The 121,106-nt window shown below is 39.7% G+C and overlaps 4 protein-coding genes across 6 annotated transcripts; all 4 read right to left on the bottom strand.

Annotated features, from left to right (window-relative positions):
• Positions 1 to 1,198: 1,198 nt before the first annotated feature.
• Positions 1,199 to 58,595, bottom strand: LOC113026050 (AT-rich interactive domain-containing protein 3B). 2 transcript variants are annotated; one of them, XM_026174466.2, is made up of 9 exons: positions 57,767 to 58,595; positions 56,155 to 56,787; positions 30,406 to 30,480; positions 29,666 to 29,738; positions 12,176 to 12,359; positions 9,924 to 10,183; positions 7,288 to 7,560; positions 6,430 to 6,522; positions 1,199 to 5,283 (listed from the first exon to the last, which is right to left on the bottom strand). In XM_026174466.2, the coding sequence occupies exons 1-9, from the start codon at positions 57,800 to 57,802 to the stop codon at positions 5,081 to 5,083; spliced, it is 1,830 nt and encodes a 609-aa protein (XP_026030251.1). In that variant the 5' UTR covers positions 57,803 to 58,595; the 3' UTR covers positions 1,199 to 5,080. The 2 variants fall into 2 exon arrangements, with proteins under 2 accessions (XP_026030251.1, XP_026030244.1); XM_026174459.2 differs by having other exon boundaries at positions 57,615 to 57,768.
• A 2,733-nt stretch (positions 58,596 to 61,328) lies between these two features.
• On the bottom strand, positions 61,329 to 69,429 carry fam219b (family with sequence similarity 219 member B). Its single transcript, XM_026174487.2, has 7 exons — positions 69,210 to 69,429; positions 67,195 to 67,303; positions 66,372 to 66,465; positions 66,166 to 66,243; positions 65,134 to 65,185; positions 63,654 to 63,804; positions 61,329 to 63,563 (listed from the first exon to the last, which is right to left on the bottom strand). Exons 1-6 carry the CDS (start codon positions 69,282 to 69,284, stop codon positions 63,655 to 63,657), a joined length of 558 nt encoding a protein of 185 aa, XP_026030272.1. The 5' UTR covers positions 69,285 to 69,429; the 3' UTR covers positions 61,329 to 63,563; position 63,654.
• Positions 69,430 to 70,543: 1,114 nt separating this feature from the next.
• On the bottom strand, positions 70,544 to 73,229 carry cox5ab (cytochrome c oxidase subunit 5Ab). The gene is made up of 5 exons (XM_026174519.2): positions 73,043 to 73,229; positions 71,383 to 71,499; positions 71,151 to 71,272; positions 70,884 to 71,006; positions 70,544 to 70,673 (listed from the first exon to the last, which is right to left on the bottom strand). Exons 1-4 carry the CDS (start codon positions 73,113 to 73,115, stop codon positions 70,893 to 70,895), a joined length of 426 nt encoding a protein of 141 aa, XP_026030304.1. The 5' UTR covers positions 73,116 to 73,229; the 3' UTR covers positions 70,544 to 70,673; positions 70,884 to 70,892.
• A 1,830-nt stretch (positions 73,230 to 75,059) lies between these two features.
• LOC113026071 (synaptosomal-associated protein 25-B) lies at positions 75,060 to 117,703 on the bottom strand. 2 transcript variants are annotated; one of them, XM_026174499.2, is made up of 8 exons: positions 117,583 to 117,703; positions 97,922 to 98,028; positions 95,835 to 95,876; positions 87,533 to 87,581; positions 81,388 to 81,505; positions 78,335 to 78,454; positions 77,044 to 77,188; positions 75,060 to 76,463 (listed from the first exon to the last, which is right to left on the bottom strand). In XM_026174499.2, exons 2-8 carry the CDS (start codon positions 97,991 to 97,993, stop codon positions 76,395 to 76,397), a joined length of 615 nt encoding a protein of 204 aa, XP_026030284.1. In that variant the 5' UTR covers positions 97,994 to 98,028; positions 117,583 to 117,703; the 3' UTR covers positions 75,060 to 76,394. The 2 variants fall into 2 exon arrangements, with proteins under 2 accessions (XP_026030284.1, XP_026030291.1); XM_026174506.2 differs by lacking the exon at positions 81,388 to 81,505 and adding an exon at positions 81,746 to 81,863.
• Between the last annotated feature and the right edge of the window lie 3,403 nt (positions 117,704 to 121,106).

Genomic DNA, 121,106 nt, shown 5'->3' on the forward strand with positions numbered 1-121,106 from the left:
CATCTGTCAGTTATTAACATGAGAGCTCTGATATAACCAGGTCCTCCTTCATTGCGGCTCCACCTACATAACGTCACCTTCTCAGTTCCCACAGCTCCACGTTCATCAACTCAAAATACAAATTCATGTTTGCTTGTTAATGATCAATAAACTTGTTTTGTGTTTTTTTTTTTAAGTCTATGAAACACACTGGGCTGATGGAAAGATAAGAATTGTTACTGCTTGTATTACATTATTTCCTGAACACAATGTTCCTGGAACTTGCTGGTTTGCAAGTGTTGTGTCTTCATAGTCCCTTGAGAAACCAATAACAACTCACACTGCTAAACCAAAGATTTCAGTCTTGAGACATAGTACTGTGCCAAAACCTTGAGCCACCTCGCATTTATTTCTATTTTGCTAGTAAAAAGAGGAAATACAATAGGTGCAGCTATTTATTTAAATGTGTAAGCATATATGAAAATACAATATATAAGACATAAAACAGAGTGTGTAGAATTCTATATTTGATATTACTACATACATTAATTCTTCCAAATAGTCTGAACTCTCTCAAGCAAGCCTTTGTATAATTTGTTTAAGTTGTCTTCAGAAATGTTCTCCAGGCTTCTCGAAGGACATTCAACGCTAGTCTTTGGAGGCCTGCTGACTTTTATTCCATTTGCTGTCAAGATCACACAGTGCCTGAATAATAGTGAGGCAAAAGCTTGCTTTTACTTTTACATCCCTACTGCCACTGGCTGAAATGCAGGCCCAAGCCATGACACGGCCTCCAATGTGTTTTACAGTTCAAATCAAAAATTTAACATTTGCATATTCTTGATTCCACATGACCTGCTGTCTTTCAAAATCTTGAAGATCACCTAAGAAAACAAGAACAACAAAGAAGACACCCTAGCCATTTAGTGAAGCAAAGTATAAAGAAACAAAGGGTGACTCGACACTTTTGCACAATACTGTACTTCTTGGCATTGGTATTGAAATGACTTAACCTAATAAGGACTGTTTACGAAGAGAAAGTTAGCTTTACTGGAAATTAACTTGAAGGATTGTAAAAATGCTTTTCAATATTTAAGCTTCAAGGCAAAAATGTACAATAAGCCCCCCCAAGAGTGTTGATTGCATGTTAGTGTGTTCCTATATGGTGATCTCAGATGAAAAAGGGGGAAAGAAAGCAACTAACCAACACACAGGGACATAGGATATAAAGTAAAACTTTATCATGACATACAAGTTAAAAGCCCTGAGAACCATATCTTTATATTAACTGATATGAACAAAACTGAATGTGTGAAAACCACTTTAGAAAAGTGCTCCTCATAAATACAATCAGCACAAACCAGTTTTTACAAGCATTCATGTTTTGTCCTATTTTTTGTTTGCTTTAATCAAAGAGAAAACTATAATATCAGTAATATCATTATTATCATGTCCATAATAATAATAACAGTACAAAAATATGCACAAACCCCACAGTTGAATTAATATACGGAGCATTGTACAAGCCAAAAACAACATAAAATTGATAAATGAGGTATTCAATAACCACTTGCATATGCACCTGTTTGTACACAGATCAGGTTAGTTTTTAAACAATTTAAAATTGAACTGACTCCAAAATCAAAAGGTTCCGCATACTTCCAACTTCACAGCTTCCTGAGTAACGAGACCTTGCCATAATGCAGTTATTGACGACAAAAAGAAAAAGAAAAGAGACACCAAATCCAAAGTAGCATTCTGTGAAGTGACCGCAGCTTCTATCAGCATTTATCCCTCAATGCAGCTTCAACATCGTATGCAACACTGAATGCAGCTCCCTGCCCTGAGGTAATGTGGTATGAAGAAGTGGAGGGGGGGCACACACACTCACTCACACTCCACACATGGATGCAGGTATACAGGCACAACACATTATACATAATGCACCTATCCATACAAGTGGCAAGTGACAGGAGCCTTGAAAGACAGTGACCAGAGTGGTTGCGGGGTTGAAGCAAACACTGAGGAAGAAAAGTGACCCTTTACTCAGTCTATGAGGAACCACCAAAAATGCCCTTCAACCTCGGAACAAACCGGAACTGTACGAGTATATAGCAGAAAAATGTGGATAAACCTTATCTACTTAAATATTTCTTAAAAGTCATTTTTCACCTCCTCATTCAGCATTAAAAAAAAAAAAATTCACCAGTGGCGCCACCTGCAGTGCCTTTAATGTTATTACTTACTCAATATACTGCACCTGCTTGCACACACACACAAACACACTAATGTACAAAGGCAGTGAAGCTACATCATCAAACAGTCATTGCTTAGAATGAGCACAAGAAACAGAAAGAATGGACTTGGAAAACAGAAAATATTTTAGTGGCAGCCTAAATAATGCAGATTGTTACTAAAAGCAAGGTCCACCAGGAAAAGGGAAAAAACAAATAAATATCAAAACTCACTTGATAACACAAGAAACTGAGGGATAACTTGTGTCTAACGTGTGATTTTTAAAATAAAATAAAAAAAAGGGGGGGCAGCAAAACGATTAAGCCGGAAGAGAAAAACTTTCATAGGGAAGCCTGCATGGACTGCATCTCACCAGCAACTAATTTTAAGGCAGCATCTATACTCCTCACCTTTTATAAAATACAGTTATGTGTCATACAAGGTTGCGAAGGCTATACTGACAGACTAACAGCGCAGTTCTCAAAGGTTCTTAAACCCTGACCTGCGATCTGCACTGCAAAACCTGACACATAATTGCTAAAATACAATCTAAGAAAAGCAACAAAGCTGCCCACCTCAGACCACACTAGGCGTAAAAAGGTCTAAACAGTTAAAATGCCTTACATTCAACACAAGTAAAGCTAGAAAATGTTGTTCTTTTGTGGGGTTTCAATGCTTTTAAAAAAATCTTTAAAGGGAGAAAAGCATCCTACAATAACATGTTCATCATAATCAAGCTGTGCCTGGGGTAAATTGATAAAAGAAAATGCGGGCTACTGTCCACATTGTCTGTGAGGGACTGCACAAACAGGTTAAACAAACTATTCAAATGCAACTGTTAATGAGGCCACTGTATCCGGCCTTCAGTTTTAAATAATGGAATCTGTTAAAAGGGTCGAATATGCCCACCTGTACAAGTCATGTAATTGGGTTTTCAGTCTTTACAGTTTTAAATGCACTTTCCACTAACTAATTGTGAAAAAAAACCTCACAGTCAGTTTGAAAGAGTCTGAAAGAGACACCTTTTGCAGTCCAACACAGACCTGCTTGCTGTGCATCAGCATCCTGTTAGCAGGATTGTACAAAGAGTTCATAAGGACTGACTGTGCTAGTCTTTGGTATGTAGCTGTGCAATAACCAGAGGATGGAGGTGTAAAAAAAAACAAACACTGGTCACATGATTGTTCAAATGCATATCATGATTTTGCCATTGTCACAAAAAAGATGCAATTTCAACATACACAGTCAAACTTAAGGTTGTTTTCTTACCCCTATGGAAACACCATTGGTTTTTTTTTTTGTTTTGTTTTTTTAAGAAAGAAAATTAACATGTCAATGAAAAAATAACTTGTCTGTTCCTCTCTGCTGAAAAAGCACCTCAGATATATCATTCTTCTCAGACAACCTGATGAACCTAAAAAAGGGGGAAAAAAAACAAAAAACAAAGAAGAAGCAAGCATGAAACACGTTCTACAAGTAAATACAGGAGAAATATATCAAGCCCATCCCACTTCTTTGTCCCCAAAAACCACCAGCAGTGTGACAGCACGTCCATAACAGTTTCAGTTCACGTAGGATTCGGGGCGTCAAGTCTCGATGGCTTCACAGCCTTTTGAGGTATGTAGTGTTACTCTCCTTTTCAGAGAGTCTGATGAGGTATTTTTGAAACAGTCACATAGGCTTGTGCATTCTTCACGTATTAATCCTCTTTTTTTGTGTCTTTTTAAACTGACAGTGATTCCTTGCAGTTGTCACATTGCTTTTCCTGAGAGAGACGCTGCCCCCCCTCCCCAAAGCAGAGAGGCCAATGTGTGGTCAGAGATGACGATGCCACCCAACTCGACATTCAGCTGGAGGAAGGATGCACACAAAAAAATAAAAATAGGGGAACAACAAACTCAAATCTGGTCTGCAGGAGCTAGGAATGCCTCAGTATTACCTCTCTGTACCGCTATGGGTGAAACACAAATCGCAAGCTCTAACGGGCCTGTTACTGTTAACCCAACTTTGTGCGCGCACGTGGAGCTGAAACTACTTAAACTTTAGCTTTGCAACCTTTCTAATGGACTTCTCAAGAGCTCAACTGAGGGCAGCTGAAAGGATGAAATGAGGTATTTAATCTGCTGATCTACAGTATCAGATCATCACCAGTTTGACGCCACAGCACGTTGAAGACACCTGAGCAGCCCCAGTTGGAGGCCCATCACTGTGAGGGGGGGTGCTCTGTACACAGGTTTCCACTGGTGACAGTTACCCAACTTCCCCTGATTGCAACTAGGTCAAAAAGAATATAAAAATAAAGTTGATTCAGGTTAAATATACTACAGCTCCTGAGGTAAAGACACCACTGCAGGTTATTTGATTTGAGGTATGTAAAAGGAGAAAAACTAAAAAAAAAAAAAAACTAAAAAAAAAATCATTCTAAAACACAAAATCAAAAAAGACAACAAAATGGCAACAAACAAACAAAATGTTCTAAGATAAAACTTTTCAAGTTCGGTTGTGACTACACCTGTCAGTGGGTTTTGGCTGAGCTGATTGTGTTTAGCATGTCGATTAGGATTAACAAGTATATATATGTGATGTGTGTCTGTGCATGATGTGGTTGTAGTGTTGTGTTCCTATGTGTATGTGCGTGCATGTGTGTGTGTGTGTGTGTGTTAGATCAAAATAAAATGCATAGCAATTTATTTTGGATATATCATTAAATTTTCAGGCTCTGTGTTCATGATTGGACAGCCAAGACAGGTTGATGAGGTATTTGTTGTGCAACAGTTTCTTTTCGGTTTCTTATTGTACTGTATATTCATGCTGGGCCTCCTGCAGGAGCAGAGGCCTGGGGAGAAGGTACAAAGGGCAGCCTGAGTTAGGGTGACCCGGTGGGGGTCGGCTCAGCCGAGCCGGGACCCTTGGAGGAGGAGGAGGATGCGGGGCTGAGGCTCTGGGCCTGAGGTGCGGAAAAACCAAAGCTTGCGCTGGTTCCAGCAGGGGAGGCTGAAACAGCAGTAGCAGTAGCAGCAGACACAGATGGCCCCGGGGCCCCACCAGACTTCTGGGCGAACAGGGTTCCTAAAGAAAAAGGAGAAATGTCATTAGTTAAAAATGAACATTGATGCTTGAATCCTTCCAGAGGTTAAGCAAAATAAATTTACCTAATCCCACCCTCGTATCTACTCCAGTTAATTCCGGTGTACCCCAAGGCTCTGTCCTGGGTCCTTTACTTTTTATCATCTATCTCCTACCCCTAGGTAATATTTTTAGGAAGCATAACATCCAGTTTCACTGCTACGCAGATGACACCCAGCTCTACCTATCCTCCAAACCCACAGCTACTCTCCCACCCACATCCATTTCTGACTGTTTAAGTGAAATCAAGGTCTGGTTTACTCACAACTTTCTTAAACTTAATGGCAATAAAACAGAATTCATTTTAACAGGCACCAGATCAAAACTGACTACAGTTCCAACCAGTCTTTCGTTATCCATTGATAACTCTGTTGTCACACCCTCCCCTCAGGTTAAGAGTCTTTGTGTCATCCTCGATAGCACTCTGTCCTTCACAGCACATATAAATAATATCACTCGGTCTTCCTACTTTCATCTCCGTAATATTAACCGTCTTCGTTCCTCACTCACACCACACAGTACCGCCATACTTGTCAATGCTCTTGTCACATCTCGTCTGTAATTCTCTTCTCTATGGTTTACCTCATAAATCCCTCCATAAACTGCAGTTGGTTCAAAATACAGCTGCTCGTATTATTTCCAGAACTAGATCCACTGAACATATAACACCTGTTCTTAAACAGCTCCATTGGCTCCCAATTCACCTCCGTGTCAATTTCAAGATCCTGTTCCTCACTTTCAAAGCGCTTCATAACCTTACTCCCCCATATCTATCCGATCTTCTCCATACATACTCACCCCTTCGTACACTCCGCTCTTCTTCAGCTTCCCTTCTGTCAGTTCCACCTGCTCTCCTGACTACCATGGGACTCAGAGCCTTTAGTTGTTCTGCCCCGAGACTTTGGATGCACTTCCACTTGCTCTACGGACCACACACTGTCTCACCACTTTTAAATCACTACTCAAAACCCATCTGTTTAGAATTGCACCTGATCTGTCATATTGTTTATGTGTTACTGTAAGGTGACCTTGAGGGTCTGAAAGGCGCCTATAAATAAAATGTATTATTATTATTATTATTATACACACCTGAGTAGATTGTGCCATTGACCTCTACTGAGACAGTAATGCTGGAATTTCCATTGGTTGAGATACTCAGAGACATGTCTTGCTGCTTCTCTTCTGAAAAACATAAATAAGAGTGGAGAGATTATTTTTGTGTATTTTCTTTCTTGATAATTTCACCATTAATACATAATATGTATTTAGTCAGTTTCTTGACCCTTGACCCATGACAGTTTATGCTAAACTACACAACTAATGTGCATGATGACAGAATTATTTCCATGGTCAAGAAAAACAATTTAACAACATCTAACCAAGTGAAGAGCACTGTCAGCTATTCCTGAAATACATGAAATTATTCAAATAATTACAGAATAGAATGTATGCAGATTTCTGCAAACTCTTGCTGCAGCTTAAAACATATTAACTGATGGGCTTTGGTAAATCGGTTGCAGCTACATGCTCTGCAACGGAAAACACATTTGTTTTTGGCAGAAGAGTTAGCCTGGTAGGTTTGATGAGAACAAGAAACGAGCTCAGGTTTCCCCACAGAAAGAAAAAATTTAAGCAGTGAAAAGATGTTAACAATATCTTACACTTAAAGATTTTTTTCTGTTGGCTAATGCATGCTTTGCTACCAATCCCATGTACAGCAATAGGTTTGGGTCCATGATAGCAGCATGCTCTTTAGAGATATCCAGACTTTGGAGAATATTGGTGGATATTCACCACAAACATTCACCAAAGTTTACAGATGTCTCAAAACACACTAAAACTGTGATTCCATGATATGATACCTCTAACTTCAATAGAAAAACAAACACTGTATTTCATTTCCAGGGTTTTTTTAGACATAATCTCAACAAACTTCTCAACACTGACCTCTGGTAGGCATAGCAGGGGCTCCCAGACGCAGGTTCATAGGCATTTGGGAAGCCATGGCCAGTAGATTATGTTGGAAAGCCTGCTGCATCAGGCGCTGCTGCTCTTCTGCCAGGCGGGCCATCTTCCTCTCTGGCCCCTCTCCACCACCAGTCTCCAGCTTTTCTCTAAGCTGCTCCAGTGTGGCAGCCCTGGCCAAGCCAGCAACCTGCTGCTGACCCAGAGCCAGCGCCATGGAAGGTCTTGCAGCCATAATCGGTGGGGTCAGATCATCTGGAGGAAAAATGGAAGTTTAGTCTGAATAAGTCAAAAGGAGTGATTCGTGATTCTGTGTAACTTGAAAACTGAAATGCATGAATCTATCAAGGTGAATGTGAAAGGTTATCAGTCCTACCTAATGGGAGCTATAATAGTAAAGCCCACACCTTGATTGGACAAGTGGGTATATGTACTATCCATAGTACTATACTAAACCCAGTACTTAAGGGTTTTTTTTCTACTATAGAAAAGCTGATATGAAGGACCTCAATGTTTTTGCTCAGCCAAATGATTCCAATTTTGTATTTAGGCAACATACATCAGAATGGATGGAAAAACAAAAGTGTGAGGTCTGTGTGTTGGCAAAACAAAACAAAACAAAAATATGTATATGGTTTCTTGCTCTCAGACAAAAGGTAAGCTGGCAACTGGAACTACAAATTTTAATGAAATGATCACAAATGATTATTATGTTTCAAGAAAGGCTTATGTGAGTGCTGTGTGAAAGAGCCTCAAATTCTGCAAGACACCAGAGTTTAGACAAGCCCCAAATGTATCTGTCAAGAAGATCCACAATTTCTAAGTGAAGTAGGGAGACATCTGGTTTTAGGTTACATGTATCATTTCCTTTTCTGGGGCAGTGAAGATAGTACGCAACATCTGAGTAACTGTTATACTGAAATGTCTCCTATTCACAGCCGAATTATAGTAACCCAATCACCCCTATCGGCATGCGTTTCACAGTGGCTACAAGCAGGCAGCATTACTTCACACAATGGGACACTTGAACTACAACATATACAGGTTACCCAGGACTGAACTTTTCTAAAGAGAGGCGCTGGTAACACAACACAAATACTCTGGTAACTTGGTGTTTCACCAGCAAAAACAAATATATACAACAGCCAGAAACTTGTAGGCCCTGACTACGCTTACTCCACAAATGGAGTTGTGTTGATAAATCATGTTTATTCTTTTTATGTGTGCAAGTTAAAGTTATCCACATAAGTTTGCATTATTTCTAAAACATGTTATTTTGTGAAGATTAAAGACTTTGGACTATAAGTACAGGGGTACTACAAGGGTTATTCTCTATAAAATAAAATAAAATAAAATAAAATAAAATAAAATAAAATAAAATAAAATAAAACAAAACAATCACAGGGAAACAACCTTAAAATAACACCACCACTTCCCAGAAACACAACCTCTAAAAAACCATGGAAAACTCAGTATAGGTTACGGTTATATTTTACTAGTATGTATATCTATCTCCAAAAAAGTTGCATTTTGTGTGAGAAATGTTTAGCTGAACAGCAGAAAAAACAGACTGAATGTCAGATTTTTGCAGAAGACAAGCAAAATTTGTGTCTGAAACTTTATGCTGGACTCCTTTACATTTTTTAACAAATGCATTTGGCTGTGTTTTGGTTCAGATTGTAATGAAAGCAGTATAAGTACACAAAAAGAGAAACAAAGAAGAAACTGCAAGCCTTCTACATGTCTCTAAAACGTTTTGATTAAACTGATCTTTAGCCATCTGATTTAATTTCTGTTGTTATAAATATTTTTTAACACACTGATTTATAACAAAGTAGAACTGGTTTGTAGCTACATCCAATATATGAGTCAAAATCCTTTTTTTTTTAAATTAAAGCACAGATTCTGCTGGGGTTCACAACTGAGTCGCACACCAACAAAGTTAAAGTAACTTCAGAAAAGATAGCAGTGTAATGACAGTTATCAACCAGATCCCAACTATGTGGACTAAAGGCAAAGTTCACAAAGTGTCCCCAACTATGTTATTAAGCCGTAATAAAGGTGAGGGCCTCGATAGCCTGAGGCAGAATTGGTTCCACCCAGATAACTCCATACATATACAAAGACATGAACACTAAAAATGCACAAACACACAGGGACACACACGGAAGCAGACACTCACATTCACATGGATATTTGACAAAAACAGACCACAATGCTACGAAGTGTCAGGCACCATATGTAGGGAAAAGTCCTCATCAAATTACTAAAACCGGAGCCGTTCCTGTAGCTAATGTTTTATTTTATGGTTTATCAATTGTTTTCACAGGTGTAGTTTTTCAAAACTGCAACAGAGGGCAGCATTTCTCTACAATCTCTTTCAAGTTCTTAACAAGCAGCACCCAGCTATAGTAACCAGTATGAAGTTTCTGATATGAACATTTACTTAGTTCATTGTGGCCTTAATTGATCCAAAGGACCTTTAGACTAACACACAGTATATACATCTGAGAGCTGCCAGATAGGCAACAGAAAGTAAACCCCACTTCTATTTATTAACCAAAGGGCATAGATCAGATTCTGGTGTTTTCTTTAACCTCAAGCTTTCAAACACGTACCTTTCTTCAAAGAGGGTCCCGGTGAGGCCTGAAGGCCATTGATAGCTACTGAGGCCCCCGCTCCCAGACTGGAAAGGTGCATCTTTGGGGGTGAGAGGATGTGGGGAGCAGTGCTGGGAGAGGGAGAAAAGCGGAAGAGGCTGCTGCTGTAGGACGGACGGCGACCCTCACGTCGGTTACTATCGATGGCAGCCTGAAGCTCGCCTGGGGAGCTGAGGCCTTTCCTCTCACACTCATACGGGTACAGGTATTTCATGTACCTTAAGGAAAACGCAAAGCACAGTAACACGTGAGATCACGACAGAAAGATTTGCACAGAAAATATCAGAAATAATATTGTAATATTTGACTACATCAAAACATTACAGCTGAAACATAATATTAAATGAGAGAATCTGTTAGCATGTACAGCAGTGGCATCAGCACCCTTTTTTATGAATATGTAAGAAAAGAAAACATTTTTCTCCTTCTTCCAATATGAAACTGAATATGTCTCATTAATAGCCTGTCAATAGTCTAACATTTTGGTTCTTCAAAAACTGTCCAGTGCTATTTGACTTAAGGTGAACCTATTCTGGTAATTTACTCCTAGCTACTGTTGGGCTCTTCTACAGTAGGCTCCCACCATTTACAGTTTAAAATAGTCCTTATTTTCCAAAGCAAGTTGTGTTAGTTCCATTTCCCTTAACTTCAAGACGACTTTTTTTTCCTCTGACTGGCTGCAAACAAATATTTGCACAGCAAATGGGCGGGGCTTCTCAGACCACAGTTAGAGATGAACACCTGAGATGAACCTATTAACAATTTTCTCACACAGAGAGCTAAGACTAGGCAAAAAAAAAATATTACAAAGATTACTTGCACATATGCTAACACACTCTGACCATTTTTTTTAAGATGAGCATCCAGCACTCTATTAATGTGACAGAACATAAAAAAAGCACACATGGGGACATTTAAAACTGCAGTACATAGATTGGATTCTGCTTCAAGCAATACATGTGCACCGAGAGATGCACTGTTTATCCGAATGTGTATATAGCTCAGTGTATTTGTTCAGATAGTAGAGATAATTCTGTTTTATTTCACTGCGACTTTGTTTTTTTGTCTGTACTTTAGTTTAGAACAAAAAACAGACTGCTTTGAATAAAGACCTAACCTTTTATCTCCAGCAGTGCTGTCACAATGATTCTGTCAAATCCTTTGTGCACGTTCACACATTAAAAACCATTTGCAACTTTATTTCTCTAATATTTGATCCTTACAACAGACATTAGGTTGCATATTTATAAATCAAGCCACTTCAGTAAACTGAAAGTAACCTCCTTTCTTAAATGTATGAATTTATATAGAATTTACTGCTTTAAAGCTTTGCTCAAAACATGTTTGGTGCACTTTGCATGACATCACAGCAGCACTGCAAGTATGCAGAGTCACAGCTCTGCAATGTTTTCCATGCCATAAATGAGCACACTATACACATTATGCGTGCTTACTGCATAATGGTGGGATAGAAGTACCAAGGATCAATAAGAAGCACGAGCAGCAGCATCCATTAGACAGAGCTAGCCGACCAATGCTACACAACAGTCCAGCAACATTAAAAATACATCAAGGCTCATTAGGGATATGTACTGCTGGACAAGATAGAGGTGTTACCTCTGCTAAAGGGTTCCCATCCAGAGAGCGATATAGTTTTAGTCAGGGTTCGACATTATAAGCTGTCAATCAAACCCCACCTTAGTCACTGTGAACTCTGACCAAATTCACATCATTAAATCGATGGAAATCAATCATGTGTGATGTAATGCACTGAGGGGTTCGGGGTAAAGAAAAAAGTTTGGCCAGTGGAGAAAACTTGTGTGTGTGTATAAATACACAGGTATGGGTTCTAATGAATGACATTCATACTCATTCCAACACACAAATCCAAACACTCCTAACAACATGTCTACTTAGAAGCTGCAGCCAGAGCGGATCCTTGCATGTGCGTGCAGGAGGCGTGTTTCCGTATGTATACTAGGAAGTAAAACTAGCTGTCGCAACAATTCTCTAGACAGCTGGAATTATTAAAATAAAAGACATAGTGAGAAGGACAACTGGAAATGATGGCTGAAATGCTCCCGAAATGAACATATTTAGTGCCTGAAGAAGCTTTTGGCTTCCACACGGTGAGGAAAGCTGCTGAAATTCTTTAATCGGTTCCAGCACCTTTAATTAGTTAGCTTTGTGTCACAAATGCAAAGACCTACTGTGTCCGCAGAGTAAAAGCAGCACTGGTGATGGAGGTAGGCAGGTTGAGTCCCTTTGTGATTTCTCTCCAGATCTTCTTATTGATAACCTCGACGAGGCCTCCCTTTTCTGTCACCAGCTTGTACAGCATGTACAGATCTAGGACCTGCTTGGCCATGATTGGAATACGATTGACTGGGGTTCCTACGGAAGACAGGAAAAGAAAACAAATATGGCTCAGTTAATTATAAACAATGTCTTACAAAGGATGTCTTTGGTTCAAAGTGCATTTATGTCTCACATGGATAAAGTTTTTAATACTCAGACATTGAACCTTAACGCTGAGAATGGGCTCTTTCTGACCAAATACTGACACACAATGGAGTTCCCTCTAAAATGAAATACTTTTACCAATAGTCATCTTTACTTTGGAAAAAAAATCTAATAAAAAAATAAGGCGGGAGCAAGGTGGAACAATCCTAATCAGCCGTTTCAAGTTTTTTGTTTTTAATGCACTGAACAACCACTTTGACTGCCACGTCAATTCAAAGCAAGGCAGAGCAGCAACAATAACAGAAGCAGCAGAGAGAATCAACATACTGGCTGTGTTGCTATTTAAGCACAGTGCATGGCTAAAGTTAATGACCATAAACCTTTCCTCTGCTATGTTAAAAAAAAATGGCAGTTGTTTCCAGTTTAATTAGTCACAGTGAGCCCAGCCAGCAGTTTTTCTTTTTCCAGGGCCACTCAGAAGTACTCGTGAACTCCCACGAGCACAACCCTTAGAGTGGTCTGTGGTTGGAACATGCAAAAAGGTGTAAATGTTAATACAATGGAAAAGGACCTGTGTTTAACACTCGAATTTCTGCTGAAATATCTTGACTTGTAGAGACACTAGAGGAGAAAGTCCTGAAGGAATATCTTAATAGCAAAGAGTCACACAAAGAGTCAAGCAAATGTGAGATAGGGGAATCATATGAGTCAATCATGTTGCTACATTGATGCAATTACACAGTTGAGTTCCATGACAGATAGAAATGTGTGTTGGCAGGCATATCTACTTTTTATTGTGGTAAAGTTTTAAAGTGTCCTCACCGTTTTTCTTTCTGGTAAGCAGATCGCAAATAAACATGTGAGCGTTTGTTCAGAGCTCTGGTAGGTTGAGTGAGGCTGATTAGGCCAGCAGTCTGGATTGAGCCAGAAATAAAAGCTGTATTGTGATGAAACACTGAGCATGTGTACTATAAATATAACCTGTGCGAAAACATGCTTAAGCTCATTGTGGGCCAACAACACTAAACTTTAAGCATTTTTATCAGCCTTACATACACATACAGTTTCTGAGTGACATTTGAAGTAAAAGTTATGACTCTTAATTAATTAAAACAGGCACTTTGTCTTGCCAACACAAATCGGCCTAGAGGCAAGAATGACTTTGATTTGAAGTTTTTTCAGTGAAAATTGGATTCTGCTTCAAAATATCAGTCAATGGTGAAGCGCCCAATATACTTTTGTGACCTCTACATATTGTTAAGGGTTGTTAGGATACTGGTTAGACATGGGTGGCAAGGGCTACTTCCTGTGAAATTTGCCTTGAAAACACATTAGCCCAGTTAAGCAATTTAGCTTGACCTGGAAAAGGGGATTCACAAACAACACAAAGCAAAGCTGCTCTAGACTTTTGATACAGATGCATTAATCTTGTCAACAGCTTATCTGCAGCGAAGCTTGCTGGGAGCTTGAGGGGAGGATACGGTGGGTGGATGAAGAGGGAGGGGTAGTGGGCGGTTCCTGTACGAAACAGAATCAAAAAGTGCAATGTGCAACCGTGTAAGCATGAGGCAGGAGGAGGGGACTGAAGGATCGTGACAACCTGCTAATCCACAGGCAGCGGTGGGTAGGGTGTGTGGGGGGGGGGGCTCATGGATAGGCTGGTATAATGAAGCTTATTTAGAGGATTGCACGGAGTAAATCCACACCCCTCTGCGTTACTGCTGCCAGGCCCAGCACAGGGGAATCGTACAGATTTGTCTTCACAGTTAATGCCAGTCAATCCGCCAGCCCCTCCACAGGCTGCTCTTAACCTGGAATTGGACTCATTAATGACTCTGTGAAATAGCAGTGTGATCAGGCCATGAAGATTAGCCCCGATTCATTTTCCTAAGTTAGCAACATGTCTTTAAGCCATGTGCAAAGGTCCTAGGTGAACACATGGACCTTTGGAGTGGGGAGATCAAGACACCATGATGGCACTAGCAAAGCACTATGACCTTTTAGGTGTCTTAATGTTAGTGGTCAAGGAAATCTTTTACTACTACTGTATCCACTGAAAATCAATCGTCTCTAACCTGTTACACAAAAGTCACTATTAACAAGTCTTTCTCTAAACGGGCTTTGGAAGTACAGGCTAACTTTGGTGCTACTTTTTCATTATTCTGTGCACTAATCAAGCCTGAAGGCTTTTGGATCCTGCTGCTAAGGGTTAAGCATTTAAGGACAGTCCAGAAAGCTGGTAGGTACGATAACACATAAAAAGCAGAAAACACCTAAAAGAATACCACACACACACACACACACACACACAACAGACCACCGTATCTGTAAAATGAAGTAAATTAAAAAAAGTTCACCTTTATTCATATAAATAAATAACACAGTCGATGGTGACATCTAATGTAGTATTTATAGCTGATGGATTTTTTTTAGTTTGTTAAAGCTGCACAAAATTGTTGTGGGAAAAGGGGATCCTATCTTCACAGCCAATTAATGGAAAATCAAGAGTGAGCTTGTCAAGATGCTAGTTTCTTTTATAGATTATTTGAGTTTGAGTCCTGTGGTAAGAGAGAGAAGATGAGTCGTAGAAAGGAACAAGAATTTGTTTAAGACTAGGTGTGCATTTCCACTGGATTTAGCAAAACATTAAATTAACCATAATCCTAATGAACAAAAGTCCTACCTCACTTTTTCTTTTGAGGGATATATTTAGAGGGAAGTACTTTTAACCACTTAATCATTATAAGATCATGAATAACAAAACTTAAACTATTAATGTGTCATATTTACAGCCCATTTGTTTGCACCAGACTAGCTGGGCACTAAAAGTTTTACCAGAGTATCGAAGGACGAATTAGTGAATTAGAATTGGGACATTTTTATTTTGGTTACACAGTTGTTGCGCCACTATCTCTGATCATTTGATTATCAAAATAAGTAAATAAAACCTGCTAAAATGATGAAATATGTGCAATAAGGAAGGAAAGAATTGGAGTAATAATAGTGTGGATTAGTTGCTGTGTATTAGAGGGAGTAAGGTGGAAAGAGCAACACCAAATTTAAATTTATATTGTTGCAATGTTGTTTTTTTAAACAGATTTGGATAAATTGCTCATTCACCCCAATAAATGAATGAATAAAATTTTCTAGAATGATTTAAACCGCTCAGTTTTGTTTTCATTTTGGCATGCAGCTTTTTCTTTGGCGCTAATATCTGGGTGAAGGTGCCAGCTTCCATCAAAGTTTGACTTCAAAGCTTGACTGATAGTGAAATTGTATATATATATATATATATTAAAAAACACAACATCAACACAAAGCAAAAACCAGCAAAACAGCTGCCATTGGCCAATTGACATGTTCAAATGTAGCAGGTGAAGAATGGAGAGCTTCTACTAAATTTTCTACTAACAAGCAATGCATCAAAAGGACCAGCAGCGCTACGCTGCGACCATCATTCTTTGGTGCAGTGCTGGACATCAATCCTACATTAAACAATTAATACAACTAAGGGGGTCAGAGATCAGCCAGGGGTTATTGATGTGTGAATTAAACTGCAGGTCAGCAGGAAGCCATGTTTTCATACAGGCCAGGCTGTGAACAATGACAGCACAACAAATGAGACAACAACGCTGGCCCCATAGTGACAGGCCAGCAGCTGGTTAGGATTTTTATTCACGCCAACACCTCTGTCATCATTTGCTGTACAATAAAGTCAAAACAAGACTTTATTAATTACATACAATTTTAGAACATAACCCATAAAGCCAAAAAGTTAACAATTTCAGACAGAAGAAAACAAACACAAATATCCATTTATACATCTTCAGTGGACCAGATGTGGTTTTAAAAAACAAAAAAAAAAGGATTAATTATTCCATGTGTGACATCAGTCACGTTTCACATTTCAACATTGCTCAGCCACGTGTGAAAGCAGTGGGAAAACACCTTTAATAATACTGTAATTGAGCAAAAATCACATTAGCAAGGCTTGGGCAGTTAGCCAGAGACAGTTCCCTCATTTGCGAAAACCAGCATGTCACCAGCCTTTGGTGTTCAACATCTGCTCCCTTTCCAACCCTGGAGACATTTAGCTCTAACAGGCTTAATTAGACCAGGCCCAAACATCTCTTTTGATCACAGTGGCACTCTGCCTCGCATGCACTCTGCTCTGGTGGAATACCTGTTCCCACTTCAACCTCAATGCTTAATTTCCACTAGAGAAGACTAGAGACTTTATGATTACCAACACAACCAACACAAGACCATCTCTTCCTCAAGCAGACAGCTATTGGGCGTTTCATCTCTCTGTAAAGACCTGATTTGTCCATTGGTCTGCTCTGAGTCTATCTGTAATTGGCTGCAGGCCTCACCTCCCATCATCCTTTGCCCCGGACTGATTTTTCCCCAGGGACACGGCCATCAGAAGCCTAGTGATTAATGGCACCAGAGGTCAGAGGTCGCTCTGGTGGGAAGTGCCGTGGCTGAGGGCCCCCGAACCACTACCCAACTCTTTCCTCCAACTTCCACCAAGAACACAAGAGCCACAGGGCTAGCCTTCAAACAACTCGACTTCAGACGATAACGGATGCAGATTATAAGGACAAAAATGCAAGAGGAATGTATTCGTGGAACAATATTTTGAGGAGTAAAAACAAATCATTATTCTTATATTTTATAATTAAGATGCTTTCCCGTAATGATTCAAGTGCGTTCAACTATGAAATATAAACTCCTCATCTAAAAAACTCACAATAACACAGTATCATATGAAATAAATAAAACAGTATCTAAAAATCATTTCAGAGGCTTGTGATCACTTCATAAGGAAATATGGCAGAAATAAACCAGATAAAGAAAAAAGAACCCATTTTGCCCTTTTGATGTATTATAATTATTGCTTAGAGAGAGAATAAAATGCATGACTTTGTATCTAAATGACCAAAAAAAAGGAACAAGTTCATTTTATCTGACCTCTGACCTATTTTTAGCAGGAAACAGCTGTTCACATTACAGGGTCTGTATAATAAATCAGTTGTGTGCCCCTGACGCCAGTAGTGGTAAATTAAATATTGCTGACTTCACTTGATGGGCATTTCTTTAAATAATTAAGTGACAGCCTGACAGCCTTACAGCGGACAACACACAGGAAATGAATTTTTTACTAAATGAACATTGACTGGTGTGAGGTTTCACTGTCATCTACAGTGAAGAAAGACAGGGAAAAGAGGAGGGAGAGGATTAAACACCACATCACATCACATCACCTCATCGTTTTTGGTTTCTTTACCTCTTCCGATCAATTTAGAAATTCCTCGCAGGGATGATTAGATTTTTTTATTTTTATTTTTAATATGACTTTAATATCTTGAAATTCCCCTTTGGAGGGAAGAAAGGAAGGGTGTAAGGAAGGAGAAAAGGAAGGGGGAGGTGTGGTAGCTAGCCAGCTGGAGAAAGACTGGATTACTGGATTCTTACTGCAGTAAGAAAGGTGTCAGCCAGCACAAACAGCCCCTGGCCTTGTAGCAGTGTCTGAACCCTTTTAGAGTGCCGCTGACCGAGACCTTTCTCCTCTTCCTCCTCGCTACCTCAAACACCACGTCTACACAGCAGATCAGACTAAACCAAAGTTATCTCTTGTTTCTTTTAACTTATGTTTCCTCATCTCAATTTAAGTACATTCACTGTTAGTTAAACAATAATACCAGAATATTTACTTCCTTGAGACTGCTCCGATCTTACTGATGATATTTTATACTCTGAAGTGCTGAGATGAAGTTTTTATGAATCCCTAATATGCTGCTTCTGATGTTTTCTGTGCATGTATATTAGATACTACTCTCAATAGAAAGAAATCCTTGTTCCCATCCATCTTGAAGGAATTTTGTCTGATGACATTGCATCTAAATACAGAAAAATATGTTTTCATTTTTAGAGAATACCAACACAGACCAGCCCAAACCCTTCATTAACCTGGGGCAGGGAGACACTGACAAGGGAGATAAGTGTCTGGGCTCCACATGCTGGGAGTTTACTTTATGTAGGCAGCCCCTGGCTGTTTAGTTTATGTTCATACTTCAGGCTAGAATATTGTCAGGACCCTGGTGTTCACTGGGGCATGTTTGTTTTATTTTTAATGCACGGCCAGGGACATAAAAGGTAAAAAAGCCTTGAGTGCATGGAATTTGCTATCTTTAGTCCAGACAGAGCCAAGCCTCACACGACGGACCAATTCATATCAAGTGTTAAGATATGTAGTGCCCTCCACCTAAGGGAAGTTAAATGTAACATTACACTATAGATGCATTGCTATTCTAAGCATGAAGCTAAAGCTGCAGCTGGCAGAGTCACATAAAGAGAGAGAGAGTCATCTAATAAAGTCTATATAATATAAGTCAGTCAATATACTCCTGTATCTCTGGCTGCAGAGGTTTCATTACTTTCATGTCAATAAAATGCAATTAATGTGAGGTGACAGGCAGACAAAGGAAAAAAAGAAAAGACAGGAAAAGCCAAGAAATGACTTATCTTCTGTCAACTGTATTTGACCGCTGCTGTGATAAGGAACACAAAAACCAAGAAAAACAAAGGCTTTCTATTGCTCTGTGAGGTTGAAGTCAAAATAAAGGACGCCACGTAGAATGAATTACACTGGAACAAGTTAAGCCACATTCATCCATCTACAGAGATAATGTGTGACAACATTATCAAGCCCGGCCACTGCATGATGTCACTATACCAATAACAGCACAGTAAAGAGATTAACCAATGTAAGGACTACATAAGGCACCATTATCAGCTTACAGACTTACACAAATAATAACATTTTCTCATATGATGAATTTAACATGTCCCTTTGTTGATGAAAAATTAAATAAAAGGTTAATAAATTCCTTTTTTTTTTTAATATTCAAAAGCCAGCAGATCCTCTCTCTTCCTTCATCCAGGTTTTCCTTTTACCTCAATAAAAAGAACAATACTTAAGGGGAAAAAGGCAAACACTCAGTGATGGATAATTCACTTGAAGCTATATTTGCTTAGAAAACAGGGAGAGGAGCTTCTTAGTAAGAATTATTACAGTGAGCAGGCAGCCAGTATATTAAAGGAGCTGTCTTCTGTGCACTGTCAACTGCTCTGGGATCGTGTAAAACATCGCAAAGCTGGCAAGTCTCCAGACAAAAGTCTGAAGCTGTAAATCTCAAAGGCTGCTGTTCACACACTGGGAAGTCTGTCAAGAATACACACAATGACACTATTAGAAACTGAATTTGACAATTTTTCAAGTGCAATTTGTCAAGAAATCTCTGCAACGATAAAGTGGACACGATTTTATATGGTGTTTTAAGTATTGGTGGATTGACCTCCTTAATCTTTTGACAGCTCTGTCAGTAAAGTATCTCAGAGGTGAGATGGATAGATGTACAGAAAGAAAGACAAAAAGAAAAGAAACATGACTCCTTCTCTGTGGGTCATGAAGATGGGTCACCTGTTGAAATAGAGGGGGAAGGGGATTGAAAAGGTTGGATGGCGCGAAAAGTGAGACGGCCTCTCCATTTGTAACTCAAGTCCCCTCGATTCCCAGAGACCAGGCAGATCAACTGACCAGACCCCAATCAACACCGGAGCCATCAGAGAGATGGATGAGTGGACGGGTGGATGGATGGATAAAAGTGGTGGTTGGGGTGTCTTATGCTGCAGGGTTATTCAAAGTCACTGGTATTTTTAAAATGTCTTGTACATCAGAAAGAGAGAAGGGAAACATACATTCAGCACATTTATCCCAGTCCAGAGAGAGAATATTTTGCTTGTTGATAAGTATATCAAGGGAAAACCTATTTATATAAAATGGGAAACGTTGTAGGACCATGTGTAGTATTTCTGCTTCCTTCAAAGTAAGCCCAAAGCAGTAAAGGAAAAACTCCTTCAAGGTTTAAAATAATAAGATTAGGCTATATTAAATTTAGACAAAGGTTAGGTATATATTTAAAGTCACTGATTGATCGGGACATCCTGACAGATGCTTTCTGTCCGTCTCCTATAAATTGTATTAAATGCATTAAATTCTGCTCTGCTTAGTGTTTGACAAAAAGTAAGATTATTGACTGACCAATGGTCAACAGATGTTTATGGATCCACCTACAAGTCCTTCAGGGTGTTTTTACTTATCACAGATCTGGTTAAGTTACTCCACCCAACAGCTTTTAATTGAAACTAAGCAAACATTGTCACAGGAATGCGTTTGAAAACATCTGTGGTCAGAGAGATTGTCAGGATGTTCTTTTAACAATTCTTTACCTTGTTGAAGTGCTTGAATGTTCTCTAACAACATTTATCATTACAGGCTGTATGTTTCCAGCCAAGCTGCAGGAACTACTGAAACCTGTTGTGCAACTCATGCATGAAATGTATTTACAATTTGTTCTGTTAAAGCTTGACGTTATTAAAATTGTGTGATGGTGTTTCCTTTTCTGTGACTTATAGCTATGACTGGATTAGAAAAAAATCTATGAGCATGGTACAGATACAGGGGCTAACAGCAGAAAACAGCAAGAGTGTTGCAGTGTGTGAGTGTTGGGAGGGAAAATGTTTGTTAACACATGTAGTAAAACTAATGATACAGGCCTGTCCTATGAGTTACTCTCACTTGGAAAAAAGATCAGTGAAAGCTGTTTTGTACACATATTTTTAGTCCTCAAAAGCAATTTATTATAGGTTAAAAATTAGTATGCATGATTGCTATTTACATGTTTGCCAAAACTGCTGGAACTCGTATTCAACAAGAGAATATAAAATGCCATGTTGCCTTTTTATATCCTAATGTGAAACTTTAAAACTAGGCCATATATCAAGGATAACTTCTGCTCTAAATCTCTGCCTAACTTGAAAATCAAGTGAGACTACAGTAACCGAGCAGACTGGCTGAAAACAAACATCTCTGATCGTCCAGTGTAAAGAATGTATATGTGACAGCTACGAGAATACAGCTTGTTCTACGCATGAAAGGGGGGAGAAGGGGGTGGAGGTGTTTCACTGATTAAGCTGCTGAGGTGAGGCTTAAAATTTTCCACCCTTCAAATTCAACTGAAGCCAGGAAGAGTACGACAGTGAGGGGAAGGAGTACTATTTAGACCAAATAAAAAGAACACAGATAAAGCTTAAAAACAACAACTAGAGGAAGGAGGCCTGGAGACAAATAGAAAGAGGGGAAAATGCCATGGTGCAAACAGACACACAACAGCTATTTAGTAAGTACAATAGCCCCCCCAGGCTTCATAAAAGGACTGTTTTACATGTATTTTTGCACGTTACTTTATGGCTTCAGTTGAGGGCTATAAGTTCTAAGAACTGAAGGCAGTGTGATAGAGAAAACTTGGGTTTCAGGTCTTTCTGCTTTAACCTCCTAATACTCGAACTCTTCCACGGCATACATTTTTAATTTCTCTTTGATATTTGGGAATATTGGGACCCGATGAATGTAAAAACAAAGAATTACCAGATTTTTTTTAACCTGATTTGTGCTTCTAAGAAAAATGAGAGCCACATATAAGGATATTCGTATAAAATTTCGACAGAACAGTGTCAGTATAATGTCCTCGTAAGTGGATATCAGGCCCTTGTAGCGCAAAATGGAATATTTTGGTCTAAATAATCCAAAATGTGATGTTCACATATGTGGACGCCAGGTCCTAGGAGGTTAAAAAATACACAAGGGGAGAAAAGAAGTGGTGAGGTAGACAAACAGGACAAACAGGACAGGACTACACACAAAACATTTTTTCCTCCTTTAGTTATCTTTAGTTGTAGTAACAAAAGTACTTCAGGTTTAAGAAAGGCCATCTTTTGAATTAAAACAGCATTTCACATGTTGTAACTCTGTTGGCTACAGATGCCTGGGTCTGACTATTCCACAGTGGACATAAATAAAACTTTTGGCTATGGACACCTGGGTTCTGCAGGATATCCTGAGACCAAAATACGCCTGGCCAACACTGGTGACAAGTCACTAGTCAAACTAGTTTTTGCTGGATTAAGGAGTACACATGAGGCAGTGATGACTTTACTGATGCACTGAGGGGGCCCTCTGTCCCATAAAGCAAGCTTTATAACACAGCTAACTGCTTCAATCAATGACCACCCGGATTGACGGATAAAGCCATCAGCTGATGAGCACCATTTGAGGCCGAGCACCGCTGATCAATACCGGAGACATCAAATGCTATAAGCCTGGGAGAAAGGGGAATCTGTTCACGCACATAAGGGGGTTGTTGGGGGTTGTGCACTCATCTTGCAAATTTTACCTCTTGTCAATGCTAATTACTTTTGACTTCTAAGATCCATGAGAGTGGGTCATATGTTTACCTTTCAGGGTCTTAGCTGATGCTAATGCAGAGTGACTGAAAATGAAATCAACATCAGAAAAAAGCTTTCATTTGTAAGTAACATACAAGTGCAATAAAACCCTTTTAGTGAATTCTCGATAAAGGTTATTTGTTAATTTAGGGCTTAAAACTCTACAATTTATTTTTTCTTTTGGAGTCAACGATACAAAAGAAAGTAAACCACTAGAAAACTGATGATGACACACTGTATACTGCAACACTGAAAATTTTATTTTAAGCCTAACTGCAAATGATGATAACTCATCTCACACTCATATATCACCACTTGTTAAGTAACCACTGGCTTTATGTAATCATGTACCCCAAACAATAAACCACATCAACTAAAGCGCCACTGGCAAAGAGACAACAGCACTTGTGTGTTTCATGTCCATTTCTTCCCTCAAATCAAACGTCTTGTTTTCCATTAGGCACTCAGACCTCTGCTGCTGTGTGGCTTATGGAGCAAGGCTGCAAAGCTGCAGTGGAAGTGAGCTCAGGGCTATTGTACGGGTGTAGGGCTCCTCTGGGGGCTGTAATGCATTTCATACCATCCATCACAAGGGTGTGGAGGCCAGGAAACATTGCTTTAAGAGCACACACAGGACACAGATGGAGAAGCAAGACATGCAGATATACAGATAGCAGAGGCTTAGGGAATTTGCCGATCACAGGAGAATTCTGTGCGCAGAAAGCTTTACGATGGAACCACAAACCCCATTTTGATTGCCTAAAGATTAAATATATTTTATATGAAACAGCACAATGAAGTAAACAAGTTTCCAATGAACACAAATACAAAATTAAAAGCATACATATATTTACAGAAAAGCTTGATTTGGCACAATATTATTAATGTGCTTATGAATCAACTTACACAAATCATTTGTAATTATTGAAATCTCTTACTTTTAACTTTGCGTTTCTTTAACTTAATTTACAATATACACTGCGGCCTACTTCCTTTAAGCAGGAATATACATACTACATTTTAAGTTCCTGTATTGCATACATTGTTTGAGGAACAGATTTCTTGCTGTTTCACTTTCAGCCACAGTTTTCTGAATTTCTTTCTTCAAACCGTTACTATTTTATTCAACTTGTATCACAAGTCGTGTTATTTTTTCCATTCAATAACATCCTCTACCCTATTACTTTCCCATTTCCCATAAGAGCATTCACTTGTAAGTATTTTTCAGTGAGTGCAAAACAAGATGGGTGAATGGACAGAGCAGCCAGCCAGTATTATTTTTACCCTGACCAATGACCTCACTGGGAAGCATGAATCTGTTTGAGGGCCTGCACTTGTCCTCTTGCCTGGTCATATGACCATGGCGATTTAGGGTCTCAAATCCCAGTACAGTACGGTTGTAATTAAAGATGGACAGCACAGTGGCAATCTAGGGCTGTGGAATAGTCTGGCCACAGAACAGAGGAAATAACAGGGGGTGGAAGTAATTGGGGGCTGGGATGAAGAAACACAGAGAGGAAAGGACACAAAGAGTAGCCTTAGTTGGAAAGAAAGAAGCAAAAACAAAAAAAATTAAAAAGTCACAAGATTTTAATCTAAGCTTCCCACAATAAACCATCCCACACGCAAAACATCAGGAAAACTACTATTTCCTTTTGTTTTGAAGGAAATGGATAACCACTCTAGATGCTTGTGCCCTTAAGGCTGGGCTGTAATTTGGCAGGGGATGGGTGGGGTTTGCCCAAACCAAAGACAATCTCAACCCTCAAATGTATCAGGGCAGTTACCACCAAATCTTTGATGAAAAATGCATGGGAGGATGTGACCAAAAGGCAGAGTTTCATCTCTTCTTTTGGAAAATGATTAGAAAGCGGTGGTTGGAATCTATGTATCATTTGGGTTTCCACCCTATGCTGAGAGAAGGGCCCCTTTACTACCAGTTCTAATCTTCTTGTACAGTTCCCTCATTATCTTTCAGTCTGATTGGTAACCTCAGTCAGTTTCAGACCACTGGCAAAGTGCTTTGAAAGGGAAATCAAAGAACACTGCGTTCTCCCATACAAGCTGCCTGATGTCTCCTTTAACCTCTCCTCAGTAACCCTGGCACCCCGTCTGCACTCGGCTCTTACTTCCATGTTGGCCACATTCATCCCTCATCCTTTCTTTTGTCTTTTTCACAGACATCAGACATGTGACAGTCACATGTCTGATGTCTATCAGGGTTACCATATCTAAAAGACTTGCCTCCACTTATTTAGAGATCATTAATCATTGTGCGTAGGACAGGAGGCCCCTTAATCCAGCCAGTTCTTCCTTCCCTCGGTCTCACCAAGCAAGCAGGCCACAGTGCGGCCCTCCAACCCTATCCCCCATGGTGTTATCAAGTTTCAGCGGTTGTAACTGTAGCACAATAAACAGAGAGGGGAGGAGAATTCAGTGGGTGCAAAGGAAGAGGACGGGAATGAAAAGAGAGGACATAATGTCATTTCTTCTTTCTATTTTATTGGTGGATTCTGTGTAAAACATGCTTCACAGGCTTTAAGGAGAAGATCTGTCATGATTCAGATTATAACTGTAATAGGAAAACAAGGTTATCACAAAATTATGAATGAAAACTTTTACATCTACAGCCTTTTACCTGCCAAATCAATTAGCAGGATTCTAGTTCTGCCCCTACACCTCACCACCGCCACCACCACCTGAAAAAAAAAAATCCTTTTAACTATAACCCAACACTTCATCTGAAATGGACAAATATGCTCACAAAACCTTGGACTTTGTTGTTAAACCAACCAGGTGCTGCCACTTTCCAGAAGTTGTGGGGTGTTAACTAAAGGAAAACGAGTCCATATCACAGAGCCAGAGAATGTTCCTATTGTGGTGTGGTGTTTGTACAGAGGGGCTGCCTGTTACGAGGGCCAGTGTGAGGCTGACCAGGGGAGTAATATAATGCATACGTGGATCCCCCAGAGCCCATTCATGCTGTAATTGGTGCGGACAGAGCACTCGGTCTCTGGGTTACAGTTGGGGAACTTCCTCTAATGTCCTGCTGGGAGGCCACTGTTCCCACACCACAAATACTTCAAATAAAATCCATCTAAACCTTGGAGCGAAAAATGCTGTGCTTTGTAAAAGGTAATACAAAGGCATGTTTAACATTTGTTTTTTAGTCAAAAAGAAATTGAGTGTAAAGGAATATGCAAATAATGCTACGTCACTAAATTGCTGACTTGCTCTGTTTTGATCAAAATCCCTTTAGTGCCATTTTTCTGTCTCCTGCAGCAAATTCTGGGAGCTTCAAAGGAACAAACACTGCTCTCCTCGTGCAATTCACTGTGGAGCTACAGCTAAATAAGAACCCTTCATTTCATTCTATAAATCTTCCCCTAGCCACAACATCAGGACTATAATTTAATCACACAGACAAGTCCTGCTTACCACTTTATTACTATTAACAGAGCTAAATCTGGGATTTTCCTCTAAAATAACTCTAAAGCTGTAATAGCACAGCATGTGGTCCCTCTTAAGCTGAAGCTACACTTCCAATTAAGAGTGTCACACTGAGATGGATCTTGATCTCTGACCACGATGTGTGTGGTTTTCTGGTGAGAGGAGAACGAGTAAAACACTTCGTGGGGCGGGGCAGGGGTTCTCGACTGGTGACTTCACTGAACAGGAGCCTCTCTCTCTCTCCCTCTCTGGCTCTGTCCATCACAGCTCGTGGCCATTAATCATCTCAAGTGGACAGCACTGACAGGCAGTTGGCTGCATCACTCTCTGAGTTTCTTCCCTTTTTTTTTTTTCTTCATCGAGCAACTGTTGCCTCATTTACTGCCTGCTCCCCCACCTTCTCAAAAGCCCACCTCCTGGTCCAAACCCCCATCCCCAATGACAAAGCGGTCGAGTGTCAAACCAAAACAAACAATCACCCATATGCTTAATCGAAACCTTTGAGGTGGTTAAAAGCATCAAGCCACCGCCAAGCTTTCTTTGCAGCAATTGGGGGTGAGACAGGAAAACCTGTAATGGATGTAATGAACAGTGATGTCACCATAACTCATCTTGGCTAATATCCTCCACCCGCGCTCTTTCTATGTGAGCAGCCCTAGTGCATTTACATGTACATGTCAGGCCATTAGCTAATGTTTCTACCTGGAGCAAATGACTAATATATACATGAGGGTCTCCAGCTGAATGAGGCTGAGCTCCTTACAAGCAACAAATAGCACAGAGGTCAGTGGTGAAAGCTGGCTGGGTTCAGTAATGGATGTAACAAATATTCCTCTGACCCTACAGTGGTCATCTGTGACAAAAAGAGGCGGGGGGTTGTATGTGTGTCTTCTGTCATGTCTGTGATTCAAAGCCCATCAATGGGTTCCCTTTACACTCAGACTCTATTTAGGACAGCTGGTAAAATTCCTCAAGCATTAACGCACAGACACGCACACACACAAACACATGTGCCTGTTTTTAAGCAGCAGAGGCAGGAAATGCGAATCCCTCGTAAGTTTTCCTTCCGCCGTTTGCTTCCCTCTCAGGGCTCAGAGGCCCCACGCCAAGGTGGGAAAAGCACTTCACCATTTGTCTCACTCTCGCCAGAGTTTCCACTGGATTTAACTTAACCTCACACTCTGCCTCATTTTTCAGAGTCCACTTGTAATCTCATTCAATTTAAGAGGTATTTTCCCTTTGCTACGCCCTTCTTAGAAAGTCTCAAATAATGACATTGCATTTAAAGAAAAAAAACAAAACAGGCTTCCTAAGTGCTCTTTAATTACAAAAAATGGACTGCAATAATCTTGACAACATATCTATGAAATGAAATGGAGGGAGGAGCCAATGCACAGAAATTAGAGGGTAGCGTGAATAAGAGCTTAGAGAGGCTTGCTCTTCATCTCATTTACTCTTGGCACTGAGTGTAAAAGAAATCCAGCCAAGCAATGCCCTATGATTAAGACTCCGGCTTGAGGGACAGCATAGGTCAGCCAAGTGGCTCCTGACTTAAGGGAGGGGTGAAGACGGCACTCTAGTCTAGCTGAAATTATACCCTCTCTTGTACAATGGTTTCATCAAGTCTCTAATGTCATATCCTGCATCTATATTTAAAGCACTGTGCAGCCATGGATATTTAGATTTCAACTTTGCACTTGTAACTGTAAAATAAAACTATTCAAATAAATAATACTTTTTAATCTCACAATATCTTTCCTTTGTCTTTTCAGTATCTTTCTCTTGTAGATGAGCACTCTGGAAATTTAGTGATAACTGCAACAACTAGCACTGACTCTTGGACTCAATATTGATCACCTGTATTAATGTTGACATGGGAACCTGAAACGCGTAAGCCGATTCCAGTTACACTCACGATAATTCTCTTTGGAAATGTAATTCAGTTAAACAAGTTAAACACCAAAGAGTTACCAGGACTGTGCTTTGTCCTAATTTACTTTATGGCAATATAATTTACAAGTTACATGTTAATTTGTTTGTTTTAAATCAGTGTTATTATTCACTCAATGTTTGTGCTGACTCGTTTCAAACTGCATGAAAAATAATGTGACACTGTAATCAGCTAGTTATCTGCTGTCAGGTGGCGATTTAGTCAGCTTGATGGATTTCTCCATCTGACCAGCGTGAGTAAAGGGTCAGGCAGCCACTCCCAGCGTCTGCCACTGGACAGAGATGCTAACAGGGCCTTGACAGATCCCGTCCCTCCCTCTCCTACTCGGCTTAATTCATCACCCACCAAACAAGACCTCTGGGTGGTAAGACCTAACCAGTCTCTCAGAAGCTGCTGCTCTCGTGCACCTTAGTGGGTAAACACACATATGCAAGTACATACACATAGGTGTCGATGCACACGGGCCCATTTACCCAAAAAAATAATAATTGCACAAAGTGATCATCTGTCAGTCCGACAAAACAAACTATGCATCAAATAAAGTTTCACTCATGTACGGTACCGACCACTGAAGCCTGTAGCAAAACATATTGAAGTGAACCACACACACACACACACACACACACACACACACACACACACACACACACACACACTCACAGATTATCATCACCTATCACAGCCTGCCAAAACATAATGTGAAGTATGCACCACTGTAATAACATTGTGATTCACCTTGGGAGGTATTGCTCAAGCAGTGTAATTTGCTTTGCAATAGGTTTGTCTGATAAAAGCCTAAGTGCATTAGCAGCCCTGGTCAGACAGGTCTCGTAAGCAGTGTCAAAGCAGCACAAAGTCAGCTGATCCATGAAGCCTGCTGGCCAACTAAGCTAGGCCACTGCCAGATCCACTTGACTCTGATGCTACAGAAACACAGGATCAGCTGAGGCAGATCTTACTTGCTGATACCTTATGGCCTTTATGCTTGAGAGGGGAATTAATGAAGTATTTCTCAGCCAGTGTGTGAGTTGTTTAGTGGCAAAACATGTTTCACTGGCATCAGACAAGGAGTTACATTCTGTATGTACTTTCATCCTCGTTGATTTTGTATGGCTTCTAGCAATTGTATGAAGAAGTAATCTATTTGTGCTGCAGGTGTGACATTGCTCAATCAACACTGAAATTCCTGGTGCTCTCTAAAAAAAGAAATTAACTTTAGTAACACATCTGTGGCAATTCCCATAGAGTCACACTGAAAGTTAAAGTTTAAAGCACCCTACATGTTTTGAGAGTAGGAATGCAACAATATAATAATTTCCATCTCAGAAAATATTATAACTTTGAAGTATAATGATGATAACTTGTAGTCTTCCTTAAAGTCTAAAAGTTATCTAGGTCCCGAATAAACCTCCAATTCAATGCTCCATCCAGTACATGCCAAGCCACAGGATCTGATATTAGTAAAATAATATTTTTGTATGCTTACCTCTTTTTTGCATGAAGGCAAAGAGATCATCCAAAAACTCTTTTCTTTTTGGGTCATTATCAAGCTCATACAGCTGTAAAGAAAAATAGAACGTTATTAGGGTACTGTTTGCTAAAAGTAGAGCTGTGTGGCTGCTCAGCCACAGTGTCTACTCAATTCAATTTTATATATAGCACCAAATCACAACAACAGTCGCCTCAAAGTGCTTAAGTATACAGTTTATTGTCCAGTGCTTAATCCTGAATGTCTGTATTTTCTCTACTGCTCTTTTTAATGTTAGACTGTATGATGATAGTTCATAATAGCATTGCAAAACGTTGTAATTGCACCATTGTTATGACTCATATACTCTATACATAATGTTTGTCTGGAAGACATTTGTTCTTTTTTCTCCCTGAAATGTTCTTTTTAGAACACATGCTTTCATCTCACTTAACCACAAAACATACATGTCAGCAGCTAACTGTTATCTTTGAGGTGTGCACAGATGAATCTTTCAGGCTTCGACACTTTTAGTTCTTTGAAGCTGGCTTAGAGTTTCAGGAACACATAGATCCTGCATTTTTATAGTTCTGCAATTGTATAATACTTCAAAAGGTTGACCTATATACATGTCCCACATGTGCTACTGAAATGAGAATGTATGTTATCACATAACTGTCATAAAGGGCTCCTTTTGCTACGTTTGTAACAAAACTTTTGGGATTTTATTTGTTTTTTTCCTTGATTTTGTTTTTCACCTTAGCAAAGTCTCTGGAGGCCTCTCCTCTTCCTCTGCTGCTGTCAGCCTCATCTGCCCATCCTGCACTGCCATTCTGCAACAAATGAGAGTAAATACAGATGAGGTCAGTAAAAAAACGAAACAAACAAATAAGCAGGTTTTCACACATCAGCTCTGGATAACTTTAGGTAATTCAAGTTTTGACACAAAACAGGAGACAGTCTGCTTCAGATGCATTCTAACTACTGAAATATACAAATTACTGAAAATACTACTGAAAATGCTCCATTTGGGTGAGTTGGGAAGTTGGCTGCGTAGAGCAAACTTAGAAATTAGCTGCACTAATTTCAGGTGGGCAGAAGTAGGTAATGTGTGATTTGACAATCCCAAATAGGCACATTGTTAACTGCATCTCCACTGGGAAATTTCGACAAAATGTTAAGGCTCCAGTCTGTGGGTGCTGAATCGGCTGTGTTGGACTCAAACCCTTGCCAAGGAGTCCATAACATAAAGAACTTTGCCGTAAATGTGAATGCTTCCCATTGAACCCACATTCTTCCAGTTTAACATTTGTTTAATCAAGCAAAAACATATACTGCAACACTAATGTATATACAAATTTATTATTTTTAGAAAACTGACTCATTTCCATGAAAAAAAAATGTATTCATCTGTTGTTACACCAAACATTTATTAAGTTAAGCCTGAATTCCCTTCAAATAGTTTGCAACAAGCTTTAAAAGTGGCGCATTCGCTAAGCTAGATAGGACAAAGTACAATCTGCAATACACACTTATCAAAACAAATATATACTCAAAGACTAAGGGTGCATAGTCCAGGGGTTGAAGTAGTAACCTCTGGAGTTATGGTACCTCTGAGCTCCTAAATCCCCCCTCCCCCTTCATCCTCAAACATCTCCATTTGACCTAAACCATCTGCATCTGGGCCTGCCCTGCCCCCAACAATGTCTTCCGACCCAGCTGGATACAAGGGCCCCCCATCCTTCAATCTTAACGCAGCTGTGACGGGTGGCCAAGTTCATGGAGTGTAGATGGCAGTCAGGAGGGGCCAGAGAAGGGTGGGCTGGTCAGCAGCCTTGGCGCCCACACATACACACACACACACACACACGTACACTCACACACACATACACACAAACGCAAAAGCTGATCAAGGCTATGTGTATGTTTGTGAGTGCAGGAAGGGGGGGCCAATGGCCCCACAAGACGGGAAGGAAGGAAAATAAGGGCAGAAAGGGGTGCACGGTATGTGCCGACCAGGAATGTCTCCTAAAGACAAAACCTATAAAAGCATCAGGAATCAAAACAAGATCCGTTTGGAGGGGGACGTTAATAGCTGCAGCCTGGAGTCTAGTTTCAACCAGGAGCCCATTGGTCAGTGGCAATTACAGGGCCTGAAACAAGAGCCAGGGGGGCAAAGGTTGTCAAGGCCCCTGAGAGCAAGTCATTTTCACCCTCTCACTCTCAGTATGTGTAACGGTTGTCAACAATTGCTCCCTATACAAATACCATCAGCCATCAAGTTGAAAACCTACTGCAAATGGTGGGTTTCAAGGCAAAAGCATGAAGACAAAATGAGACATCTGCTATTTAGAAGGGCAAACATGGTCTGCACCACACCACAAGCACAAACTATCCAATGCTGCAATGCTGTTAACAGGGGCAATGACGACATGTGATAAAATGTTTTCTTTTCCTTGAGCAACCATAAAAGGGTTTGTTCGAAAATGCTTCCCCTGTGTAAAAAACGTATAGTTCTAAAGTTCAATGTTCAAAACTTAAAAAAAAAAAAAAAAAAAAAAATCAACACTACGTTATCCTACTGGACTTCACAGACTGTGAAGTGTTGTATTGAAAATGTGTGCACAACAAAACCTTTTTCATCATCAAAAACAGCTTCCTATATTATACAATCTCTTATATGTGATCCAGATTAACATATCATGTAAAAGTAAACATAAGTTATGGTACATCTGAAGGGCCTATAGACCTTTGCTCACAATTGACCACGTCTGTTAAACTTTAACCATTATAAATGATTATAAGGGAAGATAATTCACATTGCAGCCATATGTAGTTCTACATGGTTAGGAAAAAACTGCTGGCAGCACCTTTTATACAAACAGGATGTTCCCCATTCTGTGACCCCGAGTTCAATATTTCAAGATCAAGATGGTTACGTTTCTGCACTGAGAGGACACAAAGTGTTTGTTTATTGATTCATAGTCCAAAAATTCTTACTATTTAACAGGTGCTCTTATTCAAAGTAAATTATTTTGGGACTTGCAACATTACAATTAGCTCCCAGTTCATCAGTGTTAGATGTTAAAACAAAAGAAGCAGACTGTAGCGTATGGGTTGCAGGCACGCATACAAACATCACACTTCCCTGAGTGACACTTGTGTCATGGGAGTGCAGGGGTCAAGGTGTTCCTGATGTTAGCCTGGAACAAAGGTCTAAAGTGACAGAACACCAGTGTCCAGTCAATGAAAGGCTTACTGCTATATCCTCACTTGTGAGTACATCTAGTCCCATATCTAAAAGACGAATATAATAATATTAAAGAAAATGCTTTCTACAGTTGACATACTTTTTCTAATCTTTCAGACAATACAACAAGAGGCACCAGATCTTCTATTACTTTGTCTAATTATCTATTCCTCGTTCAGTGAAAGGAGTAACATCTAATATCTAAGAATTTACTAAAGATGTATTTGCAGACCAGTGGTTATTAACATTTCATTCCCACCTAGTTGCCCACACATATACCTTCTCTATGCCTTAGGCCTATTATTCTCACCGCATTGTTCATGTTGCGTGCAAACAGCGACAACAGTGTCGCTTTGTACCATTTATACCAGCGCTGAGGGTGTCAGTACTCTCTGCAGTGTTCTCCTGAATAACCATTGTCAGCAAAAACAAAAACTCCACATCAAAACCTCCACAACAAGAGGTACAGGAAGAGAAGACGTCAAAACCAGAAACAACGAAACAGAAATTATTTCCAGAAAGTCTCATCTCTCTGTACAACAGTATTAATTTCATGGATCAATAATTTTCTGCATATTTTCATCTAATACCTTTTTTCCTGACGAAAGCGAGACAATAACTAAATAAAAACTAATGCAAGAGGATGATAAATACGATGAAATGTACTGGCATTTTCATCAGCAAATAAAAACAAGATGAAAATGCGATTCAATGATCAAATCAGAACTAATTAAGTTGTGTAAAAAGGCAGGAGGAGTTTTGCGGTGATCCAATCAGAAGTAATCTCCTTGTGCAGTAAGGTTAGATGCGCACATTTGAGCTGCTGCCGCAAAGACAGGTAGTGAGGGGGGAGCTCGCATGCTCTCAGTTTCTCATGAAAACGTGACAAAATTTCAAGAATGTCAAGATTTGGGAGGAAGAGAAGAGTAGACACATGGACACGTTCAACATTTGATGTCAAGGAAAATAAGACGCTTTGTAAAACGCGTGGAACAACTCTCCCTGGAAAAAACATGGCAAACTTTTACACTTGAGACTTTAGTGAGCTGAATCAACTTTGGATTTAGTCTGTGATAATCTTATGATAATTAGGCTTATTTCTGACTAAATATCAGAATAAATGTCTAAATTATGACTAAAACTAAATGGCATTTTAGTCAAAAGACTATGACTGAAACTAAAACAAAATTTGCTGTCAAAATGAAAACCGCTGTACATCTGAATCTCTGAGCTTCTGTACTGAAATATCCTTAAAATGGCAGCAAAACTAGTCACTGTTTAAGCAAGGTTTCAAAAACTGAGATGCGTACGAGCGGCCAAAAACACACCAAAGTGCAGCTTATGCCAGTTGATGTAAATTTAACTTTTTGTGGTGTTGTTTATGAGGCTGAGAACAACGAGCATAAAGGGTAATTACAGTTTCACTGTTGTAAACAAAGGTGAAAGATGAGGAGAAATGTAATAATGTGACTACTTTAAAGTTTATATGTTGTTGTTTTTTGTTTTTAATTTAAAAACACACAATACAAGCACACATTTAAAACCGACACAAACACACACATTAGACTACTGCAACTGTGGAGTGCTTTCCTGCTCTAAACCACGACCTTCAGTTTTTCCTCTTCAGCTGCAATAAAGGAAAAGTAGAGTGGCTGATGTGATAAAGAGCAGATGGTGGCCAAGATAAAAACAGTTAACTGCAAACTAACATGTGATGAAACAGACAACGACTTTAAAAGGTATTATCAGTTACTTCAACTAGACATCTTAACCAAAGCCACAACAACTAACTGCCTTCCTGCTAAAATGAAATGTCTGCACCACTTTGCTGGATCAATGTTGATGTTTTTACAATACTTTTTTGGTCTTTAAACCAACAACTTCAAAGTAGAGGCGAAATAAGATATCAGTTTTTGGCTGACGGATAACCATTTCCACATATATTGTCCAATATGTCTGCATATTAATATTTTTTCCATTTTGTCACCAGATTATATTACAGAAGATAAGCACTGATGATATTATAAACTGTCTTCTCACATAATGTATCCATCAGAGTAGCTTTGACTCTAATCTACAGTGATGAATGAAGTGAAAACTGAATGAAGGAAACTACTCTTAACTAGGGATGAATGTGGCATGCTGAACAGAAGCCTAAATGTTGCTTCCCTCACTAGTTTTCAACAGAAAATTTCTTCTTTCTATCTGAGCCAGGAAGCTGTAAACAAGCAAGGTGGAAAGTAAGACAGTTCACAGCCATAGAAACAGCATAGCTCATCAGCACTTTGAAAATGAACAGTTGTACCCAGCGTCAGAATCAGCAAGCATACAAGCAAGAAAAAGAAAAAGAAAATAGTAAGGAAAAGAAAGCTACTTCTTGAAGAATGTGATTAATGGTTTGAAATGATTGAAATGATTAACACTATTAAATTAGTCATTGGAAATATTCTAACCCTCAGTGATGCCTGCAGCATACAAACGTACATAGTGACACTCCCCTGTTTTCATGTTAGGTTCCTAATTATTTAAACACTATTGGAAAATGTATTAAAATGTGACATAACAAAAAATGGAAAATAGTGTCACACTATCTTTTTGTATATGGTAAAAAAAAAAATCAATAGCTGGATATTTTACTCCCTAAAAATGAGTGCCGAGCTCAGGCTCTACTATGACAGATTCCCTATAATTAAGTCTTAGAGTGTAAATTCAGCTGCCACTTGTAAGAATGTGAATACGTTCAGATGGCTCTATAGAAGACCCTCTGCTTCTTCAGTTGGGTCAAAAAAAAAGCACAGTAATTGTAAGATGGAAGCGATTAACCCTGAATAGACATGTTGGCTCTTGAATTGAGACCATGGTCAGCTGAGGAATGTTAACACTATGTTGTTGTTGTTTTAAATGCTAGAGTGGATAGTGAAATGTTGGAAACACTCCTTATGATAAGTCGATTCATACCCTACATCACTTTCAGTGCTCAACCCAGAAAGCAGTTCTTAAAGAAAGCGATTCCCACACCCTGCTTATATTTATGGCAGTCATATACAAGGCCTGGCTTGTCTGATATAATTTGTAATTGCTTCAATGAACTGCTGGAAACATGTGTCTTTACATTAGCACCTATACTTCAAGTAACTTTTTTAGTGCAGTATAGATTCTAGACAGTTTTTACATTTTGAACTTATGGCCAGAGTATATTTATGTGAGCTAATATTTCAATTAGGGTCAAATGATATTATATATCTTTTCCAGGTATGGCACGTGTATGTGTGTGTGTCTATGCATTTGTACTAGTTACACATGCGGATGTCTATACGTGTGTGTGTGTGTGTGTTGGGTGGAAGATAAACAGAAGCCTTCATATGTTTAAACAGCCTGTGTTCTCTCGCCGTTTCTCACATGCTCTTAGCAGGTTTACTGGACAGGCTGTGGGTGGCCTAATCACATTACGGCCATACGTGACTGACTGGCACAGCGCCAAATCAGGGATAAGAATAAGGTAGATGACCATTAGTGTGCAGGAGTTTGTCATCCCACAGGGGGATGAAGGAAAATCTGTGCACACGTTGACATACAGATCACACCTCTGTGCCTGGACAAGTTCTCCCCATAGAAATCGTTTCTAAATGGGGGCCAAAGCTTCCCAGAGATGATGAACATTTTCATAGATTGACTTTAAAGACTTTGTAGCACACAGGTGAATAAAAACCAGGCTCCACTATAAAGCTAAAGCTAATATTTAATTATGCAGTTTTTGTTAAATCATCTCAGTAAAAAGAAAGAAAGAAAAAGGTAGGCACTGACAGAGATAGCGTTAATCTGCTGGTCCTTGAGTAAAACATGCAATTTTGGCAAAAAATAAAATAAAAATGCAGACAAATGCAGTGTGCATTTGTGCAACATTACTGCCACACATTTCAGTGCACAACCTTTAACAAGCCGACATTCTTTGAATCACCCTGCACTGGACAAACAACACAGCACGCACTCATACTTGAATGTTGGTGAATAGCTTGGAGGTAATTCTACTCAGCCATTATAGAAAGATGTCTGAGGAAGAGCCACCATTTTAGTGAGGCCAGGCATGCCGGAACAAGAAGGGTTAATGGCTGCTGCTTGGGGAGAGGGGGATGGATGGCATTGATTGCTCAGGATGTTGACAGCACTTCTCCAATTTGATAGCGGTGCTGTTATTAGATGAAGAGGCTTGCTCTTAATAAAAGCATCATGTGATTTGCCTTCACTCCTGATGAAGGCAGATGGAGGAGACTCAAATACCAACCACTCAGCTTAGAAAATAATCACTTTTCAACTAGTTGGGAATTGTTTTAAGATATTAAAAGCAGCTGGGAGGAAAAATAGACTAAGAAAACTTCCACATTTGTTTTTTAAAACAGATTAGCATCCATTTGAATAGCCTGTAAGCAGTACTGCATCTGAGGGAAGTAGGTCGTTTTCATACTATAGATAACAGGTTGATGACTGTTGGGATGGGAGTAAAAGCAAGCTCATCTAAAGCATGGAGTACAAAATAGTTGTTGTTCTGCAGACTGCAAGAGTGACCCTGTAGACTAAACAAAGGCTAATGACAAGAGGCGCATGTCTGTGCCATATTAGAACCCTGTTAGCCCTGAGACATACCCATAACCCCCGTCTTCCTTATTCACGCACCGTTACAGCCCTGTGTCGCACCCTACACAGCTGAACATTGCAAACCAAGTCCCCTGGGCCGCAGCCATTGAACAGGCAGTCCAAATCAATAGCCCTGGATGTGCAAACACAGGGAAGTCCCCAGCCCCCTCCGGACGCAATCTCACAGCATAAGTCAATACTCATCATCCTCAGTCATCTACCGCCAAGCCAGAGAGACTGAGACGAGGGCAAGATCACTGCTCCCAGAGTTAACCTTCCTCTGCACCTTCATCAACACAACCTTACTTTAAGTAACACGGCACAGGTTTTCAAAGAGGACCCTCATCAAATTGCTGTTTTACTAAAATAAACAATGTAAGGCAGCCACACCTAACCTCAATGAAAACAAAATACATGCTCATACAAGCAAAATCCCTATAGCAACCGCAGGCACTAAATGAAGGGCAACAGAAAGTTCAGTGCGAGCTCTGCCAGAACAGATAGGAGGGAGGTTGGCTTTAAATTCACCAACATTCCTGTACACCAGAAACAGGATCTCACAATAACAGGAGAGCCCCTCTCATCCCACAGGTACTCTTAACATCTCATTCCCGGACTAATCTTTTTTAGCCAAATTGCTGCCTGTCAAAACAGTTCAGCAAAGAAAATCTTTTAAACAGACACGGCAGCAGTAATTTAATCACAATCAAGGCCTCCAGCACATATCTGGATTGCAGCCAACAATAGTGATAAATGGGAAGTACCCACGAAAGAGGCTACAGGCCTGCTTTGTTGTTAAACCTGATTTTTTGGATAGTTGACTGAAATGGCCAGTAATATTATTCATTGTCTGCTATTAAAAAGCTGGTAACAATGCAACGTGCAGATCTGAAATAAGTAAATACAAGCACGTGTTTATATTTCTGTAATAAACTGGACATGAGATTAAAGAAGATTACATTTACAGTTGTTTATTTTCTCCCAAATAAGATGACAATTGCTGATGTCTATTTGTAGTATCACAACAGTTTTGTTTTGCACAGTGTCCCAAAACAAAAATAGTCACAAAGAGCTTTAAATTTATTTTTGAAAGATTTATTTATTTATTCTATCGGTGTCAAAAAGGCAAACAAACTAAAAAAAAAAAGTATGTTGATAACTGGTGCATCCCTAGTTTTCTACATTTACTAGAGAATAAAAGCCTAGCCATCAATTAGCCCATCTGCCAATTTGCCTTCACGATCTCAAAGAAAGTGAATGTGCTTCCTCTCAGCATGGCAGTAATAACGAACAATGTCGGGGGCAGACATCTCTAATCCTAATCAAATAATTGGGGTCTTGATCCCTCTGTAGGACTCCAGGAATCATTTATTGGGGCACTGTCTATCAGGAGGGGGTGGAGGGCGAGTGGTGGGTGCATGGGAAGTTGAGCTGAGTGGATGGCGTCCTTTATCTCCTAATTACTGAAAATAATCTCATGGTGAGCTGGTCATACACCACCGCCAACAAAGGGCTAATCGTGATCCCATGTGCGACAAGATGTAAGTAAATCTCACTGCCACTCGGGAACATATGGTAAAATTCTTGCTTACGGCCAGATCCACTCCTTACTCTGTGCTCTCATTAAGAATTATTATGGAGCATAAAAAAGGTCACAAATCACATGAGAGCAGACCGGCAGCAGAGAACAGGACCCAGGGGCGTGCCTGCCTCTGAGTGTCCAGTCATGTTTGAGAGATTTCTGGCTTTTAAGGGAACAGACAAAGTGGCGGGGACAAGGGGCTAAACGTCCAGGGGCAGAACGTGTTGCTACCTGCCCTGGCCTCAGCGGTGCTGCACCTTTGAATAAGCCACTGAAAAACAGGCCTTCAGGCAAGACCACCCCTCCCTCCATTAATCACTCCAATTACAAAGCTGAAAAAGAGAAACAGAGAAAAAGAAAGGTGTGGGGGGTGAAAGGTAATGGATAGAAAGACAAAGATAGACAGGTAGTCAGGCACACAGATGGGAAAAACAAACGTCCAGATGGATCGATGCATTTGTACAATTTTAAAGCCAGAGAGTGTGAGAAAGTGGCTGCACTCGAACCAAAAAAGATAGACATGAGGAGAGAGGTGAATCTCCCTATTTAGTCCTTGGGTAAACATGTCTGTTGGTGACCAGCAGGTCTGGTTTGCCAAATAAACTGCATTTGTTCAGCTCCAGCCCTTTCACCAAGACACCACATTCCACAGGCAGAGGCCCCATCCCCCATCACATAGCTGGCCCCTCTCGCTGCCTCACACAAATGCAACGTTTGTAGGGTGGTGTGGCCAGAAGTTCACACTCATTGGTTCAAAGACCCTTTCACAGGCAAACATTTTAGTCAATCACATACAGTACTTCATACTTTAACTCCTTACCATAGTGTTTATAATTAAAACTTAACTTTAAGGTAAAACATTGGCCCCTTGGTGCCTATCCCCTTTGCTTCCTCTATCATACTTGATAGATATTAGATTATATGACAATGACACAAGAGTATGAAGATTCTCGAAGAGCTTGAAAGCTAATGGCTGGATAATAAATGTATATTTTGACTCCACGTGTCACTGGCGACTCTTTAAGCGAGAAGCCATAGCACTGCATTGAGGCTAAAGGAGCTATTAGCTACTACTTCTAGGTTAAAAGCTTTGGTTAAAAATACCTTGCATATCTCACATCTTTCAAAGAGCAAGCATCCACTTCACCCCCACGTTAATGGCAGCTGGAGACATCACACACACCTGATAGGCCTTTATAGACATTTTCATTATACTGACAGTGGCAGGAACTTGATATATTCACAATCAAGTAAAAAACCTTCACGTCACATTTAATTACATGTGAAATGACAAAAGGTCGCAATGCCTGCAGTCAGATGGGTAAATTACTTCTTTGTCAGGCTTATAACAGTGGGGCAGATACGGGCTGGGGGTAGGCGCGCTATCTGAGACGCTAATGTTATGACTGCCTCTCTGAATTTGCACTATCAAATGTTAAAACCATAAGCCCAATTCACAGCTTTATGTAGAGTCTAATCGATAGGATGTGATCGCTCTCTTCCGAACCAAAGGGATCTGTTTCCTCTCAGCTAGCGTTAAGTGTGCAGGGGCATTCCACCGCTGACAGGCCAGCACCCCCTGGGGATCGGGGCCGAGATGTTGCAATCGTCACGCATCTGGAGCTCATCTCCACAGCCCGTCAATATGCTACATCTTTACTGGGTGCAGAGAATAGCTGAAACGACCAAAACCTTGAAACGAACAAACACTAAAACTCACAGTAACTGTGGAAACTACCAAATCAAAACTAAAAAAAAATCAAAGTGTCTGTTGACAGTTTAATAATGAGAAAGCTATCTTTGTAACAAAACATACTCTTCCAGAAATGCCATATCGTGGTTGTTCATTGGGATCAATTGTGCTTTGCAGAATACTGCAAATACCTATAGAATAATGTTGTTCACACTTCTTGATCAACCAGATTCTTACTTGTCATTACTCAGTCACCATTTATACATTAAGATATAGTGGAAATGGCTTGAACTTATAACCATAATGGTTCTACAAAGCACTTGAAACTATTTCTTATTCAACAAATCACACGAAGACACACCCAAAGCAGACGAGCATCTATGTAAGTCATTGGCAGGCCATCGGGATCAAACAGCTTAACTTGCATTTAGCCAAGTTAATAATCAGTTCTTGAAGTTGATGGTTTGGCAGCAGGGAAATGAATAAGTGCATGGATCTCAGGGTGGCAATGGACTGACAACCAGTTAGAGCATCTCCAAAAAGACAGATGTTGTTACCTGTCTGCAATAATTAGCAGCTACCAAAAGTGGCAAGTAAATGAATGACAACAACTGATTCCATCATCAGCACACTAGGCCTCTTAAAACATGGAGTGAAATGGGTGGTCTTTGTGGCCCACTCCCACAGAAGATCACATGGATGAAAACCTTAATACTAGCGAAGAGCTTCAAAACACTGTAAAAAAGCTTGCATCGCAATCTCCTGTCCACCACTTAAAAGTACCCGCAATAGACATGTTGGCATTAGAACAGGATAATGGAGTAATGGTAGACATACACCGCTTGAACATGAACATGTTATTCTCTAACCGCACTGGCTACTTTGAGCAGGATAATGCACCCATTCACATTTGTGTTCAGGAATGGACTAAGGAATATCACAAAGAGGTGTTGACTTGGTGTCTTGATCTCTTGAAAAAACAAGTTCAATCCATGGAGGCTCCAATTCCCAACTTAGGGCTAAAAGGATCTCTGACTGTCATCATGTCTGATACCAAAGGACACCTCTAGACATAGAGTCTGTACCTTCACAGGTCAGAGCAGTTTGGGCAGCATGAGGGGACCTACATAATTTTGTTGTTGTTGTTGTTGTTTGTTTGTTTGTTTTTAGTTGTACCAGAATATATAGAGCAATGAAAAAGTATTTGCTACCTTCCTGATTTATTTTCTTTTAGTTTTTTGCACATTTGTTACACTTCCATGTTTCTAATCATTAAACACATTTTTAATACTAGATACAGATAACCTGAAAAAAGCTGTTTTATTTGAGAATTTCATTTATTAAGGCCATGTGTGAAAAAATACACCTAGAACTAAACTTCCCTAACACAGTAATTGGTTGTGCCGTCCATGACAGCCAACATCGCAATCAAGCAACTGCAATAATTTGCAGTGTGTTTTTCACATCACTGTGGAGGAGTTTTAGCCAATTCTTGTTTGCAGAATTGTTTTAATTAATCCATATTAGAAGATTTTCGAGCATGAACAACCTATTTGAGATCGGGACAAAGCATCTTAATCTGATGTGAGCCTGGACATAGGTCACTCGAAAAGCTTAATTTTAGCCATTCAGGGGTGCGCTTGCTAGTGTGTTTCGGATCGCTGTCCTACTACATAATGTGTATCATCTCTGTCTAATATTAAAAAATTTTTATGATCTGAAAATTTCAATTCGACAAATATGCTAAAGACTAAGAAATAAGGAAAGGGGCAAATACTTTTTCACAGCACTGTACATATCTTACAAAACTGAGTTTAGAAAAGGTCCTGTGCAAGTTCATTTTTTTTCTGCACAGGCTGGTATAAAGGGAAATTTGGCATGCAAGTATTGTGCTTAGTCTATCTAAATATTTAAATCTGAGCCAAATTTTTTATTTGCTTTTTATACTAAAAATAGATGTAAATGTATTTAGGCAAACGTGCAAATAGAGAGTTTACACGGCTTAAAAACTGTGTGTTTTGTAAACTATGCGTTTCCCCTCCCACTGCCTTCTGCAGGACCACCTGCCCACACCAAGGTAGGCAATCTATAGATGAAGAACTGAAACCTTGCTCTACATTTAGACAGCAGTAGCTTCATCTCTCAAATGGATGGGGAGTAATGATAATCGCCTTGAGGCAACTGTTCTTGTGATCTGGCATGATACAAACAAAACTGAATTGAACTTAAATAATATATAAGTATTTAAATATTAATTATTATATTTATATTTATACCTAAAGATGACTAATATTGACCGATTTAAAAACAGAAAACCCCCACCTCCTCGCAGCTTCAACCTCAACACCAAAAGCTCGAGACACTTTGGAAAATATTTGGTCACTTACTACAGTGGTGTTCAGCTTAAAGTATACATAACTGCAGATTAAATACAGCTTGAAAGACATGATAAATAAATACATAAATTTAAAAAAAAGCAAAAAAAAAAAAAAAAAAAAAAAAAAAAAAACAGTGCAGTTTTTATATTGAAATCAATTAACATTTTGCCAGTGCCTCAAATATATGAAAAAGAAAAGCATGCTAAACTTTCACAAACATCATTGTTGCACTTTCATTTTCTATCTATGCGCACCCACTTAAAGTATGCATTCACAACAGCTTATTTCCAAATTCTAAATGAGAAACTTAAATTACTGTCTGCAAATATTACATTTCACTTCATATTTTAATCCTTTTGGAATTTATGAACGTCTGCCTCCACACATCCTTATTTTACTGAAAGCACAGGGCCTCTTTAGGTTTTCTAATCACATTTATTTAGGGCAGGAAAAACCTGAGTTGTCTTTGTTTGACCAGATGGCTGGCTAATTAGGCTGGCTCCACTGGGGGTTGGGGGGACTCCCAAATCTGTGACAAACATTATTGAAAAAAGTCCCATGTTTATGCTTGTCTTTTTTAGAAAAAGAGCTTCTTCGGAAAAGATCAATGCCTGGGCACTGACAGCAGTATACATTATATTTTGACTAATAATTGAACTCAACAGAAAATCTCCATACATTACAGGCTGAGAAGAAACTGAACAATGGAGGTGTAGTTTTCTTGTGTTTCTTAAAGCCACTACACGTATTTCTTATAATAATGTGGGTGCAGTGAAGCCCCTGCTGTTACTAATTCTAATTTTCTGTGCTACTCTTTAATCATTTACTACCGTGGCTTTTGAAATTATCAACTTAAGTTGATGTGGTCCATAGTTCCATTCACAGAGCGATTGTCTATTAACCAGATCGACTGCAGGTCAGAGCCTGGTGGGTTTTTTGGCAACTGATATAATTCAGTATAAGCAATTCATTGGTGAATCTAACAATATATATGCTGCTGACATTAATCTACAATCTCTACAATAATGAAAGCTTGAAGTTTCATTACGCTTCTTAAAATATACTATCAGTTTCTTTTTTGATTATTTAGTTTTGTACAAGATACTAGGGCTGTTCAATATAACGATATATATCGGATGACGATATAAAAACGTCTATCGTTTCATTTTCCACTATCGTTTGTTACATGTTTACAAAATAAACTCTTTACGGCAATATTTTTTCATCGTTTTGATGGTCACTGTAGTGGCTATATTCATTTCTTAAAGTTCTCTCTTTCTCTTATATTTAATATAACCACACTACAGATGGACAAGCGCATGTTTTTATGCGTTGTCGTTAGCAACAACGACGGTAACAGCATCGCGTGTCCGCTTGCTTATGTTCCACATTAACCTTTCACAATAAAGCTCAAGATCCTGTTGAGACTTTTCAAAATAAACTGAATCACGTGAAAGAGCAGATTATTTACGGATGAGAATTTAAAAAGAGCCGCCAGGTGCTAAAAAATAAACCTTAGACTCAAACGTTAGAACAGGCTTTTCCCTGCAGCACGCCGTGTAATAAATACTCACAAAGAAAACGGCGGCCGTTACAACTTATGTCTAAAAATGTATCGTTTCATGCATCGGTTAAAACACTCGACTCAGGGTACATGACGCGCAGCTGGAAACACTTCCCGCAAGACGAGCTGCCCGAGATTCACAGAATTTACAGAAAATGTCACATTTTTGTGATTTATATCGTTATCGGGACGATAGAATTCTTATATCGGGATATGAGATTTTGGTCCTATCGCACAGCCCTACAAGATACTATCAAATAATATATCCAAAACTCATATAAATAATAAAAAACAAGCTTCTTTTTTCTTTAATATGAAACTTTCCATAAACCTTTACAACATTTAGGATTTACCCAGTGGTTAGCCTGTGGCTTTTTTACAGACACTCCACTTAAAGCTCACTTCTTGTGGTGATTGTGATTCAGGAACTGTGAAACTTGGGGCATGTAAATCCCTGAACGTAGAATGTAAATGTTGGATGGCGGAGTCTGAACACATTGCATTTTCTGAGCGTATGGGAGTCTGGTTTTTTTTTTTTTTTGCTCCTTTCTCCCTCTCACAAGTACATGATTATACTAAGCTTGTGTTTGAAGACTTGGCTGAAAAACAATCTGGCCACAAGCTATTATAAACTACATGGGATTTTGGCAGCCAGTGGAATGGAGACTGAAAAGCAGAGAGGCAACAGTGAAAGGAAACCCTTTTGCACCTCTTTCAACTTGTTCTACTCTGCGTGGCTTTGTGCCAGGTCCCAGTCAGCTGCAATGTTTACCCAAGTGCCTTGACACAGTGGTCCAGTTAGCACTTTTAGCCCCCTGACTCTAGCCTGGAGCTGAGCCAAACCAGTAGCACGAGACGGCCAAGAAAGCCAAAAACAATAGACAACTCTCACCCTTCACCTCATCACAGCCTCTGCCTTTCTACAAGGTGCAAAAAAGAGACCATATCTTTTGACTCCATCTGCAATTTACCATTTGGAGGATGTTGTGGCTACAACACAGACAGCCTCATAAATGTCACGCTGCTTTATGTTCCTCCCATGACAAGGTCTATACCTTAATTGCATTATGTTTCTGAAACACCTGCTGTTGGTGATTTTGGCAGGGCTGGGATATTTTTAGGTTATCAGTATCAAGATAATAATCCCATAATCCAATCTGGACTACAACACTAAAACCTTCAACGAAATTAGTTAAGAAAGTGTATGGATGTGAAAATCATTTAAGCATTTCTGTGCATTTCCATCCGCTATTGCGAACACACAGAAGAAAAAAAAATCTGCCATTTAGCTTCCTTATTCAAAGAATGATGTAAAAAAAAAAGAGCCACTAGACAATGAAAAACGACTAAAGCCAATTTCCAATTCAAATAATTCCAAGTAATTTTCTCACAAACACTATTTCAATTTGTCTGACTGAGCTCATTTGAGAATAGAGCTCCTCATAGAACTCCCTGACAGCACCCTTGAAAAAGGTTCACCCTGAGCGAGGACACAATCGAGGCAGACAATGTTTTCATTACATGCTTATTTTATTCTTTTTGCATCTCTTGCAAAAAGACTAACATTTGTTTATACGTCTCAATGCAAAGTATTCACATCAAGATTCAAAGATATGTAAAAAGGATGGGACAAAATATCTATACGACAAAAATATCACTTCACGTTCTCTTTTATTCGAACATGCTGGTGCTCCAACAAATTCCACCCACCAGTTTGACTTACCAGAGTCACTGCTTAATGACTCCTTGTGGTATAGCTCCCTTAATTATTAAGAACCAATGGTAATTAGCTGGCAGTGACGGAGAAACCACCTTAGGAAAATGGCGGACAGTGGGGGAAAGCTAATGTGAGAGCTACTAAACTAACACTGGTTAGATGTGAGTTGCTTTACAGACTTTGTACTAGCAAAAAAGCAGCTATAACATTGTTTTGTTTTTACATGTCACATAAAGCACATCATTCATTAAAATGTAATTAATTTTATGAAATCAAGATAGACAAATAAGAGCATACACATCACGGGGACAACATGACCTCACATAGTGTGCCAAGAGTCACTGCACGAGTGTTAACAGTAACAGATTCACACGTGCACTGTACATACTGTTATATGGTGCCAACCTATATAAAACTCAAGGAGACTTCTCTCCAAGGTGTCATATGACCTTGCCTCTGTTTCCCTCCAGCTGCCAAAGTTGAGGCCGGGTGTCTCTCCGTTTTAATTTGGCTATTCCTCTTTCTATGTTTGCCGTCATTAAAGAGCAGGTGTTGAGATATGTTCAGTAGAAGTGCTTGTAAAAAACAAAAAGAACCAGAGATGGTGTGCGAAGGGTGGGGGCTTGTGGTTTTACTACAAACCGATCAAATTACAGCATACATCAGTAACTCCAGTTCCATTAGAAGCAAGAAAGTCAATCCTCCAGGGTCAATTTAAGAGTGTAATAACCCCAACGGATATGCGCAATCTGCATTTAAATGAGACAATTTTTGTTATTCAATTCAATTAAACAGAAAGGAAAACTGTGGCCATCACTGCCAGACAAGATGGGTCTTTTTAAATGTCATTTGCATGATGTTGCAGAAGCAATCCATCAAACTGTCTGAGTGCCTGTCAGGTGGCACTGGAAATCTCTTCACGCCCACACTTTTCCAAAGTCAACTTCACTGACTGTGTCGCCTATTATCTGTAACTTTCCAACCCTGACAAACTGACATTCAGGCCACGAGGGGCCAGCTGATTAGAGGTGAGAAAGAAGGCAGACGTTGTAGCTCTCTTTCAAGCTTTGTTTTTTTTCTTCATTAGACACTATTTATGGCACTTTACAGTCTAAGAATGGCAGTATTGTCTCCTCTATCTGAATGTATTTATGTGCTGCACATCACTACAGATGTCTCCCTGTTTGAAATTGATGTAACAAGACATCATGTCCGGTAAACAGGTATACTGTATACACGACCATTACTATACAATAATCTTTTTTTCATCCCTTCTTATCTGCTAGGCTCAAATAAAGTATTAGATTAATATCTGACTTATGTGTAAGCCGGTGTAGTTTGATCTAAATCACAGTGAAAACAGGAAAACATATACAAGCTTCAATAGTCCATAAATGGATGTAAAAGCACTCTTACACACAACCACCTATTACAGCTGTTGCCACTGATACCATGGCTCGTATCTGTAATAACTCAAACTATTATTTAAACTTCAAAAATGATAATAAATGACAACATGTCTGTGAAGGTTCTCAGTCATCCAGGTCACCATAGTGTAAGGAGCTTGGAAAGAAAAGCGTCTGGACTTCTTTAAGTTGCTTGAAGATGTTTCACCTCTCATCCGAGAAGCTTCTTCAGTTCTAAGGGTCAAATGGTGGAGAGTCCCAGATTTAAACCCAGTGGGAGTATCCCCTCAAAAGATAAATGATAACATTTTTATCTTCTGAATGTGCAAAGACATCTTTTAAAATGTAACTTTTTACAGGCAAATGCCTGCTGTGCCCAGCATGTGAAACACTACTATAAGATTAACTATAAGTGTTATAGTTTTGAGCGTGGATGGCAGACTCAAGACTGGTAGTTAGTGCTGCGTTTAACCAAGCCACACTGTGACAGAGGTGACTGGTTTCACTATGAGAAGCTACCTCCTGCCTGTCAGCAGCAGATGTGCCCTTTGGGACTCAGACAAATAAAAAACTGTCTCTGCCTGGACTACTGTGTCCTCCCATCCAGCTCCTCCCATTCAGGGCCTTTGGCTTTCTTTCTTTTACAGCCCCTGTGACACTGAGCAAAATGAATAGAAAGATCACCAATCAGAGGCACGATTACAACATGGGCATGCACCCACCCCCATCAAACCCCCTCAATGGGAGCCCCCAGTGGGAATGTTCACTGTTTGAAGAGTTAACTCTTTAATTCTGTCTGGAATGTTTCCTCTGGGTGGGGCAGTTTAGTGTGCTGAGCCAGACCACTAAACCCTCTTCTAGTTCCATAGCATCTCCTCCCCCTTTCCCTCCCCCTTCATCTCCCTACTAAATTCAATACCTCTATTTCAGATGGGGGGGGGGGGGGGGGGGGTCTTTTGCACTTAACTGTTAAGAGGAGCTCTGCACAAAATGAGGCTTGTTTTATAACCAGGGCAATTACACTTTACACACTGATTCAGAGATTCGAATGAGAAAACATTCTCAACTAGATGTTTGATAAGCTGGCTGCTTTTATCAGAAAAAAAGAGAATAATGTATTTTATTGCTTAAAGTTTGAGCAAACAGTTGCACTACAGCACTGAGATTATTAAGTGAATTAATTCTAATAATTTTTAGATAATGTGCTTTTTATCCTTTTGATTTCCTCATGTATCAATTTAAGACAACGGGCAGATGAAATGAAGTTAGATGTTCTGATGTTACTTCTACAATATTTCGACTAGCAAATGGGGGTGCAAAACACAATTATGCGTCACCTTTATTTGTTTCCATCCTGACACAAATTCGAGTGGAGCCATAGCCAGTGACCAACATTAAGCTACATTAAGAGCAGCATCAATCAGACATTAAAGATGGAAACACAAGGCTAAAAGCCCAGACATCTCCATCCAATCCAGCCAGCTTACATCTGGCCTTAATGAGGTAAACCAAAGTTCACTCAGCACTGAACCACGGATATAAGACAACCTCACTGTGTTATAAAAGATCTGTTTAAAGATCCCCAAACAAAGTGTGGGAAATGAGTTTTAAGAGTTAAGTGCTTGAGGAACAAACCCGAACATGTTTATGGGAACTTAAACAGTAAACAGTTTAAGATTCACATTCATTATTATGCTGCTGTGGCTGATTTTATGTATGACATGAAGACATATAGAAAGAAAGGGACTCACACTAATGCGCTAAAAACACAGCTGAAATATGACCTTTTTAGCCAGTCTAATCTGAAATCAATGTGGCAGATTTAGAAATTAGGTAAAATCGTTTTAATGTCCAAAGCAGTCATTATCTACATGACAAAAAAGCTGAAAAGGTTTTTAAAAAGAATTGTGCTCAGAAGAAAGACTGAACAAGAAATATACTTGACCATCGATATTAGAGAAACACACAGACACACAAAATCTAAACTGAAATCTGTAGGACTCCACAGAAGTATAGATCATAATAAAAGCATAAGCTCCAGTGGGGAAAAAGAAATGCTTTTCAAACCTTATTTTAGGTTTTAGGCACCAAACCTTTTAAGCATGTTATCAAATCTGGCAGATAAACTGCATATACATGCAGTTTGGTTGTCAGTGTGAAACTGAAATTACAGCCAGTTGAGATAATCCGCAACTGACTGTAATCCCAAAATGACTGCCCAAAAGGAACTAAAGATGCTGAGTGGCATCTAGAAGGACTTTGATTCGAGTGCAAATCAGTAAAGCGTGTAACAAAGAAACTGTGGAATTTACTTTGCCACAAACAAAAAGAAGTAGATAGAATTTTTACTTGCAAAAGTGCTACACATATGCAAGATTAAAAAAAAGAACCAAACGAACATATCCCACCTACACTGTGCTAAATGACAAGTACGAAATTTAGAAATGCCTATTGGGCTGTCAAAGAGGATTTTTTCAGCGTTTTTCAATTATTAATTAATTGAAAATGCAAGCAGTTGTTAGGACTTACACCAATAAGTGAACGGTCAGGGTTGAGGCTTTCAATTCCTTGTGTGGCTCAACAGCATGGCAGAAATGATGCAGTTCTCACGCATTACCGTGCAGCTTCTTCTTCTGAACAAGCACTGCAGCATGTTTTAAAGGAACTCAGCCTTCCTCATTATGTCTCATCTGAATGACCTCCATTTGCAGGCAGTTTGTGGAAGCAGAGGTCAGACAGCAATTCCAGCCTCATAAAATCAACATAACAGGAATTCCAGTAAACAAAATAATACACAGTACTTTTAAAACCCACTGACAGTTATGGCATATGGGAAAACAACATAACACTGAGAAAGCACAAACAAGGTCAGACTGGCATATATGGCAGTGAGGCCTCCTTTCTCCCACTTCAACATAAGACACGGAGAAACAGCTGTATGCGCCCAACAAAAACAGCAACCTGCTGGTAAAGTCTCCGCAAACCTGTCAAAATTCTAACTAAAAGTCAGTTTGCTAAATACAATGTCCTGCTCATCTATCATAAATGAGGGGAAAATTCGGGCAAACACTCAAACCTCTTAAAGCTCATTCACAATCCTTATTGATCTCCTTGCTGCAGCTGTGTAGCTCCCCACTTCCTGGCTGATGTTGCTGGGGCGACAGCTAAATTATGCAACAGCGCTGCCTCAACAGAAGTAGTAAATAGCAAAAAGAGGGCTTAAGAGTGATAGCGATGCCAGGGCTTATTCATAACCATTGGCCAGACATCGGATTCAAGTTGGTCCGGTTGGCTGCATATTTTCTTTAATCCCTTCTAGGTGTAGTTTTACGTCTTCTCCACAACTGCATACCTTATGTAAACAATCTTGGCATAACTGAGTTGGTCATTAAATCCATCTGTGGCATGATCATCACTTTTACTGAAATTGCTGCAATATATAAAGGACAGAAGATTTGGTAAGTGGACTTGTTCTTATATAGTGTGTTTCTACTCTACTGTAGCACTCTGTGGTGTAGTGCTCTATCGCAAATGCTTAATTCACCCATTCATACACATTTTTCTATGCCACACGCCAATGAATGCATGGGAGAGCAACGTGGGGTTCAGTATCTTCCCCAGGGATACTTTGGCATGCAGACTGAAGCAGCCAAGGATTAAACCACCAACCTTGTAATTGGTTGATAATCTGCTCTACCTCTACCTTCATGCCAGATTCCCTTTCTGACACAAACCCAAATAGGATTTTTGTCTCCGACTAGAACTGAACCAGTGATCTTCTGAATAGACGTCCATAAAGGCAGCAGTGACATTACTGGCTACACTGTTATCATTATGAGAACGTCAGATAAAATGATTGTTCAATTATGGCTGACAAGCCAGCCATGGCAGATCAACTTAAATAAAACACCCAACTCCAGTCATCAGGTAATCAATCAGTGCATCTCTACCACTTCCCTGTGTTACGCATCCTTCATCCAACTCGAACACCTATTCTGCCTTTTTTCTGTTCTGACTGGGCCTCATTTGTTGCACTGACTTACTTAAGCCTGAAATGCTAAGGCAAGTAGGTTTTCAGCATCTCCATAACAAAAGGTCATCCAGTCTAAGCAAATAAAATTACAAATCTAATCAGGCTGCAAAGGGTAATTACTCAGGTACCATGTAAATCAACTGCATGCAAATGTATTACCATGCAAAACTATAATCTAAATGTCCTGTGCTAATATTCATCGCCATTAGTTTATGTGACACAAGGAAGATTGAACCAAACCGTTTTGCTCTCAATAGTCTACAACGACATAGGTCACATACATAAAACTCAAAACCTCAAATAAAATCTGGATGTAAACTGGTAAACTCTTAAACCTAAAACAAGGCTACTGCTTCTACAGACACAGCACCCAACATGTTAAACATCCAGCTAATCCAACCAAAGCAATATCGCTGCCAATAGAGTTGGACATAGTACACAATCTGCAGGCACAATTAAAACAATTAGTCACAGACTGATTATGGCAAGAAGAGGAGGACATTGGATATGTGTGTGTTTGTGACAGGAGAGGTGGGGCGGGTGGGTGCTGGATTACAGAGGTCATGTAGCCTCTGTCCAAAGGCCAGAGCGCTGAGGCCGGTCGGTTATCCGGTCCAGCTCTCTCACCACGCGACGCCTTTGTCCATCTCCTTGTTTGACAATTATTTACTCTGCTGTTTAGGATGGGGCTGAGGTCACCATACATACATCACTGACAAGAAAACACTGGCTACCATGTCTGTCCACTCAGTCTGACCTGTATAGTCCATCAACATTTGTGTGCGGTCAAAAAAAACTAAAACAAATAACCCTTCATATCTATATGTTACATATATACACTGATTGTTCATCATCATATCTGACACACTCTACCTATTGTTTAGAGATCATTACAATCAACACTTTTATTTCAGTAAACTGTTGGTGAACTAGCACATGAGTATTATTATTTTATTCATATGTCATTAATATGTCATGTGCTGAATGAAATCCAGAGTCTCTCTCTGAATGTGGTTTGCTATGATTCAAGAAGCATGGCAGATATCATACAAAGAGTTCTTTGGATAAAAGCCTTGGTCCAATCTGACCGTTTACATGAAATTTAAATGTTAATGTAAATGGTCTTCCATCCAACTGGCTCTTTAGCTGTCGTCTCATCTTTCCTCTGTCACTGCTTTTAGAACATAATAAATGTGCTCCCCCCATTATTATAGCGGGTTGGTATTTGCGGCATCCGCCAGGCTTGTCTCTGGCCTCTAGAAGACAATGACATCAAAAAAAAAAAAAGAAAGAAAAAGGAAAGAAAAAAAACTGTTCTGCCTCTACTGCCCCCCCTCCCCCTACAGCGGTGCAACCTGAAACTGCCTGAAGAGATGAGCCGTCATTAAATACTGCAGAGCTGACATAATGACAGGAAAGATAAAAGGGAGGAAACAAAAAAAAAAAAAGGCCAGACCAATTCTCGTCCCATAATGCCTCCCCCAACCCCCTGGCTCAGCCTTCACTCTATAATAAAAGACACCAGGCCACAGATAGGACACTGGTCAGCAACAACTTTGCTGCTATGATCTTCAGCTCTAACAATGCCGAGACAAAGCCTGCTCATCCCTGCAAATAATACTCATCCACTCATTCTGACACCTTGACATCTGGAACTAAAACACATCCCACACAATGCAGGAAAGCCCAATTTTATACATATATTCAGAAACAGAAACTATATAGTCATCATTTGTCACATGTTTGATTTGTCACATGACAATCAAACTTTGATATGCCTGTTAGTCACGTCCAGAAATAGTCGTTTAATTTAATAAAATATAGAATCTAATGAACACTTCTAACTGTTCAGATTAATGCAGCACTTGATGCCAGAGGCATATTCTGAAACAAGCTCATACCTGCTTATCTTAGCAGATTAGCTTGCAAATTAAGCAAAGATTCTCCTAGTGACTAATTTGTTAATGAAATGCGAGTAGAAAGTTTTACAAATTGGCAAGTCTAAAATCAAAAACACTAAGAAAACCTTTGAAAATTTGAAAAAACACAATTTTTAAGAATAGACGTTAAAGGTCTTTCGTAGAAATACTCTAGTATTTAAAAGACTTTTGAAGCTGCTAAAACATTTTAAATGCTGCTGACTTAGCCCCATGTGTAACAGCGTAGTTTGCCGAGAGTGGCTAATGCTAGTTTTGCTATACCAGTAGCTTTAAAAAAAAAAAAAAAAAAAAAAAAAAAAAAAACTTCACATGCTTGTCCAGAGTTGATGTTGACAAAGTCTACATATAACGATTAGTTTTCTAAAATAACTGCACGAGAAGTGCAACTGTTTGCGGGGCCGTTCAACTGTGTTATTTTAACTTTGCTTGCTTACAAATTTCCATTGTCACCTCCAGGGGATGAAATCTCAGACCCAACAGTTAACTGCCTTTGTATATTAATGAAGTAAAAACAGTTTTTACCAACTTTTTAAAAAATTGATCTAGTTGACTAATTGCACACATACCTGGTTTCATTCAGAGTAGAATCAATGAGAGTGTCTGTAAGGGTAAAATTATCCTGATAAGAACAGGAACAGGAGTGTGTTTCTATGTACAGATTCTGTATATGACTATGCAGAATCTATAGGCAATGGGCATAAGAAAAAAAACAGGCTTTCTGGTTTTCTTTCATAATGAAAGTATCACTGACCAATCACATTTGAGCGAGCATATGGCTCGATGCACACAAGCGGTCCATGGGAAGAGCAAGAGAGGAAGACATTGTCCAATCTGAAAACAATCAGCTATTAGCTTCTTGGAAATGTACCCCTTAGCCCGGATACCAGAACAATGGCCATTAAACCCACAGGCTACCTTCATCTGATGACAGTCAATGGTGTCTCATGCTGGCATGACATGGAAATTAACCCGAAAGAAAATAAGGCTGCTGGTGTTGACACTGCCAATGACATCTACTGCCAAGTTTTGCACATTTCAGCAGCACTTAAAATAATAAATATTGAAGAACATAAGAAAGACAGTTTCATTTATTCTCCATTTAAACAGTCCCAGCAGCATCCCTTTGATAAAGTGTGAAGATTCATGTGAAGCCGGTGACTTTAGCAAATGAACAATATAAAGAACGTTGTGCCTCCTTCCACAACATGTATATACTGGCTTCTCTCACCATCTCACGCTGTGGCACTTCTACGTGTCACTACCAAATGTACACGCTCTAAAGCTAAATTTGGAAATGTGAACTAGAGAAGCACCATGCAAAGACATTTACCTTTAAATAGACAGTAATAAAATCCCGACACATGATAGTCCAGCACCCTCAGCCCACTGATAGAGCACATATATATTTGCGACACTGCCAACTACTGCACAGCTAAGGCTTTTTATATCACCCGCAGCCTGCTGCGCTCTCTTTAACCTGCCATGATGCTAAAACATGCAGCTCGGCTTGGTTCCCAGTTGGCATTCCAGAGTTCAGTAAGACTGTGCTGAGGCAATATTTACTTTCAAGTGAAAGTAGCCTACACTTGGCACAGAGCCCTGACTCTTGGGGAGGCGAGAGTGGGGTGTGACAGACTGCTTCTGCTGTGTACTACATCCAACCTTTCCACCCACCCGAAATCCTCCAACTGACCCAGCAAACCACCCACAGCCTTACAGCAGCTATGTCTCGCCTGACTCCACTACCTGGATCAGAGCCAAACCAGAGCCCAAGCAAAGCGCCAAGAGGGACACAGAGTGAGAGAGGCATACAAAATGAGAGCGCGTGGGGAGAGAACTAGTGAGCGTGAAAACATTGCGCCTTGGCCTGGCCCTCTGCCAGCAGTCACTTAGTAGTTTTGTTTTTTTTTTTGCCACAAAAGCCAATCGGCGGTCAAACCTCCGCAGAGATTTGAAGGGACTCACAAAGATACTCCTGGAGCGGTTCAAGCCACAGTTAAGATTAAGTTGTCTCTCACGGCAGGGGGCTGGACTTAGAATACAAACAAGACCCTAAATGGAAAACTGACAAGCAGTATAAGGACATACTCATTGGGATCTCAGTAAACTATAGTGACAATTTAAATTATAAAAAAACAAAACAAAAAAAATTCTGCCTTGATTTGCAATATTTAAGGAAAGATGGACAATTTTAAATTCTGAAGTTTTATACTCATATTTGAATGAGATAACTGTGAAAGGACATAATAGGATCAGATGGATTACAAAGGAAATCCTGTGGAAAGAAGGGCAACAACTGGCAAGATACTAACCTGTCTAAAGTGGTCATCAAAGCCCCAGTCAGCTTGTCCATTAGGAGAAGTAGCAGAGTGTGCCCCTGCAGGAGACAGGCCCTCGTCAGGTTCCTGCTTCACTCTAACAGGTGGGGAAGCAGCCCTCTGGGGAGCCGATGCAGAGTAACTGCCAAATGGACGGGCTGGGATTCGCGAGGCATTCTGCTGTAAAGCAAGGGTTTGCTTGCGGAGGAACTCCAGACCACTGGCGCTTCCCTCATCATCATCGCTGCCCTCATCCCCTTCCATCATCTCATTGTCATCGTCCTCATCTCCAGAATCCCGACCTCTGTCCTCGTCGTCCTCTCTGTCTGAGTCTACACTGCTCTGATTGGACACCCGGGGAGGCAATCCACCACCAGCGATGCCTCCAGGCAGGCCTTTCCCCATGAAGCTGGCTCCAGAAGCCCGGGCAGCTGCTAAGATGGCCTGTTGGGCAGCAACCTGCTGAGCGTACATGATGTGGGCTTCTCGTATCTTTCTCTCCTTGCGCTCCATTTCTAATCGTGCCTGCTGCTGGCGCTGGAGCTGCTCCATCACTGCTTCGAGTTTCATTCCTCCTGCGGAGGTGCTTGGAGGAAAGGCCACACCAGGCTCCTGAGACATTCCGGGCTGTGAGAGGAAGAGAGGAGTCATGGATGACTTACTGTATACTGAAACCTAATTACTCCTGAAAGCTACAGTGGAGCCAACGAAGCCCGATTTAAACATTAACTCAAACAAATTTGGATAATTCACCCACATGATTTTCCTCAGATTAAAGAAGTAAACACTTGTGTACTTTTAAACCTACAATATCCCAACAACAAATTTAAATTATTTTAAGCTAAATAAAGAAATTGAAAAAAAATTACAAAAATCTCGCTGGTAACTGGAGCTCTTAAAACCTGAGCATGAATAAAAGCAGAAAAAAATACTAGACTAGAAAGTAGCCAAATCAAACTTTTACACAAAGGACTAATCTACATAAAGAGTTTGGAAAGTTAACATTACAGTAACCAGCCACAGAAAAATCTCTGTTAAGATTAGAGGAAATAATTAAAATGCAGTAACCCACCCTGAGTTTTGCTAAGCTCTTAAGGAAGTATTGCAATAATTTGTCAAAACGACAACGCAGTAAGAGGTGTGTATTAGTAAGAAAGTTAAACGGATATTCATGTATCTACAATCATAAAAGTAGTTATCCCGATAAACTAGATTAACTACTAGTTTAACTAAACTAGATAAACAACCATCAAAGTGAAAAAAAGAGAAGAAAAAAAACTGGCAAAACACATTTTCCGCGTTTATATAGTGAGGTGCCACAACCTCAAACCTGGATACGATTTCAGGATACTCCCAACAAATGCAAAATATGCAACAACGCTTTAGGGGAAAATGAATAAAGTCATTACAGTGTTGTCGAAAAACTATCAAATGAATAAATAAAAGTAACCTACCAAAAGTCAGATTACCCCTAAAAAGTTTTTTTCTTTGAATTTTACAACGTTGAACGAGCCAATGGCGTAAAATAAAAAAAACAATCGGAGCGTTTTCAGCTCGCTGCCGTTTAGGAAAGTGCAAAAGGGCGAGAAGCAGAACCCCGACTCACCATTTGTGCCTTACTACTGCTTGAATTGTCCACCATCCCTCCTTCCTTGGCGTTTTCCTCCCTTCTTCTTTTGGCAGTCGTTCAAACACTTGTAAACACACGCACACACGCGCGCGCGCGCACGGGGGGGTTGGGGGAGCGAGACTCCGAGCGTACACCGCAGATTCCGACTGATCCGCCGGCAGAAAGCCGCTGAACGCTGTTTTTCTGGGTGACCTCTTCAAATGCGTGTGCGTCTCTTTCTTTCTTTTTTTTTTGCCCCGTGATTTTCGGGGTTTTCTTCTTTAATAAAAAAGTGCACCGACTGGAAAACGGCCAGATCTCATATCTCGGAAAGCGCTGAGGTAACTCCCAGTCGGTTTTTTTCCTCGCCTTCAATTGACACCCCCAGCATGGCGCACTACAGCGTTAGGCCCGCCCAGCGACAGCAACAAGTATCAGCCCTTTTCAGTTCACCACTTTTATTAAGCTCTTTTACCTGTAATGTGTTAATTCCGATTCTTCGCATAAGATCAACTAAAAACTCGAACCAAATTGGTATATTTTCAGAAGGTATTGAACTGATTTTAAAGTGCCAAATGCAGGCACAATATATGAAAATGTAAGCACAAGTAGATGTGGATGTTGTCAGTTACAAATGGATAGTTTTAAAGCTTGAAATTGATCTTTCTGCACATGGATATTGGTCTCTCAATAGGTAGACGGTTAGTAAGTTTAAAGAAAACAACCTGTTCTATTAATTTTTAAAATGAAACATGAACCATTATTAAGCAAGGTTTAAAATAATTCTACAAAAAGTTAATGGGACAGGGCTGTGCTGAGGTTGAAGCGCAGCATAATCATTAAATTGCAGTGTGGCTCCCTGCTACCCCCTTGAGGAAACCACAGACAGTGTATGGTTCATGCTGCTTAGCTCGTAAACTGATCCGAGGCCATTACAGTTAACTAAAACTAAACTAAGAACTAAAACGTGTTGGGGAAAATTTTATAGTAAACTGAAATTTAAAAAAAATAGACTTTATATAAAGTAACCAAAAACTATATATAAACAATATTACTTTTATTCTTTATCATTTTGGTCACAAGGCTTTGGTGCTTATGTGTTTTGAAACTGAGATATGTAGATGGCTGTTGGTTCGGTGTTTGTGTTGTACATTAATTCCTCTGAACCCTGACGAATACCCACTTCTTTAACTTTCAAAAAACTTTCTTTCCATGGTAGTCCCTTAGACGAAAATGACCTAGGTGATTGAGAACCCACACAGAAGTTCAGTGAATTTCAGTGTGGTACTGTGACAGGATGCCACTTGTGCAGCAAGTCCAGTTGTGAAATTTTCTCACTACTAAATATTTACCCTACTACTACAGTAGCAGGGTCAGCGGACTTTTGCTACAGACCTCTAAACTTCATGTGCCCTTCAGATTAGCTCAAGAACAGTGTGTAGAGAGCTTAATGAAATAGGTTTTTGTAGCTGAACAACTGCGTTTAAACCTCACACCACCAAAAAATCAGGTGCAGTTATGTAAAGCACGCCACCACCGGACTCTAGAGCAGTCGAAACCTGTTCTCTAGACAGAAAATCATCTGGAAATCCAAAGAATGACTCTGGGTTTGGTGGTTGGCAGGAGAACGGTACTTGTGTGACTTCACTGTGCAAAATGTAAAGTTTGGTGGAGTGGGGATTATTGTATGGTGTTGATTTGAAAGAGTTTGGCTCACCCCCTTAGTTCCAGTGAAATGAACTGTTGATACTATAGCATTCCAAGGCATTTTGGACAATTTCCTTCCTGTTCCAACATGACTACACACCAGTGCACAAAGCAAGGTCCATAAAGACATGGATGAGCGAGTTTGGTGTGGAAGAACTTAACTGGCCGACACAGAGTGCTGATAGAAGTGCCGATAGAACACCTCTGGGATGAATCGGATTGAAGACTACGAGCCGGGCGTTCTTGCCCAACATCAGTGTCTGATCTTACAAATGCGGTTCTGGAAGAATGGACAAAAATTCCCATAAACACTCTCCTAAAACTTGTGGAAAGCTTTCTAGAAGAGTTGAAGCTGTTATAGTTGCACAGGGTGGGCTGATAACCATATTAAAGAGTGCTAAACGCTGTGTCTCTGGCCCAACATACATTTCATTATTCTGAAAACAGTGAATTATGTTTGCATCATGCAGTAGAAATTTGTATGTGCTGGATCCCCTTGTGCTTTGTGTCTTTCCTTTGTCTCTTGTGAAGATAGCTGAGGCCTGTTTGAGTCTTGAGGTCCTGCTGACCGTTCAGTTTCATTTGTAAAGCTTTGTCAGACATAGATTGTCTTCCCTTTAGATTCACACAAAATGCTTTACTAACGACTAGTAGCTGTTTTAATTATTCATGAATTACAATGTAGTACAAGTATTTATAAAACATTTGTTTGTGCTTGATGTAATTGATGTAACTGTATTTAGAAATTGTTAATCCGTCATTTATAAAATATAAAAATGCTGTCGTTGAACACGTTATAGGTGAGCTTGTTAAAGAACAGTAAAGCATTTATATCAGTGTTTATAAACGACATACTAAGAAGAAGTAATACTTTGATGATGAAATACATATTAACTAACATCTTGCAAAGGCTTAATAGTGTGTGATTATAATGTGTTTCCATAAAACTTGCCAACAAAAATCAAATTGAAGTGAGAAAATGCAGCCTGGAAAGTAATGAAAACAAAAGTGCTGAATGAAAGTAAAAACGAGTGAAAACTACAACAACTGCAGTAGTCAGCCGTGTCAGTGAAGACACAGATAGGTGCAGTCTGTAATACTGAATATCTCCTGACAGCAGTGGTTCTGAAACTGTGAGGGGTTGGGTGGGTCCCCACTGGTGGGGCACAGACAAGTTGGAGAAAAATATGAAGTGAAACTAATATAAATAAGGATGGGGAGGGCTGTTAGGGGGGGAAAAAACAAATTAGGCTATTGATGCTGTTGTGCTGATAATTATTAAAGTAACATCTAAGGTGGATTTTTTTTTTTTTTTTTAATTACTGATTGATGAAAAATGTGATCAAAATGTGCGCGTCCTCTGAGATGTTCCAGGTGTCACTGACAGTTTCAGGTGTGTTTGCAGTTTTTTTACCTAAAAGAAATGGCAGCAAAACACAGAAGAACTATGTGCTATTCTGGTGAATGTTCTGCTATGAAACGTAACATTCATGTAAATGTAAATGTAACTAAACACTAAAAGAAAGAGCAAAATGTATTCTGATAGAGCAACAATGGTTCAGTAGCATAAAATCTTTGAGGGACATGACAAAAGGTTGTTCTACAAATTCCCCAAATCTTATTTTGACTGAGAGTCTGTGGGATGTCCAATCCATAAAGGTCCAGGACTCAAAAAAATCCAGGATTTAAAGCTGCAAATGTCTACGTGCCTGATATTACAGGAAACCTTGAGAAGTTTTAAAGAGTTCATGAGTTTTAATATCTTGAAAATCCACATAGTAGCAGGCAAGTGGTTACTACCCATTTACCAAAGAACAACTAATAATAGCTAATCAAAAATAAGACACATAAGCATAATCAACTGATTTTTATTTTTTAATGTAAACCAATTAACAATACAATTCAAATAAAAAGATTAGCATTTACCATCATAAAAAAAACAACCTGTTATTGCATTTTGCACGCAACAACACTATCTCATCACAGGGATGTACACCATACAGATTGTCCCAATAGTTGCATAGTACAGGTGAGTCAAGTGTACTTGCTACTGACCACTGGTGTTAAGTGCAAAATTGTATGTACATAAGAACGTGCAGAGCCAGGGCCGGCGTCAATACACTATAAATTCAGCTGGTCCATTATAAAGCATTTAGTTCACACCTGTATCGAGTAACTCACACTTAAGTGTTATAGTAGAATCAGCTTTTATTCCTTAAACAACCACATTACAACCAAGTAGTGCTGGGAGGAGATGGTGTGCGTGACAAATACTAGTAAGGTAAGATTTTCTAACACCTTACAGTGCAAAGGTGTAAGGGGAAAAAAGGAACTGATTCCAACTTTGTAAAGTACAAACCAAGGTTCCTACTTTGTCATTGCACAAAATGTCACTTTTCCAGTCCTCAATTTGTTATGTTGATCAAGTGGTATGCTATATCATTTATTCACACCACTGAGAGTTAACATCACAGCAAAGGAAGTAACAGAGTGGCCAGTATCTCAGTAAAAATAGCAGCCACATGTCCTCCCTGCACTTGACTCGTTGTGCAGTTTCCTAATTTCTATTTCGTAAATGTAAGTGGAAAACCAAATCATTTCTATTTATGATCATACACCCACCCATCCATCCATCACTCACGCATGCACACACATACACACAAATAAATCTCCTGAGAAGTGATCACTACCACTTACTCTGACATTTAACATCTTTTCCTTTTACTACGGTTTCAAACAGTTAACAGTAAAATATCACCCAGGCTGTAGCATGTCAGTGAACACATACATTTTTAAAAGTGGAAAAAGAAAAATTGTCTTCCAGTTTAATTTTTTTCAGTACATAAGTGCGTCCATTATGTAGGCATCAGCAACACATAACACAGAAAATGAGGCCAACATATAGTATAAGCTTAATAAAATAACATAAGGCTGGACTAAAAGTTTGATTCTAATGGTGATCTGCTGTCATGTTATCGTGTCACAATAGTTAGTGTCTTCAACAAATAATGACAAATATATATATATATATATATAAATAAAATAAAGTAACTCTTAGTTGAATCATACCCTGAATGAGGCTCTAAATCAAAATGCTACATATCCATCTTTGAACACAAAAGTTTTTAACATAAATCCATATTTGAATTTTTCTCAACCACACCATGTTACTTAATGCATATCGAATAAAAAAAACTGAAATGCAAATGTCACATAATGACTTCTATGAAGTCCAAATGTAGTTAAATGTATCAAAGCACTTTATTCCATCTGCTCACAGCTGTGCCTTAAACAGCAGTGTGGCATTTGCCAACTAGAATACTAGTATGCTTCACTTTCTCCTTATCCAGTCCTGTCCAATGACCTTTTTTTTGTTTTGTTTTTTTTAAGGAGATGATGGCTTAGTCCTCCTCGGTTTGTCGCAGTTTTCTCAATTACAACTTGTAAAACGTAGTGACCTTTTATAGTGATTATTTGTGTTATTAATGAGTCCACTCAAAAACTATATCTTTCAGATTGTAAGTAGTTATTTTTGTTGAGACATGACTATTTATGTGGTGGCCATTTCATTTAGGAATAAAACTCAAATGTAATTTTAAAGAAAAAAAAATAGTTAATACTTCAGTGATCTGGGAATGTCATTGATAAAACAAGGTACAATTACTTCATGTAGCTGTTGGTTGATAACTGGGTAATGCAGATTCACCAAAGAGCTGAAACAGTAAGACTGTATAGCATATCTGTATGCATGTCATGCTTAGAGGGTTGCACAAGTAACTGCCTGATTACAAAAGACAGTAACCAGTTCACCCTTGGGTTAACAAGGGCATCATCCTAAATGTTGAATTAATCTGTTAGGAGCAGTAGTGTAGTTAGCATTTCACACAGTCCTATTTTTTTTAAGAAACAAAAGAAAAAAAGAATAAATAAAAAAAATAGGTCAAGCTTTGGGGTCACAGTGGATAAGGCTTGTTCTCACGTCCACCTGCATTTTCAAAGGGGGTTGAGCAATCTCAGTGCACGCAGTCCTGCATGAAGAGGTGTTTGGCTTTAGAGCTGGAAGTCCTCTAGCAGTGCAGCAGTGGAGCTGCGTGACAAAGAAGGCGTCAGGCACCAGTCATTAAAGTAAGCTGAAGCAGGAGCCAAGACTTTGTTAGATTTGAGTCACTGCACTGACATCACTGTATGGGGCAGGACGGGCCCTCAGAGCAGCAGCACCCAGAGGAGCCCATGGCTTTGGGTGGAATCAGGTCCAGGTCCTCATCGTCAGGGATCTCATCCAGGCGATAGCCATCCTGAAGCAGCTGCTTGCTCAAATCAGGATGGATCTGGAGAGCAAAGACAGAATATAAGTGAGATGTGATGCAACCAGAATAGTGTAACCACTTAAAAATAATGTTACTTAATGAATTTTTACATGGAAAGTCTGCCCCCCTCAAAATTACATATTTAAAGGCAAGTCTATCAAGGGCTGCTGCACTCTGTGAGAGGCTGTGCTCATGAAGTAGAACAGTTCATTTATTAAACAGAAGGCATATGATTTGATTCCCTGGCTCTTGATGAGTACCAGTCCATTTAGCACATAGTTTTGTAAGCCAGCTTGGAAGTGTTGTTATGTTATTTTGTTATGTTACTTTATTATATTCGTTTTGGAATGTAAATCTTTAAAAATCAATACAGCCTTGATCAAACTTAAAACACTAATGTCAGAAACATTGTGGTGACAATGTGGAAGTCATTCAGCTGTAATGTATCCATTATAGCTGACAACCTCTGAAGTCTTCTTTAGCAAACACTTCTGGGACATGTAAAAGTGTCCAAATTCATGATGGGGGTATCTACTTGCATCCTGCATGCTGGACAGTAAACTTGAAAGTGTCTAAAGCTTTTGTCACCAGAAAACCTTCAAAAAACCCACCAACCTCAAGAGGAAGGAACTGGAAGTGAAACATGCCAAGTTATTTCCAGATTTTATGACTCAGTCTCTGTATGTCTTGTTAGAATAGAACAAGACAGTTTGCCACAAGGTACAAACCAAGATAATAATCTTAAATCACGAGACTCAGTGCCTGGGAAAGACAAATAACAGAAGTAAAACTTATCCTTTATTCTCACATTTATTCACAAATGTACTCAGTACATGTCGTTTCTAGCATGCGTACAAATTCAAACAAAAAACAATTTGCTACCAGTTGTGAATGTCTGATGCATTTCTGGTGCAGCTGTAAATGAGCTGCTTGCTGAATGACCTTTGTTGGCATAATAATCATGTGCTTCAGCCAATACCTTTTTGATTAGCCTTATCTCGTGCTTTCTTGCTTTGTGGTAAGTCTCTCTTCTGTATTCATTGAGAGATTTGAATGCTAATGAAGAAAAAAAATTCCCAAGGTTGCATGTAATTTGGTGGTGCAAAGGGTAGTGTGTTCAGTGGTCTCGTTTCAGTGGTGTGTGCTGACAAGTCAATCCAATGTGTTTGTGAAAAAAGCACCAAAGCACCAAGGCAGGGAGCTAAAATTAAAACAAAAATCAAAAAGCCAGATTTGATAAGAACATAAACTATAGTTCAGCATGCTGTGGCTAAAAGTCACCCAACCAGTTTGACACAATGCTAACAGATTCGAAGAGAATCTAAAAAATGTCCTGTGGAAATAACTCACCTCAGCTGAAGAGTATCCAGAGGAATACTGCTCAAAATCAATCTCCTCATCACTGTTAAGACATGAAGGACAGATTCTTCATAACTTAGGAGGCACAATTTTAGAAAGCAAATTGAGAACCCAGTGAAGAAAATTAAGGTTAGACTGAATTACAGAAAATGGGCCTGTTTTAATTTAACAGTTAGGAAAATACTTGTACAGACCAAGTTATTAAACGCTATTCATTATAGTAACTTTACTTATATGCATACATGCTGTTGCCTTTGGACTACATTCGTATATTCTGTGTTACAGTTTATATCAAATTCATTATCGATCGCACATCATGAGTGTACTTTATAATCTGGCTTCTTGGCCTTCATTAGCCCAGAAGCACTGGTATACTTTCTATTTACAAAACTATACTGGACAAATACCCACATCTTATTCTATGTAATCGCTTGTCTTTTACAAACAGCTGCTGTGATTTTACCTCTTCTAGATTCCTCCACTTTTAAGGACCCAAACACCAATCATAATGCACTATATGTTAATGTTTTGAGCTTGCTGGAAGAGTTCAAAACTCCTATAAATAAATATCAAACCTAACAGTGCAACTGTAATTTATGAAGTGTTCTGGTTTGTTTAATATTTGAAATGGTGTGCTTTCTCTTTGACGATTTGAAAAAGACATTGCCTTATGATTTCATATAAACGTAAATTTACACATACATAAATAAATTCAGTCATTTTGATGTGTAAAATTCAACTGTCTACTAAAAGCCTTTTGACTTTTTTTAACAGGTTTACATTTTAGATTGTAGATTGTAGAGTATAGGTTTACAGACACTAACCTGAATTGGTAAGATATGACATATGGTGGGTTAGACATCATGTGGTTATTTAACGTCTAAATGAGTTTAACATCTTGATTCATCTTACATTCTTTGGACAGAGTTAAGTAGGTAAGGATTTGAATGATAACACCAGACCGTTAGTCCTTAGTGTACTACTGTTTTAACCTAATAACATGAATACCAGGTTTGACCATACCTGTCTGAGTCAATTGCAACCAAAGTATCCTCAGCGTGCTGACTCAAAGCAGCATAGCCCTTGTTATATTTCACCATCCTAAAAAACAAACAAACAAACAAACCCAAAAGACAACCAGAAACAACATTAGAATAATAAATCACAGTTCATCTTCATTATGCTGACATCACAAAAAGCTGCTTCCTCTGATATTCTTTTCTTCTGACCTCTTGGCTCCCTGTCTGGGCTGGTGCGTCACTGGAGGCCCCGGTGAGAGAGCTTTCTTCTTCAGCGCTTTCCTCGCCATCTCCCTGTGTTTCTCTTGAGATAACAAAAGAAATTTTTGTTAGGGCAGAACTGACCATAGAGGGAGTGGAGAATGAAAGTAAACACTGACAGTTTACACAGGCAGAAAAATTTAACCTATATAACCTATAACCCATTTTCATAACACCTACGAATTTCATAGTGAGTCAGACTAAAAACACTCCTATGCACTTTTAAAAATAAATTGAGATGTATGAACCATTGACTAGAAAAGTTTTGTATCCAATGAAATGTCTAACATCTATTTAGTTAATAAGTAACATGACTTTGGATATAAAGAACATCCCAGGGAGAGGCAGACTGGCAGTGGTTTACCACTCTGCGAAAAACATAAGATGAGAGTCTTATTGTACATTGTACGGGGTATCATTACAAGATTTAGAAAATCCAAAAGAAACTCTGTGCAAGGGACAGGGCCCCAAAAAAAGACTAGGCTAAGATCTTCAGGCCCCTAGGCAGGACTGCATTAAAACAAACAAACAACAACAAAAAAAAAAAAAAAGAAGAGGAAGATATTTTGTGGCTAAGTTAAGCTGAGAGTGCCCAACAGTGTCATATGACTCAGGATTTGTTTTCCTGCTAGGTGCACATTCAACACAATTCATGCACATCAGCATAAATCACCTCATAAAAACAACAATCACAGGAGGACTGGTGACCTACAGACAGAGATAAAATTGACGTGTTTATGCCACCAACTGTTTGAGGTGAGGAAATACTTACGTAGTTTGAGATGGATGGCTGGCGCTCTGGACATGATGTAAGGTCCTCTTTTTTCCACAGGCCTGATGCCGCCATCTATGCTCTTAGGTCTTGTGCCACTACTTGGCCCCTCAAGTTTCAAAAATTGAAAGCACAATCAGTATCTTACTTAATAAATTACTCAATCATCAGCTTCACTGTCAAAATACAATGTACTGTACAATGAAATGAAGTGACTGTCCTTTATATGGTGAAAATCACTGAAAAGATAAAATGGTTTACATGTTACAATAACAGGGTGGAACAAAAGGACAGAACAAGATATACAGCACCGTGTAAAGTCTTGAAACACCACTCATTTTTTTAAAGTATTTTGATTCCAAGAAGCTGTCTTCTAATCTTTTCACATGTCTTGAGCAACAGTTCTCTCAGCTTTTGAAGGTCTTTCAAAGTTTTTCAAAACCACTTCACACAGACTTATGAAACATTCAACCATGAAAAACACTTAACTTAAGGTATAAAATAGTGTTGCATCTACATATAAGAGAAACCATAAGAAAAACCAATTTCTTATCAGTAGCCTGTTACAAAAAACACATTTGTTCAAAAACTCCACTGACTTCACCAACAAGGTCCGCAAACTTGCACTCATTCCAGATTAAACCATAGGGTCCTTTGATGTTGTCTACCTTTTCGTTTGTATACCTACCTACAACCGAGGCATTGGAGACAGTCATTAAATGAGTATAGTAAGAGTAAAGAAAGTTCCTTACACAACAGAACCAGCTTTACAATCAGATTTGCACTGCAGTACACTTTTGCCTTACCACCACATGTATCAAAAACAATTAGAATTGCTACAGACATAAGCACGGATGTACCATGGGCTCCCCCTATAACCCATTGTACATAACCTTTACACAGAGGAAGTGGAAATTAAAGCTTTGGGCTCCTTCAAAGGGATAACACCTAGCCACTGGTACTGATACATGGATGACAACTGGGTCAAAAAACAAGTAGAAGCCTATACCAAACAAATCAACAGTGGATAAAAACAAGGTTCACCAGGGAGGATACGAAGCATAATAGGTTATTGTCCCTGGTCTGTGCTGTGATCATTGTCCCTGGTCTGTGCTGTGATCATTGAGGAGGATAGAAGCCTAAACCTTTAAGTTTACTGGAAACACACACTTTCCACCAGCCACTGGAACACAAACTTGGGATAGCCAGCACTCTATAGCACCGACAGAAAGAAAAGTAATATAGGTGTGTAAAGAAAGCTCTTAAAACATGCGGTTATCCCAGTTGGACTTTTGTCAAATCAGCAAAGATGCATATGAATGAATGCCAGTCACCAACCAGGAAGAAAGAATCAAAACTGTAACAGCACTGCTGTATTTTATGTAGCAGGTTTGTCACAGAAACTCAGGAGGATTTTCTCCCAACATGGCTTCCCAGTGTATTTCAGACCAAGCAACAGCCTTATTTTCATGCACACTTGCACAAGTTTAAAAAAAAAAAATCACTGCAACTATTTCCCATTTTTGCAGAACAATATACAGAAATGAGAAGCTACCCAAGACAATTGCACAGTACTGTACATCAGTCAAATATTATTGTAATTAATCATCTTTTTAGAAAAATATCCTAGTGCTATTATTTACAAAACAGAAATAGAAACTGAATTAATTAGTTAATATGTTTAATATTGCAACGAATCTCGTTTGGATTCATTTTTGATTTAGCTCCAGCTCCTCCCCAGGGCTGTCTATTACATTGCAGCAGCCAAAGAATATAAGAGAAATTAAAAACTATAGTTTTAGTCCTTTCGATTTGCAAAAACAGCTATACTTCTGATAATTTTTCATTTCACTCACTCTCCATTAATTTCTCCCACACTTATTAAGGTCTATCAACGAAGTCTTGTTCATCCTTATAATGATTTTGAAATGATTTCCCAATTAGCGAAATGTCAAAAATCAAACGCTAAGCTAGTTAGCTATCCTCCCCCGTTAGCTAGGTTTAGCTGACATTACCGACAAACCCTGCGAATCCTGCTGTGCCTCCAGCAGGGAGTCCTTCTCCGGCTCCTCCAAAATGTCGTTCATCATCTTGGCTTTAGTTGTCACAGTTTACGCCGCAACACACCCATGTTGACAGCTGCCCCATTGGGAAGGGACTTTTAGTCCATAAGCAAACAGGAACTTCTGTTAGCTAGCTGTGCTCTCGCGGGACAGGTTTCATACTACTTCCGGGAATCAGAAACTTCAAAATAAAACCCTGCTCGACTCGAGAATGTTTCCTTAAATGGTTTATAAAATCATGAAGTACGACAAAGCAGCCCGGCCCAGCTTATTAAGAAAATTGCGGATAAATATTAAAGGGGCCTTAAATGTGTCACTAAACTGTCATAATACTAGACTGTCATATTTGCCAATTAATGTTCACGGTTCACGTGAAACTAAACGAAAGTTTTTTCAAGCAGTTTCAAGCAATGACTTGGTTTCAAGTTACAGTAATACAATAAATACATTAAGCAAAAATGAATAAGATACACGTATCAATTTAAATATATTATTTACGCAAATATATAGTTACAACCAGGATGATTTCTAGCCTCTCATCGCCACCTGATGGGCAAAAATAAGAGCCCAGAGAGAGGTCTAAAACGGTTGTGACCAAGTGAAAAATAAAAAGTCTACATTTGTATTACATATACACCTAAATATCTGGATAGAAATATTTTATTATTAAAAATAACTTTGGAGTTTTAACATAGCATATCTAAACTAGGTTTCTTTAGAAAGCAAGAGGAGCAAAAGGAAACACTTAAAATTCTTTAACTTGGGAATTACTTTAAAAATTACATTTTCATTAGGGTTTCATCTGTGTATATAATATATAAAAATATGAGAATGAGAAACAGTTCAAAATACAAATTAATTGCTCTCTTTGAGATGTAATTACTAGCCCAGCTCTGCATAGTCTACAGTCAGGATCTGCAGCCATCAGGGAGTCTTCTGATTCACTAAAATGGATTTTGCTCACACACTTCTTTTGCTCCTTTGATCGTCTTCAGCCTCCTGTTTGCTTGCGACCCTGGAGGTTTTGGAGTGGGGTTTTTTTTTTGTTGTTTGTTTTTTTTTATTTATAGGCAATAAACATGGGTACTGTAAGGACTGACTAAAATCTAAAACACTGGTTCATCGAATTCATCATGACCATCCGTTTAAAAAAAAAAAAATGCTACAGTTCCTATCCTTTTAAATAGAGTTCAGCTGGTTATTATCTATTCTTCACATCAGATATTTATGAAGGTGTAATTAAGTACATCAAAGGATGTATTAGTCATAGACAAAGAACAAGCACACATCATCAATTTCTGGTTTATTTATAAGGTCCATTATTTTGTACACCACAGGACAGCTAGGATTTAAACAATATTGGCAATTCAGCATGGAGAGAATCGGGAAAGCTCATCTCTTTATACATCTAATAACCTGAGGAAAGAGAAACAAAACAAGTTTGCAATTGAAAGTACGTAACGGGCCACATAATCTGCAATAATATTGTGCAATAAAGTAGAACAGCATGCAAATGCACAGTTCGAGGTAGCACTGGGCAGCATCAGTTACTAATGCCTGAAGCAATTCTTTTTAAAATCCACACTGCCCATCCAGGTAACATGCTGCAGTATGGTGCAGTCTCACCTTGATAATCTACAACTTGTCAATTCCCAGCTCTTCTGGTGTTGAAATGCCGAGTTCTGTGAGGGTGGGCTTTAGCTCTTGGATCAGGTAGGGATAGATGTCTTTATGGGGGCCTGCTTTGTCCTAAGATAAAGATAAAAATGTGATCAGCTGTAAGGCACAAAAAAATCCTAACAAGGTGTACATCCAATTGTAATCTCAAAGACTACGATTTATGTGACTTCATTTCCTCTAATGGCATATTTTATTGAAATGAGTCTTACACACCTTGACAGCTTCAAGGATGCGGATGGCACTGGCCAGGTCGTTCAGCCTCCGACAAGCTCTTAATGCCGAATCCAAGATCTTGGGTTCAGGTACCAAATCATATCCAATTAGGGTGTTCATTCCTGTGTGTGTGTTTAGTTTACAGAAGTAGCAACGTCATTTTAAAGTTATGATTTTTAGAGTAACCCTCATTTGAACTATAACAATACAAAAATAATCCACTCAAAGTCACCTTTCCTGAGTTCCCAAGCATCTAAGTCAGGCTTGCTGAAGTAAGTGACCCAACGGGAATCAAACTCCTCATCTGTCTCCACCTTTCCATGGGAGTAGCACCTGGAGGCCAAGGGAGCTTGAAAAAAGGATTCAATAAATAAGTTTCAAGGACATACTTGTATTACATACATACATAAATAATACAGTTTAAAACTGAACTAATTTGGACTTAAAAAAACATACATTTATTTTTTTTGTTACCCGAGACAAAGAAAGTTCTAAAACACTGTATTGTACTTAAAGTAAATAAAACATTCCAGGTCCTTAATCAAACATACACACAGTGACATTTTAAACTTTTGGAACACACTGTAAAATTACCTGCATCTACAAATGAACAGGAAGTGCATCTTGGTGCTGAACCATAGTAATAAACATTTACCTTTTTAAATAGATATCAAAAGCATTTTTAACAAACAATATATTTTAAAACAATATGTTCATTTTGCTGTTAAACTGATTTTTTTTCCACAGTACTCAAAGCCCCACTGCTCTTCGCATGGCCTTATCATTAACAGTGCTGCTTCTTATCACTTTTCACTCTGGCTGAATGCAACCTCAGAGGCTTTTGAACAAGGGTACATTGTCAAAAACCTTCTAATTCCTTTTCATTTCTACTCTGGTATGAAATTGCATTTTATACACAGAAACAGAACTCAAAGTACTGTACCAAAGTTATAAATTCCAGCGGCATTACAGAAAGAGTGAAAACACGCACAACAGTAGTCGTTACACATTTTGAGGGAGTAAAGTGAAATAGGGTCATGCAATTTATTGCTACATCGCCTTGATCACAGTAGCTGGTGTTTGCGTGTACATTTGAAGACGTAAACGAGTTTGGTTTCAGTTTCTTTATTTCCAGTGTAGGAAGCCAGCAAACTAAGAATTTGTCGTAGAGAGGAGGTCACTGAACAAACTGTTATGCATTATGGATAATCCAGATGACCCTCTGCACCGCTTACTGGACAGGCAGCAGAGCACCTTCTTAAACTAACTGAAGGACAGATAGTGAAAACCACTTCTACCAAATACTGTAATGCCTCCATTTATTTAGTCCAACAATCCTGAATAATGATTAACTTTTTACATAGCACTCATTAATGTTCTAAACCCGTCTGCCATATACCGTCAACTAACATTAGATGACCTGCACAGGTGAGCTCGGGTCGGTTATTTCAGGAGAACAGCAGCATTAAAAAGGCCAAAAATACATACTCATGGTGTAAATCTTAGATCAAACTCTGTAGCATTGTGATTTGCATTCAATTTTGACCATAGTTCAACGTGTTGATATGAGCTGCGTGCAAACTGCGGTCGCTGACTCTCTCAAACAAACCGAGGAGGGTCATCGCAAGGTCGTGACTTTTACGCTTTAATTCACTTCGCGCCTCAATATTTAAATCACACAACGAAAGGTGAAAACACCAGACTATTTTAATTTCAGACCCTTAAACACAGCAGGTCACAACTTTAATTCAATGTCACCCCATGTTAGCTTCTAGCTACATACAAGCACACAGGGTTAGCTAAGCTAGCTGGGTAGCTATACGAGCCCATTTTACTTAATTTATCACACAGTTTGTTTAATTTCAAGTAAGGTGCAAAGCAGACGGTCCTACCTGAGTAGCAGGGTCGTGACCGAGTCAGACTCCGCGCTCCTGAAGCTGACAGTCGGAAAACGGCACGGAACATGTTACCGCACTGGATACTAACCGTCCTGTACGTGCTAGAAAGGGGTACTCTGGACCTACGGAAGGACACGACGAGGGCGCCATGGTCACGTGACTGAACGAAGCCAGCCGAATGCCTCCTCCAGGCCGTTGCCGTGAGCGATTTGTTTTTTGTTGTTTTTTTGTTTTTTGTTGTTGTTGTTTTTTTGTTTGGGTTTTTTTGCTACTATAAAGTAATATATAAATATATTGATTTAACAATAAAATTTCTAAAAAGAATTTTTTTCTTCTTGCTCATTTATATTTTTTTCATTTTAGTTTCCATTTTATTTTTAGTTTCGTTTTCCAATTATGGAAAATTAGTATTATGCCCAATATAGTCATATATGCAGAAATAAAAGTTATTACAGTTTTATATTTTCGAATTTTGCGTTGAATTTTTGCTTTCACTTATCTTCTTTTGGCTGCTTCCTTTAGGGGTCGCCATAGCTGAGTATCGATGCTCACAATATCCCGATCATCCTCCTCTGTGAGCCCAATCCTCTGCATGTACTCCTTCACTAAATACACGAATCTTCTCCGTGGTCATCCTCCTTTCCACCTGTCTGGCAGTTCCATCTTCGAAATCATTTGTCCGTCCCATAATTACATCAGTTAAGCAGAGGTTTGGCTAGCAAACTAGTTTGGCTTCATAAGCTAAACTAGTTTAATAGTTTTATATATTAGACTAGTAAACTAATTTAATAGTGGAGTAGACTAGTAAATTACTAAACTAAAATTCATATTTCAAGTTGGTACAGTGTAACACCACTGGTAATGGCCTATAACACCAGCAGAGGGAGCTGTTGGTTTTAAAATATAGTCTTTAGCCCTCTGGTTGTAACAGCACGAGTAATTTTCTAGTATGGCTGCAGGTGCAGCCCAAGTCAAAGAAGTGGAAGATGTCAATGCAAAACACAAATGATCAAATACTTTAGAGTTTTCAAATACTGATTTATGTGGGGGTTGTCTGTAGTCACATGACAGGCCTTTGCTGTGGATGTAACTAAGGTACAGTGGATCACTCTGTCATGTGTTGATTCAAGTTTGTGTGTGTGTGTGTGTGTGTGTGTGTGTGTGTGTGTGTGTGTGTGTGTGTGTGTTCTTAGTGACGCGGTGAACTGTAATCCCCCCTAAGCCCAGAGCACCACAGTAGATGTCCATTAGTGTAATGTGTTGCTGCACATCTTTCCTTCTCTGTCTCTGCCTGTCTCTTTCTATCTTTCTCTATCCGAGTCAGGCTTTTATTTTCTTCTTTTCTCTGTAAATATCCATGTTGACGTTGTATGTTTAGGCATTTAGCCTCAATTTCAGAATTCCTTTAAACATGTAATTATAAGCTCCCTGACCTCTGACCTCACCATGGAACAGCAGCAGAAAAAAAAACATTTTCTTAAATTGGATTTACACAGAACATTCATGTTCCCATATGAGTTTGAAATGATATTAGACTCTTATAAGAGTCTTTACAATTTAAGTTACTGTTCTTATGTAAAGTCATCTGGAATAAGAATAGAAATTCAAAAATTCACCATAAAGTGAAAAATGAGATGATACAGATATCATGAAACCTCAAAATGTTTCCAAGAAGCCAAAACTTCTGAGTTCATTTATTCTCTTAAGCCTATCTCTTGAGCCTACCCCAGCTCATAGGGCAAGGGGTGGAGTACACTGTTCAACTATTCCAGATAAAATCCATACATGTCACTGTGGCTCTGATTCCTTGCATAACAATTATTGTACTTTATTCTGAAGAAAGACATAAAAAATACAGAATCTGAAAATGCTACTACAATTGTTAACCAACTCACACACTCAGATTAGGTGTTAACTTGTGTGTAGTGTAACACTGCAGACATTTAACGCCATTACTCAAACTGTTTTCTCACCACTTCCACTCTGTTCCAAAAAAAGGAAGAAAACTCAGTATGATTCTACAGTTATGATAGTTTTATTGGCATTTTCCAAGGTTTTATTTTACAGTGATGGTCACAGTTTGGAAAGGTAAAGAGACATGAAACAAAGAGTGGCACCATTGCAGATAAATACGGGTCCCTCCTCTGTGTGGCCTACATAGTAGCATGCGGTTTCCATGTTGGGGTATATTTGCTTGTTTAACTGAATTAATTTGTGTTTTCTAGCAGCAGATGGACATGCATAATACGTTTAATGCACTACTTTATATTGCTAGGGTTGGATCATGAATAAATTGTAGCATGGTACGTGAATAAGTTGTTGGATTGATTGCTTGACCTCTGACCTCCATCAAAGCCTCACATCCTTGTACATTCACTGTGATTAATGCTAATATTTGTCTGATTATCAATGATGCTATTCAGACCATAAGAAACTGCAGTTGTTCACCTACACACCAAGCCTTATAAGCGGTGGCTTTTATAGATTTCAATGCATTAAACAAACATTTTGCTTTTGTTTTTAAATGGTCAGATTTCGCTCCCTGAGGAAAAATACTTGTTCTATACAGTTTAAATGGCATTATATTCTTTTAAGACTGCTCTGTTAATTGAGTTGATAAAATACCAGTGTATAGTCTTGACCAGAAAGCCACATCTTCATCCAAATGGCCCAGACACTTGGTCAACTATGGCCATTAAATGTATTTAAACAGTAGCCTTGGTAATAAACAGTAAAGGCTGCATGTTCATTTGGTAACTTCAAATCAGTGTGGCCTTATTGGTACTGTAGCATCACAACATCTTAACTGTTGAATACACTGTGTGACAACACCAGAATACTGATATGAGTGAAGGACATTTTGAAACGGGGGGTACATACAACTTATCTTACACATATACTTTTTTTTTTAAAAAAAAGAAAGAATGATGAAGAAAACAGGACACGTGATCTAAATCACTGAAACCATTAAAGAAACACTATGTACAGCATGGAAAGAGTTTGACTGGTGGTTGTGTAACTATTTTTTTTTTAAACAAAATTAGATGAGCAACATCACAGAACAACACTGACAACAAGGACTGGAAGTGATGCAGGAGTTGGATGGGCGAGCAGAGCAACGTGTGATATGTGCATGTGTGCAAAACTCTATCAGTATCACAATAAAAGCATAATTTTGCAGTGCCTGCTACTAAGCAAAGGAAGAGGGCGCCAGGTGTCGATGTTAAGGGCAGGGATAGGTTTGGTTGAGGGTTTCTTTTTTTGTTTGTTTTTGTTTGTTTTTTTGGGGGGGGTGGGGGTTAGGGTGACATGGATTAAATAGGGTGAAAGCACTTTTCGCTGTAGTTTAGCCACTGCCCAACATCTTTGTGGCACGCTGGTTGGCCTCATCAATCCTGGTCTTGTTGGAATCAGCCTGAAAGAAAGAAGCACCAACTGTTATAGAGCTCAGGTAGGAAAATGTGGTCAAACCAGTGCTAAAGATTGGAGAGGGGCAAATTAAATGAAGATACTGAATGGATGGATAAAGTATGCAATGGCACGTGAATCAGGAATTCCCCATTAGTGTGTGAAATCGGGGCTAAATCTGATCAAAGTCAGCACAACTGGTTTATATCTGCTGTTATATACCCTGATGCCAAGCCTGTAATCCATTAGCCAACTTCTGTTTTTTCTATACAGTTATATTTTGCACGTATTTTTGTGTTTTATTTGCATTACATAAAATTCCAGCAATGGAACGGTCCAACTACACGTTCTGATTTTAATTCCTTTTTTCGATTTCTGTCTTTTTCTTCTTCTTTTTTTTTTAATGTTTTGAGAAATTATAACCTAATGAGTCAGTCTAGATATATTTCAAAGCGTCATTTTTGAAGCTGACTTGTTTCCATCAAACATCATATATATTTATTATACAGATATAAAACACCATCCCATATCAAATAAACTGAATACTGTTCATGGTAGTGGCATAAAAAGCTCTGACTGTACACTACCTTGTCCATGATCCTGTCAATCTGGCGGTTCTGCGTGTCAATCTCCTGACCCATGTCCAGGGCCATGTGACGCAGGTTGCCAATGATGCCGCCCACCTGCTCCAGGTTCTCATCCATCTCATTCTCCCGAGCATCATTTGTTACCCTGAAAAATTCACAAGGTTGAAGTGAGACTGCTTATTGGCTTAAGGTCAATGGGAGCTGTTGTTGGATTGTGCTGGAGAGCATTTTAATGGAGTTAAATTGCTTCCTAAAAACATGTAATATTAATTTTAAAAAGCCCTTATCCAATCCTTATTCCTTACTAAAAGGTCTTATTCATGCAGCCCCTCAGTTTATCCATTGTCTGTGAGTCATTGTAACTCATTTGCCTCTACAGGAGGGTTTCTTTAAGTCTGGTGTGTTCTGTTTGACTGCCTCTTGCAAACCAAAGGTTTAAATAGAAGGCAGTCGGGTTTCTACCTGTGAGGAATTTCTGCTCTCACTGAAATCATATAGACAGAAAAGTAGAAAAGCCTGCCCTACTGGCACAAAGGAAATACCTGTACATGCTCTAACTTAAAATATTAGCATTATTGGTGACCATTTTCTACTGTGAAGTACGTGCACAACAGAAAATAGGTTAACACATAACACATCTGCTTTAAGAAGGAAACACTAACTACTACAGTGTTTTTGTCTCTAGTGAGAATGAAGGGTTAGAAACATCACGTTTAAAAGTACAAATGTTCACCTTTCAGACAGCAAATTACATAACTAGGTATTACTGAATGACTTTCAACATGAGGGCTGAGATCCCTCTGGTAAGCCAAAGATAGGTTTCAGGTAATTAAGCTGCGATACATAAATAAAAATAAGGTTTTGCTTTAAATGGTTAAACGCTGATATAGGTTCAAAATGTTGTCGTGGGAACTATTATTGTGTTGATATAAATATCGAATTAATGCATAATTAAAGAGATATTGCTGCAGACTGAAATGTCTCCACAGTTCGTCAGTATTTACATCTTTAAACATTAAACTGATATACAATTTGATCTGTTCCTGAGGCGAAACTCAGTTGAGAGATTACAGTCACATTGTGCATAAGGAAGGAAAACAGTTACTTAAAGAGTCACATGAACAGTCGGCTCCAGGATATGCCTCCAGTCATTACATAATTACATACATAAACACTACCACATATCTCATTTTGCACAACAACCAAACCTGAGCATTTATGCACAGAGTCAGACACAAACAAGCAAGCTTGGGGCGTACACAAACCAACACCTACACACATGAATGGTTACCTGCGGATGAAGCCCCCACTGATGGCCATCTGTTCGCGTTCGTCCACCACTCGTGCCCCCGGCTGGCTGTTCACCACTCCATCCTGGTTCCCTCCCCAGGCCTGGCCCCCGCCCTTAATCCTACCACACATACAGTTCAGTCAGAGTCAGTGTAGCTTTTTATTCTGTGTGTGTATGTTTATGTGTGTGCATGTATATGCATGTTTGTTAATGACTGAATGGTTGTGTATGTGTGTATTTGTGGGCTGGTTTGTGTATCTGAGTAAACATGTAAGGCAGCCAGTGAGTGTGAATGTGAGTAAGCAGCTTTATCCATGTGGATTTATTTCTTGCTATTTACAATCAAAACATATATATATGAATATATGTTTAGAAGACACTGCAGATGGTTTTAAGCCAATTAGCCACCTAAAAGCAACATGCCAGCCACGTATGATAAGGTTACATACATGCATTTGCAGTCTGTTAGCAAATAATTGATCTAACATGCAGATCAATTGAATCCAACACAGTAAGCTTCAATGTGGCTTATGCAAGAAAGGAATTAAAAGTTTAAAAACTAAACTTCTCCCACAAGCACATACAGAAAAGCACAAACACTGAACACAACAAGCAGTCTCCAGACAGAAGACACACAAACACAGAGATGTAAACATGCAGTGAGGAGACATGCAAGGCAGAAACATGATATTTGACATGAAAAAGGAAAAATGTAAAAAAGGCAAAGGATCCGATACATGCTCTATCTATTAAAAGAAAGCCGTTAGATCCAATGTGATTTAAAAAAAAAAAAAAAGCATATTAATTAAAAAAAAAAAAAATCCCTAAACATACAATGTGATCATTTTGCATGGAAGACTTGCTAAAACCAGCCCTTCATTTCATCTGGATGGATAGATCAGTAGGAGGATTCACTGCATACAGTCAAATAAGCAAATGTAATTCTTAACATTTGTTTTACAATGCTTGGAATATCTGGTAGGTGAAGATTTCCACTTAGGTAAATTTAGTTTGGTTTTCAGCCAATTACAGCCCATTTGAGGCAACACAAATTCACCCACCAGGTATTCTAGACATGCTAGAATTCTTTTTCTCATGCTATTTGACCCAGGGTTGCCATACAAACAGTCTCAATCAAATGAAACATATGACGTAACCACAGGATTACATAACTACTGGTTTACAAAAGGGAGGACCAAAGAGCCATAGAATAGACAAGCTCTGAACCCAAAAACCAAATCTTCTGGAAGCAGAATAAAGACGGATTTTAAATACACCCAAATATTAAATATTCTCCAAATGGGAAAAAGAGACTTTACTCATACATAATGACTGATGTGTTGAAGTAAAGCGAAAAGGATAGTGCTAATGTCAATGTCACTGTGTTGGACAATAATTATCTGTTGTTCAAATGTAATGTCATTTCCAGATTAGATCTAAAAATTGTTGCTTTACACACTAAAGGCAAACAAAAATACTAAAAAAAATACCAGTTAAGTAATACAGGAATAAAATCAGATATAACACAAAAATCATTTGTTTGGTTCTGTGTAATCCTTTCCTCAAAAACAAAAGAGCAAGTTTTACCCAACTCCCCATATTCATGGCTTGTACCTTTGTACATACAATGTGCATATTGTTAATCATTAAGACTTCACTTTATTCACTCCCAGGCAAATATCTGAGAAACACTTTGGGTGTAAACCAAATGAAAATAAAAAATATAATTTTCTTATATATACACTTTTGGTTTGTAAGCCACTTGTATTTTCTATAGCTCTGAAATAGTATAACCATATCCAGCAAATGTATTTGTTCCAGCGTGTAGTATGCTCAGACATGACTCAGCAGCCATAGTTTGGCTGCTAAAAGGGTAGAGAACAGATCACACAGGAGTTTGGCAAAACTGACATTAGCAATCCAACTTAACTTTAAAAAGTAAATATACAGATTTAAGAACTTTAATACTGAAACAGTGGTCAGAAAAAAGAGAACAAGTTTGCCTAACTCATGCATGAGACTGTAATGTGCAGGGCAATGTTGAGGGAAGAGAGGTAGGATTCAATCTATAATCAGAGGTAAGGTTGTAAATTTTCCCAGCTTTCACTTCCTTAAATATATATATGTGTTTATAAGTGATACAATAACACCTTTAGTTACACTCTACAGAAGCATAGAGTCCTTCCTACTGTCACCAAATTCATAATTTCCTCCAAACAAATTCCTGGATCACTGGGGGTTGCTCTCTAATATTGTAGGGTCTTGAACTGACATGGATAGAGTATTTAAAAATGCAGATTTTCACCACAATGTCTGCAAAAAGGCAAATAAACACATTTCCAAAAGGCTAAATGTGAAATATAAAACTTTAACGTATGTCTCTGAACTGGAGGACCCGTCAGACTGACTGGCTGTGACTATCAAGTAACTGTGTAACCCAGGATAAGCTTTTTTTTACTTGATAACAATAACAGCCAGTAAAACAAAGTTACCCTTTTTCTTCAAAGAGTCCTATTGTTATAAAAAAGAAAAAATAGAAAAAAGCTTGGATTCATTTGAATGCACTGAGGCATAACCAATTATATATCTTTATGTAAGGAGGCGACTAACTGATTTGTTTCTTGGTTGGACTTTTACACAACGTGATGCATCATGCTGCAGGACGTTAGGGTGGGAGTTTGGGTAGGGTTTGGAGTGTTTCTGTGGCCGAGATCCTTGCAGATGCTGCTCCCTGCTGGAAGAGAATCTCTCATCCAATGTGGAATGAAGGGCTTTTGACAGCTGCTGAGGCTGGACAGAAAATACAGTGGCATCCGTATGTTGTTCATGCATGCACACATTCTCTCCCTGCAGAGTCTTAATTTAAATAATCTGTCTCACACTCGTGCATGCAATGCTGGTGCCTGTTCAGAGAGCGTGCTGTTGTGGCTGTAGGCCTGACTGCTCACACCACAGTTCACCATGCTCTACACACCAGAAGCAGGCAGATGGATAAAGAGGCAGGTAGGCAGGCACTGAAACACATGCAGTCAGGCGACATAGGCAACACCTACTTGTTACAGGGACATGAACATAGACCACAGAACTGTCCTAGATTGTTCAAATTCTTTTCTGCATCCTTCATGTCCTTATTGATTTGGTCCATCCCCTCCTCGATGCGTTCCAGTTGTTCTGATTACCAACACATTGTCATTTATCCCAGCAAAAGAACGTAAGCACATGAGAAGAGAAGAGAGGAAGAAATTGCAGGGTGGAAGGAAGGGGATGGGAGTAGAGAAGGGGGACAAAGGAGAGAAGACAAAAAAAGACATTGACTGTGACAAGAGAGACATCAGACATCACCATCACCACCACCACCACCATCACCAGCACTGGACAGGCAAGAGCGCACGACTCCTGGCCGGTACCTACTTTTTAATACATGGGCATATCAGACCACAGCATTGTCCTATATCTTTTAAATCTTTCTCGGCCTCCTTCAGGTCTGCGTTCACCTTGTTCATGCCCTCTTCCACACGATCAAGTTGTTCTGGTGAGGACAAAGGCATGAGAGTGTTGAAATAAAGTTGACTGGTTTGTATCGAGGGCTGGCGCTCTACGCTAGATTGCAAGAGGCAGACTGTGTTTTGCTAGATGCAGAAGGCAAAGCGGGCAAAAAGCATTAAAAGTATCAAATGAACTTTAATTTTTCTTCATCTGGAGCTTTCCATGTGACTTTTAATTGCATGCATTTCTCGTGATAGCCTTTTTTTCCCTACCTCCATGGGATCATCTTTTCTCAGTAAGTATTTGATGTGAGTGGTGCTGAGAATCAGTAGCAGTATGCTTCATCCAATTCTGCAAGTGTACACAAGGACATTTATTCTGCCACCTTAACTGCTTAAATATTACTGCATGTCAGTGAGAATAGAAATAGATGACAAAGAGAGTGAAAGACAGAAATTCATGGCTTAGGTGGCTGAGAAGCCTGAGATCCAAAAGGAACGAAAAGAAGAAAAAAGGATCAGAAGAGGCAGAAAGGGCCAAAGATTATTTAAAAGGTCTCAAAATATGATAGGTTAAGTACAAATTTGGACAGACTATTGTTGAAAAAAACTATTACTGTGCCTGTGTAAAGGCATATCGGAGGGTTTAACAACACAATGCCGCATGCAAAGCATTAAACAGGCTTCAGTATTAATGCCACAGAAAAAGAAGGTAATGCCATCTATAGGTGCCACCATAGTAGTTACTCTGGTCATTCAAACTGATTGAATAATCCAGTCATGGCGCCTGCACATTTTAATAAAATCCACCAGTGTATTATTAAGACAAAAGGAAACAATGTATCGATTTTTCAGTCTCAAGCCTGGCTGTAACTGCGTGATGTAGATAGAAATGAAAGCTGTCTGACACTGAATTCACCCTACCCCATTTATAAACTGAATCCCTGGATAAGGAGGAATATCTGGTTCCAGATTAGTCTTATGATATTTAATTGAGATCACCAAGAAAATCTCTCCCGAGTTTTCTTACGTCAGTGTGATACTATTTTTGTAAAACTGCAAAATGTCTACTTAAAAAGAATTCTTCAAAGTATCCTCAGATCCAGATCAATTTCAAGAGTTAATCACGTCAAAGTTAGCCCAAGTTCCACCTCTATAAAAATTTCCTTGCAAATGAATTCATAACCTTTTAAATAATCCTGCTAATAAAATGACAGACAGAGAGGCTCAGATATATCGCTAAGCAGAAACCAATATTAGTTAAGAAAATGGAAAGGATAAACTTCAACTCTTTATTAATAAACTAGTTATTATGAACATATGTTACGGCCCTAGCTGTGCCTCCTGAAACTGCCCTTGTGTGGGCGTGGTGTTTTTCTCCGTCTCCTCCTCTCTTGCCACTCCTACCCCCTCTGTTTCTCTCACTCTCCTCTCTCCCCAGGAGACAGCTGCTCTTGGTTAGCCTGGTTTGCCACCTGAATCCAGTCAGCAATCACCTCTGAAGCTATCTAAGCTGGGGATGAGCTGTGAGCAGGGGGTTTTTCTCTGGTGTTCCCACATTGGGTGTCGCAGTTGTCGGGAGAGATCCTATAGTGTGGAAGCAGTGTGCAGTGTAACTGCTTCACGTGAGTAGTGTGGGCTTGTGGGCCTCGGCAGCAGTAAAGCTAGCTGCTGCTAGTGACAGGGTGAGCTTGTGGGCCCCTGGAAGTGCCTCCTCGTGGTGTGGAGTTTTTGTTTGGTTGTTGTGTCCTGTGTTGTTGCAACCTTTTTCCTTTTTCCAAGTGTTATCGGTAAAACGGCGTTGCCGGCTCTTTATGTTAAGATTATCTATAATAAAGACTTTTATTTACTAAGAACACCTGTCTGTTCTCCTTTCATTCTGTTCTGGACTCATTTGTTACTGGTCCCCTTACTCGTATGCCTAGACTCCTTCGGGGGGGACGTAACAACATAAATCATGACAAAATCGTTATGCATGTTCAGCCTGCAGGGGCCGCATTTATAAAACGGACTGACCTTGATTTAAATAGAAAACTCCTTCATTATTTATATATAAAACCTTTTGCAAAGTCTAGACTTATGTAAGTGATTTTCTTGCTTATGTATTGCAATTTCCGACACATATCCAAGCCTGTGAAAAGGCTGCTTGCTGAACGCAGCAGTGACACACTCCCAAGTTACATGTTTAGCTTTGTTTGTTAACTCAATGTTTAGTAGACTTTATCTTCTCTATTAGTGGCCATCGTCTGTCTTCACAAAAGGTTTAGTCTTGATTTTTTGAACACTTAGCTTCTTTAATGAATTAAAAATAACTAAATTATTTTTGTGATCTTAAAATTAAGTTCATGGATAAACACAAATGCATTTTGTTTTAAATGGCAACCCCAGATGGAAAACGTGATCGACAAAGTTTAGTGCTGTTTGCAAAAATGTCACAATTGTTAAAAACTCATCCAAGCACAGTTGTGTATAATCCATCAGCCTTGAGTCTGGTTGAATTTAGGTCACACAGCATGTAACAGCCAAGTAGGGAGGGGCTCATTAGCTGCAGTAAGACCTCCATCACAGGTGAGACATCTCTGCAAGAAATGACAAATCTCCTCCGGTGTGACCTGTGCATGAGTGTGCGTGCATGTCGTTTAGTGTAAAGTGCAAAGAGGGATTAGTCACAGCCCAGTTTACACCTCAACAAGAGTGTACTAATTACTACAGGCATGACCAGCCCAGTGATTTTCTTTAACAGAAATATAGGAGGTAATTCTTATATCTATATGTGAAGGAGACACAAATAAATTACCATCAGTAACCAAGAGAGAAGGATAGACGGAAAAAAAGAGAGAAAAGAGAGAAGAGAAAGGCAGTGCAAGCAAGAGAGATGTAGGGTCAGGTACAGAGGACATTCGTTTAGAGGCAGAGGTAATTTAAATCTCTGCATTGATTGTTGTCCTGTTATTACAGCAGTGAGCTGTGTGCTGTGGCAAGAGTTACTCAGGGGGAAAGTAGATGTGAGGAAAGAGAGAAGAGGAAAATAGGCTATCTGTTCTTTTGACAGGCCCATTACTGTAGGCTGCTCTCTCATGCATAGAACTGCCTGCTTAAGATACAGACATATTTCCTATATGGAGGACCAGAATTAAATAACAAAATGTGATTTCACTATAAATAAAATTGAATGTGCCACGAATAACATAGTAAGATGTGACAGAACATGGTATTTTATAGTTTGCTTTGTAAATGTTTATCTGATGTTTGTCTTTAATGAGATAAATATGGTAAATGTAAAACCATTAAAAAATAATATTCACAAATAAATTCATAATTCATAAATATAAAGGGAGATAAATTAAAATGGGAGCGAAATTAAAGCACAGAAGGATTAATATAAAGCTAAATAAATACATTAGCAAAAATAAAAGTAATATTTATTTATAATATTTGACCTGAAACATTTAAGTGTGACACATACAAAAAATACGAAATCAGGACAGGGGCAAGCACTTTTTCACACTTTTTCAGCAAATGACTAAATGTTTAGATATATTTACTGGATATTAACTGTACATATTTACTGAGAATTTCTTTCTTCCTCCTTTGTTTGTTATTATAGCATTTCTGGCTGCCTGTATTTTTACTTAAAACTCTTTTACGCATAATCCATGAGCCTTGTGTCTCTACATGCATCCACGAACCAGCAGATTTTGTGGTTATTAAAGGCAGAAAAGTAGTCTTCAAATATTATTATGAAGGTTGGAAAAACATACAAATTCAGTCAGTTTCAGTATGTTATTAATTTTAACTTCTGTGGGACTCAAACCACTGACCTCTGACTGGTAGTAGCCTTCACTGAACTTCATTTTCTTCACACACTCTAATGCATGTTTCACAGAGTTTGTGAAAAAAAACCTTTCCATAGTTCTAGCACACTTTTTAAAAATAGTGAGGACTCTCTGCAAACATGGAGACTTTTTCAGAGACGATAGTGTTCATACACTTTAAAAAATTGTGGAAAAAACTCAGAACTAACATAACCATTGGTGTTAAACAGTAAGAGGTCTTATTTCTATCTATAAGCAAAGTGTTTCATTCATGCAGTCAAGCTAACATGCTAACTGTGTCCATTTAAAACTAAAGCCACACACACAATGTTTTGCTGTTGTAATGTTTAGCTCTTTAATTTCAGCTCTACTCAGTTTACACTTTTTTTTAAGTGAATCTTAATAAATTGTCACATGGACTGTTTCATTCACTGTATTCTTCATTCTAAACAGGTTTTGCAAAGCTAGTGCTTAGAGCTTCCAGTTAAGCTAGCTAGTTGAGCCACACATGATGGTTACTGGGTGTCTGCACAACTGGCACAACAACATGTATTACATCATGCATAAAATCTCCAGTTACACTTATAACTAGGTTATGTTTGAGTTTGAAAACAGCTGGAGTTACTACGCTCTGACAGTCCGCATGTGTTAATTAATACTTCAGAGTGATGTACGTGTGTAGTTTGCGGACAAACAGTGAAGGGATTTATAATCCCTACTTTGAGGGTAAACATCCATGATTTCCATTAATCTAAGTGGCTTTCAAAAGTAATGGTAATCCACCCAGAGTTATGTACCAAGTATTAAGAAATAAAAATACTATACTATACTACTTTTTTCCCTCTAAATTTGACTTTGTTGTGAAGTGCGTTCAGCTGTTTTGCTCACTGAAAATCTTAAAATGAAGAATCTCCACAGAAAATCATTATTTGTTTGACTTGCTCCCAAGTTACGTAGACAAAAACAGGCCGGAAAAGGCTCTTCTTGAGTCATAGAGTAAATCTCCCAAAAATGACTTTGGTAAGACACATTATCTGTCACTGACTGACCTCTGAACATTTAGACCTGACAATCAGGTGAACCGCAAACATGTTAGCTTGGTTTAACAGAGCAAAGTAAAACATGTACTTAACATACAGCTAAGAAAGAATCCAAGTTTTAATTCATAAGGTGTAGGGCTGCAATGATTGTGAAATGTGGGCTAACATCAATGTGTAGTGTTAAACTGACTAACAGCTGATGCCTGTTTATGTTGTTATCAACCACTGCCTTTGACAAATCTCATGATATCTGAAGTGGATGGTGAACAACGAGGGGAATATCAGCCTGCATCAAAGCTCAGCTGATGAATTGGTGCATAAACATAAACATGTGACTGAGAAAAGGGCATGAAAGTGTAATACAGGGAGGCAAAGCAGAAGGCAAGCTCAGCAGCACATTCCAGTATACTCCGTTAATCAAATGTAACTTTTTCTTACAATTGTGGCTTCCGCCACTGATAAAAAAAAGTGTTGTGCTGCAGTCAGTTTTACAGTGATTCTGTTGTTTTGGTTTGTATTTTTAAAAAGTCGCATCCCTAAAAGCCAAACTTAATCAATGTTTAGTTCAGCCTGAAATTATGGAAAGAGAAAGCCAAGAAGAAGAAGCCAAGGTTGATCTAGAAGAAGTAAAAGTTGCAAAGGGTCTCCGAACCTGTGGGAACCCCTTCATTTCACTTTTCCCTGTGCAGGTCTGCTGTAAGACCATAAATGTCATTATTTTTCCTTAAACTTGGTCTGAGAATCTAGAGTGTTATACTGGATGTACTGATGACGACTCTCCGATTGTACACCGTGAAACTGCAGCAAGAGAGAATCAGGAGCAGAGCAGATAAAAGTGATCTCTCCCTGTCAACTTACCTCCCTGCTCATCCAACATGACGAGAGTCCTGATGCCAGCATCTTTACTCTAACAGACAGACAGAAGGAGAGGTAAGAAGACGACAGCAGAGAAGAGAAGTGAAAGGAAGAAGAGAAATAAAGTTGACAGATGAGTGAAGGTCAGCAGAGCAGAACAGAGCAAAGCTATCAAAGCAGCAGCAAAAGTGGGTCAAATTGCAATCTGAAATCACATTTTTGAAACTGATCCTGAGAGGCACAGCAGAAAACAGCAGGGACATTTTGACAGCTTCTTGCTTTACAAAACTGCTCCTATGTCTGTGTGCTAAATATAAAGATTAAAGCAGATGATCGGCTAGTCTGCTCCGTCCAAAGGTGACAAAAACGCACCTCTGAAAGAAAACCTGATATTTTTATCTTTTAAAATGGGATAAAAGATATTTAAGCAACTTTCAGATGGGTTCGGAGTACAGCTGTCTCCCCCAAAGGAGTAGTGCACCCCACTGAACTGCACAAAATAGGGCAGGGATAGCTCAGTAGGTAAAGTGGTCGCCCCGTGATTGGAAGGTCAAGGGTTTGAATCCACTGAACGGCTACCCTGAGGTACCCCTGAGCAGGTCCCTACACACTGCTCCCCAGGCGCTGGATTGGTGGCTGTACACTGCTTCAATGAGTGAATGGGTTAAATGCAGAGAGTAATTTCCCTACAGGGGATTAATAAAGTATACATTAAAATGTTTTGTGCTTTTTTTTTAGTTGTAGCTCGAGAAATATGGTAAAGGAACTGATCGGACTTCCAAATGTCCAAAATACAAAACTAATTGTGTCTAACGTTGTGTAAAAAGCAGGAATCATGAAGGAACCAAAGACTGCTACAAACATCCTACTGTCAGGCACCACAGGACGCCCCCAGAGGTCCCACAACAATGTGTGAACAGGCCAGGAAGCAAAACAAAACCCATTACAATTTTTTGGCTGTTTGCTGTGCTGATATGTCTGTACAAAGTATCCATCTTTTGTGTATTTAGTTACATATGTTAAAAAGTTTACACATTTAGAATAAATCAGTCACAAATCAGTCGTATCACTGAAATTGATCCACATCTATATCAATGCTGAAAAAGACTGGGTCTGCATGGGTCTGTATGAGTAAAGTTAAACTGGATGAGGAAATTTTTCTCAGTATAAATAACATTAAAAGACAAAAAACATGAGTTTTGATGAAAGAAATTGATAATTCTTAGCATCGCATTCAGCTGTGCCAAAGTTTGCAGATACACTTGCATAAACCCTATGGGAGGGCGGCTTGTTTCCCCAAGAGGGCTCATGGGAAATCATGCGAGGGCAGCCATGGCCTCAGAACTACAGGACAGGATATCTGACCTCGCCAATTGGCAGAGTCTCACGCGGTGACATCACTTCTTTCTGCATGGCTAGTTAAGGACACATGCTCACAGAGTATCAGGACTTTTTCACACTTCACTGTGAGTCATAAAGTCACAGGATACTGTCCCCCCACCCACCCAAAAAATTTCTACCCAATGAACAGATAAGGCGCTTTCTTTCTTTGCACTTTGTTTTGATGTTAACCATTTGTAAATATGTGAAGCAGACCTCTTTTGATATATTTCTAAGCATATAAAGTCAACTCGTGAAGTAGGAAGAATAAAAATAATGTGATATCTTAAAGGTGAACTTATTCTAAGCTTCTTAGAGGCTCAGTGCTGCATTTGTATCAGTTACAGTCCTTCAGATAAACACAGCTGGTATTGATCTTTCATTCACATTTGCACTTTGCTGTCTGGCTTACCGGTGTGTTTAAATGTGATGCTAAAGGGTCCTTATGTTGGAATCCACACAAGATTAATTGTAAGGACAGATCCAGCATACTATTGCTACAGGTGCCAAAGGACACTTTGTGCGTACTTGTTGCACAACTGTATTTAACACCCTCTCATTAGTTTAATCTGTAACAGTACTTTGAAATAATAAAAAATATGCATATTTTGAAACTATTTAAAAGGCCATGTTCAGAGATGGGCTGGGGTACAAACACACGGGAAACACACAGCAACCTGCATGGCATTTTTTTCTAAATTAATTTGGTTACATTAGGCGCTAAAACTACTTGGCTAGAGTTGAGAAAAAAACATGATTTGCATAACCACACTTTACTTCCAGCTCACATGGCACATAAAGGTACCTCGATACTAGTCTGGTCTAATCTAGCCTAAATAATAAAGGTCATAATTAAAAAGCTTCATCAAACTAGCTATGGGATTGCTTTCTGCCCCTCACAATACCGCTGATGCATTTCACGTATTTACCTTGTGATTCAATAACGATACCACAATAACGGCTGAAAACATGGGTTGTTAGTTTGTGGTTTGAAGTGAGTGTACCTCATTGGTAAAACTATTAGTTATACGTCTATTTAGGCTTAGATTATAATTTACAATTCATATCACTTCACTAATAAAAACAGCTTGTATGAATACAAAATAGCATGTTCATCTTGTGTAGTTTACTCTCCGACTTAAGGCCTGACACCGCTCATCAAATCGGATCTCCATCCATCCATCCATCCATCCATCCATCTTCATCCGCTTTGTCCGGGGCCGGGTCGCGGGGGCAGCAGCCTAAGCAAAGAGGCCCAGACCTCCCTCTCCCCAGCCACCTCCTCCAGCTTATCCGGGGGAATACCAAGGCGTTCCCAGGCCAGCCGAGAGATATAATCTCTCCAGCGTGTCCTGGGTCTGCCCCGGGGCCTCCTCCCGGTGGGACATGCCTGGAACACCTCACCCAGGAGGCGCCCAGGGGGCATCCTTGTCAGATGCCCGAACCACCTCAGCTGGCTCCTTTCAATGTGGAGCAGCAGCTGCTCTACTCTGAGCCCCTCCCGGATGGCCGAACTTCTCACCCTATCTCTAAGGGAGAGGCCAGCCACCCTTCGGAGGAAGCTAATTTCTGCCGCTTGTATCCGCGATCTCGTTCTTTCGGTCACTACCCACAGCTCGTGGCCATAGGTGAGGGTAGGGACGTAGATCGACCGGTAAATTGAGAGCTTCGCTTTTACACTCAGCTCCCTCTTCACCACGACGGACCGGTGCAGCGTCCGCATTACTGCAGCTGCTGCCCCAATCCGTCTGTCGATCTCCGGCTCCCTTCTCCCATTACTCGCGAACAAGACCCCGAGATACTTGAACTCCTCCACTTGGGGCAGGAACTCATCCCCGACCCAGAGTGGGCACTCCACCCTTTTCCGGCTGAGAACCATGGCCTCAGATTTGGAGGTGCTGATCCTCATTCCCGCTGCTTCACACTCGGCTGCGAACCGTTCCAGTGCGAGCTGGAGGCCTTCACCCGATGAAGCCAACAGAACCACATCATCTGCAAAAATCAGAGATGAGATTCTGAGGCCACCAAAGCGAAAGCCCTCCGCCACTTGGCTGCGCCTAGAAATCCTGTCCATAAAAATTATGAACAGAACCGGAGACAAAGGGCAGCCCTGGCGGAGCCCATCACCCACCAGGAATGAGTCCGACTTATTGCCGGCAATGCGAACCAAGCTCTTGCAACGGTTGTATAGGGATCGAATGGCCCGTAGCAATGGGCCAGACACCCCATATTCCCGCAACACCTCCCACAGGACACCCCGAGGTACACGGTCGAATGCCTTCTCCAAGTCCACAAAACACATGTAGACTGGTTGGGCAAACTCCCATGCACCCTCAAGTATCCTGGAGAGGATAAAGAGCTGGTCCAGTGTTCCGCGACCAGGACAAAAACCGCATTGTTCCTCCTGTATCCGAGGTTCGACTAACGGACGAACTCTCCTTTCCAGCACCCTGGCATAGACTTTCCCAGGGAGGCTGAGGAGTGTGAGCCCCCTGTAGTTGGAACACACCCTCCGGTCCCCTTTCTTAAAGATGGGGACCACCACCCCGGTCTGCCAGTCCACAGGTACTGCCCCTGATCTCCACGCAACATTGCAGAGGCGTGTCAACCAGGACAGCCCTACAACGTCCAGAGCCTTCAGGAACTCGGGGCGGACCTCATCAACACCAGGGGCTCTGCCACCAAGGAGTTGTTTAACTGGCTCAGTGACCTCGCCTCCGGAAATTGGCGGGTCATTCCCCTCATCCCCAGACTCTGCTTCCTCCTCGGAAGACGTGTCAGTGGGATTAAGGAGGTCCTCGAAGTATTCCTTCCACCGCCTGACAATTTTCTCAGTCGACGTCAGCAGCGCTCCACCAGCACTATTCACAGTGCAGGTAGAGCACCGCTTTCCCCTCCTGAGACGTCTGACGGTTTGCCAGAATCTCTTTGAGGCAGTCCGAAAGTCTTTTTCCATGGCCTCTCCGAACTCCTCCCACACCCGAGTTTTTGCTTCAGCCACTGCCCGAGCCGCATTCCACTTGGCCTGTCGATACCTGTCGGCTGCCTCCGGAGTCCCACAGGCTAACCAAGCCCGATAGTTCTCCTTCTTCAGCCTGGTGGCTCCCTTCACCTCTGGTGTCCACCATTTGGTTCGGGGATTACCACCACGGCAGGCACCAACCACCTTGCGGCCGCAGCTCAATGCAGCAGCTTCGGCAATGGAGACGCTGAACATGGTCCATTCGGACTCAATGTCCCCAGTCTCCCTCGGAATGCTGTTGAAGCTCTGCCAGAGGTGTGCGTTGAAGATCTCGCGGACTGGGGCCTCTGCTAGACGTTCCCAGCACACCCTCACTACGCGTTTAGGTGCACCAGGTCTGTCCAGCGGATCTCTTGTGTTATTATCTGCTTCACAGAGACACTGAAATCCAATTTTATGTCCTTCACAGATTTCTTTATATCCATCTGTTTATCGTTCACATTTCCCCTCGTCTGATCTACTTGTGTTCATCTCCGTCTTTCATTCTTTTACTTCATTTCCACCGCTCTCATCTGCTTTGTTCACGTATCACAAACCAAGGAGCAGTTTTTCATTTCTCTTCCTACAGGCCTGACATGACGATAACATCTTTCATAAAGACTTTAATAATCTGCGGGTCCTCGTTTATGAAACCTTTTCAAGTTGCTGCATGAGTTTATTCTTCTCTCTACATCGCTCCGCTGCTGCTACAGGATTGTTATTATTGTTATTTAGATGATACATTTACCACTTCGCTGTTAATCAGTGAATTTCAAAATCAAAGAAAAGTAAAACCTTAAGAGTTTTGCAGAAAACAAACAGCCTGTTCAGCTTTTTTTAAACCATAAAGTCTAATAGTTTTCAGTTATTTAAAGAGCATTTGCAGATGATTTCCACATCACCTACCAGCGTCATGTTATATCACACTACATGACGTAATGTTTTCCTGCCAGTGACTACCAGGCACAGTGAAATCTTCTACAATGTCCGACATGAGTTGTTCAATACACATTAGAGGTTTCTTACTACACTCTGCTATGACATTGTGTAATGTGATGTGTTTGCACCAAGATAATGGTACAGGTCTGGGTTTATTTCTGTCCTTCACATTAGCAGTGGCCTATTTAAGCTACAAACCGCACTTCAGTCTGCCTGGCTGGCCCTTCTGAGCCAAGCTCTCCTTACACACTTTCACTCAGTTTGTGGGTTCGCATGGAGGGCCAGCCACATTAAGAGCTCTTTCCAACCAACTAGACTTAATTGAAGTGCCTTAAAAACCCTCCAAGTCTGCACTAATGCAGGTTTACTAACCACACTTTTACATCTGATATGGAGGAAACTGTGCACTTACAAGTATTAATTCAGTTTGGTTATTTACTGTCTCAGCGATAAAAAATAGCCTTCATCTAAAAGTGGAGTTTTGTTTTTGTGTTTCTAAATGCCAATATTAAAGAAAAAGGAAGACGAAAAATAATGACGCAGGATCATTTTGAAAATCATGTTAACACCTGAATTCAGAGTAGATGCTGAAAAGCCACATAATTATATAACAGCTGTGCAGAGGTTTGTCTTCTGCTTTTATACCTTTGCTCGTCTGTTTTCACCCTGTCTATGTCTTCTTCACCTGATCTACTGGCTGACTCTCTTTGTACAAACAGTCATTTTATTGTGTCTGTCTCGCTCATTTATCAGTCATTAAAACAAAACAGCGCTCATGTCGCTCATTGCTCCTGTCCAATTTGCACGAGACAACGACATATTACATCACCGACTGTAAGTGGCAGAAAATTAATGGCTCAGGAATAATAATGATGAATTGACTGGAAATTTTTACAACTGGAAATTAAACATCTGAGCATAAAAGGGGAACTTAGTCAGAAAAGCAGCCTAAGATTTTATTCTGGGATCTTGAAGATGGATGCAAGTTTATTTTAATTATATACTTTCCTGACTATTAGCTTCTGTCATTTTATATCTTCTCCGCTCCCTCAACAGACACTCGCCTGATTTACTCACCTATCCTGTTTTTGGTCTTTGGTTTGAATATGTCATGACTTTCAATACACATGTGGCTCATACTGAAGATAGAAATAAATTATCTGAGCTAAAACTACACATACGTCAGTGACTGTGACTAATCTGTAGGATGGTGCCAGAAAAAAGTGAATGTTCAGATTTATTATACAAGGTTGTTTTTTAATCTGTCAGTTTCTGTTGTTTTAATAATAAAGAAAATAATTATTTTAATAAGTAGGATTACTTCAATAAGTGGGATTATCCTTCAAAACGCATCATTTTTCAAATCATAGCTACCCTACAAATAACACTTAATCTTTACAGAAGAAGCACACACTGTAGAACCAAATTAATACAGTATCAGCATGCTAACCCTTCAGGGACACATATTTAATTTCTTTCGATGTGAATGAAAAGCTTGGTATGTAGAGTAGGTCTCCCAAAGGACTTCCATTTGTCACTCATGGCTTTCTCTCATTAGACATGGTCATTTGTCCAGGGGTTAGTGTGAAGCCATGTCTCCATTTCTGCAGCCAGTGTGAATACACCGATAACTAAAGGACATATGAACAGCTGTTTATTGCTTTCATCTTGGTAGCACTTAAAGCTAGAATATCCTGCTGACATGTAAGCTAAAAGTAAAAACAACAATATCTTGTTTTTTTTCCTGGCTCAATGGAATGACAAGTAATTTAGGCATCGTAGGTAATTCAAATGATACTGTACCATAAGAGAGAAATCTAAATAAGTATAGATTTGGAACTATATATATACATACATATATATACATACATACATACATACATACATACACACACATATATATATATATATATATATATATATATATATATATATATATATATATATATATATATATATATATACATGTATGTGTGTGTGTGTGTGTGTGTGTGTGTGTGTGTGTGTGTGTGTGTGTGTGTGTGTGTGTGTGTGTGTGTGTGTGAATATTTTTTTCAGCAACAAGAAGAACAAGGATTCTTTCAAACAGAGCTCTGATCTCAACATCTTAGGGTCAGTCTGGATCACACAAAAACACAGAAAACACTGGTGCAGCTTAAATTCACTGTGACAAACTGCAGAGTTCTCCAAATATTGACCTCCTGATTAAGTTAGTGTACTTCAGCAAGTGTTCAGCGCTTGGCATCCTGCTATTTTTAGATCCCTCTGTTGAGAGTCTTGTTCTGACCACTTGTGCATTTGTGAAACTTAATCCATCAAACTCATCTAACTTGTTTGTTGAGGATCATCTGTTATGATAAATGTTGATCCACAGGCTAAACAGCAGTCGTCATTGAAACAATCAATGGGTTCAAAGCCTCAGAATCAGGTCAGTAGTGCAAACAGGAGCACAGTTATCGTTCTTCCAGGCTTACAAGCCTGATGGACGACATTTATTGCAAGCCATTTTAACTGTGAGGTGTGCCATAGCTATCACACAGCATGTTGACAACATTTTCTGGCCACACTAGCACACCTAGTGTTCATCACTGTCCTACTCAAGCAAATCTTTTGTCCTTTGCTCAGAATTGTTTAAGGATTGCTATTGTGACACAGTGGAGGAGCTCTACCATGCACTGGACATGCACAAGTGCAAGTCCTCAAAAGAAGAAGAGGAGGTCCATCAGGTATTTAAGTACAGGGTCAAAGAATACTACTTTGTGGAAGTTATAGAAAGTTTAGTAGGCCAAGTGTAGATCTTTTGGGACTGACTAACCAAGTAAATCCATGTGAAAACTCAACCTTAGACATTAAGCAGAAGCACAGGCGAGGGGCATGTACAAGAACAAGAAGATCTCACAGTTCTGGTAAATCAGCTTCTCTCTCTCTCTCTCATGTCTTTTGTATCTGTTAATGTGATGTGTGTCATTGAATCACTGGACTCACCTCCTCCACAAGAGCCAGCATGCGCCGAGTACTCTCCAGAGACTGCAGGGAGAGTAAGAGAAAGATTAGCAAAGGATTAACTTAGAGTCCAAAGGAGAGCAAACACAGACACACGGTGTGGCACCTGTAACAAATTTCTCAACAACATCTCAGTGTGTTAACGTAGAAAATGTATTAAAAACATAAGGTGGAAAGGGAGAACGGAGGACCACTAATATGGTAAGACGAATGAGTGTCACTCAGTAATATAGTTACACCTAGATGTTCCTCTCCTCTTGTCTGATTCCATGATTCCTACTGTTATTTGCTTTGCCTCCTGTTGCTCTATCAATCTAACGTTCCACCCATTTCTCCTCTTTTCCTTTCCTCTATTCCCATCACTGGCCCTACATTATCTCCTCATGAATGTTTAATAATGCCATTTGAGCTGATCCATTATTCTGCAGCATGGAATTATCTGCTCTTCCTGAGCTCCTCTCATCTCATTAAAAAAGGGCAGAGTTCTTCCTTATCCAAAAAAAGCACTTTCTTGATGAAAGATTCTTAGAGCTCCAAATGCTGAAACAAGCTGAGGTCACTTTAGCAGCTGTATCTGTCAGCTTGCAGGCTTTGGAGATACATTTGTGTCCTTATGAGAACGGTCCATTTTCAAATGTCAAATTATAATTGGAATGTCACAGAAAAATCAGTTTTTACTGGAGATTTCAGTTTTTATGCTTGTTCCCTGTTTATGTGGTAACTTTGCCAGTGAGCTACATTATCATTAGTTAAAACTTGGCGCTGTTGCCTGAAGGAGTTCTCTGCATGTTTGTAGCTGATGTAAGTGATTAATTACAAAGTAAATTTTTAAACAATAGCTCATAAATAGCAGAATGATTTGGAATCGCAGTGTTTCACACAGAGCTGGATTGTTTTTACTTTGTATTTAAAGATGCAGAGGGCACAGGCTTGTTCTCGTAAATAAATTATTCACGATAAAATTTACAGTTATTGTAAATAATATTCATCATCCTGTGAATGGACTACAGATCCACCATCTTAGATACAGTTGGCAACAGTAGTCCTTATTCTGCTCTGCAGCCTCGATTAGCTTCAACGTAGCAGCACATGAAATACATTAGGTTCATAATTTATCGGACAAAGACGCAGGTTTTATGGTTTTTCCTGAAAACCACCACAGGTGAGTTTAAATCAAATAACCATGGTGTGATTTAAGTGCAGTCTTTGAGTCTGCACAACAAAAAGAAAAAGAACGACGTCTTTCAGTCTGCACTGTTTGATTTAAAATCCAACTGTGTCTTTGTTCTACAAATTATGGACCTAACTGCATAAAAGAGGCAGTGCTACTGTTGCCAGTTGTTGTCTGGATGGTGGAGTTGGAGTCTGACAGCTAACAGTTCAATCTATCTGGACCACAGAGAAACACTAGATAGAAAGGAACAGCGTCAGCCAATAATGGGCTAAATTGAATGGATCTTCATTTCACACTGACAGAAAAATAGAGAATAGATTGTAATAAATATTCAGGCAGCTGTCAATATTGCAGGAAAGCAGCAATTTATATCTATGAGAAATATTACAGTGTAACTGTCACATATTGTAAATTAAAGATAAAAAATATACTCTATTATACTACTACTATATATTTTCAGCCTTATAGGAAATATTTTTTCTGTAAATCCCATCTCTTTAAAGTGGATTTATTCTGCTCATTTTCACTTATATAGTTTTATTCTTTTAGAGTAGCTTTGGATTTGATTCTCAGTTGCATCTAATCCTCAGTTTTAGCTCCAGTCTCTTCAAAGCCAGGCTCCAGCTTTCTTCTGATTGGCTATCCTGTGTTTATAAATGGTTTAAACAGCAGGTGGGTGGGGCTTATGCGTCCAGAGGAGAGGAGAACACCTAGTATATACATATTTAGGATATCATTTTTCACTGGCATGATACAGAGCCACAAATATGAAAAAAACTGTCTGATCATGAGCTTTTAGAGGAGTCTTAAGAAACAACAATGTGTAGAACAGAAATGAAAAACACTTTAACAACAACAACAAAAACCTCTAAAAAACATGTTTCTCTTACTGTACCTCATCAGCTATCTGGTCTGCACGTGTCTGCAGATCGGCCAGCTCATTGCGCATGTCCGATTCGTCTGCCATGACGACTGTTGTACTTTGACGTCAAAGAAGAAAAACTAGAAAAATAGAGAGAAGAAGAAGGGGAGAAGCAGGGTTAGTGCACCAACAACACAACAAAATCTATTGCACAAAAGATGCTTTGAACAGCAGACAAATCACAGGGAAGAATCTGATTTCTGAAAGTAAGTTGTTGTTCAAATTAAAAAGCTAAACAAAACAAAGAGACACATGATGCTGTCATTAGTGGGAGTGTTTTTGCTTCAGGACTCAGCCCAAGTTTGAGTGACCTCTGAGTTGGAAGGATTATCTACAGTGGGGCAAAATAGTATTTAGTCAGCCACCGATTGTGCAAGTTCCCCCACCTAAAATGATGACAGAGGTCAGTAATTTGCACCAGAGGTACACTTCAACTGTGAGAGACAGAATGTGGAAAAAAAAAATCCATGAATCCACATGGTAGGATTTGTAAAGAATTTATTCGTAAATTAGGGTGGAAAATAAGTATTTGGTCAATAACAAAAATACAACTCAATACTTTGTAACATAACCTTTGTTGGCAATAACAGAGGTCAAACGTTTACTATAGGTCTTTACCAGGTTTGCACACACAGTAGCTGGTATTTTGGCCCATTCCTCCATGCAGATCTTCTCGAGAGCAGTGATGTTTTGGGGCTGTCGCCGAGCAACACGGACTTTCAACTCCCGCCACAGATTTTCTATGGGGTTGAGGTCTGGAGACTGGCTAGGCCACTCCAGGACTTTCAAATGCTTCTTACGGAGCCACTCCTTTGTTGCCCGGGCGGTGTGTTTTGGATCATTGTCATGTTGGAAGACCCAGCCTCATTTCATCTTCAAAGTTCTCACTGATGGAAGGAGGTTTTGGCTCAAAATCTCACGATACATGGCCCCATTCATTCTGTCCTTAACACGGATCAGTCGTCCTGTCCCCTTGGCAGAAAAACAGCCCCATAGCATGATGTTTCCACCCCCATGCTTCACAGTAGGTATGGTGTTCTTGGGATGCAACTCAGTATTCTTCTTCCTCCAAACACGACGAGTTGAGTTTATACCAAAAAGTTCTACTTTGGTTTCATCTGACCACATGACATTCTCCCAATCCTCTGCTGCATCATCCAGATCGAGGGAGATTTTCAGTGGTCTTGTATGTCTTCCATTTCCTGATGATTGCTCCCACAGTTGATTTTTTTCACACCAAGCTGCTTGCCTATTGTAGATTCACTCTTCCCAGTCTGGTGCAGGTCTACAATACTTTTCCTGGTGTCCTTCGAAAGCTCTTTGGTCTTGGCCATGGCGGAGTTTGGAGTCTGACTGTTTGAGGCTGTGGACAGGTGTCTTTTATACAGATGATGAGTTCAAACAGGTGCCATTCATACAGGTAACGAGTGGGGGACAGAAAAGCTTCTTACAGAAGACGTTACAGGTCTGTGAGGGCCAGAGATTTTCCTTGTTTGAGGTGACCAAATACTTATTTTCCATCCTGATTTACGAATAAATTCTTTACAAATCCTACCATGTGAATTCATGGATTTTTTTTTCACATTCTGTCTCTCACAGTTGAAGTGTACCTCTAGTGCAAATTACTGACCTCTGTCATCATTTTAAGTGGGGGAACTTGCACAATCGGTGGCTGACTAAATACTTTTTTTCCCCACTGTAACATAGGATTTAAAGTTTGAGTAAAAGTATGACTGCAAACTAAAATCCAGCAACATGTTACAAGACATTTACCACAACTACCTTCAACCTGCTGAATACAATTCTTACTGCCAATCAAACACAATAAAAATTACTTAGCACTTAGCTCTCTATCCAAAAAGCAGTTCTGGAGAACCATCCTGGCAGTGCAAAGGCAGGGAAGCACAGACTTAAATTCATTTGATCCAATTCAAATTAAAGCAAGATATCCCATTTACATTTAGTGTTACCATGCAACCTATAAACACACAACCCATCTGCACTGAGAAAACAGCTGAATTCACGATTTAAATATACCGAGATGACGCACGTGGAGGTGTACATGTTAGAACTGAGTGTGAATCTCAGTCACACACACACAGACTGACCACGCTTTGTAAAAAAAAAAAAAGTGTCTCACAAGCTGAAAGGTCACCTAATTCTGCTACTGTCTCCAAACTAAAGTAAGCCAGACAAAGGCACAGGTGTTAGCAGTAATCTTTAATCTCTGCATTGAAAAAAAGAATACAGCCAGCAGCACTGCTTCTCTTGTCCTCGGATGTACCTAGATCCGATCAAACTATGTGCACAATCAAGATGAGTGGAAACTTTTTAATTCCAGAGGTCCAAGGATTATATTTCAGTGTCCACATAGGAATCATGAGAGAACGGAACCTCGGTCTCTCTCTGATACAGGTGCTTTTTACTGACTTTCAGAATTCTGAAGTTAAAGCTTGGCAAAATTAACATTTACCACCTGCACTATAATCCAATTTTAGGGGCAGAAAACAACATATGTGAACTGCTATAACCAGAAAAGTATCATGGAAACACTGCTGTGACGGATGCCGTGAGTTCAAGCCACTACCCTGCTAACCCTGATCTTCTTCCTCTGGAACCAGTGATCATTTAAGATGAACGAGGGAGGAGTGCCATGATGATTCTAGTTAGAAGAAAGAGTCAGGACAGGAGACAGGGGTCTATTTTTGTTGCTCTGATGCACTGCCAGGCAGTTTTTCATACAGCCACACACAGTAGAGCCGGAGGTATGGTTCATGAAAAATATATGTGGCTGTTACTCCGCAGTCTGACAGAGTAAGTCTGCTGCTGGTTGGGACGGCACTGATGAGAGGCTGAGGAGACAAAAGAAACCAGCTCAGATGCTTTTGTTTCCTTCACTCAATTATGCCTGCAATGAGGCAAAGAATCAGGTCTGAGCAGATCTCATTTATAAGTGTAATGAATTTTTGTTTCTACTGCACAAATCACATTGAAGAGATTTTGCTGTGATGAGGCTTGTTGCTGATATATATTTAACCACCCAGCAGCTTTCAATTCAGGATCATTAAAGCTTTATGTAAGCTAATCTACTGCAGCGTAAAGTATAGCAAAGGGACCAACAGACCGTTGGTTTCTGCACTCTATAAAGCTTTGTGGTGGAGGATTTTTATTAGATTACCACTGCAAAATAGCATGTATGCTCATGATTAAAAGTGGAAGTTATTTTTCTACATTGATTGTAAGTCACCATCATTTTCATGTTTTATGACAATGTAAAACTCTGAATTTCTCATAAATTACACAAACGACCAGTTTTTGAGACATTCAAATGAGGTTTTCTGCCATCAATCAAGCATGGTCAGTTAGTGCCACAGCTGGATGTTTGATAAAATATTGCCTATTTTTGCCCCTCCTTCTGTCTGTCCGCCTCTGCCTCGATCCCAATGGAGTCGTCACAGCCGTTAATAATTGAACATGTGCCGGGAAAAAAAGATGGAACGGAAAGAGAAAAATCAGTCCTTTTCCTCATTCGTGCTCTGTGCGCGCGCACATGTGTGTGTTGTGTCTGCTCAGCCTTGTATGTAATTTTGCTTTAAAATATTTATGTTGACATTTTACATTTTAGCCATGTGACTAATGCTATAATGGAGAGCTGCTTACACTGAGTGCAACAGCAGAATGAGTTAGCTTACAGATCAACAGCATTACGGGTTATCTTTCAGATTATGAAAAAACCTTGTTGAAGTCACCTTTTATGTGTATTTTTTCAAACTTTTCTAACAGAAATGAGAAAGCCTGCAGTTCTTCTAGGTGTCATTTGAGGCCAAGTCTGAGACAAACTTTATTGCATTAAAAATCATATTAACAGGCTGGTGACAAACAAATAGTTTACCCCGTATTGTTAATTTCCCCTTCATAACAGCTGTGAGTGGGGTGGCAGCTGTCCCAGTCAGTATCTGCTGGGTGTCAACCATTACACTGAGCCAATAAACTGGGCTTCTTTGCTGTTTGTGTACTATCGGTGTCTTTTTTAATTGATTATCTGACTAAAATTAGGTCTTGCTGTGCATCCCAATGTGTGTGTTTGTTTTTTTAATGTTCCTCGACACAAATTTCCCAGTTTTATTTCATATCCCACAAGACATTTTTCATCACTCTGTGCTCACATGTAGCCTACTGATTTGGATTTGGAGTGGTGGGGGAATAAGTTCTCTTGACATTCATGCCAAATACAATGATATTAGTTAAAATACAGGGGCTGCCACTTCTTTCAAAACGTTATATTCCTGGCTGCCACTGTCACTACCAATGACTGTAGAAAACTGTTGTCTACAGTCAATATCACTACAAAAATATATTAAGTCTATCTATAAAATCTATTTCCTACTGAAATGCATTACTTATAAATTCCTGTTCACTAACAATAAAAAAACTGACACTGTAAAAAACATTGTAATGTCACAGTCCTGGGTCTTTGACCTAGAGTTTTGATTTTAACTTTGGATGTTGTATATGTGTGTCAGGGTTCCTGGGTCGGTGACCCAGTATTTTCAGTTCACGTTCACTGTTTATCTTCTGCCTGTTCCACTTCCTGTTTTATTGTGTTAGCCTTGGTCCATGTGCATTATGTTCCGTCCTCTTCCCGTTTATCATTAGTTCATTATGTTCAGCTGTGTACTCACCAGGTTCTAATCTCTCATCACTCAGCCTGTGTATTTATGTCCCTCAGTTCAACCAGTCCAATGTCGTGTCATTGATGTTATTGTGATGTTGTTCTCGCCGCTGGCCCCAGTGTTTTCTGGCATTTTCAACTCCTCACTGCAGGCATGTCATGTGCCTGCCTGCTTCAAGTCCTCTACCATAATCCCTGTCCCCAAGAAACCTAGGATCACTGGACTAAATGACTACAGACCCGTGGCTCTGACATCTGTGGTCATGAAGTCATTTGAGCGCCTAGTTCTCTCCCATCTCAAGACCCTCACGGCCCCCCTCCTGGACCCCCTGCAGTTTGCATATAGAGCCAACAGGTCTGTAGACGACGCCATCAACATGGCCCTACACTTCATCCTGCAGCATCTGGACTCCCCAGGAACCTACGCCAGGATCCTGTTTGTGGACTTCAGCTCTGCCTTCAACACCATCCTTCCAGACCATCTCCGAGGCAAGCTTTCCCAGATGAATGTGCCTGATCCCATCTGCCGGTGGATCACTGACTTCCTGACGGACAGGAAGCAGCACGTGAGGCTGGGGAAGAATGTCTCGGACTCCCGGACCATCAGCACCGGCTCCCCTCAGGGCTGTGTTCTTTCTCCTCTGCTCTTCTCCCTGTACACCAACTGCTGCACCTCCACCCACCAGTCTGTCAAGCTAATCAAGTTCGCAGATGACACCACCGTCATTGGGCTCATCTCTGACGGGGATGAGTCTGCCTACAGGAGGGAGGTTGAACGTCTGGTGTCCTGGTGCAGCCACAACAACCTGGTGCTGAATGCCCAGAAGACAGTGGAGATTATTGTGGACTTCAGGAAGCACACAGCCCCACTCCCCCCCATCATCCTGACTGACACCCCCATCACCTCTGTGGACTCATTCCGCTTCCTGGGTACCACCATCACCCAGGACCTGAAGTGGGAACCCACCATCACCTCCGTCATCAAGAAAGCCCAGCAGAGGATGTACTTCCTGAGGCAGCTGAAGAAATTCAACCTGCCAACACGGACGATGATGCAATTCTACACTGCAATCATCGAGTCCATCCTCACCTCCTCCATCACCGTGTGGTACGCTGGAGCCACTATCAGGGACAAACAGAGACTGCAGCGTGTTGTGCGCTCTGCTGAGAAGGTGATTGGCTGCAGACTCCCATCTCTGCAGGACCTGTACACCTCCAGGACACTGCAGCGTGCAGCCCGGATCTCAGCTGACCCTTCTCACCCTGGACACAGTCTGTTTGACCTGCTCCCCTCAGGCAGGAGGCTCCGGTCCATTCGCACCAGAACCTCTCGCCACAAGAACAGTTTCTTCCCCTCTGCTGTTGGACACATGAACAATAACCACATGACTGTCCCCGCCACTCACACATGACCCTACGCTGTGTCACTGCATCATTTCATGTCTGGCACTGATCACCACCTGCACTCATGTATATATCTTTCTACGTAGCACTCTTAATTCTTATTCTCATGTATATATCTCATGTATATCTCATGCACATATCTTTCTTTCTACATAGCACTTTAATTCTTATTGTCTGCACTGAAGCACCGCAGCAAATTCCTAATGTTGTAAACCTCAACATCTGGCAATAAACCCATTCTGATTCTGATTCTGATTCTGATTCTGATTCTGTTAGGTTGTCCTCTGTTCAGTTCCGTCAGGTCAGCCGGTCAGTTGTCAGTCAGTCTTTCATTCATCCACTCAGTCAGTCGTCCAGCCGGCCAGCCGTTTCCTACTTCTGTTCTGTTTGTTCACTCCGTTGACAATAAAACACCAAGCTTCACCTACCTGTGAGTCCAGCGTTTGGGTCCTCCTTCTTTCGCCCACGACCTCATCCTGACAATGTGTACATCACATATTGTATGAGAAGTGTCATATAAATAAAGCCTTTTGTCTTGGGTCCCGTTTTGGCCCTTCCCATTATCAAATACAACACCATTAATCGTCATACTCTGAAGTGAAACATGTCTGAGTGTGTTTACAAACCCTTTGACCAGCAGCAGTACCTGAATTAAACAGTATTATAAGTCGTGTCAGGCCTGTACTCTCACATGTACTCTCAAACATGCTCTATGTTTTCTGTTCCTACTACACTTCAACACATCTACCCCAGTGTAATGTCCACTGTGTTATTGATCAGCCATTGATTGCTTATCTCTTTGCAGTGGCAGAGCTTCCTGTTTACTCACACATTGCACAGCTTCTTCTACTTCTTTCCTATACTGACTGAGGCCTTTCTCACCCTCCTTCTCAAGCCATCAAAACTTTATAAATTTAAAAACATCTTGTTCATTAATTTTTAATGTTAAAGTACATTTTCATTTAAATACAGTTCAATCATATCGTATTTTTGATACTGAAGTGAATAAACAGTATAAACAGTGTATTGCATGTCCAGCATACAACCATTCATTTTCTAAATCAAAAGGCCGCTGGTGAGCTGGACTTTTTTTTTCCTTTTTTTTCAACCTTGCTTTTTTCTACTTCCCACGATGGGTGAAGATGACCTGCTCCCATAAAATCTTATTGTGAGTTATTACTCATTTTATAAAAATAATAAACCAACTTGTATTTTTGCTGCTGACTCAAAAGGACAGCAACACTCAATTGTTTAGTTCATTCTAGTTCACACAATAGCGACGTTTTTAAAAATGCCAAACCTAGCCAGCTACTTTTGAAGTTTCTTAAACATCATCATTATCACCCCTGTGTATGTGCTCAATACAAAAACAAGTCGCCATTCACAGACTAGCGTGAGATATGAATTTGTAGAATCACATCACCAGCATCTATTGAGACTTGCAGCCAGTCACTTCAGCATCAATAGTGTGAAAACATTCACCCAGTCAACAGAGATGTACACACCGACTCCAAAGAGTAACAGACGCTCAGCACTTATGTGTACATTGCACAGTGCTGTGGCTACAGAATAGGGACACAGTCAGTGTTTAGACTAAAAGGGGAAATTGTTGTTTAGCGGTGGCAGAACATTGACATTCGTGGGCAGCAACGGGCTACCCATAAACCTGCAGAGAGCCTCTGTTGTCAGATGGGGCCGTGTCAACAATATGTGGTAAAACCAGATCAACAATCAAACGACCAACCACGAGCAAGCATCCAGCCATCTGCTGCGACAAGTCAGAGATCATCGGCAGCGTGCAAAAATTATGCAAAATTCTTTAGGTCCTTTTGTTTTCATTTTGGAATTTTTAAAAATGTGGAACTGAGATTGTTTTGAATTCACTGCTTGAGCTGTTCGTGCTGTTGATAAATACGGTTTCATAATCATTACAAGAAAGTAAGGAGCAGCACTCAACTGTAAAAAAAAAAAGAAAAATCAATAATGGATGTTGGTGAAACAGCTTCAAGAACATGTTTGGAAAGCATGAAATAGTAATTATGTGCTTGGGAATATGCTAAGATTAAACGATAGCAGCTTTATTTCTCTTCTTTTTTTTTGCCAGAACACTAAAAGAATTTGCATTAAAACTTTTTAAGCATCTATTACCATGCCAGATGACAGGATAAACGCCCAATTCCATAACAAGTATGACTTAAAGTATATAAGCCTGTGGTGGCAGATACATTGAGACAAAGGTCCAGTATTTCTGACCAGTTTTACTGGGACAAGGGGGACCAGAATTAGCCAGGTGGTTTTTATTTTGAACAGGACTAATGCAAGTACATAGCATGGATAGGAGAATAAACCAGCCTTCACGGAGTAGGCATGATTCTTCAACCAGAAACGAAATCCAGTGTCAAGGAGCAAAAACTAATCGGACATATACAGTAAGCAGTGCTAGCTTGGCAAACTCAGCTAAATGTTTTGTTTATTTGACAGTAACCCACATTTAGAAAGAATTTTTTAATTGTAGCATGAAAAATGACCCTCCCTCTATGACAGTCGCTTGCTCTTTAACACGCCTACTGTATTTCAAAGACACACACACACACCTACAGTTGTCATAACACACGTTCCGGTCATTCCCATCCCCCCTCCCAACCTACGGCCTTGCTGCCTGTCACTCGTCTTGACTGACAGCTGCTGTAAGGCCTGAACTGCCAGGCTCAGCCCATGGAGAGATTACAGTCAGGGGGAAAAGAGGATTTAGTCTCCACTGTTTTCTCTGCTCTCTCTCTCTCATACACACACACACTCGCCTCTCAGTTTGCCGGTAGCTTTCTTTGTTTTGCTTCCTCTTCTTTCAACGCCCTCTGGATGTTTACAGTGTTTGTCCAGGAAAGAGGAAGCATATTTTATAAAAACTTTATAGTAATTACCGTCTTATCTGTAGCTGAATGATGTAATACCTGAACATTTGGTATAATTTACTACACAGGAAAATGGACGGGATCTTTAGCAGAATGAGCATCAAAACTAAATGTAATGGGTGAACATAAAGTTCACTGAAGACACTGAAAGGTCACTGATGAATAATTGATTGATAATATTAATAGCATTAATCCTGAAAGCTGTTGAAGGTAGATGTGGAAACAGGATGAGAGAAGGTTTGAAAATAACAAGGACATGACCTCGATGAGAGAGAGTGTTGATGTTGTGTTTCAGAATCAGACATTTCACATTTTTCATTATAAATATGCAGATGGTCCAAAGAAAAGAGCACCAACGAAGCTCCAGAAGGAGAATGGATTAGGACTGTCACGATTAACACACCACTGTGGAGCTCCAGTCGTGGAAGAATCTAGCGACAAATTATTTTAGTCAAAAACAAAGAACAACAGTTAAAGGACACAAACACAAATCCCACTTTGAAAACCCCGCTTTAAAAGCATCTACCTCTATGAAAAATAAAATGTATTTACTTTGGAAAAATAAACATTTTCATCTAATAAAAACTCAGAGAGATATGACTAGCAAACTGAAGTCCATTCACATGATGAATCATATGTTTTCAGTGAGTTATTGTTTTAATATAATGTGTTTCTCACACGGTGTGCGTGAATCATCTTCAAATCATCTCCTCTGGAGTAAAGTGGAGCACATTTTCATATCTTGCTGATATTAAAACACAAAATGTTGCTGGAGCAAATTACAACAGGCACTTAAGACACACACCAGTGATTATTTATATATTTGCTGAGGTGTGCGCAGGTGAGGCAAAGCAAATAAGCCTTCGTTCATGAGCTGTAACACTCAGATTTAAGGCTGTTCTCTCAGTTGCTGTACAATATGCCTGATATACAGAACACACTGGCGTGCACAGAGGTGCAGGAAAGTTTTGTGTTTCCTTTCACTGATGCTAGTGTGCTTGAGCATTTGTTGTCTTCAAACTATAGACAGTATAAATGTAGGATGTAGGCAGCGTCACATCAACCGTTGCTTTGACACCGTTATAAAGCCTAAATTAGTATTTTCATTTTCACCAATGTTGTGTTTTGAAATTCCTTCTTTGTGACAAATGAGGTGTGGTCTAACTTTAAAGCCACAGGCTTAAAGGAGGATAATCTTCCTTTCTGACTCTTAGAATGACCAAAATTGACAAAATTGACTTTATACTTCTTTGTATCATTTGAAATAAGCAACTGAGTCCAGAAACTCATGAGAAAATGTTTTCAGAGGTTAAAGCTGAGGCCCATTCCACCTAAACTTCTATAGAACGAGAAGTCTTTTTGAACATCAGAGAGAAGGAAAGTTCTCATTTGGCTTCATTTTTCAGACTCAGAAGCTACGTCCATGTTTTATACTCTCTGGGGATGATATATGGGCGACAGCAGTTCCCCAATCACACATGAGTAACATAAATAAAATAAAAATAATGAACTCAACCAACCCTGATAGCTAACGTATCTAAATGGTCAGATTTAATATATATTACCAAAGCTGAACTAAAATTGTTGCTACAAAAAAAAAAAAACCTCACACAGTGATCAAGCACGGTTAGCATCCCCCTAGTTGCACCCAAGTTTGCTGACATGATCCACTGGCATGTGAGTCGGGGGATCATGTCAACATGTCACTGGAGGAAATGAAAAATGCTGAGGTCAGCTTAACACTGATTCGTCACTCACCATGCTCATCACACAGCAACAAAAATCATCATGTGCTGGCTTGTTTCATATCATATCGTAGCTTCACATCAAAGGCTTCCAAACAAACAATAACTGAGTCACATCTAACAAACACCAACATATAACCGCAAAGAAATTTTTTTAGAAGATGTTAGCACTAGTCTGCAGTAAAGGAACAAAATAAATTTAGATACAACCATAAGTGCACAGTTACACTCTATGCAACATTAACACAGGACAGAATCAGGATTTAAAAAGTGAAGAGGCTCATGTTTAGCATCCAGCAGACTGTCAGTCTGTTGTGACAAACGGCCTCCGTTAGACCGAGTACACCGCCATCAATCAAGTGCCGTGTTCATTGGAGATAAACAATGTTTGTGAAGAAAATAGGACATCAGGACACCGTGGCAGCACTGAATCTGAGAGTCAAGAGAAACGAGGTCAGTCCATCAGTTTGTTGGCTGTATGTTTCTCACAGGCTTATAGAAGCACTAACCTAAACCTGAGATTTATATGTTTATTTATTGTATTTTTAGGATAGCTGCTGCACTTTTCCTTCTCTTTCATATGGGGGATTTTTCAGGTTACTTGGGTTGCTAGTGAAAATGAGCACTTCTGTTCCTATAATCTTCCTTTCTTTGCATAATTGCAATGAAATCTGGATGTGCAGTACTTAATGGCACTGAAATGAAGACTGTGGAGTCACTGGGTTTGTGGAAAGGTTGCAGTTCCGCCCAGCAAGAAAAGATTTCTCACACCTTTTGTTCTCATTACTGCAGAAATCTCTGGTAGTGCACCAGAAGCGCTGAGGGTACCAGAGGTGACATTAGTAATTATGACTAAAGGCAGAAAACAAATCTCTATTGGGATGACATTTAACACCCTCCTGTTCACTCACTCCCTCCTCTATTTGAACCAAACCTGACTTTTTGTATTGTTTCACTTCAGTGCCTCTGGAGCTTCTGCACAGCAGTAGATAAATGAGACTGCAACAAAAAGCTTCATAACACTGACAAAAGTCAGTTTTTATAAAACAGGCATGCGACCAGTTTTTCCTTGTCATTTTCTGTCCTAATAATAATTTGCAGAAACACATCACACAAAAGAAAATGTGTGGGAGAAGGTTAACACTTCTCTAGACCGAGAACCCAAGAAACTGAAAAAAAAAAACCCCACATGTGATGAACAGGACCAAGGACAAGAAGGCGAGCAGCAGTGGAGCAGATACTGCTGCGTTTGTGTGTTAAGGGTGGGACGAAGCAACATCCACCACTTCAAAGCATAACTATGTTTCATTATTTATTGGATGGAGCCAGGTCAATAATGCAACAGCAGTGTGCTACACACATATACTGTGTGTTTACAGGTGCTTTTGCACTCTTTTCCAATCCTAACCTGCTGACACATCATATGTGCAACATGTGAACATCTGGATAAGAAAGATAAGATGCAGAAACACTCATGTAAATACTACTTTTGATTTTAAGCCAAACAAACCTAACGAAGGAGGGACTGAAAAGTTCATCTCCTGATTGCCACTTTGCAGGTTTACACCTCTTACCTGCTGAAACTCAAATGCAGGTATGTCTTTGCAGCAAACAACATTATAATGTATATGCTTTAATGATAGGCATTGGCAGTTAATGTGTTATATCATTTAGTTTTTATAATGTGTGAAATTCTTTGACTACATTATGCCAAGTCATCCTTGACCTGAAAGATCCTGGAGGTAAAGTAAATAAATACTGTTTACATATGCAGGTGAGCTATTTTTTAGTCAATAAAATATTAGTTAATAACGTTTTTATTGTTGTGCATTGCAAAGCCGTGACATCAGAATCCATGCAGTGGAGGTTTCTCTCCCTCTTCATATAGCTGACTTATTTTGTGTGAATTCCTGAGATGTGACTTCTCTCCAGTTCCTGCCAGTTCCTTTGTTCACATACCTGACATGCATCAACTGATCACCAACGGGCAGTATATGAACCCCAGCTCTTCAACCCTGGACAGTGTTTAGGGAATAAGTTCCTCTCTAGGCTTGCAGTTCTTGTTGTGACCTCTGATGCCCTCAACTCTCTTCTCCAGATTTTCCACCTGCACCTTCCGTGTCTGTTATAGATCCCAGAGGCAAACTACTTGCCCCGCTTCCTCTGTAGTTCAATAAATCAGTGGTTTTTAAAGGTTTTTTTCTCACATGCCCAATATAAGAATCCCAAAAAGCTTGTCTCATTTAAAAAAAAAATACATTTTTAACAAAGATCTAGTTTTACATCTCGTCTGCTGTTGCTCAGCGCAGTACTAGTGGGGTTCACAGTTTGAGAAACACGGCATGTTTCCTGTTTTGTGGGTTTCAGTGTTCGGACTCAAGAATAATAAAACTGTAGGGGTTCTAAATCCTGTGCAGGCCTATTTGTTTTTAAAAAAAATTTAGGAAATTGGAAAGAGAAATCAATAAACTAATCACTAAATATAAAATCTCAATGTCTATCAAGATCAACATCCATCCTATGCACGGAAAGCTGCGTAACCCTGCAAGGATACTTTTCCATCTTGCGTCAGACAGACTGCTGTTAAGATGAAAAGGCTGATACCTTTCCATTTCACACACACACACTCACAAACACACTCATGCTCAGATACACTTGCATCCATCCCCCGTATGTACTAATGGCTTTTCAAGTTGATTTTCTCTTGGCTGGGTAAAGCTAAAAGTAACTGTAGTGACTCAGGAGCTAAAGTGGCCACTGACACTTGATTTATTACATTATCCATTCTCAGACAACCTTTGTATTACATCAGATAAATCCACACGATAGTGAAGGATCAGGATTTTTACAGTATCACCTGACCCAAACTGATCTGTTGGATAATTTGAAGCTTATGCAGAAACAATGTGTCTGTTATATCGGTACAGACAACAACAAAAAAAATTGCAGAATTCCAGTCATAAAAACCACTCCTGCATAAACACTGTACCACCATGTTGACCTATAAACAATAAATACACGTGCCAAGATGTGACCTGGACAGAGAGCATGATGAGAGCCTGAGGGCTAAACCATTCAGACAGTTCACCCACCCGTTTACGCCTGACTGCTGCTGCTGCATACATGGGCCAACATCAAAACATGCACAAATGCACAGACTGAGCAGCAGCGGCAGCAGCAACCTCTGGGGCTGAAAAACAAAGCCAAAAGAGTTCCTCTGCTGGTTGCTCGAGGCTGTCTCCAAATGTGAGTAAAACCATAGACTCCTTTGGTAAAATATGCAACCTTACTGCAGAAATAAGCATGTTTACAACCTGCTACAAAAAGAGTTTGGGTCTCTATAGCTAATTTCTGCACAGGGGTGAATTTTTATACAAGTGCCTTGACTATTCGAGTGTGAGTGTAGATGTAGATATTAGTCAAAGTCCTTAGGCATAAACAAAAGCGCTGTAGTACTACTTATAGTAGAAAGCGCTTTAGTGCTCAAATTGAGTAGAAAGACACAGCGCTTTGTGACTACCTGTCTATGAAAAGCGCTTAATAAATAAACTTTACTTACTTACTTACTTACTTATAAGCACCAGTCCAATGGTCTGCTGGCCAGATATCTGCAGAATTATTGAATTCATAGTGGTGTAAAGCACACCCACTCTGGAGTAGTGGAAACACATTCTGCATACTGATAAATAACACCCCTCTACGTGGCAGTTTGATGGATGAGTCTGGGTTTGACAAAAGCTAGAAACATTACCTTCATGACTTCACTGTCCCAGCTGTGACGTTTGGTGGAGGAGGGATAATGGTTTGGGGTTGCATTTGGGGGGCTCGCCTTGGCTCCTTAGTTCCAGTGAATAGAAATCTTAACAAGATATTTTGAACAGTTCTGTGCTTCTAACTTTGTGGGAAAAGTTAGGAGACACTGGAAAATTCACTGGAAAGTCCTCCAAGAAATGTGAATTTAAGATCGGGGCTTACAAAAGCTCCTGTAGATGTAATGTCAAGGTGGCCCAAAGCAAGGCTTCTAAAAATTAAAGAAATTATGACTTTTAAATTAAAAGGACTCAAAAAAGCAGGATGAATGTCAGTTACTGAGAGAACAGCTTTATAATCAAGCCTCCTGACAACCATCCAGGTTGACCATAGTGGTGGAGTGTGAATGGAACAAGCTGGTGTCCTGCCCAAAGCAACGCCCGCAGTGACAATATGGCTATAACGAATTAACACATTCCCTGTGGAGAGGCAGGATAGACACACAGAGAGAAATCTGCCGTGGAAAATCATTGAGGAAAAGCATAGGAAAATATTAAGACTTGTTATTTTTTTAAAAATCCACCAAAATGGCTTCATTTCTTATATTTTCCATTTATGCTTCAAAATCAAAGGGATTTATATATTTCTAGATAAACTGTACTGTAACGTGATGACTTCCCAGCCAAACATCAATGACATAAGAGGCAAATGGTCGACCACCTGGCAACAAGCATACAAAAATGCACCTTTTAAGATGCCAGGCTCTGATTTTGACACCTTTAGGAAAGCCAAAACATATGGAGGGGGCAGGTTCCCAGCATTCAGCCATTTTTGTCTCAGCTGAGCAGGGATGATGGAGCAGATTGCAATTCTGATATTTCCTCGTTATATAATCCAAAGTAGAGACAGACAGGCAGAAAGCTGCGGTTCAGATTAACAGAGAAGCAGACTTATGGAAAGACAGACATGAGGAGGCGGAGTAGCTGGTCAGAAAGAAAGTACACATTAAACTTTACATTAACACAGCCGGTTAAACTACTTTGCACAATTAAAGACACATTATTCCAGTAAAACCTTCCACATATTAAGAATAATATATAAAGCATCTACCACGCTCTCCAATTTTATGGCCTTTTAACTTTTACGGAGCGTCACAGTATTGCCAATAAAGTCGGCAGACAGAACAATGCGCAGGCAGGCAAACGTGGCAGTGTCGGACATGCAAGAAATTCAAAGCAATCATCTGTGGCCTCCAGGGATAATCACTGCAAAGCCCCACTGTCCCATTCACTGAGGATAAAACCCACTGGATTAATCTGCAGGCCTACAGAACACACACACACACACTTACATAACACACAGACCACTCTTCCTCTCTTTTGCATGCTTTTCTTTCACTTTGACATTCACAGCCTCTCTCTCACTTCTGCTCTCACAAACACACACAAAACCTAGAGCACACACACACACACATGCGCACACAATCTCCTCTCCTCCATTTCTTCTCTACATGTATACATTCAAATGGACACCTGTCAGTATACGTCTCTGTGCGCACTCATTTAGACATGCAGATTGTTGACAGGCACATATAGAGCTGTATATATTAGGTAAAAACACACTCTTCTGTTTGTACGTGTGACAAATGGGGGAAAAGGATGTAAAAACAGCATGGTTCTCCTCCTGCGTGGACAACAGGATTAGAGTTATCACATGCTTGTGCTAACAACAAAAACATAAACATCCTTAAAAGATAATCGCGGCTTCTTTGCAAAAGGATTTGTACTTTTGGTGTTGCACCGACTTTAACCTTGCTGTAAGGGTAAAACTGAAGCCATCAAAGGAATCGAGTTACTGCAACTCGATAACGCCATTGTGATCAATAAGAAGGATCATATCACCATTTTGAATGTTTTATAAATGATAATTTGATGAAGCACCAGGATCAAAATACAGAACAAACAACATTAAGTATTTCTTTGTCTATCCTTGATGTCCAACACATGCATAAACTGCATCTCTTATTTAGATATTTGCAAAAATGTAAGAGTTTTAATATGTATTTTAACATTTTTACATCCATATTTACTTGTGAAAAGACGTGTTTTTTTACTGAAACAGATCCACCCATTTCATCGAACATACTGTGATTGGAGGTAAAAGACAAAGGTGCCTTTAAGTTACATTAAGTTGGCCAGACATGAAACAAAGTGTTAAAGAAATGTGCAATAATCTTTAGATATGAAATCTCGTGTTCCGCATTTAGCATTTCAAGTTCTAAACCAGTAATTGCTCTTTGTTGGTGCTACTGCTGCTGGATTCTTTAAAATTAGAAGTGCACAGATTTTGAAATTCTGCATATACATTTGCCAAGACCAATTTTTTGCTTGTTTGCTTTGTGTTTGTTGTTATTTTGTGTCCTACCTTAGTTATAATGAGTGGATATTTGAGTTACGGTTGTCTTCCTGTCATCTCAAAATCATCTTCCTATTCTCCTTTGAGCACTGGGATTTTCACCCAGTAAAGTGTGATTATCTGATTTGATGAGGGCAGTTGAACAGGTGTCCCCAACAAACTGGTGAGTGTATATCAGTCTATTTCATCTGTAAATTGTTTTGTATGGTGAAAAGAACTTAAACTGATAAAAACTCACCCTGTTAAAGCTAAACTCTGTAAGCAGCACTCATTCTGACTGACTCAGCTTTAAAAATTAACCCTGCGGGTGCAATCAAAATATACTGGAGGGCTTCTTAAAACATCTGCCCCTCTCAGCCCTAGATTGATAAATGATGTGCTGCCCAAACTAGTTTAAAGAGTGCATGTGTTTATAAAAACCTCACAGGGTAAAATAAAAAAGGGAAGTCATTGCCAGAAGAAGATCCCCGCACTCATTTTATTGCTCAAAGTTAATAAGTGAGATTGTGATCTGGGCGCATAATCACTCGGGTTTGTCTATCATGTGGCAATTTCACAGACGATTGCACTGAAATTTAACAGGAAGGCGTAAAGAGCAAAATGAATAAATAGCAAGGGGAGTACATTTAAGTATCGAATGAAGAGGAAGGAGAGGAAAAGTTTGCTACGCTGTTTGTGGCATGTGTGCGTGTTTGACAGATGTAGCGGGAGACTGGTGGTAATTTCTCACCTCTTTGTGGGCAGGGTGACAGAGTGGTGAGTGATAGGTGCTGTGGGGGAGGATGGGGGATTGATCATGGTGGGGGGCAGGTATGTGCTAATGAAAGCAGGAAGCACTTTCTCACCAGGAAGCTAATTATTTGAGCACCCTGGGTTCATGTTAATCATAACATTTCGGCTCCAGGAAAAGCAAACAGCTGCAATTAACATTTCATCAACCAAACCAGTTACACTTGGTTCACTGTACACCAGCTTTCAGCAAAATCAGGACACAACTGTAGGACACATTTAAGATTTCTTAAGGTGAAAAAAACAAAACAAAAGTAAGTTTAATAAACTGAAGAAGAGCAGAATATGTCCAACAATAATCCAGTACAAGGAAAAACCAAAACTCAGTGGAATAACTCCAGAAAATAAACCAGGAATCCTACAGGAGCAGACCATAAAGAGAGAAAGTGAAGCAAGTGAAGCAAAGCAACCAGAGACACAAGAAAACATATTATCAAAGTAAAACAGGAAGTAAGGGAGGAAAAAATAGACAAGAAAACACAGGAAGTCCTAGGAAAACATTATTAATTAAATTTAACAAATTGTTAGAAGTAAAGTTCACCTGTTGCAGCTGAGATTGATATTTTTTTTTACATGCTGGATGCATTTGCACTCCATAATTTAAAGCAGCAGCAAAACCAAAATACAACATAGGACATAGAATTGACTGGAAGTTGGATATGCTTCAATTAGTCCATGTTGGGTGTGCTGCAGTCATTTCCTGCCCTAATTGAAATATCCACCTGTTTACATCGAGTTACAAACAACACCAGGCTGCCAAAAAAAGACAACACACACACACACACACACACACACACACACACACACACACACACACACACACGTGTTGATCTGCTTAAGAGTCGGCCTGAGCTCTTTGTCCTCTCTGACATTAACACAGGTGCACATGCAGGAAGGGGAGAAAGACTGGAGCAGTTTCTACTTTAACTTGAGTTAAATTCATAATCAAAATTCATAACAAAATTCAACCTTAATGTCTCAACTACGCAGCTTCAGTCATAGGAGTGACTATTGTACACGTTTTCTCAGACAGGGCCTTAAAAACTAGCATCTTAAAATAATTATTTCAAATGCTTATATGCTGACCTCTGATCTTTTTTTTCTGCTTCTGTTTTTCTTGCACCTGACGCTCCTAACCGAACATCCATCTTTCCCTCATGAAAATGATCTGTTACCATTAACGGCTCCCTGTTCACTGTGTCTGTACGGTCCTCTGGAAAAAGGAAGTGAAGGAAAGGTGAAAAGTCAGACCTCTGGATTAAAACAGATCTGAACCACAAACAGCCTGGCCATTTTATAAAAACAATAAGTGTGATAACGAATGCTGTCTCACTTGTTTCCAGAGCGCAGAAACTAGATTCAGGTATTTTTCACGACTTACTGCTTCAGTTTGCCTCGTTTCACGAATAGATTAACTTCAGATTTTCATTTTTGGGGGGGCACTTTGAGAACAAACGTTTCGCTTTGTGCGTAAAGTGTTTTTCAGCGTGTTTCAGACTCGGGAGCTGTCCAAGGTCCTGAACCTGCACACGGCTTTTCTGTTCAATGGCCAGCTACACCTACAAGCTTTCAGAAACATGAAAAACAAGATTACACAGTCTGTGTTATCCTGTTGTTTAATCCTTACATAAAACAACCACTCTTCCCCTGTGACAGAAAACAGGAAACAGCCAAAAGTTCAAACAATTCAGCACAGAGTCGCTACAAACACAACAGAAACACCTCAGCAACATGGTCCTCGTTTCCCCTCAGATATCATCACCTCACAAACAAAAAATAACCTAGCAAATATGACGCGTTCTTACAGCTGAGAACTCTGTCACGTCCTGGGACGTATAAACTGCTAAAACCTGAAATCTGGAGAAGCATTCAAACTTTAATTATCGCTCTTCTTTTGATTATTCTGTGGGTCAAAATGAGAGGATTAAAAAATCGAATTAAACCGACCTGGTTAAGTTTCTTCGGCTCTTTCTCTTCTTTTTCTTTTGCTGTATGTTTGTACAGGGTGAAGATGTCTGTCCGTCCAGCCGCTCCGTTCAACGGGACTGTCCCCGCCCCCCAACCCCCACGCCCTCCGCTGGATCAGCACCGCCCTCCCCCTTAACTGCCATAGCAAGCGTTAATCTCCGCAGGTCTACTCATCAAACACTTCCTGTTAATGACTCACAAAATAAAACCTGTGAAGGAACTGTGTAGTTACTTTAAGTGAAAACTGTGTATAACGTGACTGGTGTTTGGTCATTAGGAGGTGCATACACAGGAAGTGGTGCTGAAAAAAACTTCCGACATCCCAAGAAATCCAGGACTATTTTTAAAGGTGGCAAAGCAACAACACTACAAGTCGGAAATGTCGAAATATACATGTCATACATAGATTATAGCACAGGGTAAATCCACGAAATGCTTTACTCCTGTTATTGGAAGGAAATATAAGTGAATAATACACATTTCCCTAACATTTGTGAAAGATCCCCGGTTTGATTACATGGGAAGACACAAATTCCTTGAGAGTTGCATTAAGAAGGACGTAAGGCATTAGGCACAGGCCAACCAGGCAGTGCTACCTGCTCTCCTATTAGATAAAATATAAGATATATAGCAACACAGCTACTTCTGACAACAATAATAATAATACTAGGTTTGGTTTTAATTTGACAGTCATGCCACCTGTTTTCCTGTCTCATTGACGCCTCTCACAAAATGGCCGCGCCCTCTGACGTCAGCGGTAACGGATAAAAAGGTAGGTCAGCTGCGCGCTGCCCAAAGCCATGTTGGCTGCAAGCTGCTGTCTTTCTGCATTGATATCAGGCAGAGCTGCAGGCTGATCTGCGCAAACTGCAGATTATTGTCTGTGATCTAAATTCACGGTGCTTTAGTCCGACTGTTTACTACTTAGAAAGCAGAGTAACTGACAAAGAAAACTTTTTACTGAAGGAACTCAAATGAAAACAATAATAAATGTGAGAAAGAAAAATCTGACAAATCTGACTTTTTTCAGTGCAGGTGATTAATGCGATTTGAGGGATAGATAAGAGAGCATTCAAAGAAAATGTTATTTATTTATAGAATATTTCTGACATAAATCCAAAAGCGTGTAGTTCAAGTTTTTTTCTATTCTTTTTTTTAAAAATTGGTATACAGAAAGATTTTCATGGTTACAAGTATGATGATTTTCTTTCCTACCCTAAATATTTTTTTAATAACCTTACATCCCCTTACATGCAATACATTTCCCATCTCCACTGACCATACTTCCTGTCACAAGCATATCTATCCATGTGTGTTTATATGCACACAGAGCCCAAAAAGCCTCTTGAGATTGTCCTCTGTGTGCTCAGCTGTTTGCCCCTGGAGTCCTTGACTTTACATAATCACACAAAATGCTAAAATGCTTGAAAAGACATGGTGCAGGGGCAACACGTCTTCTTTACTAAAAAGGTCTTTTTAGCTGGAGAAATTGCAGAAATTAGAAGCTTGTTGTTCCTTTTTTAAGATGAAAATTTGCTTGTGTGCACTCTCTTTTTGACAGCTTTTATTTATTGTACTTTAACGGATACGTGGCCTTAGATGACTCACATCTGCAGACGCAAACAGCATACATGCAAGACAAACATTAAGCAGGTAAAAGATGAGAGCCATGGTGCCTTGATTATTTCTGCGACTGTGGAGAGATAACACAGGAGAGGTCCTAATGAGCTGGGGAAAGGAGTGTAAGGTAAAGGCTTAGCAGTGATCAGATCATATCATCTTTCTCCTTGTCAATTCCCACACTGTCAAAAAAAAAAAACGCATTAAAAAAAAAAAAAAAATTATGTCACTACGCTTTTCCAAGTGTCCTTTGAGCCAATCAGCCCTTAGGTTCTTTTTCTTTAAATTTGTTGTTTTGTCAAGTAAGTCCTTACTGTGCTCCATCAGCAGCATGTGGTGATCCTACACTAGTCCTTGTCATCTCTCCTAGTTTAATGGATTAATGTCCTTATCGCTCTACTGTCTTCTTCCTCATTATTTACTATTAAAACACTAAAACATTCTCCAGAAATCCAGTTGACCCTCGAGGCCTGAAAGCAGCTGATTAGCAGCAGAATGGATCTATGCAGGTGATGGATTGGCTTTCCTCCCTCCCAGTTGATGATCCAATAGCAATAAAGTCAAGAACCCAATAACACTGTGACACCGTGTTGCCACTGATTGAAGCAGTCCTCCTCGAGTGTTTGAAAATGGCTCAGAGTGCAAATTTATGCATAGCACAGAACATCCAGCAAAGAGACATTTCCAAGTGATTACTCTGATGTGTGACAGTTGGGAACTGGCAACTGGCTGTGTCAATTGAATGCATATAATCTGATAAGTATTTAGCTATCATTTACAAAACAGTGACAGGATTCCTGCTGCATAATGTGTTAAGTACTACACGTGTGGTATTGGGACATTTGAATACTGCACTGCACTATTGTTAATCATAAAACCCATGCAGCTACAAAGATATCAACTCATTTTCAGGGTGTATAGTAATCTACACGTGTACCTGAAACTGACCGGCTGAATTTAATGAAACTCAGAGGTGGAGGAGAGGCAAAGGGACAGGTCATTAACTTTTGGATCAGGTCTGAATCCCTTTGTTTATGTGCTATTGTTATGGGGTTTTTTGTTGTCTTTTCTACCTTTTCGCTTTGAATTACAAACATACTATACTGTGTTGCAACAGTGAACCATGAATTATGCCTAATAGACCTAGAACAAGATTCCAAGTTATCCTCAGGCACATGCTGTTTGACAGCTGAGCAACCACAGCAAACAAGCCGGCTGTGGACAAACATTCTGCTATCAGTGATATTTGGACAATGTTTGTCGCTGGCTTATCAAATACTACAGTCCTGGTACTGATCTCTGTGCAGAAGAACAGATGTTATCTTTGGGAGGAAAGAGCAGTTTTTATTTCACCTAAATCAGCTTCAAATGGAAGTTGGGAACAACTGTAGTTCAGGAGGTAGAGCAGGTAGTCTACTGAGGCTAACCCTAACACCCCACCAACCACCACCTTGGACATAAATGATTGAAATCCTCAGTATCTGTCATTGATGAAGGAAATTGTACAAGTATGACAACCAGATACATTAAAAATGCCAGTATATAATATACAGTGGGGCAAAAAAGTATTTAGTCAGCCACCGATTGTGCAAGTTCCCCCACTTAAAATGATGACAGAGGTCAGTAATTTGCACCAGAGGTACACTTCAACTGTGAGAGACAGAATGTGAAAAAAAAATCCATGAATCCACATGGTAGGATTTGTAAAGAATTTATTCGTAAATCAGGGTGGAAAATAAGTATTTGGTCACCTCAAACAAGGAAAATCTCTGGCTCTCACAGACCTGTAACGTCTTCTGTAAGAAGCTTTTCTGTCCCCCACTCGTTACCTGTATGAATGGCACCTGTTTGAACTCATCATCTGTATAAAAGACACCTGTCCA

This window comes from Astatotilapia calliptera, chromosome 1 (assembly GCF_964374335.1).
Source record: "Astatotilapia calliptera chromosome 1, fAstCal68.1, whole genome shotgun sequence".
Lineage (NCBI taxonomy): Eukaryota > Metazoa > Chordata > Actinopteri > Cichliformes > Cichlidae > Astatotilapia > Astatotilapia calliptera.

Bases quoted from the DNA above. Each gene is read 5' to 3' on its own strand.
- LOC113026071 (XM_026174499.2), bottom strand. From the start codon at position 97,993: ATGGCAGACGAATCGGACATGCGCAATGAGCTGGCCGATCTGCAGACA. The intron at 81,506-87,532 runs GTAAGTTGACAG...GTTGGTAATCAG, and splicing joins CATGTTGGATGAGCAGGGAG to AACAACTGGAACGCATCGAG. The intron at 76,464-77,043 runs GTAGTGTACAGT...TCTTTCTTTCAG, and splicing joins TTGACAGGATCATGGACAAG to GCTGATTCCAACAAGACCAG.
- LOC113026050 (XM_026174466.2), bottom strand. From the start codon at position 57,802: ATGGTGGACAATTCAAGCAGTAGTAAGGCACAAATG. The intron at 7,561-9,923 runs GTACGTGTTTGA...TTTTTCCTCCAG, and splicing joins GGGACCCTCTTTGAAGAAAG to ATGATCTGACCCCACCGATT. The intron at 5,284-6,429 runs GTGTGTATAATA...CTTTTTCTTTAG, and splicing joins CAATGGCACAATCTACTCAG to GAACCCTGTTCGCCCAGAAG.
- fam219b (XM_026174487.2), bottom strand. From the start codon at position 69,284: ATGATGAACGACATTTTGGAGGAGCCGGAGAAGGACTCCCTGCTGGAG. The intron at 66,466-67,194 runs GTAAGTATTTCC...TGTTATCTCAAG, and splicing joins AGCCATCCATCTCAAACTAC to AGAAACACAGGGAGATGGCG. The intron at 63,805-65,133 runs GTGAGTTATTTC...TTTGCTCTCCAG, and splicing joins CTGGATACTCTTCAGCTGAG to ATCCATCCTGATTTGAGCAA.
- cox5ab (XM_026174519.2), bottom strand. From the start codon at position 73,115: ATGTTCCGTGCCGTTTTCCGACTGTCAGCTTCAGGAGCGCGGAGTCTG. The intron at 71,273-71,382 runs GTGACTTTGAGT...ACACACACACAG, and splicing joins TGCTTGGGAACTCAGGAAAG to GAATGAACACCCTAATTGGA. The intron at 71,007-71,150 runs GTGTGTAAGACT...TCTTTATCTTAG, and splicing joins GCATCCTTGAAGCTGTCAAG to GACAAAGCAGGCCCCCATAA.